We start from the raw sequence: 144,179 nt of genomic DNA, 5'->3' as shown, positions 1-144,179 counted from the left end.
AGCGCTGGTCTTGACTACATTAGGCCATCACGTACAAAATAACTGCTAGCTTAATATCTAATGTTCTTGCAGATATCACTAATATTTAAAACGGCGACCGTGACCGTGAACTCAAGCAGGCTAAAGATACGCCCGTGTTGAAAAAGGGAGATCGTTCATTGGTAACAAAGTACCGACCCATCTGTTTGCTTGCATTGGGTAGTAACACAATCGAGAATTTACTTGAGAAACGCTTCACTATCTCAACAAGTGTAGCATTCTGACTTGTTATCAGTTTGGTTTTCGTGCAGGATATTCTACTGTTCTCGTTTTATCATTTCCTACAAAATTTCTAAAAAAGGCATTTGTTGAAGGTATTTAGGTTAATCAGTTTTTATTGTCATATCTAAAGCCTTTGATACTATGAATGATCTCATACTTTTTTTACAACTAAAACAATTGAAATATATTGTCCTGCTTTATTACTAACACTTATCACCTTATGGAAACGAAGAGCTCAGTATTTCCCTCACCTACTCAAAGCAAAAAGAAAAAGCGTTTTATTATGTTTTGCAAATTTTCTCTTTCTTTCTTTTTCTGTCTTCTCTCTGTTTCTTGTGCATTTCTTTTTTTTGTCTCTGTTTATTTTTATTTATTTTTTACTCTGAATTTATTTCTCTTTCTCAGTCTTTCTATCTTTCTTTTTTCCATCTTCCATCTCTCTCTCTCTCTCTGTATTTCTCACTTTCTGTTTCTGTCGTTTTCTCTCGCTCTCTATTTCTTTCTCTCTACGCGATTCCCCCTCTTTCTCCACTTTTTCTTTCTGCTTTCGCTCTCTCTTTTTCTCTCTATGCTATGCTTTACTCTCTCCGTCCTCCTTTCCCTCCTCACCCTCACATCTGCTCTGACCCTGACTCTCCTTTCCCACCCATTTGCTATACTATAGTATAAAAGGCATATGCTATGCTGTTAGCGTGCCTGGATAGCCGAGTTGTTAAGACGCTCGCGCTAGGGCGCGTCCCGCGGGACCTCAATAAAGGTGTTTCAATCAATCAATCAATCAATCAATCAATCAATCAATCAATCAATCAATCAATCAATCAATCATTTAATCAAAAGACGCTCGCCTTCGGATAGCGCGTACGTTGGTTAGAATCTCGCCTCGCGAAGAAATTTTTTCCCCAAGAATTTCTCTATTTCTCTATCTTTATTTCTCTCTTTTATTATGTCTTTTTTTTTCGCTCTCTCTGCTTGCTGTCTCGCCCATCAGAGTTACCTCATCCCACGCCGGAAAATCGGCACACGTGAACTGGAAGCAAAGCAGTACTTGAAGTAGAGGACGAAGACAGTGGGTGTCGCGAGGCGCTCCTCGGCGGTTTTCTGTTGACGACGGTGAAATTACGTCGAGCTCATTCGTCGCATTGGATCTAAAGCAGTTGGAGCTCGTGCTGACTTATCTCGACCTGGCGCAATTTTAACGGTTGACTTTGGCACAGTTGGCGCAGTTAGAGACTACTAAGCGCGATGCAATTGGCACCCCGCACCATTCCATACAAACTTTACAGGAGCATGCCCAGTTCAACACAGTTGCAGAGCTCATTCACAGAGGGAAAAAGCACGTGAAATAAAAAATTACACCATCTCCCGCTAAAGGGGACCATGAGGCGATGCGAAGCCGGAGCACTTGCGCGATCGCTTTCCGTTGGCGTTCGTTGGGCATGCTACCGACCTCGCGTCGTGGAACGCGAAGAGGGACGCTACGCGCGTCGTATCTTTCATCTAGCCTGGCCGTTAATTCTCACAGGGCGAGCGGGGAACGCGGTCGACAGACGGGCGAGAGGAGGGCAACGTAGGAGAGGAGGGAGAAGGGGAGGGGACGCGCATGCGCTCGAGCTCATCGCGGCGTTGCGCAGGAGAGAATTTCGGCATGTCTAGCCCGCGTTTCAGAGGAAGAGTGGAAAGGGGGAGGGGTATGAGAGAGGGGGAGGGGAGAGGGAAAGCGGAGAGAGAGGAGGGAGAGGGAAAGTGGAGAGGGGAGGGAGGGGAGAGGGGTGTGGGAGAGGGTGAGTGGAGAGGAGGTGTGCGGAGAGGGTATGCGCATGCGCAGTAAGGGTGGTCACGCCGCACACCACCACCACCACCACCGGATTGAGCTCCGCCTTAAGATACTTCGCATCTAAAAAATTGCCAGGCCTGCGCCGAACACGCAGCACAGTTACAGCGAAAGCTGGAAGAGCGGCCTTTTAGATGCGAAGCAGCTTACGATCGAGGCCTGTCCGCCCGGCATGACCAGTACCCCGCGTTCCACTAGATGTATGGAAAAAAGAAGAGAAAGAAGTGCTGGCACGAGAGGAGCGATCGTGCGTGGTGTGCAGAAAGGAATGTTTGCCTGAGAACACCGTGTCACTAGATATATGGAAGAAAGACGAGAACGAAGTTTTCGCACGAGCGGAGAGCTCGCGCATGGTGTGCAGAAAGGAATGCTTGCTTGACATATGGACGTGCGATAGAGCGCTCGCTCCAGTGCGGCGCGTGCTCTAGTATAAATCATGCAAGGTACCCACTACGCCATAAATCATCGTCATTCATGCAAGGTATCCACTTCGCCATAAATCATGCAAGGTACCCTTAGATGCTCATGAACGAGGCCTGTCTCCCCGGCGTCGCGTCGACGTAGCCAGGGCCCCAGCCGATCCGGAGCGGCGGGCTCGCGAAGCCGAAGCGAAACGGGCGCGTTGACATCGCATTCTCAAACTTCAAGCTGCAACCTTTGCAGCAAGAGCCATTAACTTTATACTTTACGGACCACAAGGCCGTTATACTCAAGGGAAAACGTTCCCCTGAGCTTAAAGGGACACTAAAGGCCAATATTAAGTCGACGTTGATTGTTGAAATAGCGGTCCAGAAACCTCGAAGTGCTACTTTTATGCCAAGGAAGTGTTTATTTTGAAATAAAATCACGTTTTAGTGGTCCGCATCATGTTAGCGCACTTCAAATCACCCGCCTGAAAGCGGTATTTCGCACGCCATTGTTGCCGTACCCAACGTTGCCCGCCTTTACTGCGCGGCGGCGTGCACTAGCGGCGTGCACCATTCGGGCATCCAGCAACATCACACGCATGCTGTATTTTGTCGAACTTTCTGTCAGAGCGACTTTCACGAGCGCGCAAAACATACGCGGCAGTACGCGATACCGAAACTACCACTGAGACGCGATCGCCTGAGCGAAGCAGGGCGCCGGGCGAAGCGCAGTTCGGCGAAAACGGAACTTTTAAACCACGCACGCCGTTCCCCATGGCAGCGCCAAAGAGGTTCTTCTTTCCATGAATCAAACAGAAACGGACAAGCATCATTTTATTACGTCTCTTGATGCACGGAAGGTTCTTTTTTTATTGCAGCTAGTTTGTATACTAGTGATTAATTGTATTCAGACTCTCCCGCGTCATCGGGATCACCTCCAAGATGTCCCACTCGTGGCGCTCATCGAGTGATACATTTAGCTTAATTGTTCGGTAAGTATGGCACTGCTATCGATAGTACTGCCGTTTTAGACGATGTCATGCATTGAGCTTTCACTCTGACATAAATGGTTTTTTGCCTTTAGTATCCCTTTAAAGTCATACGTGACGAGTAACAACATCAAGGGAACCTCGAATAGAAGCACCATGAACAGCGATGAAGAAAATAAAAGATGACATGACATGACATGACATGACAAGAACTGAAAACGAGGGACAAAGAGAGAACTGCGACGTCTTCTCTGCCCTCCATTTGTCAGTCGGTAAGTCAGTCAGTCAGTCAGTCAGTCAGTCAGTCAGTCAGTCAGTCAGTCAGTCAGTCAGTCAGTCAGTCAGTCAGTCAGTCAGTCAGTCAGTCAGTCAGTCAGTCAGTCAGTCAGTTGAATTTCCCGCGTTCAGCCTTCAAGAAGACGAAGACGAGTTTTGGGCTAGCGAGCTCGTGAGCGCGTTCTACCAGGAACGAAGGAGCCATCTTGACGTTCTGGGCTCATGCGGACGCTAATAAACGTCTGTTTGAGCTTGTAAGTCCGCGTCGGCTGGTTTTTGTGCCACATATTTTACATTTGGTGCCGTTAAACCCGGGAGGCGACAGCCGGGAGCTACCGTCAAGGGACATCGCTGGTGGCTACCGACTGGAACAACAGCCCCGAACTACGGAGGCCAACAGATCAGCTGATCGCTATGGACAGGCTCAAGACGAAGAGGACCACGCGAAGGGCCCAGAACACCAAGCTCATTCAAGAGGCAAGTGCCTTACTTGAGCGTGATGACGCGACATTACAACAAATCGACTCGATTTATGAGAGGCTGACGAGCAATAACGAGGAGCTGAAGAAGATTAATGATGAGATGGAGAGCCACATAAGTGACGAGGCATTCGAGGCGGAGTACGCTACTGTAATTGAATATGAGGACAACGCGACCCGCATCTTAGCCGAGCTCCAGAGCAAACGCCGCCAGCATAGCGAGACATCTGCAGTGTCAGCGCCCATCGAAGTTCGCGACGTGCCGGCGGCTATTGGACCTGCTGATAGGCCAGGAGCCAAGTTACCGAAGCTGACAATTAATCCGTTCGCTGGTGACTTGTGCAAGTGGAACGAGTTCTGGGAGCAATTCGATCAGGTCATCAACCAGAACGGCAATCTTTCAACTAGCGACAAATTTAACTACCTGAGGCTGTTCTTGAAAGGAGACGCAGCGGCAGCTATGGCGGGGCTTCCTACCACCGAAGCATGCTACGAAGACGCGTTAGACATCCTGAAAAGACGTTTCGGCGACAAAAAGCGCTTGGAGCAGGAGTATTTCTCAAGGCTTCGAAGGCTTACTCCTGTGCGTTCTTCCAACGAAGTGGCCAAACTCCGCAAGTTATATGACCATGTGCTCATTAACACGCGGGGACTGGAGGCGCTTGGCATCAGCAAGTCGTCCTTTTCATCGATGCTGTGCGACATTCTGCTGAGGGCATTGCCACGTGACATCGTCGTGGCATATCATCGATCCTGCGCGACACAACATGAAAGCTCCAACAACGTTCAGCATGACACGGAACTAGAGCGTCTTCTTCACTTTGTCTCTATTGAAGTGGAGAGCCTCGAAAGGAGTGACTTTGCAGAAGAGAAAGGATACGACGAGGCGACTCATCCTAAAGACAACGAGAGTCCTCACTTCCACAGTGCAGTCCCAACATCATCAGTACTTCACTGTCAAGTTGCTATAACTGCAACGAACTCGAGCTGCAATTTCTGCAAATCGACGCAGCATTTGACAGAGTCATGTAGCATGGACTTATCGCTGCCAGAGAAGAAGAAACTTCTTTCTGCCGACATGCGGTGCTTTCGATGCACATTTAAAGGACACCGAGCAAGGGATTGCAGGCGTAGAGTTACATGCTCGGGCTGCAAAGGTCGTCATGCAACCACTATGTGCGACCCTGATAAGCTAAGGCGAATGCAGCGGGAAGACGTCAAAATGACCGGAAAAGTTTCCAGACCAAGAAACGAAAAAACGCTGACTACCGTGAAAAAGCGTGGGTGGACCTTACAAGGCAGCACGGACCCCAAATCATCAAAGACTTTTCACCCCCGACTAACGGACATGACCACCCAACTCGACACTGCAGAAGAATTCCGTGGAATCATCGGCAAGGAAAAAGGAAGACTCCAGCGATATGAGACCCGAATCGAAGAGCGTGTTCGAGCACGCAAAAGTCAGAGGCTGCAGCCTGCATTCTATGCTATCCACAAGCGAAGCATCCAGGAGAACAATGATGCACAAGTTCAAGTTCAGAGACGCTTGATCGAGGAGACCACTTCGATGGATACCAATATGGCCAAGCGGCGATTGAAGTTGCGTGAGGAACAGACTGCTCGTGAGCGGGAGCACACGGACCATGCAATCATGCTGAAGGAGCTTCAACGCCTGCTTTTTGAGGGGCGAACTTTTCATGAGAACTTTGAAGATAATCTGGAGAAAGTCATGAGGGAAGCTGCTCAGGCACACGTGTCGATGGAGTACGAGTCCAAAATACAGAACTTGACTCAGGAGCTGGATGAGGTGCGCAAGCGGCTGCTTGTGTCGGAGGAGAAGCTCAAACTGATTTCCCCCCTGCTGATCAAGATGCACCAGTTGGTCGAGGAACAACGCCATGCTGAATTAGAGACAGAAAAGAAACAGCCAGGACATTGTGTGACGTGTCTGCATCAGCAGACTGTTGGAAGTCGGACACAATTGGGTAGCCTGACGAATCGCCCGAAGGATGATTGGTTGTGCACGCAAGACTGTGCTGCCATCCAGCAAATTCAAGAGCGTCCCTCACTGCTCACACGAGAAGACGCAACCTCATCAAGTTCTGCAAGAATCGGACCCAAGACTACAGAATTGTCTTCCCAGCAAATAAAACCTGAACGTGAGGACATCGCTGGACCGTTTTGGCAACAGGCGCGTGCTGCTGAAACCGTCGAAGCAGCATGTGCTGAGAGCCCTATGTACCTGCTCGCCCACATCCGCGAGCTGGCAGGAGAGGACGTCCTCAGTCTCTACGCCAAATGGCGAGAGAAGCTTCGGCATGTGAAGGATTAGCTCGAAAGGTAGAAGGCTGACGAATACACCTCAAGGCCATATCGAAGAAGCGGAAGCATGAACGCGTACAGAGGACTTTTGGAGAATACAACACCGAAAGCGCCTGACCAAAAAGACGCGACACCATTGCGCGGCCGGGAATGTGTTGAATTTCCCGCGTTCAGCCTTCAAGAAGACGAAGACGAGTTTTGGGCTAGCGAGCTCGTGAGCGCGTTCTACCAGGAACGAAGGAGCCATCTTGACGTTCTGGGCTCATGCGGACGCTAATAAACGTCTGTTTGAGCTTGTAAGTCCGCGTCGGCTGGTTTTTGTGCCACATATTTTACAAGTCAGTCAGTCAGTCAGTCAGTCAGTCAGTCAGTCAGTCAGTCAGTCAGTCAGTCAGTCAGTCAGTCAGTCAGTCAGTCAGTCAGTCAGTCAGTCAGTCAGTCAGTCAGTCCAGTCAGTCAGTCAGTCAGTCAGTCAGTCAGTCAGTCAGTCAGTCAGTCAGTCAGTCAGTCAGTCAGTCAGTCAGTCAGTCAGTCAGTCAGTCAGTCAGTCAGTCAGTCAGTCAGTCAGTCAGTCAGTCAGTCAGTCAGTCAGTCAGTCAGTCAGTCAGTCAGTCAGTCAGTCAGTCAGTCAGTGAACTGAATTCCCAAATTGTCCTGAGGCGCCAATTCCCTTCAAAGGGGAGTGTCGGCTGCAGACCACACCTACGTGGGGACAGGAAGGGCGAACCCCTCTGTCAAACTGCGGGCCCTCTGGACAGCTGGGATTTGGAACTCCTGGTCCGAGCTGGCGATTGCCGTCCTCCAGGCGTCCTCTGTGTTGAAAGGCGCACGTGAGGTAACGTGCATTGTCTCTTGTCGCAATGAGGGCAGTGCGGCTTTACGCTGCCAATAAACTTACTGCAAACTAATGGCGACGAGTAAGTACCCGTTTGCAGCATTCTTAGAGTGACTGACTGGGCCCTCAGTGTTTCCTGTGCCAATTTCGGTATATTCCAAGTTAAGAGACAGACAGACAGACAGACAGACAGACAGACAGACAGACAGACAGACAGACAGACAGACAGACAGACAGACAGACAGACAGACAGGCAGGCAGGCAGGCAGGCAGGCAGGCAGGCAGGCAGGCAGGCAGGCAGGCAGGTAGGTAGGTAGGTAGGTAGGTAGAAGAAAGAAAGAAAGAAAGAAAGAAAGAAAGAAAGAAAGAAAGAAAGAAAGAAAGAAAGAAAGAAAGAAAGAAAGAAAGAAAGAAAGAAAGAAAGAAAGAAATGCTCAGAGTGCCTTTGGTTCGCTAAAAGATGCTTGATTTAAAGAAGAACACATAAACAGAATGTACATCAGAAGGGACAGCAAAGATGAAACACAAGTGTCTGAATTGAGGCTAAAAACAGCGAAATCCGATTGCGAAGTTCACTGTAGACTCACTCGTGCAGAAGCCCCGCCTCAATTCCTGTTATGCCCCTTCACCGCTTCTTGAAGCAGTGGCACAGGCAGCCTTAGCCTCGCGTAGTTTGAAATGAGCAGTCTTTCAGCAATTTCTTTGTGTTGCTGACAGCAAAAAAAAAACGGCTTTGACAGGGTGTTTGAAGAAATGTGTGCCGAAAATCTATGAAAATACGGGAAATTGAATGTTTGCTTGCTGCTCTCATAATTACCTTTTCTGTAGCGACAGGCATGTTAAGATTGCTAGAGACATCAATTGTTAATAGTCTGTATCGCCAAAAAATACGGTGTTAGTGGTGTTGGTTGATATAAAAAATCGGCGCTGCCCCTAAGCAAAGAATTGCGATGAATGCGAACAATAAAGTCGGGGTGCGAGCCAGAATCGACCCAGGCATTCTGGGCGGCAGTCAAGTATTCCATCGCTGGGTCACGACAGCAAAAGTTCCTATACGTGGTCATGCTGGGCAAGGAGTCACGTTAGCAGATGTAATATTGCGTCGCAGAAGCGTAGAATTACACCAGGTGACATACTATGTGTGCGGCGCAATGAGTGCTAGCTGCTCATAGGACTCAACCGTAGTTCGTCATCATCAGCCACAGCATCAACAACTGTGCAGCTACGTAGTTGCGCGTCTTGCCTTAGAGGCGCATAGTGTCTACTTTGCTACCTTGCATAAGGATGAATTATAGGGTACTCTGTACTTTGCAAGTGTATTTGGGGTCGGCGCCCTAAGAGAAGATATATAACGGGCTTTTAGAAGGCCGCTTTTCCAGCTCACTCCGTGCTGGGTTTTCCGCGCAGGCCTCAAGTTTTCTTTTTTTTCTTTGCTTTGGAGTCACTCGAGCTAAGACGTCCCAAAATTTCTCATAGCCAGAATCACTCGCACTCAAATTAACCTACATTATGCGCAACCGATATTATTCGCAGTCCAACTCCGAAATCGACCGATCTCAGAACCGCCAATATTCACCTCAACCGGGCCCACTCGGACTTGATATCATCAATACGCCGCTAATTAGCGCATCGGTTTCTTAGCTGTACTGATACAAAGTTACAAAACTCTCTTCTGGAAATTGAGTGCCGCAAAACATTGTAGTGGGCCAGTGGAGGTGAGGCTGAGTATACACCGAGCAAGGAGTATACAGTTGAGGAAAACAGGGGCGTAGCCAAGGGGCACCCCCCCCCCCCCCGAAATTTCTCAGTTTTGCTTGCGTATATATACACGCACACATACAAACGCCCGCACGAACATACATGAAGTATGGTTGACCCCCCCCGCCCCGAAAAAAAATTCTGGCTACGCCCCTGGAGGAAAAGACGCTATTTCTGCAGTTCTAGCATGGAGCGTACCTGAGCATGTTTTAGGAGGATAAGGAAAAGGACCGAAAATACGGCCAGTGGGGGAGATGAGACAAACAGAGGAGACGGAAATCCATACTCGACGACTAGAGGAGCCGCAGGAACGACAGGAAGAGAGGGAATCTTGATTTTGTGAATGCAAAGAACGCCAAAGTATATTGAGTGGACTAACCGCTTGCCTGCTAAATTTTTTTTTCGACAATTTTAAATTATAGAGACAGCCGCCGCGGTGCCCTTTCTGTATAAGACGTGACGATTGTTCTTAAAAGTCAGGTGAAGTCGCCACGACATTCATCGTCTCACGGCGTACATTCTGACCGCTCACAAGGTCCTACTCCTCTTCGACGGCGGCTCACCGCGCATGTTGATGAATGTCATCAAAAGCTGTTCCAGCAGCTCGACGTGGCTCTTGCAGATGGTCGACCAGCCCGACGTTTCGGCCACGTCATCGATGTGCGAGTACACGAAGTTTAGGGTACGACTGCGCAAGGTATCGGCGTCGTGCTGGTGGGACAGGATGAGCGTGTCAGAGGCCGTCTCGGCACTCAAGCGAGAAATTAGAGTAAGCTCGCACATCGCCTTGAGTCGATCCAGGTGATACCTGTCGGCGGCCCTCAGAAGAGAGTCCGGCTTTTCGATAGGTTCCGGTACGCTACCCGTGTAGACGAACTGCAGGATATTGGCGAACACGTCAGGCTCGACGTCCGCGATGACCACGTTGTCATCCTCCGTCGTCGTGTGCTTGAACATGTCCCGAAACACCGGTGACCGGGCAGCCAGGATGTTCTTGTGAGCATGGAACGTCTCGCTTCCGACCGTCAGCGTAACGTCGGCGCTGCTGCCGCTTTCCAGGAGCCATGCCAGGTCGTCGGAGAGCCGGCACTCGGGAAGCGCGGGAAGCGCCATTTCGCTGCTCCTTCTGGGCGCACTAGTGGTGCTACTCTCCAAGGCTACCACTTCGCACTTCAAGGTCAGCATGTCATTGGGCAAGAGGTTGCTGCTATTCTGCTTCAGTGCCAGCCTGGCTACCAAAATGCCGAATCCCCAGCCATCGCCCTTGCTCATAAAGGTGCGCGTCTCCGTGCACTTTCGGATGGCCACCTGTTCTTGGGCGTCGATGATTGAGAACCGCACCCTAGCGGAGACGCACCTCGTGTTGCACGAGACGAGAAAGACGGACACGAACTGCTCGTAATATTCGTCTGACCCCCTCGGGAACAGCTTGACGCGCCACGTCACAGGCTCGTTATTGCCGCCGGAAAAGGCTGAACTGAGCAAAGCTTGACCGGTACGCTGCTGGCACAAACTGAAATTCGAGATCGTCCACAGGTACGCTAACTTGACAAATTTCTGGTTAGTCATACCAGACCATTCTCTGACGCGGTTGTCGACATCCGTTGCGGATGGCTCCAGCATTGCCGGTGGGTCAGTGACGTCACCCGCATCCATGATAATGAAGAGGGCTTCTGTCTGACAAGCGCTCCTCGTTGGCGGCGTCTCAGAATGCTATTTGCCTGGCGAGTGAGATGGGTTCTTGATGGCCTTGACGATGATGACTTATTTTTCAAACTGCATCGTCCACCTTTAAGGGAACACAATGATGATGATGATGATGATGTTGATACTCCTGGCACCCACCCACTCAGAGGGATCAGCGAAGATTGACGCGGATGATACGGCCTTAAAAATTTCAAATCCTAATAGAGGCTATAGAGAGAAGAGTCAATCTTAATTAATCTTGATTTCATGCGAGTACTAAACAAACCATGTTGCCTAAACCTTAAAACACACAAGCACCCAAAAAATCATCGTGGCTAACAGCGCGAAATACACACACGAAGACGAAAAATGGACACGGCACAGCGCTGTTTCAACAGTGCTGTGCCGCGTACACTTCTCGTCTTCTTCTGTGTATTTCGCGCTGTTAGCCACGATGAATCTGCGCCAGCTCGCCCAGTATTCCATCCTACCCAAAAAATCATTATAGCAGAAAGCCATAAGCTAAAAAATTGGGCAGATCCCACGTACCGTGGGAGTCGATGTTATGCGAAGCATGCGGCGGGAATGTGACTGTGGCATAATTTTTTTTTACTGAGCGAAACGTTACAAAACGACGCTAAAGATTTGTATAATTTTATACGCACACATATATGTTGAAGAGCCGCATATGTGTTATATAACCAGTTGTTTACAGTTGGGAAACGCTGCCACGGCAACGTGGGTAGTACCAACACCAGAAGCGGTAAGCTGATATGTAGTGCTTATACTTGTCCCTTATGATGGAGAACGCACGCACGTTTCACGAACCCGTGTGTATGTGTGGAAGAGGTTCTTGACAGTTCTTGAACAAGGTCAACATCACCGTGGTCAGTGAGCACCAGCAGCTTGTCATGACTTGTTATCGGATCCGGTCGTGATAGCGGTGACGAGGGGTCCATGTGTAGTGAAGTATGAGGTATAGTAAAGCTGTTGCAAATTGTGAATGCCTCGGGCATTTCGTCGACAAACTGTCTGTCGATATAAGCCGTCGAGGCTGGTAGGATAGTGCTACGCAGACCAACATCAGTGGATGGCGCTTGTCGTATTCGTAGACTATCTCGGTGTATGTGGCCTACGTAGCCTAGTCTACAAAGCAGCTGTCAAACAATCTGGCGTCATCCTCGGTTAGGATGAGGACGACGCCCAGTCTCGTAAGAAATGAAGAGGACACTGCGCCGTTCTTGCGGACTAAGTGCTCTTTACGGTGCGACGATGAGAATATCATGCGTAACTTTCGTTAATGTATTCCTCCGGGGTAGAGCAATGCTTCAATATAGCTTCTAAATCATAGGAATACAAATGCAATGTTTATTACACTGCTATAAAAGCGGAGCCAACGCTGGAATCACCGAAGTTAAAGGAGTCCTGACACAAAAATTTTCGCCCCGCGTTTTTTTGCTGCAATGTGTTGCTGGGGGCCTGTTAGTCATAACACGGCAGATCGTTTGCTGCAGCGCGCGACAGGTAATTAATTATAAGCTCCTCATTACCGACACAGCCTCAGTTTCGGTTGTAGACTAGGCTACGGCCTACGTAGCCTAGTCTACAAAGCAGCTGTCAAACAATCTGGCGTCATCCTCGGTTAGGATGAGGACGACGCCCAGTCTCGTAAGAAATGAAGAGGACACTGCGCCGTTCTTGCGGACTAAGTGCTCTTTACGGTGCGACGATGAGAATATCATGCGTAACTTTCGTTAATGTATTCCTCCGGGGTAGAGCAATGCTTCAATATAGCTTCTAAATCATAGGAATACAAATGCAATGTTTATTACACTGCTATAAAAGCGGAGCCAACGCTGGAATCACCGAAGTTAAAGGAGTCCTGACACAAAAATTTTCGCCCCGCGTTTTTTTGCTGCAATGTGTTGCTGGGGGCCTGTTAGTCATAACACGGCAGATCGTTTGCTGCAGCGCGCGACGGGTAATTAATTATAAGCTCCTCATTACCGACACAGCCTCAGTTTCGGTTTGACAGAGCTCCAAAAACGACAAGCCGCCGGGTGCAACTATCACCACCTAGCGAGTGAAACGCTCCGTCACGTGAGCACACACAACAGTGACGCATTTCCGTGCGGTCTGTCGTCGTCGGGCTCATCGTCGTCTGATGGCGACGATTTTCTTGCGGCGGGGATGGAAGAAATTTTCGACGTGGCGAATCACTTCAGGTTTGACCCGCTGGCGAGGAGCGATTCGTCGGGAAGCACGTCAAGACAGAAATGGCGGCTACGACGTCATCATAACTTGTACCGGCTGCAACGGTTACGCAGGGGAAGTAGGGGGGTCACCTCGGGTCACCTCCGAGGGTGTCAATGCACTAGGTGCGGCCTATAATGCTGGATCGCGCTCGCAAACTTCAAAATTCATATGAAATACCTTCCAAGCTTTATTCGCTGTCGATATTTTGCAGATGGTACACGCACGTACATGGGAATCGATCCAGCAGGCTATCTCGGCCACGAAATTTTGTGTCAGTACCCCTTTAATCTGATATGACGCCTGTGTCGTAGGAGTACACATCGTAGGAGTATCATGTAGTGTTTATTGCTTTCTTGCAAAATTAGATAGCCAGCACCACAACTACAATTGACGTTGCACCGACAATACGCCTGCATAGACTGTTTTTCCAAACTAGTTTATAGACCTGGAGTGGCTCTGTGGTAGAATACCTGATTGCCACGCAGAATGCTTGGGTTCGATTCCTGTTGAGATCCCAATTTTCATTCTTTTCATTCGTCGGGTCAACGCTGCCGATGTCGGTTTTTCTTAACGCTCTCGCATTTAAGTTATCAATGTCTGTTCTCGCCGTTCCTGGGTAGATATAAACTGTCAATCACCTGTGGCGCATACCCGTACACCGTGGCCCGTGGTAAACGGGTATGTGCCACACGTGTCCGGTGGAAAGGGTTTGACGACGTACGCGACAAGATTTTCACGTTATTCATGTCATGACACGACAGTCATATTCGTCGAATCCTCTTACCCTCCCATTCCAATTTTGGTCTACACCAGGCTAAGCGGGCGGTCATGAGAACACCCAGACGTAGGCGGCTAGATAGATAGATAGACAGATAGATAGATAGATAGATATGTAGATAGAAACGCTCGAAGTGCCAAAGGTTCGCTAAGAAATGCTTCGCAATTAAAACACCAGTCCTATGATGGCCTTAGTCTTTTTCGTCTTTTTCTTCGCACTGCAGTCCCCCTTGTGGCCACGAACCGTCCGTTCGTAGACTAACAGTATTACCTACGGTCGACTGACAGATCCATGAAGAAGAAGAAGAAGAACAAAACTTTATTTTGAGGGAATGGGTAGAAAAGGGGGTACTCAGGAGCCTGTTGGTTGGGGCCCCAAGTCCAGGGCCCCACTGGCTTGCGCCGCTCGCCTAACTTGACTCAGAAGCGCTAATTGCACCTCTGGGTCCGAGCTGGCAAGTTGTGCCTCCCACTGCTCCGAATGTCCTACAATGTTGCTGCCTAAAATTGAGTTTAAATTCGCTGGCTTTCGGTCACACTCCCACGAGATATGGTATAAAGTTGGCAAACCGCCGCACCACGGACAAGTGTTACGGTACAACGTGGGATGTATTTTACTGAGCCGCGATAAATTTGAAAAGACTCCCGTTTGCACCTTGCGGAGATCCGTAGCGTCTTCCCCTTCAAGCGATTTATGGGGGGCACTATATTTTTGCCGTGTGCTCCGCTGGTAAGTGAGAATGTCTTTTGGGGCCATTAAATGGGGCTCGATTGCGGGGGGCTAATGCTCCGCTCGGTTCGTCAAATCTCGAGCTAAAGCGTCCGCTCTCTCATTCCCTTCTAGGCTAGCGTGTGCGGGGCACCAGATTAGCCGGTGTCTCTTGGTTAAGTTAGGTCCAATCAGTTTAATTATGTTTGCGGGTAAGCGTCCGTTCATATAAAGTCGGCACGCCTCTTAGGAGCCTGAGATGATGATTGATTGTTCTTCCTCTCTATGTTCTTGCTCTCTAATGGCCAAGGCTACGGCAAAGGACTCCGCCTTGACAATTGAGGAAGTGCATAGAGAGGCACTCGTGACCGTCTTAAAATCCCAGTCAACTGCTGTGGCTACGCATTTCGCCCAGTTGTATCTGGCCGCGTCAACGTATATGACGTTTGTCTTTGCTGTTAATTGTTTCTTAAGCCACTTGACTCGTTCTTCCCTCCTTCTCGTGTTTTCCTCTCTCGTCATATTTTTCGGTAAAGGCGCGACCGAGATCATGCGACGGATGATCTCTGGCACGCCTATCAGTTCCTCGTCTAAGTGTTGGGGGTATGGTGGTATACCTAGCCGTGTCAGGATCTCTCTGCCAGACCGTGTTTTGCTTAGACGGTTTCTTTGGGAGATGAGAACTGCCGCCTTTAGCTCGGCGTACGTATTGTGTACGCCGAGCTCAAGTAATTTACTGGTTGGCGTATTTACAGGTAGTCCCAAGGCCGCTTTATAAGCACTTCGGATTATGGAGTCGACCTGCCCTTCTTCGCTCTTGTTTAGCGTGTGGACTGGTGCAGGCGCTAGTGATGAGCAGGATTACATACGGCCTGCCTTTCCACAGATCCATGAGCTTTCCGCTTTCAGGACAGAAAGCTCTAAAGAGAGTTATTCCGATGTAGCACACATGGTTTACAAAGCGTCAATTTTAGGGGTACATGGGATAAAACGGATTATAAACCGATTTCGACGTTTTAAAAACGCCACAGAAAATGCCGGATCATATCTCTTATTTGTGACACGTAGAAGACGCACTTCATAAGGCCTGTTTTCTCGCTAAGCAGAAGATCACGCTCCACTTGGTCCATGCATGAACCACCATGAATTGAAATTGGAACTCAAGCCTGCGCACGCCATCTCTCATTGCGATAAAGAAAATAACGCGCAAATGGATAAAAGCGTGTGCTGTCTACATTGCATCAGCAATCATGAGGGTTTCAAAGTTCGTCAACCAGAAAGCTTTACGTAACTTACTCGCAGCGATAACCGCCTAACTTCCTCACGAAGGTCTTAGCGCTGACTTTGTATCCATCCGCGCGGCTGTTGCTGCTGCAATGTCAGTTAAGCTAGTCAATTTCGCATGTGCGGTCACGCTCGCCGGTCATGCCTTCTTTTGCTTTATTTCGTGCTTGTGTCATGATTCATGGAGGCTATGAACGTAGCTGTGAAGAAACTATACTTCGCTGCGTGTTAAACTTGTGGACCCGAATGTAAGTATGTCTCTGTGGAGCGACTGTTACTCTGACTGATGGTTGGAACTAGTCCCATAAGATCCCTTGCGGAAAAATGCTCTCATCAGCTCGCGCGTGACGCTCTCGTAACATCCTTTTTTCTATGCTCGAAAGACGGACGTAGTTACGTTGATGTGTGATTACTTTACTTCGGATTTGTGGATTCTGTAAACCACGGGCTTATGTCATCTTTAAAGGTCAGTTCATTTTTATTCATTTGCGCGCAGTATTCGAGAACTATGCAAAATGAAAAAGCGTGTTGCTTTGCATCACGGGTTGCATGTGCGACATCTTTCAGCAGCACGTGACTGAGAATATTATGCAGCATACATGATAAAGCTGTCCAAACGTAAACGCAGGGCATGTTTTCCGTTCACGTTCGAACGAAGATGAGCGGAAACTGTATTTATATTTGTTAACCTAATTTCAGTAAATTCACCGTACGTTTTATTGCGATAGCAATTATATGGACACTCTCGGCTGGTTTTTGCCGTCGCTGTTGCTGTCGCCGTCATGTCCCGGGTATGTATTGTATGTGTATATAAATAAAAACCACAAAGAAAAATTAATCAGAAGAAAAATTTCAGAAGCGCGCCACCAGAATTCGAACCTGCGACCCCTCGCTCCGCAGCACGCAGCCTTAGGGTGATTCCACGAGAGATCGAACATGCCTGTCCGGTCGCATTTTTTGTTTTGCCTGGGTTTTTTATATGTTGTGTGGGCACATTCAAAGTGCACGGAACTGAAAATTTTATTTCCAAGAAACGCTCCCAGCGCGCCAAAAAAATAATTGAAGGTGGCGGCGCATGCCTCCTGTTTTTGCTCACTGCATTGTTTTCGAATTTCACGGCCGAATTTAGCGCGAACTATAAATGATGTGTCGAAAATTTCTTTTGCTGGTTTTAATACGCACTACTGTGAATTACATCCATGCTTTTTTTATGCCGTCCTCATTAAGAAGAAAATGTGAAAAAATGGCAAACACGGCCGAAATCAAAAAAGGGTCCTAAGTTTGAGGCGCCTTGGCGCCTTTACTATTTCAAACAGAAACTTGAAAACAGTGTCAACTATAGAAAAGAGCCTTTGCAACATTTATACGGAAGATAAGTTTCCTACGGGCAGCGCAAAAAAAGAAAAAAATAGTTAAAGAAGCAAGTTTTTTCAAAAAAGTACATTTTCAAAAAATAAAATAAAAAAAACTCCGGTCTCAATTTTGACGGCAATTTTTTATCGAAGAGCGCTTATGTCAATAAACACATGGTTTTAATATCATATGTCCTCATTTGCTTTGTTTACGAGATATAACTGGCCATAGTGACCCTTGCTGTGAGTGCTCACTTCAGGGCGACTGATGGTTGTTAATAGCTTGCACTGTGCGTAAATCGCAGTTTTAATTATTCTGCTGCAGCAAAACCTTGCTCTGGTGGCTTTTCGTCAAGAAAAATGTGTTCTCAGATTTTATTTGGTTCTACCGTGTGCAAAAGTGGGCTGCTGCCGCCCTCTAAAGGGTGATTTCACGAGAGATCGAACATGCCCGTCCGGTCGATATTTTTGGTTTGCCTGAGTTTTTTATATGTTATGTGGGCACATTCAAAGTGCACGGAACCCAAAATTTTATTTCCAAGAAATGCTCCCAGCGTGCCAAAAAAGTATTTGAAGGTGGCGGCGCAGACCTCCTGTTTTTGTTCACTGCAATGTTTTGGGATTTCACGGCCGCATTTAACGCGAACTATAAACGATGTCTCGAAAATTTTCTTGTTGGTTTTAATACGCATTACTGTGAATTACATCCATGCTTTTTTCCAAGTATTTCAAGGAGCCTTTGCAACATTTATGCGGAAGATCGTTTTCCTATAGGCAGCGCGAAATAAGAGGAAAATAGCTAAAGAAGCGAGTTTTTTTCAAAAAAGTACATTTTCGTAAAATAAAACAACTCAGGCCTCAATTTTGACGACATTTTTTTGTCGAAGAGCGCTTATGTCAGTGAAAACACCGAGTTAATATGTATGTCCTCATTTGCTTTGTTCACGAGATTTAACGGGCCATAATTACCCTTGCTGTGTGTGCTCACTTCAGTGCGGTCGATAGTTGTCATCAGCTTGCATTGCACTTAAATATGGTTTTAATTATTTTCCTGCAGTAAAAGCTTGCTCTGGTGTCTTGTCGTCAAGAAAAATGCATTCTCAAACTTTAATTATGTCTAGCGTGTGTGGGGATGGGCTTCTGCCGCTCTCTAAAGGCCGAACGCGTACGCAGTTTGCAGCTTACAACCTCAACTTACCCGCCAGTATTCGTTAATCAGAAGCACGCGAGACACCGCGAACACATGGTTTAGGTCACTTTGTCAAAACTCTCCTTGCACACAGAATAAAGCATCTGTATGCAGCAAAGGCCAACTAAATCTGTAACTAAATGCCAGAATCAGCAGGCGCGCTGTTATGCAGTTGTTTTCTCACTGCCTGCTTGCTTCCCTTCCATTACATGCATTGTACGCTCTAACCATCTTCCCCATTCGACGCACATTGTGCCTAAACAACATTTGTAAAAAAGTTAGCTCAATGATTTCCGAGCCGTTTATTTCACTTCCCGCTATCACATGTTTTCGGCGTCGCAGATAACGTCTTCCTGTATCATCTCGACCTTTACCTCAGCGTTTCAGCTGCCAGAAAACGTGCGGTGCGGCATGATTAAGCCATGAGTGGCCGAAGCTGCCCAATTTATGATGTTTTGTTGCCACTTTACTCAAGTGCTTTACCACGTCGAGGACAGCAAAGGTCATTGGTGGCATCAGACGGACATTACCCTTAGTTTTGACAATGAGTGCGGCCTACAAATTAAATATTACAGCCCAAAGCGCTTAGACACCCTTAGTCATAAAATGTTCAACCGTAAGCAGTTCTGGAAAGGCATTCATGACAGCTGCGCAGATGTGAGATAATTTGTGCGGCGCCGTTCTGTATAAACGTTTCGGCTTGCTCTAGGTCTAGCTGTTCGCTACACGCGATGCGCGCGGCCCATGGCTACGTCCGATTGTTCTGTGCCGATTATTTACGCGTTCACAAAAAGAAGATTGCTGAGGAAAACGTTTTCGATGCGCAGATTTTTTTTCTTTGCTCTTTTTGTTGCCTACCTCCAGAAGCTACTGTCATAGGCTGAGGATCTTCGCGACACCTGCGAGGTCCTGCTTGCATTGCTTTAGGCTCCTCAAGGAAAACCTGTCTACATCTAACCGCGATGAGGTAGACCAGGCATTCCTTCAGGAAGAAGAAGCGGTTGATATCTTGAACAGGCGCGCCCATCTTTCCTCTGATGATTGTAGGCGAGGTTGTAGGCTGCAAACTGTTTACACGTGAGCCATTTAGAGGGCGGCAGCAGCCCACTTTTGGTCGCGCTAGACACAAATAAAATCTGAGAACACATTTTTCTTGACGAAAAGCCACCAGAGCAATGTTTTGCTGCAGCAGAATAAATAAAACTGCGATTTACGCACAATGCAAGCTATTAACAGCCATCAGTCGCACTGAAGTGAGCACTCATTGCAAGAGTCACTTTGGCCAGTTATATCTCGTAAACAAAGCAAATGAGGACATATGATATTAAAACCGTGTGTTCATTGACATAAGCGCTCTTCGATAAAAAATTACCGTCAAAATTGAGACCGGAGTTTTTTTTATTTTATTTTTTGAAAATGTACTTTTTTGAAAAAACTCGCTTCTTTAACTATTTTTTTCTTTTTTTGCGCTGCCCGTAGGAAAATAATCTTCCGTACAAATGTTGCAAAGGCTCTTTGCTATAGTTGACACTTTTTTCAATTTTCTGTTTGAAATAGTAAAGGCGCCAAGGCGCCTCAAACTTAGGACCCTTTTTTGATTTCGGCCATGTTTGCCATTTTTTCACATTTTCTTCTTTTTGAGGACGGCATAAAAAAAGCATGGATGTAATTCACAGGAATGCGTATTAAAACCAGCAAAAGAAATTTTCGACACATCATTTAGAGTTCGCGCTAAATTCGGCCGTGAAATCCGAAAACAATGCAGTGAGCAAAAACAGGAGGCATGCGCCGCCACCTTCAAATATTTTTTTGGCGCGCTGGGAGCGTTTCTTGGAAATAAAATTTTCAGTTCCGTGCACTTTGAATGTGCCCACACAACATATAAAAAACCCAGGCAAAACAAAAAATGCGACCGGACAGGCATGTTCGATCTCTCGTGGAATCACCCCTTACAACTCGGCCACGCGCCACCGGCTATTCAGCATAACAACGGCGAGCTATTTATATACACCATTTAACGCTAACAGCCCGCAGAACTCGGAGGTGCATCAGTGTGTGTAGTATCACACCCAAGATTGCCCGAAGGGTGCGCTTTAAAGCAACGCTCCTACATTTTCCTTCACTTTGAAAGCTGCCCTTGAGAGGCGCACTAAAAAGTGGCCCATTTCTGTACCCACTGACGACGTGGAACGCCGAGTACACAATGCGTCGAACGCCACCGCGCGGCAGGAGATGCGGAGGGCTCACTTCACGCGCCACAGTTTTAAAGAAAAAGAAGTATGAGAGAGAGAGAGAGAAGAAACATTTATTTATGTCATGCCTTGGAGAGGTTAGGGTGGGTGGTGCCCCTCTTCTAGGGCCCCACTGGCTGCAGCGGCTCGCCGAGCCTGGTCAAGGGTCGCCAGTTGGCTTCCCATTTCCAGTTCCGCGAGCCGCGCCTCCCACGACCAATTCAGGGAATCGTTGTTACACAGAGGCGAGATGGCAGCCTCCGGACGTTGTGTACACTGATATGTTATGTGTTCCAATGTCGGTGTTGCATCGCACCACGGACATTTGTTGCTGTATCTGTGAGGGTACATTCTGTGTAACCTGTGTAAATGTGGGTACGTGTTTGTTTGGAGGCGACGCCAGTCCCGTGCTTGTCTCCTGTTTAGGTTAGGATGAGGTGGAGCTTTAGGTCGCCTACCTAGTCTTTGAAATTCGAGGATTTCTCTTGGCGCGCCAGATGTCGAAGTGTCCTCCCGGGTGATGTGGTCCGCGGCTCGGCCTGTCATGCCTCGAGCCAAACGGTTCAGCCGTTCGTTCCCCTCAACTCCTGAGTGCGCCGGGCACCAAGTCACACCATGATCCATTGTGAGAGCCGTCCCCAGTATGCGTAATATGCAGTCCGGTAAGACCCCGCCAAGGAAAAGACGGCAGAGCATTGGGTTGTAGCGCGCTGTACAAACGCGAAGAAGTAACAATCGTAACAGTTATTAGTTCCAGCTCATCCTGTGTGCACCTGTGCGTTCTTTTCGAGTGTCCTTCCTTGTGTTTGAGCAGCGCGCTGAAAGTGTCGAGCTGTGACCTTTGTTAGTTCGCGGTTGTCCTGTGTGTGCTCTTTTCGTCAGTCCTTTGCGCTCGAGCGTCGCGTTGCAAATAACGAGCTGCTTGCCGTTCTTCGCATAACATTCTAATTTGTTGCTATCGCATTCATTGCTTCGCCGTTGCGGCGAAACTGTGGCTTGACCACTTGACGAGGCAGTTTCAAGATATATTAGCTTAAGATGCGTGTGCCACGTAATAGGCAGTTTTAGAATAGGGTGCGCAAAGATAGCGTTCGTTGGGTATGTATACTATAGACTTTATGCGAAATTGCTGCCATCTGTCGGAGGTTCGACGAAGCTACCGATTCGGTGCCATGTTGTAGGCTTGTGTCCGAATCGTATTGCGGTCGCTGCTTTAGCTTCTTGCTTGTATCTTCTGTGATAGTAATTAATTGTCTCAAAAAAATATCAGACGAGTGTGTAAGGACCTGGATACGGTACCAGCATTTCCTAGTCACTGAGTTGACAGTTATTACGTGTAAAGAGCTGCCTCACAACGAGAACGAAGGTACAAGTTTTCACCGAGTCACATGTAGGTCTGCCGTCGTTGAGAATGAAGCTATGCGCTAAGCTGTAAGTTTTGTCTATGTTTTCAGTGTAGCGAATCAAGCGTTGTTACCTATCTTAATATCCTGCGTGTAGCGAAGGGTGATTGGGAAGAGGCTTTAGCGCGCGGCGCGGCTAGGCGCAGCGATGATGGTAAGAAAGTGCTATTGGCCCATTTCAAAACGTATTTCATAAGGCGAAGCGTACGTCCTGATGTATCGTGCATCTAATAGTAAATAAAACATTGTCCCTTTTTTTCGTTTTTCAAATAAAAAAATATTTCGCTGCTGTAGTCACCGACTAAAGTTACGTATAGAATTACTGTAAGATTAAAATGTAAAAATTACGCATCCCACGCACGTGAAAAGTGAACATGAAAAGTGTTAGCTGTTCCAAGAAGTATATAGCGCCGATTAGCTGGTACTTAATCCGATATCCTACCGACATGTGCGCGTAAATAACACGATACGCCAATAATATTCGCGTTCACATCATCGCTTTCGGACACTACTGACGCCTTACAATTTCAACCCGCTGCAGCAAGACAGTTTTGCCTCGCCGACAGAGCGCTTCCGAAACCACCGCAGCGCGTAACCAACTATAGCGCACCGACGGTCGAATGTAATCCATTGCCCGGAACAGCATTTTTTTCACTACCACACAAAAAGTGCGACACGCTTGAAGCATCTGTTAACATTTCATAGCGTGGATACAGGATTTTTGCGAAGCGGAATCAGCTCTTAGGAGAACCTGGAATGTCCTCTCCTTGAGGTATTCATTAAAAAAAAGTCAAGGCGGGCCGGTCAGGACATCCGGGCCGCCCCTCTGAATTTGGCAGGGATAGCACATGAAATGCTTGAAAAATAGGCATAATGAAGCAACACGCGCGCAAAGCATCCCACCAAACGCTACCTAGTTCGAAAACAAACTCCAGTACAATCGGTTCGTTCGCCGAGGATCGATGACGCGCACGAGCTACCTGGTTAATACCGGTGTCACACGGGCACTTTCGATCGCGATCAGGGCTGATGCGGATTAGACTTATCCGGATGAGTTGTTGCTACACTGTCACTTTTAAAAAAGAGATAAAAAGACAGAGAGAAAGGGAGAAAGAGGAAAAATAGACGAAGAAAGAAATAAAAAATAAAGAGATACAAGGAAGGCCGCCCAGCTCCGCACTTCCTTCAGGTTCGGCACCACTGCTGCGAAGCTGCCGTAATTTTTTTTTCACAGTACAATCCAGTATCCAATCCAATTTGCGCAGTACAATTGGTAGAGCGACCGCACCGGAAAGGCGTTGGTACCAGGTTCGATCTCCGGACTAGGGCGAAGTTGTCGGCAACTAAGAAGCTTTCTTTCTGAGAAATCCGTAAGGATTTGCTTGTTGCTTATTGCTACAAACGAGTGGTTGCATAGGCATATCTACCGGGTGGGAGGGGGGGAGGCAAGGGGGCGCGAGCCCCCTGCCCCCCCCCCCTCCACTTTTGACAGTGGTCATTGTCGGCTGCACACAGGGAAACCAACAACAGAGGCGAAGTTTTCCTTCAATACAGAAATGACGTAATTCTATAATGAAATTTGCCCTACGATTCTGCTGTGAACATTGTCCTCCGTGTCCAAGCACTGTAGGCTCTCTGCGGTGCGGGCTGCCTATGCGAGACTTTCGCGCTTGCGCTATAGCATTGCGGAGGGCTACCGCTGAGCAGGGGCTTTATAACGCTAGAGCACTCTGTCATGCTTTTATTTTGTTCTGCCATGTCTGGGATTTACATACTCTGCGACGCAAATACAGGCAGGAACCAGTAAACGTTTTATGGACCGGTGAAACGCATGTTTCAGGAAATTCATGTTTTAAATGCGAAGCATTTCTTTGTAAACCTTTGGCACTTTGAGCATTTCTATCTATCTATCTATCTATCTATCTATCTATCTATCTATCTATCTATCTATCTATCTATCTATCTATCTATCTATCTATCTATCTATCTATCTATCTATCTATCTATCTATCTATCTATCTATCTATCTAGCCGCCTACGTCTGGGTGCTCTCATGATCACCTCCTTACCTTGGTGTAGACCAAAATTGGCATGGGAGGGTAACAGGATATGACGAATATGACTGTCTGGTCATGACATGAATAACGTGAAATTCCTGCCGCGTACGTCGTCAAACCCTTTTCTTCGAGACACGTGTGGCACAAACCCGTTTACCACGGGCCGCGGTGTACGGGTGTGCGCCACAGGTGACTGACACTTTATATATTCGCAATGCCCATAGACTGTCGCGCCACCGAGCGGAATTCAGGAGCGTCCTCTCGAGGAGGGTTAGTAGACGACAAAATGGCGGCACTATGCAGTCGCTTCCTTGTTCGGCTGTGCTAGCCTCAGTGTTAACGCGTTGGCAAGAAAGGAACACTACGACTTTGCATGTTCCCTGCATCAGTGAATAAACCGGGCCCTCCGCGACACGAGAAATCTGATTCGTTCTTGCGAGACGCGAAGTTTTCGTGAAAATACGTGGCAACTCGCGCTTTCAATGCTAGCCCACAGTGTACGCATACTATCAGCTTCGCGAGGCTTTCTGTAGCCACGTAGGTAAGTTAAATGTTATCGTCTGACGAATTCAGTTGAAGCTCACCCTGTTTTACTTGCATATATAATTGGTCAGTGTTTCTTGTAGTGCATGAGTCCCATAACACTGTACGCGGAAGGGAGGTCGCGCGGGCTCGCGATGTGCTCAGCCCACGGAGAAAGAAGTATTTGAGGAGGAGAATCTCTCGGCCGCGGCAGCGCGCGAGGGCGGCGCGATAGCGTCACGGCGGAATGCGGTTACGCCGAAGCACGACAGATGACGCTTTCGGCCTGTTGCCATCTTTTACATGCTCTTCTATGGGCGCGACGCATAAAAATCGTGATAGCGCCTCATACATTATAAAATTTCTAAGATTTCTGTCTGTAACATCAATAGGTAGATATGACAGATACTTTAGCTGCAGTTACTAATCGATATTGCCGGAATTATAGGCCGTACAGCGCTTGAAACGAACTGCTAGTAGCGGCCCATGAGCAGACGACGTCTGCCGCCGCATGCACACGCCCCTCGCTCCTCGCTCGCATGTTCTGCGCGCGCATGCGTAGGTGGCCTTGGGAGGGAAAGTTCCCTTGGCGATTTGCTGGTTTTTTTTTTTTTTTTTTTAACACGAAAGTGTTTTATGCCGGGGTCCACCAAGACTTGCATGACGTATTTCCGTCACGGAAGTACGTCAGCAAAATAAATGCCATCAGATGACAAAGAAAAAAAAGCTATAAGAAAATGTTCCGTTGACGGGAATCGAACCCATGACCTCTCGGTCCGCGACGATGGCTGGCGGGCGTTTAGCCCACTGAGCTACCGCCAAACACATCCCGGAGGCGACATGAACACGCCTTTTATCTTTCACACTTGCCTCTCGCAGCGATCTTGCATGAATTGATGCCATGAGCGTCCCCTTTATAACGGGGCGGTGACATCTGTGCCACCAGGCTGGAAAAAAAAAACGCGCTGTTGCAACGACCATCCCATTCGGCGCGTTTCCAATACAAGTAAATTACGTCAACGCTTTAACACACCTTGAGGTGGCGGTTTTAGCGCAAGCCTTGCTCATAGCATCCATCCACGTCGACAAATAGCTCTCCGACGCCGCCTGGCTGTCGCGGCGCGTTCCCTGCTCGCCCTCTGAGAAGTAACGGCCAGGCTAGAGGGAAGACACGACGCGCGTTGCGTTTCTCTTCGTATTTCACGACGCTTTGAAGAAGTGAATATCGAGCATTAGTGTTTATTATGTGCTTGTTGATGCCATCCTTGCGCGGCATTCACCATATGCGGATTAAACTGCAGCTACCGCAAGAGTTAAATCATGATCGTGGGCGTTTTGTCGTCGGTACGGAGATGTGCCACTAGGCGTCAACGTGAGTGCGATGCGTCCACATCAAGCGATACTATATCTGCCAAACAGTAGATATTGCACAAGCTCTCATGCACCAATGCACCATAAACAATAAACTACTTCTATGACGACACGTTTCACTTTCGTGTTATACCGATTCCTATGACGGAGGGATCAACCAACCATCTTTTTCTCTCTTTAGCGCTCTCAGTGGCTTCCGCGCGTTGCGCCGGCGGAGCCGACTCCTCGATGTTTGCCCGCGCTTTTCACGCCGCGAAAAAGGATAGTGCTTTGCAGATTTCGACCAGATTTCGACTACTTCAGGATGGGGCGGAAATGTGTCGTGCCGAACTGCAGCAGTGGGTACGCGTCCTGCAAGGAGAAGGTAATTACCTTCAAAGTTCCTAGAGACCCAGTGAGGTTGGAAGCGTGGGCTCGCGCCATACCAAGAAATGACCGACAGCTGACGCCTCGTGACTACGTTTGCGAGAAGCACTTCTCGGACAGTGACATAGACAGGCGGCGCTATTATGGAGAACTTGGTGGCGAAGTTCTCCTTGACAAACCGAAACGGCCAGTGTTGTTTCGAGACGCCCTGCCCTCAATCTTTCCGCGCGCTGTCCCAGATACTTGTCTGCTGTTCTAAAAAAAAAAGACAATGTGAAATTTCAACCACCTGGGGTTTTGTAACGTGCACCTAAATGTAAGCACACGGGCCTTTAGCATTTCGCCTCCATCTAAATGCGGCCGCCGCAACAACCTAAATCTGAATTGATGGCATATAGGGTAAGTCCCATCATTCGTTGAAATAAATTATACCTAACTCATTGAGTTGACGTTATCAAAAATTATAGATTTCACGTTGTACAAAATATATCATGCTGGTAATTTTCCTGTATGTGACGCCATTTTTCTCGTTAATTTACCGAAAAAACTTGGAGTGCGCTAGAGCTTCGCCTTTGAGAGTAGAACGCGATAGCGTAATCGGGCCCTGTGCGCATCGCCTTCTCAATTGCTAGCCTCGCCGACACCGACGCCGACACCGGTATTTCTGCGAAACGGGCTCGTTAACGCTGTCGCGTTAAAACACATCCATTCGGGCGCGAACGGCGAATCGGTGACGAATGGCCTTGAACCGACGAGCTTCGTCGGAGAGCGCGGTGAGAGGGACGCGCGCATTTTTCCTTCTCCGCTGGCGGACTCTCACGACAGAGGGCGCTGGAGCGCTGTGCCCGATTTCGTGACCTGTTGCGCAGTTTCGCCTCCTCAAGAATTCTTGCTCCGTGGCTCAGCCTCATGTATAACTGAGCGATCTCAAGTTGGCAATACATGAAAATAGGGCCTCTATCCTTTGTCAGCAAAGCGCTGTTACGAATCGTGCGAGCGACGTTTCAATCATTCGAGGACGCGTCTGCTCGACGCCTTTCATGGAGCGAACGCTTTCCATCCACGCCGTCCTTCGCCAGTGTGTTGGGTTTCATAGCCACCGCTGCGCCTCTTGTTTTTGTACGTTTGTTGATAGGTGGCAGCACACTGCAAGCGATTTGCTTGTTGACCGGTCTGAGAGCAAAACGTTCTCCGCGCCCAGACGTCTCTGTAATTGTAAACGTGGTGACGCGGAGTGGTCGAAGTCGTTCGGCGGAGGAAATTCTTCAGATTGCTTTCAGCAGTGATGTTGAAAGAAACCATCTTGAGGACGAGGATTTTTCACTGGACGTAGAAGACTGTGAAAGCACCGAGAGTGACAGCGACGATGAACCACCAGCTGCTAACTCACGAGGAGCGAGTTGCACTTCACGTCCCCTCGAGCGCTAATGTTCTTTCACGCTCGTAAGTCACTTTGATTGTATTTAATGTATAATATCCTTGAGCGAGATCAAAATAAAAGCATTGTTCCTCTTGTGCATTGCATGTATCACAATTATTGTGGATATTATGGAGCGCCGCATGCCGCCAACACGCTCGAGCTCGACCAGCGAAGCGAAATGGTTAGAGCGATGGAACGTGCAGTCACGGCCACAATCCACGCCTCACGGCGAACTTCGTCGACGTTGCGAAAAGCATACGTGTGCGTTCTTTTCGATATTCATGTTTCGATCGTGCTGATCGAACCTGCAACATGCGAGTGAAGTACACACGGCTAGAGTCTCAGCATGGCTGTGACACAAGTGCTACTGAATGGCATGTTAAATGCTTGTGTTCCGTTGAAGACGTAACTCCGCGTTTCCGACTGCGCAAGCAATGAGGACGGGGTATTATCACAGAACACTTTTATGTTTGCAAACCATCATCACGCGCAGCAGCGATGGCGCTACTCGCTGGCGGCCTACTACTGCGGCAAATCCGTCAGGCAGGCTCGGTACGTACTACCTCGGAGTGCCGTTCAGCTCATACGTCAATTCTAGTTCATACATGTTCATGTATATAGCACGCACAGGATTTCGCAAAGCATCGTTATGCACGATAACGGAGCTGAAATATAACCTTTCACTTCGCAGCAAATAATTAGGTGGCGAGTACTTAGCACTTTCCATGGTTTGGGAAAGTATTTTAGTCTCATATCCATTTCAGTGCAGCTCGTGACTTCATCCGGTGAAAGTGGCACGGTTCGCACGTCCTATCTGTTCCTATGCTAACGAACGGGTTGACCCTCCTCCTGGCGCCATCTTGAAAAGCACGGCGCGCCACCTATAGTTCGTGGGCATTGCGAATACCCAGGAGCGGCGAGAACAGACATAGGTAATTTAAATGCGACGGCGTTAAGAAAGGCTGATATCACCAGCGTTGACCCGACGAATTAAAAGAATGAAAATTGGAATCCCAGCAGGAATCGAACCCAAGCATTCTGCGTGGCCGTCAGGTATTCTACCACAGAGCCACGCCAGGTCTTTAAACTGGTTTGGAAAAACAGCCTATGCAGGCATAATGTTGGTGCAACGTCAATTGTGGCTGTGGTGGTGGCTACCTAATTTTACAAGAAAGCAATAAACACTGGATATGTACTCCTACCATACAGGCGTCATATTAGATTAACGTCGGTGGTTCCAGTGTTGGCTCCGCTTTTATAGCAGTCTAATAAACATTACAATTGTATTTCTATGATTTAGCATGCTATATTGAAGCATTGCACGACCCCGAAGGAATACATTAACGAAAGTTACGTATGATATTCCCATCGTCACACCGTAAAGTGCACTTAGTCCGCCAGAACGACGCAGTGTCCTCTTCATTTCTTACAAGGCTGGGCGATGGCCTCATACTGACCGATGATGATGCCAGATTGATTGACAGCCGCTTTGTAGACTAGGCTACCGTTGGCAGCGTTACCCAACTGTAAACAACTGTTTATATTGTTACGAGGCATTCTGCATGAGCACGCCGTTGGAGACAACTCAGGGACGAAGAGACAAAGAAGAAGCTGGAATGCGGCGCGAGATGCTGGCAGCCATTCGGTGCCACAGTTACTTGTAAATATTGTAATATACCCGCTTCTGTCTCTTCGGTGTATTCCTGATTCCCGTGACATTTGGTGGAGCTGCGGGGTAGAAGAAGCGCTGTACAACGGAGCTCCGCAGTGGTCGTCGACTCGGAGTTTCCATGATGGAAAACGAGACCGATGCCGTCACCACCCCTGCATCGGCTACGACAACGCCTGCACAGGCCACGGCAACGCCTGCACCGGCCACAACACCGCCAACATACGTGCTGACGCATCCGAAGAACCCTGGGACGTTCTGCGGTACGGATGAAGTCGACGTTGAAGATTGGATAGCTGACTATGAACGTACCAGTGCTATCAATCGATATGACCCGACTCTCATGCTGGCCAACGTGCTCTTCTACCTAAAAGGCACGGCAAAGGTATGGTACGAGAACCACGAGGAGGAGATCGGAAGTTGGGACACCTTTAAGCGAAAACTTTGCGACTTATTTGGGAAGCCTATGGGTCGAAAGGCAGCCGCAAAGAAAGAGCTGTCCATCCGTGCTCAGACGACCACCGAACCGTACATATCGTACATTCAGGACGTGCTGGCTCTTTGTCGTAAAGTCGACAGCGATATGTCGGAGTCGGACAAGGTTGGTCACGTCCTGAAGGGAATAGCTGACGACGCGTTCAACCTATTAATGTGTCGGAATTGTGCGACCGTCGACGAAATTATTGAGGAATGCCGGCGTTTTGAACAGGCCAAAAGCCGGCGCATTGCGAAGTCATTCACTCGGCTGCCAAACACCGCTGCGACGTCCTCGTGCGAAGATGGACTGACCTCTCGTCTGCAGTCGTCGCCGGCGTCCGAAATTAAACGAATCGTCCGTCGGGAAATAGAAGCAATTACACCTGCTCTTCCCATCAACGGCCACGGTGATTCGCAGGTGCCCACAGTTTCCCTAGTCCAGTCAATTGTGCGGGAGGAACTCGGCAATTTGGGCTTCTCTGTCTGCGCCGTTGCTCAGTCTCGGACAACTGACTTCCGCTCAAGGTCGCCGCCTCGCAACAGGTCGCCGCCCCAGGAACAACGGTTCTATCCACGGTCGCGTAATCCGGCTGAATGGCGCACTGCAGATGATCGGCCGATCTGCTTCAACTGCAGCCGCATAGGTCACGTCGCACGATATTGTAACAACCGTTGGTCGTCGCCTTTAAGAACCCGGTATGCCACTGCTAGCCGCGCCGACAGCTACCGCCGTTTCCAGCCTTCTGAGTCGTACACCGATAGCTACCGCCGTTCCCCGCCTTCCGAGCCATACAGCCTCGATGCCACTACTACGCCGCACAGCCGCTCACCGTCGCCCCGAGGTCACCAGTCCCGTTCGCCTCCAGCGCGTCGCCCGTCGTCTCCGTCCCCTCTACGACGACGTCTGACCTCGCCGCTCAATCTTCGACAGGGAAACTAAAAGATGCAGCTCTTAGGGGTGATGCTGCATCTTCTAATTCCACCTCAAATCCTCTGCTTGTACTGCCGACACGACGAAATTTGATCGACGTTGACGTTGACGGCCTGACTGTTTCTGCACTTGTTGATACTGGGGCACATATTTCTGTGATGAGTGCTCGACTTCGTCGCCGCCTGAAGAAAGTGCTTACTCCGGCTGCTCTTTGTACTATTCGAGTCGCTGACGGAAGAAGTCCTGCCGTCATAGGAATGTGCACAGCACGCATCACCATAGCCGACCACCAGACATCTGTTTTGTTTGCTGTTCTTGAGCAGTGCCCAAATGACATCATTCTAGGATTGGATTTCCTGTCTACTCATGCCGCCCTCATTGACTGTGCAACCGGCGTTCTTCAACTTGAGCTGCCTCGGCTTGTTGATGTCCAAGCTTCACCGCCACACCATTTGTGCAGTGTAGATTATGTTCGGCTGTCTCCGCAAGCCGCCACGTGGGTGGCCTTGACGACATCACCACCTCTTCCCGACGGCGAGTACACGGTGTCTCCTTTAGTTGACGTGCTATTGGACCGAAATGTTGCCGTGCCGCATACCCTCGTGAACGTTGTCGACAACTGCGTACAGCTCCCGCTCCTAAACTTCAGTACCTCGACCAAAGTTCTACCGCAAGGCATTTCATTGGCTAACGTATCAGCGCTTGATGCATGCGACATCGTGGCGTTAGATGCTGACGATTGCTCGTCCTTTATTACAGCCAGTCCAGCAAGCGCACCGCCCGACGAAATCGCGAGAATGATTGCCCCTGATCTTCAGCCTTGTCAAGCTGCGCAACTCCGCCACGTTCTAATGACCTATAGGGATATCTTCGACTTCGATGACCGCCCTTTAGGTCAAACGTCATTCGTAAGTCATCGAATACATACCGGCGATGCTAGTCCTGTCCGACGGCGACCATATCGTGTGTCCCATTCAGAACGCCAGGTCATACAACGAGAAGTCGACAAGATGCTTTCCAAAGGCGTCATAGAGGCCTCTTCAAGTCCATGGGCGTCACCTGTCGTCTTGGTCAAAAAGAAGGATGGCAGCTGGAGATTTTGCGTCGACTATCGTGCTTTGAACAAGATAACCCGCAAAGACGTATATCCGCTGCCACGAATCGACGACGCCCTCGACTGTCTTCATGGCGCGAGATACTTCTCATCCATAGACCTACGCTCGGGTTATTGGCAGATTTCTGTTGACGACTTAGACCGCGAAAAAACTGCCTTTGTCACTCCGGACGGCCTCTATCAGTTCAAGGTTATGCCTTTTGGGCTGTGCAACGCCCCGGCAACGTTCGAACGTATGATGGACTCCCTCCTTCGTGGCTATATATGGACCATCTGTCTTTGCTACCTAGATGATGTCATTGTCTTTTCCCCAACGTTTTAAAGTCATCTAACTCGCCTGTCGACCATTCTAGCTGTTTTTCGTCGAGCGGGGCTTCAGCTAAACTCCAAAAAGTGCAATTTCGGCCGGCAACAAATCACTGTGCTTGGTCATCTTGTAAGTGCCACGGGTGTACAACCTGACCCTGCCAAGATTAGCGCTGTCAAAAACTTCCCTGTGCCCTCTTCTACTAAAGATGTTCGGAGTTTCGTTGGCTTATGCTCCTACTTCCGACGTTTTATACGCAATTTCGCTACCATTGCCCGACCGCTCACCGACCTCCACAAAAAGGACGTGCCCTTCTCGTGGTGCCAGGACCAAGCGGCTGCGTTCTCGGCGCTGATCAAATTGCTCACTTCACCACCTATACTGGCCCACTTCGACCCATCAGCGACTACTGAAGTTCGTACAGACGCCAGTGGGCATGGAATCGGTGCCGTCCTCGCCCAACACCAGGCGGGCCAAACACGTGTTATTGCGTACGCCAGCCGCCTTCTCTCCACATCTGAGCGAAACTATTCAATCACGGAACGCGAGTGTCTTGCGTTGGTCTGGGCTGTCGCAAAATTTCGTCCCTACTTGTATGGCCGCGAATTCTCAGTTATTACCGACCACCATGCTCTCTGTTGGTCGCCTTGGTCGCTGGGCTCTACGGCTCCAAGAGTATTCCTTCGACGTAATCTACAAATCGGGCAGGCTGCATCAAGACGCCGATTGTCTCTCGCGTCATCCGGTGGAACCTGCTAGCCTCGCTGACCATGAGAATGATTCTTGCGTACTCGCCATATCTGATTTGCGCCACATCGGCACAGAACAGCGTCGGGATGAGACCCTCAAGATGCTCATTCAGCAAGTCTCCTCGGGACGTTCCGATCTTTCTCTCCGCCGATATGTCCTACACAATGACGTTCTGTATCGCCGCAGCATGAAGCCTGATGGTCCGGAATTCTTGCTAGTTATTCCCCGACACCTGCGTGCAACCATTCTTCAACATCTACATGATGCCCCGACTGCGGGACACCTGGGCGTTTCACGCACCTATGACCGCGTGCGGCGGCGGTTCTTTTGGCCTGGCCTGTATCGCTCTGTGCGCCGATATATCGCTGCTTGCGAGCTCTGTCAGCGTCGCAAACGTCCTGCTCTTCCTCAGACTGGCCTGCTGAAACCTATCGACATTCCAGCGGAACCATTCTTCCGCGTCGGCCTCGACTTGCTCGGACCTTTTCCTACGTCCGTATCGGGCAACAAATGGATTGCTGTCGCAACTGACTATGCGACCAGGTACGCCATAACGCGTGCTATGCCAACTAGCTGCGCTACTGACGTGGCGGACTTTCTGCTCAGTGACGTCATTCTTCGGCACGGGGCTCCGCGACAGCTTCTTACGGATCGTGGCCGCTGCTTCCTCGCCAAGGTCATTGACGAAATCCTTCGTAGCTGCTCTACCGAACATCAACTTACTACAGCCTACCATCCGCAGACAAACGGTCTTACCGAGCGCCTCAACCGAACTCTCACGGATATGTTGTCAATGTACGTCTCTACTGACCACCGTGATTGGGACGCAACTCTACCCTACGTTACTTTTGCATACAATTCGTCCCGGCATGACACCGCCGGCTACTCGCCGTTCTTTCTTCTGTACGGCCGCAACCCTACCTTGCCATTCGAGACGCTTCTTCCATCTGATCCCACCGTACCAACCATGTATGCTCAGGATGTCGCTTCTCGAGCCCGCGTGGCTCGCCGCATCGCTCACGCTAGGCTCTGTGCTTCTCAGGATTCACAAAAAGTGCGCTACGATAATCGGCACCGCGAAGTCGACTACCCTCCTGAATCTCTTGTCCTACTCTGGACGCCGTATCGACGCGAAGGCTTGTGCGAGAAGCTCCTCCCTCGCTACACAGGGCCCTACAAAGTTATCCGCAAGGTCAACGACGTCGACTACCTCATCACTCCCGTCCTTCCGCGTTCGTCTTCTTCTGCTACACCACCTACGGATGTCGTTCATGTGTCGCGCCTCAAGCACTATTACACTGCCAGTCCTGAATGAGTGAGGCGGCGCCGAGACGGCGCTTTGTCCGCCGGGGTGTTACGAGGCATTCTGCATGAGCACGCCGTTGGAGACAACTCAGGGACGAAGAGACAAAGAAGAAGCTGGAATGCGGCGCGAGATGCTGGCAGCCATTCGGTGCCACAGCTACTTGTACATATTGTAATATACCCGCTTCTGTCTCTTCAGTGTATTCCTGATTCCCGTGACAATATAACACATATGCGGCTCTTCAACATATATGTGTGCGTATCAAACTTATACAAATCTTTCGCGTCATTTTGTAACGTTTCGCTCAGTAAAAAAAATTACGCCACAGTTACCTTCCCGCCGCATGCTTCGCATAACATCGACTCACGTGGGATCTGCCGAATTTTCTTTCTTCGAAAACGAATAGCATCGCCGCTGCTCCATATACAAACTTCTGTGAGTTCGTGAGTGTGCAGAAGTGTTGACTTTCAATTGGGCCTGGCCAGGAAAGCTAGAAATGGTTTTCGTTTGAGTCTCCGATTAACCTGCTTCGCCTTGCTTATCATATGGTAGCTTTCAGCGATCGCGGCGGCTTGCAACAAGGCGATTGGCTCGAGCATATTGAGAAGCCCAGCTTTAAAGCTTGCCGGCAACTTGATATACAGGACCAGGGGATGGTCATGGTGCTCGGTCTTCCGGGCTGAGAAGACTGCCCGCCTGCACAGGCTTTTGTCTATTAATAATAATATTAATTTCTCTCTCAGCAAGGATTATTTCACAGAGAGTTGCATACGCGCCCAAACAGGTCAACATCGTTATACGAGAACTGAAAATATTTAATATACGCATATGAATCCATCTCGCCAGCTGCTATAAGTAGCCGCTGCCAATGTGACTGCCGTACAGGCTTTTTGATTTACGTTCAGACTGAGGCACTCTCCGGCTATTCAGAAACGTTTAGGTATTGTTCAGCATAGTAATGCGCTGTTTAGTGTGAGCACGTCATTGTAACGCCACGAGTTTTCGCAGATTTGTGACGTCGCATAACAAGCAGGCGATTTTATGGCACAGCGAAAAATTTTTACGAATAGCGAAGAGCCAACAATATACCGTATTGAAAATGGCTTATTCTCTTATTTTTCACGGACTCATGCACAGGTGGTCACTAGGCGATGAATAATTTTCGCGTCATTTGTTGCATTGCGCTTCGAGCAGGTGCTGTGTGCATGACTCATAAGAGGTAACGACATATACGGAGGGAAACAATGCGGGGTAGCTTAACGTAATAATCGCCCACATTTTTTTAAATGTCATTCATTTTTTTTTTTTTTTGCCAAACTTGTCACCAAATAGAACACGAGTGGTATTATGGCCAGAGTTTTTATTATTGCACAATAAATAATATAATTCTGAACAACCAAAACATAAATATAAGGGCACAAATTCTTTCCCCCTTGTTTCGTATTCAAGACCAGTAAGTTGCAAATAAATGAATAGATGATTACAGGGGCGTAGCCAGAAATTTTTTTCGGGGGGGGGGGGGGGGGGGGGGGTTCAACCATACTTTATGTATGTTCGTGCGTGCGTTTGTATGTGCGCATGTATATATACGCAAGCAAAACTGAAAAATTTCGGGGGGTGGGGGGGGGGTTGAACTCCCCCTCCCCCCCCCCCCCTGGCTACGCCCCTGGATGATTATAAGTTGGGTACGTCTGCGTGCAGCTTATGTACAATAGATAGAGCTCTTGGCAGATGCTGAGTGATTCTGGAACATTCTAGTGAGCAAGTCAGCAGGAACCATAAACATTGAAGCGCCAAAAGCGTGGTGGACACCGTCTGGTTGGTTTAGCCAAATTCGGTCAGGATTTTTGCTTCATGTGCCGGGACAGGGTGCCTTTAAAATGGCAGCATAGAAAATTAAATGTCCCCCTTCCGTACCACGAAAAAATCGTGTATGCCACCACCTAAGAAAGGCTTCTTCACCATACGTTGCCATGTGTTCTTCCAGGCGTCGCGCCATGGCGAATCGGATTTTCTGTGCAACTGCATCGGCAGCTCGCTGTGGTTGACTTCGCGCTTCATAAAAATGGCGTCGACGCCACAACACGTAGAACGTCCTCACAGAAGATGCAGGCTGTGCAAGACCGCCGGAAGAAAACACGGACGCCGAATTGACAGCACACGACGTGCCACATGTCTTTAGTGGCTACATATTTGAACATCCCGTGGAGGATCGCTTCTGTTGGCACATTTAATAAGTGCCGTGATCGCTAGCCGAACATCAGCAGCAGCTATATTGAACCTTCCACTAATGTTCCACAATGATGTTGCGAGTGCTTCCGATGCCTCTGGCGGGATGGCTGACAGCGGCTCTGCTCAGATCGATCGCAGGCATAGTTGGATGTTTTCGGAGACTGTCTAGTGCTCTCCTGTCTTGAACACGAATGCCTCGTACTCTGAAATGAACAAAAAGAGACGGGTCAATTCCCTCGCCTTATTGTGCGATTCTTACAAAAAAAGTGAAAAAAAAAAGACAAGAAAGAGAAATCGTGAAATGGGCTAACAGCGAGAGAACTCCGAACTCTGAAATTGTTATAGTGAGTTTATCGTAAAACAAACACGTCTCTTAGAGCTCTGTACTGTACTCCGGCACATTGATGCGTACGAGGTCATCAAGACGCAACTGCAAGATGACGCTGACGTTGTTTTTTTTTTTATCCAAGTTGCCGCGTGAGAGTCAAGTCATTCAATGTGTAGCTAATTTGCTCGGTCCGCATAAGCTGTGAATGTACAGGCTGTTTCATACTTAGGGGAAAACTCGGAGCGCTTTGCAACGAGCTCCGAGTTTTCCCCTAAGTGTGAAACAGCCTGTATAGATTACACTTGTTATGTGGCAGACAGCCAGCGTTAAACCCCAACAATAATTAACGTTTACAAAGAAATAGGCTTGGCCTAGGGAAAAAAAGGATCAGAAAGGAATGAAAAGAACACGTTCGATGTACCGAACCGTTGTGGGTCACAAGTTGGGACGTCACTGCCTCGGCAAGGAAATAAATATTGCGGTTTTACGTGGCAAAGTCGCGATATGATTATGAGGCACACCGCATTGTGGTATTCCGGGTTAACTTCGACCACCTGGGTTTCTGTAAATTGCACTTAAATCTAAGTACTCGAGCTTGGCAGTGCAAGCCATAGCCTCTAAACTACCACCGCGTGTCACAAACTGGAAACTACTCAGTGTCTCACAATTACCTACAGTATGACGATAATTGTTACCGTTTTTATCATCCAAACGAGGGGGCAGCCAGTAGTGGCATAGCTTGTTCTGGACAGCAAACTGCAGCTCCGGATAGTGGATCATAAGGCGGCACACGCGCAGTCTTCCTCTTTTTCCTTATCTCCGTGTCTAGCCGCACTAATGCGGCCATGATCGCCTACAGAGAAACCTGGCGCTGCCATCTATGCAAGTTTTCTCACGAGGGCTGGGCCATCTGGGGAGTGACGGGACGTGGATGCTATGGTGTACTTTTAACGCGCAGCTTGACCTAAAATATGGTAATAGCTGAGAAAATATAGCTCTCTTGCAATAGAAACCTTGGGTCTATCACGATAAGATTTGCTAGAAAGGAATATCGAACTGTTTCTCGGACATGGTAAGCAAGCTTTCTCGATCTGCATACGATGCCATCATTGAGCATGCCAACCAAGTATTACCTTATATGCAAATGTTTTCGTCGCATATAACGATCAAAAAAGAACGGCGTTTTGCAAACCACTCTTGCGGATGGAATTCTATTCGTTATCATGCATCTCCAGAAGTTCCTCCATGGGTCTCTGAGAATGTGCGAACGCGATGCCTTGTATGCAACAGTACTATTGCACCATATTTTCCCCCGCTTAATTGCAAGAAGCTTATGTTGCAACAATCAGCTAAAGCCGGTTACATATTGGTCACGGAAGAAACGTTATTTACATAACATTAAATCCGATAGATTTTGCAGATTTCTCTAGTAAAAAAAAATTACTTCGAAGATCGCTGGGCAGGTCGTGAAATTCGCAACGCCGCCTAAAGGCCAACTCCTGCGATTTTTCGAGGTCGATGGATCTCAATGAAATTCGCTGGGTACGTTCCTTTGCACGTTTCCGTCATTTATGCCAAATTACAGGCTTGAGACATGCGCAGATTGTTTGCAAATGAATTTTAAAGATTGTCTGCAAACGCCCTCCTGGCTTCCCACAATTATTGGCAACATTGCGTCTGTGACGTCAGTATTGGGAAGGCGGCGGAAGTGACGCAGACGAGGGCACCGCTAACTTCGGCCGCTACAGCGAGCGTCTGCTGTGCTGGCCGAGACACTGTCAGTATCAGACGCGGCACTGTCAGTCGCAGACATTACAGCTGATGCGCGGCGTGCTCACCTCTCCACTGTGCGCCTGCTCGTCCCGGCTGTCACAGTTTTCATACTTCGCGCCGGCGTGACCGGCATGCCTTGCACAACTTCCGGTTCGTTCGTAACACCAGAGTCCTTCAATGTCATACGTAGACAGTACAATCGGTTGGGTTTCGGTTTCGGTGTTGCGCTTTTTTGCTTATTTAAAATTATTCTCAAATTTGCCGAGTATTTCTGCTGTCGGGCCCGTAACAGGAGCGTCTCGGGAACATAAAAGCACCAGTACTTTGACATGGCCAAAAAATCGCCGGAGTTTGACACTCACAGCTCTCTCCAAAGAGAGCAATGTAGAAGTGCGGCTGGCTACTAAAACACATCGTCTTGGAAAAATCTGGAAGTTCATAAAATGAGATTCACCATTTACATAATGTTTACAGCGCACTCGCAGGGTCGCTATATTTTTTATGCAGCGGCCGCGACACTAGCGCTGCACTGCAAAATGACACGGTTTGCCAGTGGAGAAAACTGTACCTGTGTGCTATACTCCTTGTATAAAGCGCGACTTGAAAACTTTCAAAGTAGGATGTCCCTATGCGCAATTGCTTTAGATTTGTGCGTAGTGGTATAGCATCTCATGGGTATTCTGTCGCTGATTGGATAGAGCTGAATGGCCAGCCTTGACTACTGACTCAGGCACGTCGGCTCTAGAGCTTTATCCAATAAGCTCGTGGTTAAATGGACATTTCAATTCCAATAAAATGACTCAGTTGGTCACCGATACAGGTCGGCCCGGACCTAAGCGTACGAGCAAAAATTAAAAGGAGGGAATGGAACAAACGAACGTGATCGCACTAGTCCGTAACTGATGAGTTTGATTAGGTGAGTTAGTACATGCCGTTAATGTTGTGATGATAATGAATTGTGGTTTTGCAGTTCACTTAGGAAACAGTAGCGAATAATGTGCACATGCGAAAGAGATGACGTGGAATAAATGGGCACGCGAGGCAAACGTGGCAACATTTATTGCAGTGACAATTTGTGGGGCTTTACAATTTATTACAATAAAAGTTTGAGGGCTCCTTATTGGGCACCGAAATTCAAGTACGTGGGCGTCTTTGCATTTTGCACCCATCGAAATGCGGCCGCAGTGGCCGGGAATAGAACCCGCGTCCTCGCACTGCGACACGTTGCCCCCTGAGCTATTGCGGCGCGTTAATTGAGGAGAGTCGGCTTTCTAATTGATCGAAATGCAGTGCGTATACCTGTCCTTCCGGCGTTGGATGTACTGTGCAATTCGTGCCGACTGTGACGTGATCAGGTGCCTTGTGCCTGCGGGGAAATGTCGACTGTCGAGACGTTTTGCCGCAGCCAAAGTGGTTCGAGTTGTATATAAAATTCCCATTGATGATGGAGATGTTGATAGTAGGTGCGAAAGCCAATACACAGGTGGACGCCTGTCGGGGAGTGAATTACGTGAATGTTGGCGCGGTTTACACTGTGAACCACTGCAAACAGGACAATTTAATGCACATTTTGGACGGTACTTTTCAACTGGGCATGCATGGCCGGGGAATTACTGCCTAGTTTTATACAGAGGCAGTCATTGACGAGACAATCGTAGGCGTCCGTCTTTACAATCTGTCCTTTGCTTCCATCTTTGAAGACTTTATTGTCTTCCTTGGCAGGCCCGTAGCCAGGAATTTTTTTCGGAGGGGGGGGGGGGGCACTTGCTGAAAGCCTTGATTATTTTGAGAAAAATGCTTATTTTCATTATTTATTTTCGGTAAAACACCATATGTGTCACTCGCGAACAAGTTGATACGCCACTGGGTGGTTGTCCATTTCTGGATGGATGGATGCTATGAGCGTCCCCTTTATAACGGGGCGGTGACACGTGGGCCTTCAGCCTTGACAAATAAAAAACTCTTAATTTTTTTTGGTTGGCCTAATGACTCTTCTTAGACAAAATCTATCTTACTACACAAAAAAAAAACGTAAATGCACGTGGATGGATGGATAGATGGATGGATGGATGGATGGATTGATGGATGGATGGATGGATGGATGGATGGATGCTATGAGCATCCCCTTTATAACGGGGCGGTGACAAGTGCCACCAGGCTCGACAAATAAAAAAACGTTTTCCTTTTTTTTCCCTGTTGGCCTAATGCCTCCACTGAGCAAAATATACCCGGAGGAGATTAAGGCACAATGCAAATGGTGCCAGGCAGTGGCAAGTTATGACCATATACTGTGGGATGGATGGATGGATGGATGCTATGAGCGTCCCCTTTATAACGGGGCGGTGACATGTCTGCCACCAGGCTCGAAGGCGAAAAAAAAGAGAAAGAAGAAAAAAAGCTTCCTTGTTTCATGTTGTCCTAATGCCTTATCTACATTGATTAAATCTATGTTATTATACCAAAAAATATAAATTCACGGTCCATCTCTCTGCCTCTTAAGGCAGAATGACCTTATTTTCCCCCATTATTTATTTTTGTACTTTATCTCTACTTTTCTGCCACCAATACTCTAACCGTCTCTTACTTATTTCTATCGCGGACGTGTTCAGCTTTCCATTGTTGTCCCTAAAACCCAAGGCTTCATGTAGACTCGTGCCCACACGTATACCCGGGTGAATATCTCCACATTCAATCAGTACATGTTCCATCGTTTCCTTAGTTCCCCCGCAGCATGTACATAGTTCTTCTTCGTTACTGAATCTCGCTTTATAACTACGCGTTCTCAGGCAGCCCGACCTTGCTTCAAACAGTAAAGCGCTTCCCCTTGAATTATCATAAAACCTTTCCCTCCTTATTTCGTTTTTTCCTTTTCGGTAGTTACTCAGAGCCGGCTTCTTTTCCATCGCTGTCATCCAATAAGTCCTCTCCGCCTCTCTGACCTTCCGCTTAATGCTCCTTGTTGTCATATCGCCCGCACTGCCAGCCGTATATTTACTGGTGAGCCTCCTAGTTCTTTTTCTCCACTGCGTGTCAACGCTTTTTCTATACAAATACCTGAAAACCTTCTCTGCCCATCTACTCTCCTTCATTTTCCTCAGCCTCTCTTCGAATCTCATTTTGCTCTGCGCTTCCCTCACTTCAAAGCCTGTCCATCCCATATCACCCTTTACCGCCTCATTTGTCGTCTTCCCGTGAGCGCCCAACGCGAGGCGGCCCACCGTCCTTTGATTTACATCCATTCCTGATTGCACCTCTGACTTCATGCACACCACTGAGTTCCCAAATGTAAGCCCCGGAACCATCACACCCTTCCACAGCCCTCGAAGCACCTCGTACCTATTGTATCCCCATAAAGCTCTGTGCTTCATAATTGCAGCATTCCTCTTTCCCTTTGCTACCGATGCTTTCTCTTGTACCTCCATATATCTATCCCCCTCATTTATCCATACTCCGAGGTACTTGTACTCGCTTACCCTCGGTATTTTTTGGCCCTGTATTAAGACCGTATGGTCTCCGTGATCATTGAATACCATCAATCCACATTTTGTTGCACTAAATCCTAGTCCTAGAGCCTCACACTCCCTTCCGCATATATCTGCCAGTCGCTGTATATCATCTTGACTGTCCGCAAATAAGACAATATCATCAGCATAAAATAGACCTGGAAGTTTCTGCTCAACCATCGCTCCGACCTGTTTGTGTGACAAATTAAATCCGATGTTGCTACCTTCTAGCGCTTTTTCCATCCTCGCCATGTACAGCATGAATAACAGCGGGGACAAAGGGCATCCCTGTCTCAGCCCCTTGCTAATTTCAACGCTGTCCTTGCTACTTATTCCTTCCCATTCTATACAAACTGTATTTTCTCGATATATTTCCCTCAAAAGCTGTACACAGTCGTCACCTATGCCCACTTCCTTCAATATATCCCACAAAATTTCCTGATTAACGTTGTCATACGCCCCGGTGATATCTAGATAAGCTACGTATAAGGGCCTGTTTTCTATTTTAGATATTTCTATACACTGGGTAAGAACAAACAGATTATCGTCTAACCGCCTGTCGATTCGAAATCCATTCTGAAGTTCTCCCAAAATATCATTTTGTTCTACCCACGCTTCTATTTTTAATTTTACTGCCTGCATCGCCAACCTGTATAGCACCGATGTAATGGTTAGCGGTCTATACGAGCGAATGTTATCCCTTTCTCCCTTGCCTTTATAGATTAAGTTCATTCTACTTTTTCGCCAACTGTCTGGTATTTCCCTCTCCTGTAAGCACTTTTCTACGGCTTTCAGCAGTGTTTCTTTAGTGTTATGTCCGAGTTCGTTAATGAGGCTGACGGGAACCCCATCTAAGCCCGGAGTAGTGCGCTTAGGAATTTTTCCTTCGGCCTTCTTCCAATTGAAATTCTCTAGTACTACATCTTCGTCGGTTGCACTCCTTTGCGTACTTTTACTCACCGGGGGAATCCCCTGGGGGACCTTTTTAAACGAATCGGCTGTTATCTTTCGGATGTAACCTTGCGCTTCATATCCTTCCAATTTATTTCCTCCTTCATCTACCATATGTTGTTGCATTGTGACAGACTTCCTACCCAGCGCTTTTAGGTGGCTCCAAAATATCCTAGGCGCGGCCTTCTTCTTTTCGCGAATCTCTGTCATCCAGCGTTCACTTTCACCTTTAATTTTTGCCTCGACTAATTTCTGCACAATGGATTTTTGCTCTAAATATATTTCCCATATTTGGTTGACTTCGTCCTGTGGCCGCTTCTCCTTTTTTGCCTGTCTGTGCTCCCGTGATGCCTGACGTCGCATCTCGATCGCTTCCCGGATTTCTTTGTTCCACCAACTTTTTGGCTTTTTCTTTCCTTTCCAACAAATAGTTTTCTTCTCTATTTCCATTTCTTTCGTGATTACATGTAGCAGCTCACTATACTTCCAGTCTTTGCCTGGTAGTTCGTCTACTTTTTCCTCGACTCTTGCGGCTATATTTGTTATTTGTTTGTCATTTAGATACGAGCTGCCAAACTTTGATTCTATGTTCTTATTTTCAGTTTTATATCCCATTTGTAATATTATGCGTTTATGATCACTACCCAAGCTGTTAATGCCTTCTTCGTCTATTCTCATCTCTCTAAGTTTGTCATATATTCCTTCTGTCATGAGACAGTAATCAATGCTCGATTGCCTGTTTCTGACTTCCCACGTGATCTGCCCCTCACACTTAGGCCCCACGTTAACTATCTCAAGACTATGTTGCTCGCAGAGATCTAGCAATAACTTGCCATTGGTGTCTGAATATCCGTCAAGGTCATGAATGTGAGCGTTCATGTCCCCTAGAAGGATTATCTCGGCATCATGACCAAATTCTTTAATATCGGTGCTTATGCATTTCACTATCTCCAGATTCTTTTCTCTGCAGTTATTCCCTGTCCACAAGTAAGCTACACCTAGCCACGTTTTCTTTCCATGTGCCCGAAACCCATATGTGCTCTGAACACGTTTGTTTCACTCTCTCCCATTTTGTTCTGCTATGAATTAGCATTCCAACCCCCCCACCTCTCCTTTCTGATGTGATCCTGTTACATCCTTCCCAAACATAATTTTCAATATGTGGTGGCTCTTCCAAGTCTCTAAGGTGTGTTTCTGTAACCGCATAAACACCTATCTGTTCCTTGTTTAACTGTCCCTCAATCTCTAACCATTTTGCCTTTTTTCTGCCACCCTGCATGTTAATGTAACTAATTGCAACACGCGCCTTCTCCCTTCTTTTACCTTTTCTCTGTTTTTTCGCTATACTACCTGTCAAAGAGTCCCCCTGGTTGTTTTCCTCATTACAAGCTACCATGGGCACCGAAGGGCCCTCGTGCCCCCCAAAAAAGCTACTGCGCGTCCTGCAAGACGCCAACCCACCTCATGACCAAGCCTCCTATCGAAGTGTATTCCGTCTCTTCGAAAACCACCCCACCTGTGCACCTCTCTGTTTATTTCCACTACCTCGATGCCTTTCTCTCGACTAATTCGCCATATCTCTTTGTTTGCGACGACAACCGCTCTTTGCAAGCTGATATTTCGCACTGGTACTTCCGGTATTGTGCATACCACTATCTGCACCTGAGGGGAAATGGCGCGCATGTCATCGACCCCTTTCGCCAATGTGGTCGCTAGTTCGGCTGATTCTTTACTCAAGACGTCGTTTAGACCTCCCGCGATTATCACGAGGTTACGTCCATTAGACTTAGTTGCGAGTTTTTCGTTAGCTTGTCTCATCACTGATCCCAGCCTATGGCCCGGGAACTTCCCTATTAAAACTCGTTTGTCGCCTCTCACCCTTTCCTTGACTGCTTCTGCGCATGTAGCTAAATTCGAGTCCCCGGCGATTATCACGTGATCCGACTTTTCTGCTGGACTTTCCCGCACCTGGCCACTGCACCTGTTACTAGCGCGTGCTACTGCTGTTGTTTTGTCCCCTCCCGTTCCCAAGACTACTTCGCGGAAGGTGGGTCCTGTGACCCTTGCACCTGTCTTTTCCAAACCTGTTTCCCCCTTCGCGCCTACCACTGTGAGGGTCGATGCCCCATTGTTCCCGCTGTCGCTTGCTTCCTTGTTCCCCGTGGCTACCTTTGCTGGCATGGCTACCTTTGCTAATCCCTCCTCGGCTGACTTAAGCCTTTCCGCCATAGCCATCGTTTTTTCCCGCTCTGTCGCTACCGCTTTTTCCAGCTCGGAGATTCTCACCATGAGCTCATTCTGGGCGGCCACCATTATTTCCATCTTCGCCTCTAACTCGCATTGCTTACACTTGGCGTCAGCTCTCTCTGTCGTCTCATCCTCACAAACCTCTATTTTCCGCCCCATTCCGCATCCTGAACACTTTACGGTCTTTTTGACCATGGCTATAGATCGTTCACGCGGCGTATTAGATACACTTAAAGCCAAATGATATCACAAAACTCCGCAAGTATGTTACACTTCAAATCACCCGTGCACCTTTCAGCCACGTGGTGGCCGAACAAACAGATATTAAAAAAACAAACAAAAAAACACCCGAAGCGACTGTCACACCCCTTGGTACCAACAGTACAAAGTTGTAAGCTTTATTAAGCTGCAATAAGCTCTATTAAGCTAGTGGCTTAACTAAAAAAACAAGCTCGAATCATGCAAAAAAAAAAAAAAAAACTTATCTGACGCTGTCATTCCGGAGCCCACGAAAAACACGTCCGTCCTCTAACACCAGTGTCGGCACACCTTGTAGCATGGTGCCGCCACCGGCGGATATTATGCGTGATCCCTCTCTCGAGCAGTGGGAGGCCGTGTTGATCAGCTCAGACCCAGTCGTCCAGACAAGGGTCGTGGAGTGGGCCACACAGGTCGCCGTCAACCTTGGGTTGATGGCCATCTAACACGGAATCGTCCCCAACTGTTTTCTGACGAAATAAAGTTTTTCCATCCATCCATCCATTAAATCTATCTTACTACAGAAAAAAAAAACACGTGAATTCACAGCCCTATTCTCTGCCTCTTACGGCAGTATGTCCTTATTTTCCCACTACTTAATTTTGTCCTTTCTCTCTAATTTTCTGCCACCAATAGTCTAACCGTCTCTTACTTATTTCAATCGCGGGTGTGTTCAGCTTTCCAATGCTGTCCCTAAAGTCCAAGGCTACATATAGGCTCGTGCCCAAACGTACAGCTGGGTGAATGTCTCCACATTCAATCAAAACATGCTCCGACGTCTTTCTCAAGCCTCCTGCCAGATTGCGGGATTCCGCAGAACTGATTTGCAATATCACAGCCTCCGAGATTGCGCACCGGCGCGCAATCTCGGAGGCCGTGGAATATTTACATCAGCAACATTTTACAATGTTGTTGTGTTTACAGTAAGCGTTCATCCTGTGCTCTGGCGGGGTCTTCTTGCCTTCGCGCTTATCCTGGCAAAGGCTGCATGCTTGGTGCGAAGTCCGTCGTCAAGGGGGAAGTGTCCGAAAATGAGCTCCAGGGGCGTAGCCAAGGGGGGCGGGGATCAATGTCCTCCCGAAATTTTTCAATTTCGCCTGCGTATATATACACGCACACATACAAATGCACGCACGAACATACATAAAGTACGATTGAACCCCATCGAAAAAAATTTATGGCTACGCCTCTGATGAGCTCGAGTGTTTAATCGAAGGCTTGACGCCCGGCATGCAGTTGCTTGGTACGTATTGTACTCAGGCATAGGCATGAATCATTCTTATTCTTCCATGCCATGCTTAGAACTTCGTTGTATCAATCTATTCGCAATGTGGCCGAACTCGTACTCCTGCGCGCATTTCACCTTTTCAAAATTCGCGCCTGTAAAAATTTGACGTCATTATGACCAACTACGCAATTACAAAACAATTATCATTAACAGAACAGCAACTAATCACTTTTCATATACAACTACGTTTAATAAACTTTGTAATAAGCCGTTGTACTGGTCGTACAATGAAAACTGTCGCCTAGCAACGCACAAGACGTCATCAATGTAAACATGGCGCCTCGCATCGTTTTCCACGTGTAGTCGCGTTCTGTGGCGGTGTATGGCAGTTTCAAGCTTGCACAGTCGTGTGATTGTGACCTGACACGTTTGAAAGTGCAGGAAACCCTGTTGGAAAGCGACGTCCAACATCGAGACAACGCCCCAAGCGTAAACAACCGCGATGAAGAAGCGTCTCTTCGTGGGCAACCTCGGTTCCTCTGTGACTGACGGTGATCTTAGGGAGAAATTCGCGAGGTTCGGTGAAGTCGAAAATGTCGAGCTGCACACCAAGAAGGACGAGTCGGGAAAGCCTTTCAAGACTTTCGCTTACCTCGACTTGAACATCGATCAAGAGAACCTCGTGAACTGTGAGATATACGGTTTCATGCCTGTTGCCGTCCCATTCCTCCCACGCTACCGTCTCGTTTCTTCCGTGTTACCGTCTCGCTATTGTTACAGTGATGGAAGTGACTTTTTACTTGTTGGAACTAATTTCAGAGCAGTAAAGGTAGCGCTTCGGAGCAGCCATAACTGTTTTCCGAGCAGAAAAAATACTGTTCTGGAGCAGCTATTGGTGTTTGAGCAGATGGCAAAATATCTCATACAACTCCTGGAGTTCAAAGCATTGTCAAGGCGTCCAATAAATATTAATATTTATTATGAAAGATATTTCACAGACAACAACCAGCGTGAATTGCAAGAAACAAAACAATTAAGAAGATTGTTGGTTATCGAATGTGCCGTGAAATGAGCTACATATTTAAAATTCCAGTACTTGTGGCAGAAATTAGATCAAACCGGTAAAGCTGAGTACCACATTATAAAAGTAACCACGGTCACGTATAACTGTTGCCAAAGCAGCATGAGATCAAAGCAATCTTAGTCATTTTCACATTTCACCAAAGTAACCAGCGTTTCAAGTTGAAAAAAGAATAAGAAGAAAACAGTTAAATGAGCTATATCCTTGATATGCCAATTCTTGTTGCGTAAATGAGATCAGAGCCGATAAAGCTGCATACAAGGATGATAGTATACAGATTGTTTTCGGTTTCCTTAGGGCTTGCGAGTTGGTCACACGATTAAAGTGCCTCATCTACATTTCCTCAGTGCTGTTTCGGAGCAGTTACTAACAAAAATCACAGTTTGGAGGAATTGGAGCAGCACTTCCATCACTGTTATTATTACTTTTTTTCTGCAGGCATTAAAACTTACAACAGTGCCAAATGGAAAGGCACTGCCATTGTTGTGCAAGTAGCCAAGGAAAGCTACATTCAAAGGTAAGGCACTCAAATGTTGCAGGCAAATTATGGTTTATGCATAATTTTACTATCAACACACGAGATAAGGTGGAGTTTAGCAACGTAGGTGGTGACGTGATTAAGTAGTACTTTTGTGCAGCGGAATCGAGTCACTCTAGCGAAACTTACCGCCAGAGTTCCAGCCGCCAACAGATGTGGCTGACGGGAAGCACTGGTAGGATGCACACCAAATGAACGATACGACAGCCTCCAGGTCACATCACTTATGAAATGATAAATATACAGTACTGTAAGAAAGTGCGCGGCACTGCTTGAATACGGTAGGTAGCTTCGCTGCCGAGCACAAGGTCGCATGCTCGATTCCCGGCAGTGGTTGCTTGCCATGAGGGATGATTTTACGATGCCTTATTTGTTCACAAAAAGAGCACAATATTTGTCCTTGTTTGATGTTCGTTGTCTGAAGCCGCTTAAAGTTCACAGCTGCATTTTCTTGAAGCACGGCGCATATCAAACCAGTCACACAGGTGGAGGAACGAAGGGTAGATGTACGCATTTCAGTTTACGTAATTTGTTTGACCAGGCTTAAAGGGTGTTCCTGGAAAAGTAATGGCTGTCTTCTTCAGACTTTGCTAATAATAGTTTGTGTATGTGCCTGCATCCTTATTAAGTGTGAAAGTAGGTGTCAAGTTAGCTGGGTCCATGAATGGAAATGTTTTGTTTACAGGATTCAGCGTGAAGCCAAGGCTCGTTCTGCCCAGGACACGGGCAACGCCCCCTCAGATTCCGTATCCTTGCCTTGACTGTCAAATGAATTCTCAGTGTCGTGCTTATCATGGAAAGTACTCTCAACTATCTTAATTTCAATCACACTTTCATCATCACTTGTTTATTCATTTTTGCACACAGTATGAATAATTACTCATCAATTCATATTGTTTCGTGCTGGATTCATATTGGTTTGTGCTGGCTTCTCAGAAGTTTGTACGTTAACCCGAGTATTTGTTGTGACCAAAAGGCACTAATTAACTGTAGTCAGTTGTAACATGAGAATTAATATAAGCTCCACCCACATCACCCTGGTGCGCCTGACCCTCGTTTCTGCAAGAGAGTCATACAAGCAGGTTTTCGTTTGAAGCGCAAGTACTTTGTCACTGCTTGTGTGGATACTAGACATATTAGCAAATAAGTTTGTCTTTTCTGCCTGAAATGTTAGCTTCCGCTGAGTACAGATGTTGGAATCGGTGACAGAATTTGTCAGTGTTCACGGTTTTCTGTCTAAAACCGGCAGCACAAATGTGTGTCTGTATAGTAAGATTCCACTCTCTTAAATGCGTAAAAGTACTTGTTTAAGATACAATAAGCAAACATAATTAAGTATTTAGAATTACCTGGAACACCAGCTAGGAGAACACGGTGAGGAAGCTTTACTGTGGTGATGGCACAGGCATTTCTTTAAACTAAGGAACGGACGACTGGAATTTCCACTAGTTCTGCACTAGCTGTCTTCCCACTCTCGTCTGTGTATATGCGATCACCTTGAGTATGTGCACAGACGTGTTCCTGCTTGTGTTGCCTTTATAATGACTATGCTTATAGAAGAGCAGTGCTTTATTACAATGTCTTAAGTGTATGATTCTGAAACGTGCACTTTGTGTTTGTGTGTTCGTTGTTGTCCTGTTCGTTGTTGTCCTTGACTTTACGTACGAGTTACTTTTAAAATGAAACTTCCCTTTACGGTGAATCTGTGGAAATTGTATTTGTGCGAGATAGGTGTGGTTTCGGGTGGACCCGATATTTTTCTCAGGTTGTAACTGACTGTAGATGGTGCATGTGTTGCTTTGGTGCTCGAGTGGCTCAACAACCTTTAGCAGAGTCGAAAAACATTTGGCTGGTGTGATGCAAACCTTATACAGGTCTAAACCCGAGGAACCTGCAACTTCAAGGCTGCAAGGCTAGAGAAAGTTGTACTTTCTCACTTCATGCACTAAAGTGCTAGAAGCTCCGGCATTTTAATGAATAGATTATGTGGTTTCGGGCATTGCGTTTCTGTGCCATTACGCATTCACGCTATTGTTGCAAGCATATGACAAGAACCTCGAAAGTAAAAAGAAGAGCTACATTTGTCTGGTGTGCTTTTCTGCCATTGTGCTCCTGTACATTGAATATTCCCAGATCAGTGTCACTCTGTTATATCCAAGGTTGAAAACGGCACTTGTCAACCCCTATACGTTTTGGGACTCTTACGCGAGTTTGGGAATCTTACCTGTTCACGGCCTGCGATGTCACTGCTGTGGTAATGCTGTAATGTTGCCGTCTCTGTCATGCTGCAGTCATTCTTAGCGGTTCATGTGTTAGATTCTTTTTTTTTATGTGCCATGTCTGAATAGGCAACATGGTTGGCTCATGTTCCTGTTCACAACTTGCTCTACGAGGTGCCTATAATGTGGTGAAAGAAATGCCTGTAACAGTAATGAAATGTGGCAGAACAATCTCATCACCATTCAGTTTGTTGAGGATCCTTGACTGCTCGTTTGTGCCGTAGGCAGAGCCAGCTCATCTCAGAAGACCCGCTGAGATCAAGATTAAGAAGCCGGATTGGGCAGATAAATCTTCTGCACGTTTCAAGCCAGAAAAGTCCGACTGGTCGGACAGAACCTCGGCACGCCTTAAAAAGGAAATCTACAACGAGTCTGATGGGGGCTCGTTGCAAGACAGCAGGGCGTCTCGAACACCCACCATGGCACATAAGGTGAGTTTTATTGGAATGCTTGGTACATCTAGCGTTTCTAATGCTTCCTGTGTCTCTGATACAACCTTTGCTATCTGCATTTGCTCAGAGCAGCTCAGCATGATTGCTCAGATGTTTTGGGACACTAAAGGCAAATGACAGTCAACGTCATGGTGGAAGATTAATGTTTGAGAATGTCTGAAACATTAATACTATCGACAATAGTATCTAACAGTCTGGAAATTAAGGTAAATGAAGGACATGAACTGTGACTCCAGCGGGACATTTTAGTACTACCTAGCCCCGTGACATGGCAATTTTACAGTATAATTCCGTTGCAAAAGTACTTCAGCAATCAGAAAAAAAGAAAATTTCAGTGCATTGTAAGACGGTATGAAATGCTACCCATGTGTTTCTGTTTGATTCTTCTAAAAAAAGACTTTTAGGCATCACCCTCGACAACGACGTGAGTGACAGAGAACTTTCAATTTTTACCTGGCTTTACACTGCCCATGCACTTGTGTTTCAGTAGTCTTTGTTATCGCGCAGTGCCGCCCTGGCTTTTCTCACCTAACTGAAAGTAAAGGAAAATGGCACTTCTATGTATTCTTAATGAAAACCAACAGATAATGAAGCCAATGACGTTGTAGAAGACGTTAATTGTACTGTTGTAAGTGTGTTGTAGTAATTGTGGCGGCGATGTGAAGAAAGAAAAGTGGACGAAAAGACAACTTGCCACTGGCAGGGACCGAACCTTCGACCTTCAGATAATGCGCCCGATGCTCTACCAGTTGATCAATAAAGTTATCCATACCATACCATACCAATTGAGCTATGGCGGCGGCTGTCCCCTCGTCCACTTTATCGGGTATTTATGGGCATGCAAACCTGGGAAGGCGGCAAGCTGTCTTTTCGTCCACCTTACTTTCTTCACATAATTAGTACAGTAAAATTAACTTCCCCTCTGCCTTCCATCTGTTGGTTTTCGTTAAGGTTATGTCAAAGAAACAAGCCCTCAGAATTCCCTTCTTTCATTACTCCTATGTAATGTCATTTATGCAGATGCGATGTGTTTTACGCAAGGAGCTCTAGCGCCGGCTGGAGGGCAGTAAAGGGCAGCAATGAGATATAAGAACTCAACTCCTCACTCCGGACTGGGCATCTCAAATAGCACTAAGGGCATGTGGACCCTTAAAACATGATTTTTCTCTTAAGCTTTGCATTTCCTTGGCATCAAGTAAGCATTGCTAGGTTTCTGTAGTTGTATGTTAACAGTTCGTGTCAACCTGTTTGCCTTTAGCATCTCTTTAAGGGGGGACACTGCTCTTAAATTTTTTTTCTCATTTCTTGATCGATTTCTTGATCAATTTTGATGATACTTGGTGAGTTTGTGTATATTTGTGTGCTGATTTCAAATATGCAATTATCTTTCTAGTATAACCGGCAGTTTTTAAAATACAATATATTTCATGTGCTTTTTGGGGAGGAAGATTTTTTTTTAACAGAGAGAGTTACAAAGTAAATCAGCATATCACAATAACCTGTAATCAGAACTGAGTGCAATGAAACAAAACCTGATGTTCTGAGCCCATTAGAACAAAAGTTATGGTATGTTGAACATTCGCGAGGGAAATCGCAGCTTGAAATTGACACACTCGTGAATGTTCAACATATTGTAACTTTTGTTCTAATGGGCTTAGAACATCTATTTTTGTTTCGTTGCACTCAGTTCTGATTACAGGTTATTGTGATATGCTGACTTACTTTGTAACTCTCTTTGTTGAAAAAAAATCTGCCTCCCCAAAAGGCACATGAAATATTTTGTATTTTAGGAACTACTGGTTATACTAGAAAAGTAAATGCATATTTGAAATCAGCACACAAATATACATAAACTCACCAAGTATCATCAAAATCGATCAAGAAATGAGAAAAAAATTTTAAGAGCAGTGTCCCCCCTTAATGTGTGTGAAAAGTGCCACATCTTCTTCACAGCTAATGATTTTTCTTCTTTCGGCTAATGATGTGCTTAGTGCTGATGTGAGCGATGGGCAAAATGTAAGCAAAAAGAGCACAGCTAAAATGTGTGTGGGTTTCAAATCAAAGGTAAACATTTGGCAGATATCTGCGTAGTTAGGGACATACAAATTGAGTAGAAGGAATACTGAAAGCAAAATTTATTTTAAATTATGACATTTCGGAGCCCAACTGGCTCGTTCTTCAGGGCAAGACAGTGTGAGACAGCGCACTGCTTATGTGCACTTTTGTCACTTCGACCAGCTCGCGGACACTTTTCATAGACCTCTGGAGTAAACACCAGGTAACATCAATTGTGCCTCATGAACCTGTCTAGGCGTTTACTCCCAAGGTCTGTGAAGATTGTCAGTGAGCTATCTGTGCACCTGTAGAAGTGCCAGAAGTGCATATAAGCAGTGTGGTGCCTTTCACTATCCTGCTTCTTAAAGGGACACTAAAGGCAAATAACAATTTATGTCAGAGTGAAAGCTTAATGTATGACAACATCTAAAATGGCAATATTATCAACAGCAGTACCCTACTTACCGAGAAATTAAGCTAAGTGTATCACACGATGAGCGCCACGAGCGGGACATTTTGGAAGTGATAAAGATGACGTGGGAGAGTCCGACTACAATTAATCCCTCGTAATAAACTAGCTGCAATAAAAAAAGAACCTTCCGTGCAAGAGATGTGATAAAATGCTGCTTGTTCGTTTCTTTTTGATTCATGAAAAAAAGAACCTCTTTGGCGTTGCCATGGGGAACGGCACGCGTGGTTCAAAGGCTCTGTTTTCGCCGATCTGCACTTCGTCCGGCGCCCTGCTTCGCTCACGCGGTTGCGTGTCAGTGGTAGTTTCGGTATTGCGTACTGCCGCGTGTGTTTTGCGCGCTCGTGAAAGTTGCTCTGACAGAAAGTTCGACAAAATGCCACATGCATGTGATGTTGCCAGATGCCTGAATGGTGCAAGCCGCCAGTGCACGCCATTGCGCAGTAAAGGCAGGCAACGTTGGGCACGGCAACAGTGACGTGAGAAAGACTGCTTTCAGGCGGGTGATTTGAATTGCGCTAACACGATGCGGACCACTAAAACGTGATTTTATTTCAAAATAAGCACTTCCTTGGCACAAAAGTAGCACTACGAGGCTTCTGGACTGCTATTTCAACAATCAACGTCGACTTAATATTTGCCTTTAGTGTCCCTTTAAGAAAGATCCACTTGGGCTCCAGAACAGTATGACTTGAAGTAATCTCACTTGGAGCTTTTCTTCTTTTTAATTCCGTGTGCATTTTGTACCGTAGTGGCAAAGTCACCTTTTTTGAGTTTCTTGAAGCACTGGGGGGTGCTAGAAAATTTTGGGTTATAAATATCTGCTGGTATTCATTAAGATTGTTGCCCTACAAGAATGGTGTCATTTTGAGTGCATGAACAGCCCATAATAGCTGTTGCAATATAAAGCAGGCACCTGTTGCAAGTTCATGGAGCACATGGGCTGGTAGCTAGAATTTTTTTCGCATAAAAAGATAAAAGACAGGTGCAACATGACACGTGCCCACCACTCAGCTGAAACTGGTTGAAGGTTGAAGAGGTTTTAGAATTTGATAAAACTTCATGGTTAGTAAGGGCCGACATTATTGTCGACGGTGCCATAATTTCTTCCGCGGTTGTTGCACCAGGAGGTTTAGAATACGCGAGCGAAAAGTTTGTCATGCTCCACCCACGCAAGCACGCCGAAAGTGTGGACGTGGAAACCTACGTCATCTTCGATTCCTTGGCGGAGTCGTGCTGCACTCCGACGGAAGGTTCCTACCACTCACTGATCCGAACTAACTGCGAGAGCGCTGTTTATGTGACGAAAACTCAAGCAAGTACAGCGAAGTTGAAAGTTCTGCAGCTGGATTACAATATCTGGAATAACGACAAACAGCCAAGCGCTACGTGAACAAGCGTCTGTCGTATCTTCAACCGTGGCCTCTGACTAACTTGTGACGTGCCATTGCCACAGCTAATCGAGGAGGCCACGCTTCAGCAGTGGTGCTGTTGCAGCATTGCTGAAACATACCGAGGATGATGTTACCGCATTCACTCAGCATCTCAAGGAGCCTTGCGGCCACAGCCTCAGCTTTTTGGCAAAAAGTGCTATTTGCGTTCGCTTTTGAGAACTGTCACATCGCTTTTTGAATTCAGCAAGGATCAAAGTGTCCTTACATGCTCCAAAGCCATTTTTTTTAAGTGCTTCAGCTTCCCTGTAATTAGTACAAACAGATTATACAGCTTTGTGTGTTTGGGAAAAGAAGCAACACCTCACAAAAATTTTTGAATAGAGAATACAAAAACATGGCCAGTCAGACAGACTAATGAAACCTTTAGGTGAAAATATGTGAATGAGGTTAACGGATATACACGCTGTTTCCCAGTTATCTGGATGGATGCACGACTGCATCCTTGGAAGTTTAGGGCAAAAAAGTCTGTGTACCAGCTCGCCCATCTGTCCTTGTAATTGCAGTCTGTTAGCTGAGGGACTAGCGGCTCCTGTTGGCAAGTAGGAGAAATGCCACAAGCGATTGGCTAGCAAGGGAAGAGAAGGACACGACGTGACAATAAGCATTTGAAGTGAAGAGACGGGCTCACCGATGAACTGATTGTGCAGTCTGATTTTGTCGATGTAAGTGCGATTGTTTTTTGATCATCAGTCATACCATCATCGGTGGCAACCACTGGCAAGTGATATAACTGCCTTCTTTCTACCTGAACTAATCACGTGTAGCCAACTACGATACCTGTGCCTGGTGCTATTTTACAGACACCCAAAGGCGAGTTTGCCAACGAGAAAGCCTTTCTCTTTGATGACAACGAGGAGCAGCCCGGCAGTGACAAGCCCGTGCCACAGTGTAAAGCAGACGTGGCCCTCTTGCGTCATGCCTGGGGTTACCGCCTGGGTGCCGGCTACGACAAAGGCTACGGTGGTGGGGACGACGATGACTTCGAGGTGGTCCCCAGCAGAGACCCCGAGCAGGAGCAAGAAGCCAAGCGACAGGCAGCCAATGCCAAGCGGCTGGCATCAGTCAAGCAGCGCTTCGCCGAGAGCGACATGCAGCGGCGCCTGCTCCGGTCGGCACTGACATCTGTGGTGAGTGTCTGCGCAAGTTCCATTTTGCATTTTCATAATTGGACAGTGGCCCCCTGCTTGCAACGTAACCAAACATGGTGTGCAATGTTGCCACTGGAAATTCACCGTGCAGCTAAAAAAATGCAAGGGAAGAAAAAAGGCTGGCAGGGCCCATCACATCAATGTGAAATGGTCCTTCGGCTCTGGTACGTAAGAGAATGCAGGGGATGAATGCTGCTTGCAAAAAAGTAAAATTGAAAAAAAACTGGAGAATGTTTTTATAAACAGTGATGCCCGCCTCCTGATGTCATAATAACGGGACATTTCGGCTGGCTGTATCTGTGTCTTCGTCATAGGTCGGCAGAAAAGTTGGAGCTCAATCAGACTCACTCAAGAAATATATTTTGCTCTTAGGGCTCACTTGAATTTGGACTCGCCAAAATTTTCCTTAACCGGACTCACTCGGACTCAGACTTACTAAAAATTTTTCATCTGGACTCACTTGGGCTCAAACTCGCCAACATATTATTACCATAGCTCGGCATACTCACTCATGAGTACGCTCACTCACACTCCTTTGAACATTGTGAGTGTGAGTATGAGTGAGTGACGAGGGGTGTGAGTAGAGGTGAGTATGAATGTGAGTGAGTACTCATGAGTGTGAGTAGAAATGAGTATGAACGTGAGTGAGTACCATGAGCGTCGGCAGGATTTTGTCTTGGAGGGTGCAAGCCTGTGTTGCATCGCGGCTGGGAGAGGGGGAGAGTGCTGGTGTAGCTTGGGTGGGGGCAAGTGCTGGTGTGGCTTGAGGGGGGGCAAGTGCCCCTTTTGCACCCCCCCGCTGACGCCCATGGTGAGTACTCATTAGTGTGAGTAGAAGTGAGTATGAACGTGAGTACTTGTGAGTGTGCGTAGACGTGAGTATGAATGTGAGTGAGTGCTCGAGTGTGAGGAGACGTGAGTGAGAATGTGAGTGAGCACTCAGGAGTGGGAGTAGGCGTGAGTATGATTATTACTCAGGCAGGCTTACTCAGATGCAGACTTATGGCTAGATGCGAGCCTGAGTGAGCCGACTCATGAGTGAGTTTGCCGACCTATGGTCTTGGTACCATGAAAAACACACACCGGCAGATGGAGAACACAGTATACGTGCTCTCTTTGTGCTTGTGTTTATTGTGCTTTACTTGCAGTATGTTATACCAAGAAGACTGAATTTCTTCTGTCTCCTCCTATATCGAAAGAATTTAAACAAGCTTTCACTAGATGGTAAATTTTTTCTTGCATAGATTTGATTACCATATCCATATTTGCTATTTGTTCCTGACAAGCAGGGCTGGGCAAAGATACTTTGAAATTGTATCGCGATACGATACCAGATACTCAGGCAAGAAGTATTGGAGATACAGATACAAGATACTGCCGCAAAAATTGTATCCGATACGATACTTGGCAATTGTATCTTAAGATACTTCGATACATTCTCAAATTTGTTATTATAGATCCATATAAAGTAGCAACAAACGCCTATGCCCGAAAATGTCTGCTTGAAAATTTCTTAACCTTGGCCTATTTTGTTTCACTTGAATGAAAGGTCTGTTAGTATCTCATATGTTTTGCCCTTATTGCTCAAAGTACATTAGTTTCCTTCCAAAACAACTTATTGATGTTTGTTTTAGCTTCTTCACAGGACAACTTTTTGTACACTTCGCTGACAGCGGCACTTGCTTTGCACAGCTTGCCGACCATCTAGCAGGTTGCCATATAATCACAATAAGTTCAATAAGAAGCCTTCGCACGACGGAGCAAATACCGCTGTGGACTTTTACCTTGTCCGCAAAAAAGACAGCTTGCACAATACCGTACATCCGGACAGGTGTACAGCAGCAACAACGCTGCTAGCGACATTTTTCTTTTTTTTTTTTTTTTGGGGGGGGGGGGGGGGGGGGGGGACGCATGGTGTATACTAGGGGTTTGAGACCTTTCGCTAGCAGCCCGGCCCGCACACATGACCGTCTTCGTCTCATTTGTTTTTATTTTCTAAATAAGCATGTTCGTGAGCTGTACAGACATGACTGGTCTAAAGCATTCCTTTCGTGAGGAACATGTGGTCACCATGTGCTGAAACATAACCGTGGAACAAAAACTCTATATTTCAGAATCCGCGTCCAGATATCAGTCATTCTGTACATCGGTATCGATGTTTCTCGAATTCTGACTCCAAGTCCCCTTCAGAAATGACCTATATATGAGATATGGGAAAGGCTTCCTTTCAAACGTCATTTTGTTCAAACTCTCTCCCACCATCTTTACTGTCCCGGCCCTTGCAACTAAATTTCGCGACTGCGGCCCGCTGGCTATAAGCTCAGTTTGAGACCCCCTGGTGTATACGTAGATGACGTAAAACTGCAATGAATTTTTGTATTCTACTTATCTGACGGCGTAAAGGATTCTTCGTTGATATACTCACTAACGTGCACTCTTTTTAGCAATTTTTCTTCAACGAGAGAACATGTGCAACACAGAAACGTCTCAGACGTATTGTATAGTTCCACAAAACGTCGCAGGACACCGCCGCTAATCGCGCTATTGCCACTTATAGCTCCCATTACGTGGCGATTAGTAACGCGAAAAATATTTAAGAAAGCCTAAAACAGGAAAACAAATATAAGTAAAATAGAGAGGTGGTTGTGTATCAAACATTCACATTGAATGAGTACAGAAACACAATACAGACGGTGCCGTTAATAGCTATGAGCATGAAGTATTGTCATCTTACCTGTTGAGACAATAGAAAATTCAGTACCTATGAAAAATTGCCTGAAACGGCTCGACGCTCACGAGCAAAACAGAGAATTCTGTAAAGCAACGTTTCTCAAATACCCTTCCTAACATCTTTAAGATGGCCCCTAATGATTTCCAATAATATAATGCAAACTCAATTTCGCTATTTTCCTAAGCGGTAAGCAGAATGTCTTGTACTGTTTACTCAAGGTACGCCCACATAATTATATACTTGTTTTCAACATCGCCTTGGCAACGTGTAACTGTGTAAACAGTAGTGGAAATAAAGAAGACAGTTAGAAGAATAAAGCAGAGATCTTATTTCGGGAGCGCGTTACAAAAGACATACTGCAGTGACCATACCGGAAAAACAGTGCAGAGACTTAGATAATGTAGGATGCAAAATGACAGCTAAGAAAGCACTTGTGCTAATATTAAAATATGATTTCATAAATCCTTTGAATAAATGTAGCAAGAAGTGAAAAATACGGTACGTCAAGATATTTTCTGTTAGGTAAATGCTTGCTCTTTTAGATCTAGCATTTTACCAGTGGTGCTAACGTTGTTAGATTCTTATTTGCGTTCATTTAATTCATGGCATGCAAGTCAAACTTACATCCCCGATATCCTTCAAATCGCTGATATGTAAAATCCACGCGACGCAAAGGAACCCCATTTTTGCACGCATCATATTTCGTTAGAGAGCAAGCCGCAAGAGAATCTTCAATAACGACACTGTAGCAACGTCAGAATTTGCGCGATAGACGTGGCGCAGGACAGTGGCTAAGAGCAAGTGTCGCGGCATTGGCGCAACTAAAAATAAAAGAAATTGAGCAAACAAAAGGTACGTGGGTGGGGCGCAGACGTCCGCACGCTTGTCTTCCTCATCTTCTGCCCTCACTGGAGTACTCTGGCGAAAAATAAGATTGCGTCACTGCCCTTAAACTTATTCAGATGGCTTAGTGGCACCAGTACCAGCTTGAGAAGCGGAGCTTGGTCAGCGAATATGGTTTCCCACGGTTGTGTTGCGATAGAAGTATCTTGTATCTTAAGATACACGATACATTATGGAATGTATCGGAAATACAGATACAGATACTCGTATTTCGAGAAGTATCGCGATACAGATACAAGATACCCATAGAGTATCTAAGATAGTATCTAAGATACATGTATCTTCGATACTGCCCAGCACTGCTGACAAGAATCCGATGTATGTATATGCAGGTGAAACTTTATTTTTTTGTTATTGCTTAGTCTGAGAACTCCTTCTGTTACACTATTTGGGTATTTATGGTGCTTTAATTATTTTGCTTGCATCAGTACCATGTACTGCACTGTAGCCAACTGGGATAGATTGAAGAAACAGGCGAAAGTGCCTCAGACAGGCAGGCTGACATTTCAGTAGGGGGATCTATCTTTCTCAAAGGCGCCTTGTCATCCTTGGCGTGTTAGTTTTAAGGGGTTAGTGTTGATGTCATGTCGTCAACACTAACCCCCTTAAAACTAACGCATCAAGAATGACAAGGCGCCTTTGACAAAGATAGATCCCCCTATCGAAACGTCAGCGAGCCTGTCTGAGGCACTTTCTCCCGTTTCTTCAACCTATCCCACTCTGTGATTCCATCTGTCAGCTCCCATCTTGACTTTGGAGACTTTAGCCAACTGTAATTTGAAAGTGCAGAAAGTGACATAGCTATGACATCATTAACCACCAGCTCCATTTCTTGGTTTTTGTTTTTTAGGGGAAGGGTACGGTTAAAGCCAGCCTTTCTCGGGTATTGTTCCACACCTTGCCTGGCTCGTCACCAATGAAAGAGGATAAACTTCTTACAGTATTTGCATTGTCATACGCATTTCAAGCAGCCACCTGCTCCTGTTGTTGTGGTAACGTGTCATCTTTCAAATGCAAGCTTGCTGGCACTCTCAGTAGCACACCATGTTTATTCGGTATAGGTTGATCTTTCTTTTTTTTTCACAAATGTCACCAATAATTAGCGATCAACCTATATTTAGGAAGAAGCTTGACCTATATTCGTGATCATAACTAGTTGAGTTCCCGTGTGGCACCCACTGTTCTTTAGGCAGTGCCATCTACACTGGCACTTAAGGGGAGACACTGCACCAAAAATCAACTCTCTAACTTACTGGCCTAACTTGATGAAAATTGCAACACTTATTCAGTTTTTTTTTAGCAAATTCTGATAATGCAATTAGTTTTCCTCTAGCCTAATTAGTTCACAAAATAATCAGAAATTAATTGTCACTATGTAATATTCAAATTAAAAATTAACCATTGATTAAAAATAACTTAATAACATGTTTTTAGGTTCTCTAAAGCATAAGGAATACAACATTGCAAGCAGATTTTCAATAGCGGAATTAGATTCAAAATTAGAGCCCATTGAACATGAGCACACCATGCAAGGTAATAACAAAGTCAGAAAATGCTTCATATAAAAAATCTGTGAAATGAAAATTTAAATCTGCTTGCAACGATCTGTGCTGCACTCATTCAGCTATGCAGTGCAGAAAGAATTATCATCATATCAGCATCTGAAGCTGAGATATCGCAGCGATGGCTGCTGTGTAAGACCGTTATTTTCATTTTGAGATAAGTAAGAAAAACGAACGCATGCTTTATTTACACAAAAAATTAAACAAAATATGTACAGATTCCCCTTGCAAGCCACTAATAAGCTCCAGGGGCATAGTCATTTTGATCCTTGCCACCTTTGTGCCGTTTCTGCAATGTTCGTTGCACATTGTCTGCAGACACAAGTTTGCGCACAGATGACACTGATCGTCGCTGGTCCTTTTCGCGCATGCGTTTCGTGCTTCGATGGCCAGGGTTCATGCTCAGTTCGTTCAGAATTCCCACTGAGGTCTTTTCACGACCTGCATTGAAATTCATGACTGCTTCAGCCACAGCTGCCTCAATGCTGAAGAGTGACGCATGCTTTTCTTTTGGAGCGAGTGACCATATCAGTGAGTGTAGGCTCTCATTAGCATTTTGCGTTTTGCCACGCACACACCGCTCGAGAAGCTTCTTCTCGGATAGGCGCTGGTATATGGGAAGCAGAGCTTTCGCCACATAATCAGGAAGGTTGTATCTATGTCCTGGTGCTGGCTCCCCTTTGGCTTGTGCGGCATTTCGATGGCACCAAGAATCAGGACCAGTAGGACAAAGGCTGCGATTCGATTGACTATCAGTTGATGTTACGTGATGATAAGTCGCCGTCACAGCCTTTTCCATCTCCTCAATGTCGTCACCGTGGGACTTGATTGCCCAGCCATAGTAGGAGCTGAGTTTGTTGACGAGGTCTCCCGTCAACCTCCCCTTTCCGTCAAGTGGTTTGTCACCCTTGTGTTTTGACGTGGTTGACACATTCCTCCTTTTGAATGTCAATGAAGCCGTAGACTTCAGCCTCCTTTAGGGCGAGGAATGTCCTGCTGTCGCCGTCTGACAGAACGGTCGTGTACCTGAGTTGGTGCCTCTCCCAAGATCTTTTGAACAGGATAAGGCCCGCCTCAACTTCCATCTCACCGGACTTCTTATCCGTATTTTTTTGGCATATGTGAGTGGCCTTCCACTCTTCGTAGTGGGGGTCATCAGGCTTCGGTCCGCGTTCGCAACCAGCGCAAAAGTTACTCAGAACGATGTGGTCTAATACGGGCCCGGAAAAAAGTTCAATGACCGCACCGACCCCAATGTGGGACGAATGTCCGCGGGTCATCCAAGACCCGTCGTAGGACACGGCAATATTGCCAGGATTGTCCATGTCGAGCTCGCTATACAATTTGCGGACCGATTCTGCACTCTCGTTTTGTTGCTTCTCAACGGCGCGTTTCGCGGCAGGCGTCAACTTCATTTTCTGGTAGGTCTGCCACGTTTTTGTGTGCAGCCCGCGGTGGGAAATATTCATAACGGCGAAAATGTCGTTCAGTGCCGTTTGTCGGTTGCCAGTGGCTTGCATCGCGCGCGCGGTCAAAATGTTTATTACAAACGGATTCACTTTTTTGTCACCGTTTACGCGCGGCGAGCTCCATACCGCTGCTTTATCGCCGCAGTTAGTGCAGAAAAGCATTAGTTTCACGGCAAGACCATATTCACGCTCGTCTTGGTAAATTTTCGCGTCTCCACCGCATACCTTGCACTTCAGGTGTCCGAGAAGCGTGTTCACCAAATCCAAACACACCACGGTGAAAGTGGTCTCATCCAGTGGCGCACCGACGGGGGGGGGGGGGGGTTTTGGGGGTTGTAACCCCCCCCCCTGAGGCCGACCTGACCCCCCCCCCCCCCGTAACTGCTTCACGGTCATTGTCGCCGAGAATCCAGCGTACACGTTCACGGGCCTTTCAGACGTTGTTATTTCAATTCAAGAGGTGGTCTGAGGTCGATTTTCTCTCATTTACTCCAGAAATACGTGGTATTCACCCATCTACTCCTAAACTGAAAGAGCGCAAACCGCGTGCTCTGTGGCTCTGCGTTCACTTCCAGTGAAGCGGCTTTGGACGAAAGAAAAGATGCTTTCACGGGTCGTCAGTTTGACCCCTCTTCTTTTCTTGCCCCCTCTGATTATTGCAATAGAGCAAGGAGATATTTCGGAATCTTCAAAACAAGCTATTGGTTTTTTTTTATTTGTTTGATTCTCGGGGGAAGTCTAAAAGGGGCTGTGTACAATGACAATGCGCCGCGTGACTTGACCACAGACGTCGGTGCACAGTGCGTGTGACATGAAAAATATTACGTATAGCAGCTCATCCAGCTGTGTACGCAGTGCTACATATATGTTTGTCCAGAACAAGAGTTCGCAGTGTTGTTTACCGTTTGTAACGTTATTATCCGGTTCACACGGGCAAATCTAATGCACTTACCTGCGCACATGCAAATTATACCTGGTTCACTGGGACGCTTCTAATGTAATTAGAGATTAAGATATCAAGTGCCTAAATACCATTAAATTGTCGGTGTCACATGGCTTGATTTATTGGCACTAATGGCGCGACGACAAAATTGCGCAATGAATATATGCTGGTTTTGTCTTGAATGTGCAACTTGTTTCAAATTCTACGTCATAAAACTCATTTTATAGAAATAACAAGCGCTTTCATGTACATTCAATGCCTTACTCGCCATTGAAACGAAACTCGCTTAAGCGTGATGAACATTTCCTGTTGCGATGCCGGTGGCATTCTCGTTACTTTTTCTTAAATCCTTGATATTATAGTGAACACGAATTGTGTCCGTCATGGAGCACCTTTGTTTTCCTTTAGTCAATAATGTATGCTCTCCTTCCCGAGAAACATTCTTTTTTCATCATATAGATGGGCTCTACAAAACCACGCCCTCTGGATGAAGCTTTTTCATCTAGCGGCCGTGACAAAACACAAAATGAAAATGAAGGCACTCATTCAACGGCAAGCTCTAAAGTATATAGCCACGTGTCACCGCTAAAATGCCCTTTATATTCACGGTGTTACCAATTAGCGCCACTTTTTACGTGCAGACGAGCTCTAACGTAATTCTAATTGGCAGGACCGAACCAAGGTAACCATCGATCCTCCAAAACGAAAAAAAAAGGAGAAAAGCATTTGAAGCACTTGGGCCCTTCCAGAGACATATGGTGCGAATCTTCTTTTTCTGCCTTATCACAACGCATTAATTTTGCTAAATATGCAAACTTTCTCATAAACGTTTCACTATTTCGAACCCTGTGCCCATGTCTGTCGCCATAGCCAATATAACAATGAAACACATCGAGGAACAAGCTCTTAATTCATTGCAGCCGCAGTCAAAAATCTTTCACAGATACGTCTCAACGACTGTCATTCGAGCGTCAAGAGGTCATAAGTCACAATTATTCTCTCATCTAAATTTATCCAACGAGTATTCAGTTCACCCTTGAAACAGAAGACTCCCTGTCGTTTTTAGATGCCCTTGTAACTTGCAAATGAAACTGTGCAAACACACCTACACAAGTCGATATTTTCAGTTCACTTTAGAACCCCACAAAAATCCGCAATACATCAGCAGTAAAGAAGAGCCGGAACGCACTGCAGCACACAACTTTAGAAAGAAAAACAAGAAAAACGCGATATATTCAGGAAACGCGCCAGGAACGGCTACCCAAAATCTTTTATTCAGGAAGCATTTCGCTTCCAAAAACACAACGACGCAAGCTGAGAAATCCAGTAACAGGTGTCTCCCAATCAACATCACGACAGAAATACATATCTCCGCTATCCGTGGCGCCAGCAAAACCATCGCCCGTTTCCGCGGCCGGCTGAGTAACGTGACAGTAAGAACGCGAATGGCCCGTCGGCTCTTGCGCTTTGCCGCCTTTGTGCCATACACACGTGCAGTCCGAAACGGGAGGGATAAAGACCTGACCGAAGCCAGTTCGAAACCGCTAACGGTGGCGCGCTCGACTTCAAAGCGAAACCACATGTTCGAAAAGCCGCCGGCGTACTAGGCTGCCGAAAAAAGAAGAAAAAAAACGGTCTTGTTGACACCCCACTCTTCCGAGCGCGTGGCCCATAGCCGACGATGGGGACCGGCGGTTCGTGAAAATGTTTGCAGCATTACGAACACAATAGCGCGTTCTATGCCTTCTCCCAAAAACCGGCCACCGGAAGAGCGTACCCAAGCCATCGTCAACAAAACTGATTGTACTGGCTGCGACGCGAGCTGCATCAGCGGAACTGAGAGAGACGGAAAAGACGTCCCCAATCCATCGCAGCTGAAGCCAATTACCGGAAATGAATGCTGGCAGGACTTCGCTTTTCCCCGAGCAAAGCGCAAGAAAAAGAAAAGGAAAAAAAGGTGTACGCGTACAGCCTCACAGTCCGGCACTCCAAGTATCCCCCTTTCCCTGTCTCTCATCTAACAGTGCACCTCGACACATCCACACGGCAAAGGTGCTCCCCACCACTTTTTACTCTTCAACTCATTCCCACCGGTCAATCCCTCGCACTCCTCTGTTCTTTGACCGAAGAGCACTGCCGCCGCCTACCTCACCCTTTCATACCCACCAAACAAGAAAAGAAGCCCTGTTCATCCCTCCCTCGACCGCTCAAGAAGGAACCGTATGTATTCCGAAAAGTAGGGAAAAATGTTCACTCAAAGTTCCAAAGATAAGAGGGCGTCGGCGGCGCTTCGAAAAGAGTGTTTTTTTGTGTTTTTTTCGGGGCTTGCGTTTTCTACAGGCAAATGGTGTCGCCAGCGGGGTGGCCGCGCACTTTTTTTTTTAACTTTGTTGACAGAGGACGGACGAGCTGTATTGGAGCGGCGAGAAGAAAGGCGACCTCGTACGCGGCTCGTTCGTCAAAGCGACAGCAAACCCGGGAGGCCGTACAGCTCGAGCACATGGCGATATTCGTTTAAGCACATACACTGTGGTTCCTGCATTTATGAGCAAGCCTTGGCGCAACTAGTGTGTGCGTCGACAGCCATGCCGCAGTACCGCGCGCACGCAGGGACACCAAGCAAGCACGAATGCTATGCGAAAATCCATACGTTGCGAAGATGCGAGGAGTAAGACGACGGGGCAGAATGAGCAATTGTTTTCAAGGACGCGTGACAAGAAAAAAGGGCTTTGGAAAGTGCGAGAGTTATATTGGGGTGCCACGTTTTCTTTCTCTTTTTTTCCGACAACCCTCGCTCTCTCTCTTTTCACCACTTCTTTTTTGTATGTTCTACGTCGGACGGAAGCTACGAAGTTTGATGTGCCCCCATGCACACGTTCAGTTCGCTCGCTAGTACTTGCTTCTGTGTCTGCTGCGCGAATCTGCGTCGAATGAGCTACCACATCACAGGGATTTCGCTGAAGCGCCAGTCGAACACGATCCTCAACTACTTCCCGAAAAAGATTCCGTGTTCAGATTCAAGAGATGCAGCGACAGCACCGGAATGCCCGATTGCGGCCAAAAAGGAAGCGATGACTCAGCACTTATCGCCTTCAGATGCGTCAATCGATCAGTCACTTATCACTGAGGATACTTCAGTCGCCGAACCTGTGCACCCGAATGACATGGCAAATCGGTAAGCGTGGCTACAGTGCAGTTTATCCGTGAGCTGAGAATTGTACTGTACGTGTGCTGCATTGAGCTGTACGTATATAATGTTTATAATCAATGTCACAAAGCTTATAGTAAATATTTACGATGTACTTCCAGATTTGTAGTTTGGCGAGGCCTTAAGGAAGTATAATATAGGATGTTCTGCTCACATTGTGCACAAAATTCTCAGTTGCAGAGTTCTTTAACTGCTAAAGTTGCCAATGGGGCTTGTTTGTATGACATTTCCTGATTACTGTGGTAATCAGGCACAAGACACAATAAATGGGACACAAGAAAGGCACACGGCGCTGGGTGTCCTCTTGTGCCTTTCTTGCGTCCCATTTGTTTGCGCTAACATAGTAATAATTTTTTTAACAGCAATGCGCGACCGCCAGCAGGCCGGCACGTCAGCACCCTTATCACTACCTGGAGCTGAAGAACTAGCAAAAATAAGTATTTGCCAGGCAGCTTTGTTGGAACTATATTACGCGTTGGTTTATTCAATTTGCCATTTATTTTCTCCGTGCGCTGCTTCACTGAACAGTTTCTTGGCCCTCTCAAGTTTTTCAAGATCTTGCTGTAAAATGCTGAAAGATCATCATCATCATCACATTTGATATTATTATTATTATTATTATTATTATTATTATTATTATTATTATTAGCAGTAGTAGTAGTATTGCTATTACTATTTGGTATCTCATACTTTCTTTGTCGTTGCAATCCTCCAGCCTAAGCAACGAAATGGCGTATTATGCAGTGTGCCCGCTCCCCCCCCCCCCCCATCCCACACTCCTGTAGGCTTCTCAGAATTTCAACCCCCCCCCCCCCCCCCCCTGAGAGAATTCCTGGGTGCGCTACTGGTCTCATCAAGCGGGCAGGCACCGGAGTCGCTCGCGGCCAGCAAGTCCGCCTTTCGTTGCGTTGCGGTAGTCGTCGAAAGCTTTCACCTTATTTTCGGCTCTCCTTTTACGCTCAATCATTTCTGGAGGGGCCAAGATAACAGTGTCGCGACGAACGCAGCCGACGTCGGGGGCATTCGTCGACGGGCACGTTAGGCCTAAAGCCCCTTGATGTTGGAATGTAGCGGCGCTCCTTTATCCACGCCGCCTCACCTTCGCCGGGCCCTCAACCTCCTCTTTCTTCACCCTCTCTTTCTCGGAGCCGGCGCATCCGCGACGCTGAATGGCTGCGACGTGCGATACCTCCCAGTCAGGTGACCCTGACGTCACGAGAAGCGAGCGCAAGCAAACTGAGCAAACTTCGCGCGCTTTCAGTTGCTGACGCACGCCATGAACCCTCCAGGCGTCAACTCTCCAGGCGTGTGTGTACGGGTATGTGTGCATATGTGTGCCTGCGTCTGTATGTGCGTGTGCGCACGTGTTAACGTGTGAGTGCATGTGCGTGCGTTTGTGTATGCGTCTTCGCGCGTGTTTGTGCGTGTACGCACGTATGCGAGTGTGTGTGTGTGCGCGTGCTTGCACGTGCGTGCGTTTGTGTTTTCGCGCGCGTGTATATATGTGCGTGCCTGTATCGCGTGTGTATGTATGTGGTGCGTGCATGTATCGCATGTGCATGCGCGTGTGCATGTATGTGCGTGCGTGTCTGCATCACTTGTACATGTGCGTGCGTGTCTGTATGGCTGTGTATGTGCGTGTATGTCTGTATCGCGTGTGCATGCATGTTACTGCGTGTCCGTATCGCGTGTGTATTTATGTGCGCGTCTGTATCGCTTCTGTATGCGCGTGTATCGGTATGTATGTGCGTGTCTATATCGCGTGTGTATGTGTAAGTGCGTGCGTGTCTGTTCGCATGTGCACGCACGTGTGTACGCGCGTGTGTATGTATGTGCGTATCTATATCGCGTGTGTATGTGCGTGCGTGCCTGTATCACGGGCGTATGATCATGTGTATCGATGTGCATGTGTGTCTGTATCGCGTGCGTATCTAGGTGCGTGTGTGTATGTGCGTGTCTTCATCACGTGTGTATGAACGTGTGTGTGCGCCTGCGTGTCTGTATCGTGTGCGTGCGTGTCTGACAGCAGTGATGTGATAGCTGCGCCAATTGCGCCAAGACGTGAAAGCTGCTACATCCTGCTACATCTCCGCTGTTTTGCGCCAAAACTGCGCCGAACTATAAGCACACTAGCGGAAAAACTAGTCACTGTATATGCTACCAGCATATACAGTAACTCTAGGAAAAACGTGCGCAGCGCGCCGCCGGCGGCAAAACGCGACACTCCAAAGCTGCCGCGCGGCAAAATTTTCGTGCCGCGAGAGGAATGTGTTCGTGCATCAATATTCTTCTCGGCACGTTGCCCGGCGCTTTTTGGGGACATAACCATAACCGACATAACCCTCTCCAGACTGCTGCAAATTGGCGTGACCCCCCAAAAATGCACCTTGGAAGGAGCGGCTCGCCGCGAGCTGGTGTGACCGCACCGCCGCAGCAACATAGAAGTAAAATTTCAGTTGTTAGTACAGCGACGTCAACGCCTGTCCTATTTTTGCACCCTTTTTTAAGTTCCGCTACTCGAACGAGTGTTATAAGTGCTTTACCCCTGTCACACGGACAACCTTAACCGTGGTTAAGCTGACTACGGTTACGGCTGACCACGGTTAGGGGTAGCTACACAGCAGAAATAACAGCATGGTTTTGCAGCGATAAAGCGACATGCTACACAAGAGGCACATTGAAGCCACGAAGACGCATCGGAATTCAGCAGGTGTACTGAAAACTCCAAAGACCTGCATATCAGACGTATTTGGACATGACAAAAATTGCAACCCAATCCGATCCAGGCTCTTTGAGAACCCAAGTAAACCAATTTAGGAGGCGTTGATGTAAACGTAACCGGCTGATACGAATTCGTGAAATTCCCCAGCCGAATTCCACTGTGTCGAATGGGCCGAAATTTGGATGTTCCGAACTCTTTTCCGCGTCGCGGCGGGTGATACGAACCTTGGTACCGAATCCGTCGAGCGACGGCCGAGGGCAGAATGCTGCTAGCTTCGGAAGTACGCGCGCGGCCAGTGCGCACACTGTCAGAACCAACGTTTGTCAGAACTGTGGTTATCGTTTGCCATAACCGCTGTGGGCGAAACCGCAGTCGCTCTTGACACTATCTTGTATGGCAACGACGAAACTGACGGGACTCCGAAAGTGCACGTGCGTCCAACGCCCACCCAGTCCAAGTGGCGCTGCTTCCCGCAAACGCCGCGGACAAAACAGCGGCAGATGCGATTATAGATAGCAATACAGGCGACGCAGAACGTAGTTTTGAAGGCACGTGCGCAGCCAGCGCAGGCGGATTGAAAACGGAACTACCGTTTGCCGCAACCGCCGCGCACGTAACCACGGTCGCTATCAACGCGATCATCGATAGCGACTACGAGCTCCGAAGGTACGCGGCTAACGCAGCGGTAGAATAAAGGTTATATAGTCGTAGAAAAGGCACGAAGCAGTGGTGTAGCCAGGAGGGGCGCACCCCCCCCCCCCCCCGCCGAAATCTTTTTTTTTTTTTCCTATGGCATACAGAGCCCAAAATGACACTTGACCACATCTGCCTGCCCGGCTAAATCAAGGAGGTTTTTGGCTGCTCCAAAAGCCCTTTTACCTGCTCCAAAACGCACTTTTTGCTGCTCCAAAAACCTGCTCCAAAACAGCTTCAGTCAATCACATCACTGTGCAAAAAAAAAAAAGGTATGTAAGTAAGCTTGGTGAATGAAAATAAACGTTTTTTGTTGTCAGTAGCGCCAGTGTGTGTGTCTTCTTCCCTTCGTCCTTCTCTTTTCGCGCCCATATCCAAGTACCATTAAGAGACAGGTTCTCATTTATTGCTTCAAGGGGCCGATTAAACAAGCGGCTGCGGCGAGCAAGTGGAGGGTTCAGCGTGCCGTGTGCAGCGCGCCGGCCAGGGGAGGGGAGAAATCCGAGGAGAATTGAGGAGGAAAACGCGCGCGCGCGGAGGAGAGTGTCGCTACTTTCTAGATCAAGGGGCTTTAGTTAGGCCTACTCCGGTAGTGCGCTCCTCGGTCTCCTCCGCCGTTCCGTCGTTCGATGCCTGCGGTCGTTCATCTTCGCCTTGCAGTTCATCCTCGATGACCATCGATCGTTCCGCAACTCTTCTGATGTTCAGTATATGCGATTTTTTCCTCTTTTTGCCGTACTTGTGTCGGCACGCAAACTTTCCCGCTGGCATTGTTGATCCGCGCCGTACGACAGGGCAAAATGGCGGCCGCTTACTGACGCGCTTGCAGACGATGCTCCCAGCCAATCGCGTAGCCAGATTTTGTCACGTGCTCTAAACAACCAATAGATATCGCCGTTTTACCACTTTTTCGCGCCGTTTTTCTGCCGACACGTGTGAATGGAGGAAGGCGCTGGCGCGCGAAAATTTAAGACGAAGGGCTGCTCTTTCAAACGAGACCAAGATAGCGGCGAGCGAGGCTGGGGCACGAAAGCTGCGCATCGTTGAAATGGCACTGTTTTCAGTTTTATATCTACGCAAACTGAGGCAAGAAAAGTAATTTTACGGTTGAAATAGACGCGTTCGATGCATGAAACTTAACAGATTGGTAAAATAATGCATGTAGATTTCAAAAATTCGATTTTTTTCGCGATTTTTCGGTGCCAAATACCAGTGTCCCCCCTTAAGTATATTGGCAGTAAATTGATGACCACAAAAATAAAAAGGAAGAATAGCACCAAGACCTCTAATGTGAATACATGGGGACCGCTGTGACTGCTGCCAACTGCAGTTACGACTCAACCACCACAGCTGCACACACCAGCACACGTTTGTCACGATCTCTTGTTGACAAATAAACAGTGGAAATGAGAATGGGTTCATCTACAGAACCATTATCAGTGTGCGAGATTGCATTGTCACCAACAGTTGAGAAAATACAGACCTCCAAGGCCATGCATTTGCCTGTGAAAAACTGATACGTAATGGATTTTGTGATTGCTTGTTGTAATTAAGCCGTGTACATATTGTAAACAAAGGTGGGTCATGTTCCAATTTTCCTGTCTCTCAGAAGATATGGTTCGACTTGTATTAAAATATTTATTTTTTATTTTTCGTAGAGCACAATAGTAAACGGAAATCTCTTAAACGAAACTGCTGCTTAAATGGAACAACTGCCTGTGATATGATGGATTTAAAACTTGCATTCTGCACTCCTGTTCACCTCTGAGTAAACAGAACTCCTGCTAAATGGAACACATCTTCCTGGTCCCTTCAGGTTCCGTTTAATGAGTCTACTGTATAGGGGTTGACTTGTATATTCGTGCTCAGCCTGTTTTCGAGCAAGTGCGGTAGTTCATTCCACCAACAAAAACGGCAGTCAATGGCTTAGTAGCACTTCTGCTCTGCGCTTTATCCATTCTTATGTGCATTCCAGCGCTATGCCTAATTCTCTTGTTCCGGTTTCCAGGACAACTCTGACCGCAAAAGGCGCATCGTCTTCAAGGACAGCGATGACGATGAAGCAGAAGAATCCTTTGCGACACCCTCTGTCGAGGCCCCTGCAGCGACGGAGCACAAGCTGACCCTCTTTGACGATGATGATGAAGAGGCAGAGGAGGAAGGGGAAAGCCCCGACTACGACTTCAGGCTAAGGCCACAGTTCGAGGGCCACAAAGGTCACAAGGTCAGTGGCATAGCAAAGCAGAGATTGCGGTGTTAAGAGAATTTGTTGATGGCATAGTTTGCTCATAATGATAAACTTCAGAGTGCTAATACCGTATGGGACATAGAAGAACACGCACATACGCAGGACAAGTGCTAACTTGCAACTGTCTTCACTGTGAAAAACTTTCCTTCATATATACACTGTATAGCTGGCATGCACAAGCACTCTGCCCATCATAACTGCACGAGCGAGCTGGCCGACGACTTTAAATGCTCCCGTTGGGCGCTCCTCGCGCCATCTCGCTGGTAATGAAACGCTTATAAGTACCTGCCGTCTCCGAGTCCTGCCAGCAGTAAAGGGTGTGTATATAACGCTCGTCGTTAGCTACTTGAAGGATCTGCGCTTTGTGCCGTAGTGGTTAGCACCACGCGTTGCGGACTGCGAGGTTGCTGGTTCGATTCGCGCTTCGGAAGCATTTTTCTGAATTATTTTTCTTTAGGATGTTTATATATATATATATATACGCATACTTATACATATACGGTGCATGATGGCGGCGGCAAAAACCAGCCGATACTGTCCATATAATTGCTATCGCAATAAGAAAAAAAGAGAGAATAAGATGTGCATCTGGCATTACACACTAATATGGCGGCGCATTACAATTTGAAAATGATTTACAAATTAAGTTAACTTGCTCAAAAGTGCATCACATCAGAGATCAAAATGTTTTAACCTAGGCTCCACGATCTATGGCTCCATTTGAGCCGCTGGTCTTTAGCAGTCTGCGACAGAGTTTAGACTGCTGGTGTGCTGCTGGGGCAGTTAGCATGAAGCCACGCACCAGGACCATTTACAGTCGGCAACCTGTTACGTTTTTAATTGGTTTGCACGAAACCATGGCATCGCTAATGCCTTTATAAGAAAGGCCATGAAGTGGGACAAACGAAAGGAAGGGCTAGTAGGAAAGAAGAATCGTTAGATCAAACAGCTGTTGCACGACACAGTCGTTACAGTCCTTGAACGTTGTCAGCATCTAACAGCGGTGTTGCCAGGAATTTTGGGGCATTTTGTGCTAGGTATCCCTGTTGCAGAGAAATTTCTAGAGTTCACCGCTTTATTTGCAGCAGTGCAAACATATGATGATATCCATTCACAGCAAAAGGGTGCTCCACGATATGCAGTTGAAGCAGAGTGGACAATGTGATATGCAATAGGGTAGCCATTGTCATGTATTTGTACACAACTGAGTTCTTCTTGTATGTACACTACGAGTACTGTGTTTAGTCATCCTTTATATCTCAGCAGCTGGGATGGAGGCTGAATTTAGCATACAGAAGACACGTTGTACTGTGCTGTTTCTAAGAACCAAAGAATGCAGCAGACGTAGTTTCGTTGTCATGGCGAAGTGTGGCACCACTGCATACTGGTATACACAACCGAAATGTTCTTCAGATACATGGCAAACTTTTCTTGGCATTATCACTACTTTGTGCTATAGCCGTAACCAAGACACCGTGCTTCTGGGCATTTCTCACAGCTTTTGTTGAACATGCGGCACCTGTGCAGCGGAGCTCGTTCCACCACGTTTGTGTGCATTAGTCATTCATGGCACACATACTTTCCATGTTTTTCCTGTGGTTGGACAGGTACTGGAGCTGCAGTCCAAGTTTGGCACTGACGAGCGTTTCCGCATGAGCGAGAATTTCCTGGAGAGCGATGATGATGAGTCTGGCAGTGTCAAAGGTGAGTGGACTTGGAAGGAGTATGCAAGCAGTTTCCTATAGCATTATAAAATGTTTTGTTCATGTATGTTCCAAGTCTGTTTATCAAGCTTGTGCGAATATCGTTCTTTCGATTCGAAGTGAAATCGAAAGTGAAGCTTAAGTGTCTTCCAAGTTTTTAATTGAATTATATTAAAATTTACAGCAATTCGTTTGCATGTCAAGCCTAATGTAATTCTTATATGATCAGTATTTCATGTGCTGTGCAGTTTTATGTAATCTGTACGAGTATATGAGGACTAGTGAGAGCTATTTAATAAAAGTTCTTTGAGCTCGTCTAGACGTTTCCCTGAGGCCTCGGGAGTACTACCATCTAACAGCCTTGCTCATGGTCGCAGCTATGTCCCTTGCAGGGGCATAAACGAGAACACAATAGCAGTATAGATAAAACTTGGAGGACACTTAAGCTTTGCCTTTAAGGGGGGACACTGCGCCTGAAAACTTTTTTTACAATTCTTTACCAATTTAAATCAAACTCGCTGAGTTTATGTATATTTGTGTGCTGATTTCAAATATGCAATTTGTTTCCTAGTACAATGTGTAGTTTTTGAATTCCATGTGCCATTTTGGGAGCCCCAGTTTGCCTAAACTGAGAGAGCTACAAAGTAATTAGGCACATTAGAATGACCTGGAATGAGTACAGAGTGCAAGAAAACAAGAATGGATGTTCTAAGCCCATTTGAACAAAAGTTGTGGCATGTTGAATATTTGTGGCTGAAATCCCAGCTTGGAGTAGACTAATTTGAAATGTTCATCGTGCCATAACTTTTGTTCAAATGGGTTTAGAACATCCATTCTTGTTTTCTTGCACTCTGTACTCATTGCAGGTCATTCTGATATGCTTAATTACTTTGAAACTCTCTCAGTTTAGGCAAACTGGGGCTCCCAAAAAGCATATTAAATGTTTAATATTTTAAAAACTACATGTTATACTAGAAAAATAATTGCATATTTGAAATCTGCACACAAATATGCCTAAACTCCGCAAGTTTCATCTCAATCGACAAAGAATTGAAAAAAAAATTTCAGGACCCATGTTGTCCCCCCTTAAGAGTGGAATGTGATGGCATTTTCAGGTCTCATTCACATCACGTCCTCATTTGTTTGCCATGCTTCATTTCTCGGTAAACACAGCAACCGTGCCGTAAAGCGAGGAATGTCTGCGTGCTTGACGTCACCGTTCTAAACTTTCTGAGGGTGCATACTGTGAGTGTAGGTGCGAAGTTCGCGCTACTCTGTTATTCACTATAAGTACAAAGTAGCGAAGTACCCAATAAACGTCTTTAAGGCAATATGCACGCCTGCGTAGCTGCACACTGTTGATGCTATGGCTGATGATGACGGTGATGAATCATGGCTGAGCCCCTTGTAATGGGTGGGCAGCCTTAAAACAGTCCACGCATTATGTAATTCACATGGTGTGATAACTGATGTGATTATATAGACTTCCACCTTGCAATATTTGCATAGCTGCTAACATAACTCCTTGCCGGACAAGGCACCTTTTTCAGTAGCAGTTTCAAGCACTGGCATGGCTCTCTGGTTGAATACTTGACTATCTGCCATACAGGATGCCTGGGTTCGATTTCAGCTTAAACCCTTAATTTTTTTTTTTCATTGCATTCATCAGGATTTTTTCCTCATGGATAACACCACCGATGCCAACGACACCACATTTTCTGTGACACAGGCTCTTGAACGCTATATTGTTAACATCAAAACCGCCCCATTCAAGGCTGCAAGCACAGTATCCACAAGCAAGAGACACCTTTAAAAATGATCTTCTTTTTTCTTTACGGTTGACGCACTTGCATCTTTTGAGTTGTACTTATGAATATTAATGAAGGAAATGAGTGAGCAAGTATGTTCTTTGTAATTCTGTGTTCTTTAGGTGACCAAGCTGCCTTGGACGAAGATTCCCTGGACCCCAGCAAAGAGCGTGCACGTAACCTGGACATTCTCCAGGACGTCTTGGGGCCAGAGGCACCCAAGATACGGCCCAAGGCCATCTTCAAGTGAGTCCTGTCACACCGATGACATAAGACTCTCGTTAAACGGAACCTGAAGGGACCAGGAAAATGTGTTCCATTTAACAGGAGTTCCGTTTACTGAGAGATGAACAGGAGTGCAGAATCCAAGTATGAAACCAATTATATTAGATGCAGTTGTTCCGTTTAAGCAGCAGTTCCGTTTAACAGATTTCCGTTTACTGAGAGTCTACTGTAGTAATTACCGACGTTGAGAGTTACGTTGCCAAAGTGGGTGTAGCGATGACCAAGAGCTATGCCTACCTCTGTTTGCTGCCGAGAAGGGTGGGAAGGCCGAGCAAGAAACTGAAATCAGCCAAAGCGGGTTGTTCTATACCCTGTAACTTCCTTATTACAGCACTTATTTGCAAAATTCTTGCGGCAGCCTGTTCACATCGTACAAGTGCACAGTTATCACTTCGTCACACATTTTGGAACATGGGCTTGTTTACTGGCCCTTTAGTAAGGTCATTCAATGATTATGTACTTGGAAAAATGTTACAGGGCCCCTTTAATTTACATGAAAGCAATGTGCAAGCTGCAATTGTTTTGATTTCACAGCTTTCTGCATGATGCGGCTGCAACGCAAGATCTGTCCGAGACATGCTTTTCATCCCCACCCCTCTACCCGCATCCACCATTACTACTCTTACCACCACACGCACAGAATAATTTTCCTGCCAGTTAGCTGGCCAGCAACGGATCAGCCGTTCATCGTGATATAGATGGCGAGTTTGATGGCAGCACCGTACACCATGGTAGAATCTCTGTTCATCCTTCACGGCTTCCACCATGTTGGCGACATTGATTGTGCATCACCACTTGTTAAAGCGAAGCTATGCTTGCCGCAATCCCTGTAGGTGTACCAGAGGAAATGCGATTGTGGTAAATGACGCACACAGTTCTGAAGGCGTACAATCAACACAGCGGTAAACTTAAGAAGCAAGCACGAAGCATTCTGTCTTTCCTGCTGTTAGTATCTGCTTTACATTCTTGATGATGACCAAGGCACTTCAGTTTGCCACGCTTTGTTTCTGATGGACGCTAGCGCTGTTCGCACTCTTTTGTGTTGCACGTTTATGGCACTCTGCATTTTGTATGCTCCAGGGACCGTCATAGTCAACAGGGTAAGGCCATGGCCAATTATATCTGTCTTAGCAAGCACCTAATGTTATCTAACAATGCATGCGCTTGCTGGGACTAGAGGATGAGTTAAAAATAACTAACTTTGCAAATTGCGAATAGTGATTTGGTCGAATAATTTTGAATCAAATTTGAATCGCATATATTGCATATTATAAAGAAAAATGAACATATTTGTCATGACAAAACTAACCTGCACAATATTTTTTTTAAACTGAAACAAGGCATGTGCAAATGTCATTCTTCTTGGTTCATTGGGAAGTTGAAGCAACTATGAAAAATTGAAGGACACCTTGTAAATTCCAAAGTGTGTTCACCGAAAGCCTGTGGCCATTAGACTGACCATGCCATGGTATCGGGGGAATCCACATTCTTGGGGCGCTTCTCTGAACCACGTGCCATGGAATCATCACCGGGGCGCTTGGGAGCCATCCGACTAACTTGACTGGATGCCGCCGCTGCGCTGTGCAACAGTTGCGCAACGCGCCTTGGAAGGAGCAACTCGCAACTGTTGCTATGCGCCGCTGTGCCGTCACGTGATTGCTGAGAGTGTGTGAGGGGAAAAGGCCACAGCTGGCACCGTGCCAGGGCACAGACGGACACCGGCGGACACTGCGAATACGAGACATTAAAGGCTTTCGCCTTGATTAATAGTACGAGGGGCGTTCAATAAAGATTTCCCCTGACTCACTTGTATTTATTGCAGGATGCTGAAACTGGGCATGTATAATCACAAAAGTCACTGTAGGTCACGTGCCAATGTGCAACTCTAAACTGATAACGGTCTTTCTTTTAGAGGTGCTGAAGTGGTGTAAGGTATGATAATGGATGCAGTGGAATACAGAGCAGCCGTCAAGTCCCTGTACTTGAAAGGCCGCACTCCAAAGGGGACGTTCGATTACATAAAAGTGGTTTATGGGGAGGATTCTCCATCATATGATATAGTGAAGAACTGGCATTGTCAAATCAAATACGGTCTGATTTCGGTGGAATCAGCTCCGATTGCAGGGCGACCCCACTCCGTTGTCGATGAACACACCATCCAGCAAGTGGAGGCCGCCATTTTGGAAAATCGCCGTATTACTTTTCGAGACCTAGCTTAACATGTCAAGATTAGTGGAGGGTCCATGGAAAAAATCGTTCAGGACGATCTTCATATGCGTAAGGTATCCGCTCGCTGGGTTCCCCGGCTGCTCACACCTTTCCAAAAGCAAGAACGAGTCAAGTGCTCCCAGGCTCTTTTGACCATGTGCCATGGAAACAAGCAGGACTGTTTCAACAGACTGATTACACAGGATGAATACTGGGTCCATCACTATGATCCGGAAACTAAAGTCCAGTCTGTGCAATGGAAGCACTTGGACTCACCGCCTCCAAAGAAGGCACGCAACCAGCCCTCGGTGGGCAAGGTCATGCTCACAGTCTTTTGGCACCAGCACGGAGTAGTCTTGATCGATTTCCTAGAAAAGGGTGCCATGATTACTGGGGCATACTATGCTTCACTGCTGCGGAAATTGCAGGAGGCCATCAAAAGCAAGAGACGTGGCATGCTCACAAAAGGTGTCCGCCTTCTGCAAGACAATGCCCCAGTTCACAACTCACATGTTGCCCAGACGGAAGCACGCTCCTGCGGCTTTGAAATTCTACCGCATTCCCTTTATTAACCCGACCTCGCCCCATCGGACTTTCACCTCTTTCCATCAATGAAGTAGTACAGTGAAACCTCGTTAATACGTACGTGCCGGGAACGCGGCATAACTACGCACTAAACGGTAGTACGCATTAAACACCAAGTACATATTTGCATCTCCTAGCGTACGCCATCGCCGCCAGCAAATAAATAGAGTGCCACAGCAAATATTGCCTAAAGTACCCACCGCAAAGCCTTTTCTTTCTTTTTGCCAAAGTGGAGAAAAGATCCTGGCACACTCGCACGACCGCCCGATAACGCTAGTGGCGACGCCGAAGAGCATTTCGAAACTATTGCAGGGGACCTGATACGCGGTCAACGCAGTGACCGACATAGCGACAGAACAGACAGTGTGATTGCCGCGGTATATGTGTGTGCGTCTAACCGCGATCTGCCACTAAACGAAAACTGACGCAGTTCCAGTGAAACGCGGTATGGCCGCGTGGAGCCGATCGTCTCCCGGCTAGTTGCGTGCAGCGCGTCGCCTACTCGGCTCACGCCGTCACTATACCGGGCCGCTTGCTGTGCCGCACGCGCGCATTTATCGTGGGAATGTTGTTCGTACCCACTTCGCTCCAGATCGTGCACAGATGCGGCGAGTAGCTTGTTCGGTTAACGCAGCGATGACGAGCTTCATGCAAGCGATGCGCACTCCGCGATGCTCTAGCGGTCCTGGCAGCGGACGGAGGCGCGTTGGGTGGTCGCCTAATAAAAGCGTGCAGTATGGTTACAACTGCGCTACGCTTGCTGTATCGTACACGTGCGTTTAGTGTGATAGCGTCAATGCAGCGAGGTTTCTCGGCGCCCGCGACCCGCAACGCTAACTACGCAACAGCGATCTGCTTTCGCTTTAAGCGGTGCGCGCCTGATGACGGCTTAGTAGCGTTTGCTGTCGGGCTAGTTCGTACATGGCTAAAGTTCTTCGACCCTGCCCGAGCATTTGTGCCATTAATTCAACTTCAGCCTTGAAGACGGCCGCGCACAACGAAGCGGCAGCGATCAGCGGCCCAGCGCGTTCAGGTTGTCGCCTAATAAAAGCGTGCAGTAGGCTTAAAAGTAGCGCTGCGCCGCACGCGTGCCCGAGCAGATAGTTGAGGATACTTATTGTGGTAAGGTTGTCGGCGATAAGTCATGTCGGCGCGTTCGTCGGTGGCCGCCACCTCGCCTTTGTTCTTTCCCGATGCTTAACCACAAAGGCGTCGCCGCAATCGCGCGGAAGTCGGAAGTGGGGATCGACTGATCTGCGCACTTCTCAAAAAGAACGAAGAGCGGCACATTCTGGCGTCGGGAAGTTGAGCGGCACAGTAAAATTTTATGGCACAAAAAGTTATCGCGGTACGCAGGGTACGCACTAACCGGTAGGCACAGGGCGAACCACTACGGCTTAAGCGGTCAGCGAATGCATTGGGCTCTATGAGACTCGGTCGGGGATTTGTCGCAACTACGTTTTAACCGTTAGTACGTTTAAAGCGGGTACGTATTAACGAGGTTTGACTGTATTGGAAGGGCAAGCATCTTCCAGCTGATGAGACTCTAATTTCTGAAGTTACAACATGGCTTTTGCAGCAACCTGTCGACTTCCACAAGCGAAGTGTTTACAGTTGCATAAAAAGATGGGAGAAGTGTGTGTCCCAAAGTGGCACCTATGTAAAGAAGGACTAATAAATCTGCAAAGTTTCGTTGCTCTCCGTTCCGAGGAAGTGGGTCAGGGGAAATCTTTATCGAACGTCCCTCGTAGCAGGATTTGACTTTCGGTAGAATGCAAGTTGCAACCTGTAAAATATGCTGCGTTTTAAAATATACTATACTTAGAACATATAAGCCGGTGCAACAAGCTTTTAAACTTAAGAAATAATGAATCGATGTGAGGGTAGTATGTTCATTTAAAGGGGTCATGAAGCACCCCTTGGGCTGATTGAAAAAACACATCCTGCGGAAAGCTGACACGGCTATGAACTGCTCTGCCAAATATTACAGTCGTGCGCGCCGCGTAATGGCCACAAGCGGAGCGCGAAGTTGCCGTTTCCCCAGGCACCCTCTTTTCAAACAGAGGCCGGTTCTCACTCTCGTCGGTGGGCGGGGCGTCTGTCCGCTGTACGTCGCAAGAGACACAGCATGCTTATTGGCCGATAGCCGACGTAACTCGAGAGCGGCGTTCGGATCAGATGCGCTTCTTGCCGCCGCTTGCCGGCGCCGCACTCCTCAGTACACGGTAGCCGCACTCGCGCAAGCGAATCACAGCGGGGGAGCGATCGCGTTTCATGACGCGCGCTGGCGTAACTTCTTTCCCCCATGCCATCCCTCCCTGTCTAGCTTCCAGTGCGCTCGTCGGCACGAGAAAAGAGAGAAAGCGCTGGGAGCGTGCGCCAAACCCCCGTAACTCCGCTGATTCTTGACGGATTCGAGAAATTTTTGCGGCAATCGATTCGGGAGGCAGTACACTCCGATACTGAGGCCATTAGATCATTACTTGGAAAAGTGGTTCATGACCCCTTTAACCTTGAAGTGGGGCATCGCGGCAGTGCGAATTTCTTTTGGAAAGATGCATTCACGGCATAGCACCCCTCCACTGCAGTGAAACCACCTTTACAAAGGGGTTACATGTGGACTAATATACACCTATTCATTCATTTCAAATACTTCGAAATTTCCAATAATTTAAATTCGAATCAAGGTGAATTCAAATGCTGTAATGTTCGTTTGAATATTCAAAGTGCTCGAATATTCGCACAAGCCTAGTATTTTGCAATTCCTCTTATGTTTTGCCAGATAAAGCTCATAGCCTCCAGCAAACACACTTCAATGCAGCCACTATTTGTGAGTCGCAGCTGCCATCACAAGTCAAGCCTGCCCGAAAGAGGCATAAGAAAGCATGAGCCCCTCCAAAAGAGGGCTCAGAAAAATAGCTATTGTGCAGCTGGATACTTTCATTGGCAATCATGCTACAACACTCGGGCACTGCAGTGGCTGAGCCAGCGCTCTATGTGGCCATGGATTTGCCATAGCCAACTGCTCATTCTTGAGGACCCGACACAAAAATTTTGTATCGTGTTTTGTCTTTTGCAATAAGTAGCTAATACTACTGCCTTGTCACGGTTAGAAGCCTTGGGGTCATTCCATGCCAAATCATCCAGCGTTTTTCCGACCATCACAAATATGGCTGAAAAAATTTCCACGCATTTCTTCAAGTTCGAAACTCGTTCTGCTCGTTTATTTCTGTTGCCAAAAATTTTCCCGCCTGTTTGTGAGAGTCTGTAGTTTTGCGCCGACTGAGCTAAAGGGCATCAAAGAACAATTTTTTTCAAAGGACCTTTATGGGATGCACTCGATAAAATGGTATTTCCGGCAAGCTAATGAAGTGATGTAACTGTAAAAATAACGACTTATTTATGTATGTCGATTCTGCGAGGGCATTTCGCACAAGCAAAATTGAGACAAGTTGCGAAGTTTGATATTTTTTTACAGGAACAAGGCAAACTCAATGGGTAGAAATTAAATAAATATGTACTGGTGGCCTGTTCGACATACTACAAAAGAAAAATAATTAAGTCGCTGAAGGTGTAGCAGATCGTCTGAAAAAAAATTGCGAATTTCACTTTTTTTGAGAAAAGCTCTGTATTCAGCATCAAAAAACTTGCCTTGGTGGTCGGAATGCATGATACTTCATTTGAAAGCTCTATGTATTAGCTGAACATTGGCAAAGTTACAAAAGGGTATTATTTTTTTAACTTAAAATATATTTTTTTGAAATTTTGTATCTTCACCAGCTTTTCACCTTCGTAACTCACGCGGAATGAAGCACTTGCAAAGGCAATCTTCAGCCCATGCCCACTGACCTGGGATGCAGACGTCAAACATGGTGCTGTCTATAAAGCAACCCCATTTCCTTTTCCATTGCTTTATAGACAGTACAGTAAAACCTCGTTAATTCGAAGGCCTCGGGACCGAGAAAAATATCCCAATTAAGCGGGATTCCCAATTATCCGAAACAACGCGAAATCAAAGAAATCAGCCAGAAAACGTGATGTACAGAAGTCACACCTTTATTGTGGCAAGTCAGCCTACTTGGAGAAAAATTCCTCCATGCGTGACTGACGCGTTCGGTAGTTCCCAGCACTGAAAGTCATATTTTCCAGCCTGTCAATGAGGCGCAGCATCTCAGCCTCGCCGCCGTTGCACTCGACGAAGCTGCGCACAACACTCAAGGCATCTATGACATCCGCCAAAGGGGGTGCTCGGGAGGGCTCGTCATCGCTGTCAACATTAGAGGCTGAATCGGTCGATCTCGCAGCTATCTCGCTGTCGATGTCGGCGTAGCACGTCTGCACTGTGCACTCGACATTTGCGTACTCGGAGAATCCGATTGGAGTGCACTCCTCGTCCGCGTGCAAAGCCTCATATCGAGCGCACAGAGTCTCCCCTTCTTCATCAAACGGGCAAGTGACAGCGGTGACAGCAAACTCAGCGGAGGTTGCCTCTTCTTTCACAAAACCGGCGTGCTCAAAACACCGTCGAATAACGGTGGCCTCCACCTGCCTCCATGAAGACACTCAAGCGGAGACAGGAGACAAATGGAGCAGTCGCACCGAATTGCACAATGCTCGCCAGCCGACATCCAAATGGCACAAAGACTCCACAAAACATTCACTTCGCTAGAGTGGCTAACATCGCTGTTGAGATGATGATGATCATGATCGCAACCGCACGCATCGCCGCCTGGCAATTGCTAAAACATGGCGTCTACGACGTATTTCCGGTAAAAAAAAACATGGCCTTCGAGATCCGTACATTAAAAAAAAAATGCATGTTTTAGTTACAGCCTCCGAGATTCGCAACACCCTTTGCATATCTTGGAAGTCGCGGCCAAGTGTGCCAATTAACCGGGAAGTCGCAGACTGGCCGCACCAATTATCCGGTTAAATTTACATGTAAAAATTTGGGACCGCGCAAATAATACAAATTATCCGGGATTCCCAATTAACCGAGTAGAAATTACCGAGGTTTTACTGTACATAGAGCTCTCAAATGAAGTATCGCGCATATTTTTAGTCTGACCACCAAGGCATGTTTTTTGATGTGAATACAGAGCCTTTCTCAAAAAAAGTGAAATTCGCAATTTTTTTCAGACGATCTGCTACACCTTCAGTGACTAAATTATATTTCTTTTGCAGTATGTCAAACAGGCCACCAGTACATAATTCATTTCTACCATTTGAGTTTGCCTTGTTCCTGTAAAAAAATATCAAACTTTGCAACTTTATTCAATTTTGCTCATGCGAAAAGCCCTTGAAGAATCGATATACATGAATAAGTCGTTATTTTTACAGTTACATCACTTCATTAGCTTGCCGGAAATACCATTTTATCGAGTGCATCCCATAAATGTCCTTTGAAAAAAATTGTTCTTTGATGCCCTTTAGCTCAGTCGGCGCAAAACTACAGACTCTCACAAACAGGCGGGAAAATTTTTGGCAACAGAAATAAACGAGCAGAACGAGTTTCGAACTTCAAGAAAAACATGGAAATTTTTTCAGCCATATTTGTGATGGTCGGATAAACACTGGATGATTGGGCATGGAATGACCGCTTCTCTACTTCAACGTGTGATGGTTAAAGGGATACTGAACAAAAATTTGAAAAAGCTACGAAAACACTTGCATTCGACTCGGACGACACGACTGTTCCTATGAACAGCGTTTATTTCACGTAATTTCGAGCCGTTGGCCGTATTTTTAGTGGATTTTGAGAGCGCGGCAGCTGCACGCCAGTGCGCTTGTCGACGGCCGTGACGTTGAATGCTCCAGCAGGAGGGGGGCAACCGGCATGCTCTCTCCTGCCCTGCCACTTCCCTTTCTCCACCTCTCCTCTCAAGAACACCTTCCCGACCGTGAGAACACGTTTGGAGAGAGACGCGCGGCTATGGTGGCTAGCGCGGCAGCGATGTCGATTGGTAAGCGATTTTGCAGCGAGCATGGTTGGCGCGTCAGTATCCGCCGAGTTTCGTGTCGCTTCCTCTCTAGTTCGCGGCGCGGCCGCTAGACGCGCTAATTTGCGAAAAATGCATTAAATTCATCATTTTCTGCTAGTCTCTGGCTGAAGTGAAGGTTGTTTCAATAAGTTTCAGCACCCAATCTTTCAATTGGGCCATTTATCTCGGCAGCGAAAATTTTGTTCAGTATCGCTTTAATTATTTGGAGAAGTTTCTATAGCTCCCACTTGCAGTTTTGGTTTCAGAGAGCACTGAAAAAGGTGGGGCCAGCACGTGTGGCGTGTAAACACAGCCGGCCTTGCAAGCATGCACAATAAGTGAAGGGTGAATCGCACGTGGCAACATCTGCGTGTGAGTGTGGCGTATTTGATAATTGTGTGGGTTTTTTTATGGGAAATTCTGCACTTCCATTATTGTAAGTCAACTCTAAGTCACCCCCCCTCCCTCCCCCAATACCGCCTAAAAAATAAAGCCATACATATGCGTGCATTTCACAACGAAAATTCGCTAATGTAGTCGCTGCAGTGACTTGAGTCATCACTAGAGTCATCGTCAAGCTAGCATTCTTCAAGAAGTTTGATGCCTAGGCTCTGCTGTCCTTGAAGTGCATCCTCAGTATTTCTGCTTCCAAAACAAAGACACAGACTTCTTTCGTGATTATTTTGCATGTCACCAGTAGGGACCGATGGCATGGTTCGGTTACATGTGCTGCAATCTTCAGTAAGCTCCTCGACTTTGGCCCGCAAGGACCTTGGCACTTCGCGCCACATGTAAAAATTTGGTTATGCCGCAGTCACCCCCACCATAGCACACGTTCAGGTGTTGCAAACTTGTGTACTCCCACGTAGTTGTTTTCCATTCGTGCAGTTGTTTTTGGGCTGCCTGGCCCCGTAAACGACCAGGCAGCAATTTAGAAACATGTGATAAGGCCTGCATAAGCGCACACTAGTGCATGGATCATTGGACGATATATTCAGAGTGGGCTCTTTTTACTTCAAACTTGATTTCATTATTGAATTTCTGGTCCCCCAGGAATTCTTGTTCACGAGGTTTATAAGTATGAAGAAATGTTTCTTTGCCAGAGCCAGTTGTGATAGGCAACAAAAGGCACCGTACATTCCTGACAGTCATGTGCAGCCTATGAACAAACTGACCTTATAATGTACTTTCCTTTGCTGACATTTAGTGACAGCAATGCTTGCTCTTCTTGACTGTGCAAATGCTGCATCATATTAGTGATGGTGAATTGATTTCTTTGTTTTTAGGGATGCGACACAGCTGCGCTTTGACCCAACTAAGGAGAGTGCTGCCAAGTTTGAGATCAAGCCAGAGTCCAGGTAAGTCACTCTTCACAGTGCTGCATTGCAGTGCTCTTTCTGAGGCTGAGTCCAAGTTGATTGTGCCAAGAGAGCCATCCCAATACGTTCCCTGTGAAGGGCTGTGCAGATGGTAAGGTTATGCAGGTGAAACTAACGCACTGCAACTGTTATTGAATATTAGATAGGCCCCATAGTGCAGAAGGTGTGTAAAACAGTGATGCATCCATGCAAAATTGGCGTATGTAATACAATATGTTTAATATATGAATAGAACAGTGCAGCTGACACTGTGCAGAACTTTCAGGTCTCGTGCAAGGGCACAAACAGGAAAACTTGAGCTGAGATAGCACTGCTTCAGGAGACGTCGTTCATGACCTAGTTGGTAATAGTACTTGCTAAATTAAGTGCCAGTGGCATCGTGTTTGTGTTTCTTTCTTGCATTGAGTGTCTGGTTAGTGGTAATTATGTCAGATAGCACTGCTGTTACCAGGAGAAAGTTGCCACTTTTAGCACACTGTGTACATTTGCGACCCTGACCTGTCAACAAACTGAATTTATACGGTGTTTGTATATGGCACAGTTGAACCTTAACTGAACTAAGTTCTCCAATGCAAAAAAATGATTTCTGCAGAATCCCGCAAGGTGGCAGAAAAATTATGAAAGGGAGAATTGATAATCACCTGTTTCATACTGAAAATTGGCAGCGCAAACAAACGGGACACAGAAGAGGAACACAAACAGGCGCAGACTGAAACTTGGATTTATTCACAGAAGATAATATATACCAGAAAAATTTCCCTTTCCCTTCATGTTTTTTCTGGTATATATTATCTTCTGTGAATAAATCCAAGTTTCAGTCTGCGCCTGTTTGTGTTCCTCTTCTGTGTCCCGTTTGTTTGCGCTGCCAATTTTCAGTATGAATCTATACCAACTTGCCCGCCTTTCAACACTTCTGCAATTCATCACCTGTTTGTAGCACGAAGTCACGATAAAATCCATATGGATGTCTCAAAAAGCAAAGCTTGTAGTATTAAAAAAAAATTCATCCTGGTCCAGGGATTGAAACTGGGATCAACGCCTTTCCGGGGCAGTCACTCTACCAATAGAGCTAACCAGGATGCCAGCAGTTGGCAGCACGAGGGCGAATTAGCACACAAAGTATATTGCAAATGAGTTCTGCTGAATCCTGCAAGGTTGCAGAAGAATTCCGCCACAAAGGAATTGGAAGTACAATGCTTTGAAGGGACAAACAGTAAAAAAGAAATCATTCTCACAATATAAAAGTTTTGTCTGTTCTTGAAAAATACATTTTCCTTTGAACAATCACCCACTGTGTTAGTGTATTAATATTGAATGTGTGAATAATTTTATGTATAGTGTTCACGGATTGAAACATGACAATTTAGTGTTAAGTTATGCACATACTTTCGTTTCCAGTGTCTTCATTTTGTGTCATATCGGCATAATTTTGAGTCGAGCACTTACATCGGAGTCAACATTACCTTCAGCATCCAGATTCGCAGCGATATGACGCGATTATCTCGAACAGTTGCACCTACCAGTTTTCACCAAAAGTTTCGATGCCGCATTTTAATCTGTGAGCACATTACGTGGCTTGAACTCTTGCACTACTAGAAACAAACTTTATTTTTTCACTAGTGTAACTGCCGCTGGTCAAATGCTCATCTCAGACATTTAACACCTGAAAGCTTGGCCTGTAGGCATAAGATTTGAAGCTGCTACCTTGCAAATGCGCAGCAGTTGGCATGCAACCAGACAGCATGCCTTAGTCGTGGTGATCTTGCAAAGCTATTTGCCATTGTTATTGCGCATTGTGATTCTGCCAGCATTGCTTGAAGCTCGTCTGCTGCGAATGTCGCAGGGCATCAAAGAGAAAGAAGATGCGCGCAGAGGAGGAAAATGCCGCAGCTGTGCCACAGGTGTCTGGCGAGCAGTTCTACGAAGTGACCACCGACCTGCAGGATGCCCTGAAGAACCGGTCGTCAGGGTTCAGCCTCTCTCAGATGTTCGCCGAACAGCTGCAAGACGACGACATACAAGGCGGTGGGAAGCTTCTGCCTCGCTTATGTGCCCTCTTCAGATGAAATTGACTTGACTAGTTATAGCTAAATCTCATTATAAAGTAAAGAGGTGTGTAGAATTGGTTGTTTACTTCGCTGTACTGAATACTTTGTTATATTGAAATTCAACCTTCTGTGAAAATTATAGTCACTGACAGGTTCTGTTTTTCGTGAAAGGCACCTAAAATCTGTAGGGCTTACTAATAGGGCAGTACGAAAAAGACGAATGTTGATAACATAACTAGGAAACACCACCATGAAATAAGATGAAAGCACTGAGCACACAAACACAAGTGATGTCAGCTGAAATGTTATTCGCATGCACTCATGTTTGTGTGTTGTGTATTCTCAGTGCTTTCATGTTATTTCTAGGCACCGTTTGATAATTATGAGCTCATACCAACTTGCCCAATCTTCAGTCCTACTTTTCAAGAAAATTATTAAAATGTTTTCGGACCTGAGAGCAGGGACCACATTTATAGTTTGATGCCACGTCGACAATGTATAGCAGAAAACGAATGTATTCTGCACCCTGTGGTAATCTGTGTATGTCAAGCGATCACGCCCATTCCCCAGTCGAGACTTGCCATCAGAAACCCGCACATTGCGCAGAGTGGCATTACGCTGAATGCTGTGACCACCAAACTGAACCGCTTGCCCTCCACTCAGTCCGACGGACGCACCACATTGAAACCCATCGCACACCACAAAAATAAAAGCACTTCAGTTTAGGATCATATGAAAGCAAGGTGACAAATTGAATTACGGCACCATTGTTGACGGTGACCACATTTTCTGTCTTGGGGCATCGTGAATGTGCCTTATGTCCGAATAATTGAGCGAGATCAGGTACAGTATCGCAGTTTTGGTCGCTGCAATGCATTCGTTCAACAGAATTCTTATAAGTCCATTTTATCACAGTACAATTGCATAACTTTAGGGTGTCAATGCCGGTGCAGTAGGTAGCTGCCAGCGTCTCCAAAATATCAGTCAGCTACTTCTGGCTGCAGTGCACCGAAAAAACTTATTTGCAGTAAAAGCGGCTGTTACTTCTGACTTAAAATTTTTCCAATTCTTCACAGAGTTCAGACTAGCTTCTTTCGACTTTTGGGTCACGGATAGCTATAGCTCTGCTATACCCCGAAGCAAGCAGTGACATCTTTTTTAACTTTCACCAATCGAGATTGCCAGAAAAATTCGTGAGAAGTTATTGCATGTATTACTACTCCCTCTGCAGCTATTTGTGACTATCACATACCATACGATGGCAACCAAAATATAAAATCGGGCACTGACGCAAGGCACGATGCAAAGCTGCACCGCTGAAAATAACATAAAAAAGTTGAGTGTCTGTACATTGTTTTCGGACACAGATCCACGCTTAACACGTATGGAGTGAAGTTTTGCAGGTGCTGCTACATTGAGTTTTCTTTGTTTTCATTCTGCAATTTAACCCTGTGATAGCAATCTCTTAGGGCACTAAAATGAGATCAATGTGTTGAATAATCTGACGTTCTTATACAATGGAACCTCGTTAATGCGTACCTGCCGGGAATGCCGCATAACTACGTACTAAACGGTAGTACGCATTAACCACCAAGTAAAAATTTGCATCTCCTCGCGTACGCCATCGCCGCCAGCAAAGAAATAAATACAGTGCCACAGCAAATGTTGCCTAAAGTACCCATTGCAAAGTCTTTTCTTTCTCTTTGCCAAAGTGGATAACAGATTCTGGTACTCTCGCACGACCGTCCGATAGGGCGCGGTGGCGACGCCAAGGAGCATTTCGGAACTATTACAGGGTCCGGTATACACAGTGACCGACATAGCGACAGAACGGACAGTGTCAGCTTTCCGCGATATATGTGCGTGCGTCTGTACCGCGATCTGCTCCTAAACGAAAACTGACGCAGTTCCAGCGAAACGCGTTACGGCTGCGTGGAGCCGATCGTCTCCTGGCTAGTTGCGTGCAGCGCGTCACCTTCTCGGCTCACGCCGTCACTGCCGGGCCGCTTGCTGCACCGCACGCGCACATTTGTCGTGGGAGTGTTCTTCGTACCCACTTCGCTCCAGACCGTGCACAGATGCGGCGAGTAGCTCGTTCGCTTAACGCGGCGATGACGAACTTCCTGCAAGCGATGCGCACTTCGCGACGCTCTAGCGGTGCTGGCAGTGGACTGAAGCGCGTTTGGGTGGTCGCCCAATAAAAGCGTGCAGTATGGTTACAACAGCGCTACGCTTGCTGTGCTGCACGCTTGCGTTTAGCGTGATAGCGTCAATGCAAAGAGGTTTCGCGTCGCCCGCGACCAGCAACGCTCAACTCCGCAACAGCGAGCTGCTTTCGTTTTTACAAAGCGGCGCGCGCTTGAACAAGGCCCCGCACAACGACGCGGCAGGGATCGGCGGCCCAGCGTGTGCAGGTTGTCGCCTATTAAAGGCGTGCAGTAGGCTCAAAGTAGTGCTGCGACGCACGCGTGCCCGGGCAGATATCTGAAGATACCTCTTGTGATAAGGTTGCCGGCGATCATGCTGGCGCGTTCGTCAGGGCCGCCGCCTCACCTTCGTTCTTTCCCGATGCTTACCCACAAAGGCGTCGCCGCAATCGCGCGGAAGTCGGAAGTTTTGCGCTACCTGCTCTATGATGAATTCTTACAAACTCCCCCAGATTTCCGTTCTCGTAAGCGGAATCAGTGATCGACCAATTTACGCACTTCTCGAAAAGACGGAAAACCTTTGGCGGCACGTTATGGCGTCCGGTTCAGCGGCGCAGTATAAGTTCAGCGGCGCAGCAAAATTTTATGCCACAAAAAGTTATCGCGGTACGCACTAACCGGTAGGCATAGGACGAAGCACTACGGCTTAAGCGGTCAGCGAATGCATTTGGCTCTATGAGACTTGGTCGGGGATTCGTCGCAACTACGTTTTAACCGTTAGTACGCTTAAAGCGGGTACGTATTAACGAGGTTCGACTGTACTCAGTTATGGTAAGCGTGCACGTTATGTCCTTTACTACACTAAAACCTCGTTATAATGAGCACAGATATAACGAAATACCAGTTATAACGAAGTAAATGAAAAATAGTCTTGCAATACATACAGTGTTAGGAATATATGTTTATAACGAATTTTCGGATACAACTAAGTTCTTTTCTTGTAAGATGTAACTTCGTTATAATGAGGTTTGAGTGTACTTATAGTTGGGCAGGACCCAACGGTGCGTAGCAGTGTAACAAAGCCACAGAGTCACGCCAGAAACGGTGCATTGGCGTTACTCAACAGAAGCACAACTAGAGGATGCAGCGGCTGAAATGCAACTAATAATAAAAGCTCGCCCACCCTAGTAAAGTTATAAAACAAAGGAAAGAACCAACTGCTTGTGGCGAATGTCCCAAGCAGGTGACTTTGTGACACTAGTTGCAGGCACTTTGATATTGTTGACAACTCCCAAATCGTAGTATAGGCATGGCAATGTGATACTAATACAGTCGAACCCACTTATAACGATCCCACATATAACGATCTATCGGTTATAACGACCATATTTGGGTGCACTTACGATTTTCCTATGCTAACCATTGAAGCTGCGTCCAGATATAGCGAACATTTTTCAAAGCCTTCTACTTTTACAACGAACACTTTGGACACGGTCGCGGTAAAAATATGGCGCATACGAAGCGAAAAAAAGTTGAAACATGCCTTCTAAAGCGTGACAGGGGCGCGCGCTCGCGCGTGCCCCGCTCCAGTTTACTCGCGACTAAGATACCCCGATCGGTGAGCACCGCACGCAGATTTCGGACGCTGCGAGCGAGGTCGCTCACTTTCCAGGCGTTTCTTCAGTGGTAGAATGGCAGTGAGGGGGAAAAAAAAAGTAGGCACCATGAAGCCTTGCGGTCAGCTTTCGCACGGTAACCTTTCCTGACGCCGTTCTCTGCAGCTACGACCGCCTGCGATGAACCAAACAATGCCTTGGAATGCAAGAAGGCATAAATGCAAGAAGTAATAACCGCGATAACTTTCCATCGCATAAAGGTTCACTGTGTCCCTAAACTCGTCGACGCCACAATGTGCCGCGAAAAGTCGTCCGTCTTTTCGGTAACGGCAGAGACCGGTCGATCGGTGATTACGACTTCCGCGCGATTGCGGCGATGCCTTCGCGGATAAGCATCAGAAAAGAGCGAAGGCGAGGTGGCGGCCGTCGATGAACGTGCCATTATGCCTTATAGCCGACAACCTTATCACAGTCATCTGTAGATATCTGCGCGTGTGGCGTACGCCGTACACTGCGGATTGACGGCGGTACGAACGCGCCATGCTGCCTGCCGTTCGCAAGTTCGCCGCCGCGTCGTGCGAGACCGCTTTAAAGTGCGCGTCGCTTTGTAGAAACGAAAGTAGCTCGCTGTTGTTGAGCGGCGCGGGCACCGAGAAACGTCGATGCACTGACAGCGAGAATATACTGCGTGTTTGACTAGGTGACAACTCAAGTGCGCCGCGCATCGTCGTGCAGGGCCGCGAGAGCATCGCGGAGACGTCGAGTGCGCGTTGCTTGCAAAATGCTTGTCTTCGCCGCGTTGAACGAAGAGTCTAGTCGCCGCACCCGTGCACGGTCCGGAGTGAAGCAAGCACGAAGAACGTACAAAGGCGCGCATACGGCATACAGCAAGCGGCCCGGCAGTGACTCCGCGACCCGAGTAGGCGACGCGCTGCACGCAACTAGCCAGGTATGATCAGCTCCACGTCACGGTACCGCGCTTCGGTGAAACGGTGTCAGCTAATTGCAAAGGCGGTTAATTCACTCGTGAGCACGCAGCGGGCGTCGCATCACGACGCGAAAAGGCTTAGCTTGTCACCGAAGAGGTTGTTAGCACTTTAATAAAAGTGCACAAAGAAAAAAAAAACGGCTTGGCCGCTAAGCGCACGTTTTTAAGGGCGAGTCCATATACAACGAACTACTGATATAACGACCACTTTTCGCGACACTTTCGAGTTCGTTATAAACGGGTTCGACTGTATTAGTTACTAATAATGTGTAGCCAGTAGACATTTCCTTTTTCAGGCAACTTCTAACTGTAACTTGTTACTTTTTCATTTAAGTAACTTGAAATTGTGACACTGTTACATCTTGCGCTGTTAAGCATTGTTACTTTGCTACAGTCACTAAAACGCATGTGTTTGTGTTTAACAAATAATGATGTTTTATTAGTGAAAGAGAAAAAAATATTGCGTAGCGTTAACATGTCTATTTAGTAAGTAAATGTGAAGATATTTCTTTCTTGTGAATCTTAATAGAAACAAAATAGTAGTACTGTTATGACAATTAATATTCTACAGTAATGCGACAGTAACTGTAACTGTAAGGAGTTGCTTTGCTGACTCCGGTAACAATGACTGGTTTACTTTTAGCTGGTAGTGTCCCCATGACTGGTTGTGGACATTACTTTTAGGTGTAGGTACATCGCTTCGCACTGTCCTTCCTAAACTTGCACAGAAGTTGTGCAATCTGGTTGATTACTTGCGATCATTCTATTTTGCTTGTTCCATTTTCAATTTGTTGATCATGTTTCTCTGGGCACGATCGCAGAACCCTTTGGCAGCAGCAGTAGCAGTGAGGCCTCGGACGATGAACAGACCAAATATCACAGCCGCGTCCAAGAGGTGAAAGGCAAGAAGGCTGGCCTCCAAGATTTCTTTCGCACCGACACTGATGCCGGCGAGGCTGCAGATGCCCTTCCTTCTGCAGCACCTGGCGAGGCAGGCGATGATGAGTAAGTTTCATATCCAGAGCAGCTGTAGTTGATCAGCCATCTGTAGACCTGCACCCCACTGAGATTTCCTGTCTCCATCACACAGTCGACGACTGATAATTCGGACTCCACGGGGAACGTAAATAAGTCCAAATTATCCAATGTCTGAAAAAACGAATGCGTCAGAAAAAAAATACTTTTATTGACACTTCAGTGTCCCGGTGGCCGAAAAAAGTTGTCAATGCGTTGCTGCACTCACTTCCGCTTATGTGCAACTAAGTTCGCCTGTATCTACGCCAGTGTGATGTGATCGTTGTGCGATGACGAAAGAACAGCGAGCGCTTGAGACAAGGCCCATCACTGTATTACACTACGGTGATGGGCCCCCTAATTTTTACGTTATCACTACGCTGATGGGCTCTGTCACCGTAGTCATTACCTTAGCAAAGCGCTTTACCACAGATGCATTTCGACAGAATGGCGGCAATAGCAGCGCAGCGCGGGGACACAGGAACCGGAATGTAGGACCTTCGCGATGTTGATACGATTTCCCGCAGTTGACCAGTGCCTCCAAGATCGGCACATTCAATTGCAAATGTCGGAGGCATAAAGTAGCGATCGAAATAAAGCCTCATAGATCACCAATTAGCTTTCATTTTGATCTCTGAGGCCATACTTTGTATGGTATGGGTGCCGGAGGAGATAATGGCTGGCGATTCGGCGTGCGCGACAGCCTCGGACAGGGTCTGGATTATCGAATGTAGATCTGCCAGCTGTCCGAAGTATCGATCGTCTTTACACATTACTTCTATGGGTTGATCGGCGGTGCCGCACGACTGTCCAAATTACCGAGCATGTCCGAATTATCGGTGTCCTATTTATCGGTCGGCGACTGTATATGATTCCATAAGATTTTATGAAAAGTAAGCCTTCACTTGTTTTGTCATTTGTTTGACAGTTATCAGGTTTTTTTTCATCCAGGGGATGTCTGCTCATGCTTGTACACTCCAGCCTTTCTTTAACTTAAGCTGATCTTTTCCTAACAAGAAAGTTAGAGAGGCATTTAAGTCTCCTTACATTCATTGAAGGTGAGAGCACACCTTGTCCAGGCGTGTCAACTGGTATAGGCCTAGTGCACTGCAGCTTTGAGCCGAACAGGCAGCGCCACCAGACGCCCGCGATGGAAAAGTTGGGATTGTCGTTTGTTGCTCCCAGGCACGCAGTCATGGTAGAAACGCATGGCTCCTCGCCGAAAGGACGTAAAAACGTCGCAGAAGTCCGGTACTTTTTCATACTTCTGCGTGCAACACTGGCACAACAGCTCTAGGAACACCGTGTGGAAGCAGCTAGCTTTAAAACCCCGCCGGTTACCACAGAAATCGGATGAAAATGAAAGACTACTCTACCGCAGTTCTGCGGCGCGTAAGCAACGCCTCGAATTCCGTCCATAAGTGTCCTCACTCTCTTGCGCTTTTTTTTCGCCTTTTATTATTTATTTTAAATGTATACACAAACTTACAAGCTCACAAAGAAATAGGAAGATAGCAGGCTGACAACGGCCACCTAGAGGGGCAATGTGCCTGTCTGTATCTTCTGCTCTCACGCGTGATTTCTTGCCAGCCAGAACGACAAGCAGGGGTAGCCGGTGCGTAATCGGACAAGCGTCCTCTTCGTTGGGAACGAAAAGAGTTCGATATGGCTCAGCACACGTAAAGCACTAAAAAAATCAAAAGGTCACCTCCACTCGTACGTGGTAGTACACGGTTTTCAATTGCACTCTGCATTTCCCAATAATGTCGGAAGATTCCATCGCGCACATCAGTTCTTCTTTCAGACCACACACTGACCACTCGCGTGCGTTTCGTACCAAGCGACGAACAACTCCTTTTGAAACACATGTTATTGCAATTTCAATCCTATGGAAACCGCAGAACAACAGACAATCGTCGCTTTTTGTCCCTACGTTCACGTGCGGGCTGGGCTGCTGATGCGCTTTCCTAGCAGACGACAACCAGTGACGAACTGATGGGCGCTTGCAGTCTCACTGTCTGTAAAAGTGTGTGTGTGTGTGCGCGCCTGTGTGTGTGTGTGTGTGCGTTGTGAGCGTCGTGAGCTTGTTTGTGTGTGTGTGGGGAGGGGGGTCTACTGTTCCCCGCGTGGTGTCCAAGGGATGGAACAAAACTTGCTTCCAGTGCAAGCAGCTGTGTTTTCTCTGCTTTTTTTCCCGTCTTATTTTAGTAGGGCTCGCAATTCGGTTTTCAGTGAAAAAAAGGACGGAGGGGGGTCTGTCTATCTCGAATGGCTTGAGGCGAAAAGGGGACGAAATTTTGTTGAATGCTTACGTTAACAAGAGTCGCTGCATGCTGGTTTTTCGGCTACAGCTTTAAACAGCTCTGGTTTGAGAGGTTTTTGAGACAGGAAGAAAAACATAAATAAGCATAAGTTAGCACAGCGTATTTATACACGCAGACAAAAAGAAAAGAACTACGGTTGCCGTTCTTGGAGAACAGTGGCTGCCGCAACTGTCGCCGCTGCCTTGAAACATGCAGTGGGCTCGTAGGTGACAATCCTAACAGTGTGCTGTTGGCCCGACAGGGCGAGAGCAGCAGCGCCACCATACAAGCTCTCGAGGTCTATATCACTGACCATACTTTTTCGGCGTCCCTGTCATGTGACATCATCACTTGGCCATGTGACCTTGCAACCTATTAAGATTTTAACTTGGTCACGTAAGTGTGTCATATGACGTGATAGCTTGGTCATGTGCTCGAACTGGGCAAAGTCAATCGTGCGAATCAACCCTAGGTCAACTTTTTGGAAATGGGCTAGGTCGCCTTTCAACATGGGTCAACTCAGTCTTTGAACTGGGCGCTGAAGCCTGTGTGACGTCATCACTTGGTCATGTGAGTCATGAGTTTTCTTGCAATCGGATGTTAATGCCAATACTTATTGGACTCTCGCCAGGTTTTTTGCTTCATATGGCATATAATGCATTTGCATTAAAATTCCTTTGTGAGTGGATGTGTGTGTTCCTTCTCTGCTCTTGCCCTACGTTTTCTTGCACCACAGTTTGAAATGATCAGGAAGTCATAATGGAATGGCTTCTTGGGCTAGTTCATCAATCGTTTCTTCAAAAGTTCAACTGTCCCATTGCGTGGTTCATCTCCATCAGTGTGTAACACATTAAGGAGTGCTGTCCTTGTCTGGAGTTACACAACTCATAAGGACTTTCTGGTCACTCTAGGTTGCACAAACTGTCTCCAAACAAAGGCATGAACAAATAGGCTTTTGTGAGCACAGTTCTCAGTGGAGAGAATTGTGCATGCTGTAGAGTACCACATGCATTATGAGAAGGTTGTGGGTTTGGTCCCTGCCGGCAGCAAGTTGTTTTTTCGTCGGCTTTAATTTAGTATTTTTTTCTTATAAGTACTATGCTCATAAGGACTACACTTCAGTTAAACTATGAATGAAACCCCCATCCTTGCTTTGGCCTCATTGACATCTGGCTTCATGAAATCCATCCTCCATCTTTTGTTCATTTCGTTATATAGTGCTGATTAGGCTTGTGCGAATAGTAAATTTTAGGTCCGAAGGGAATTCGAAGCGAATAGTGATTTGGTCGAATAATTTCAAAGCAAATTCGAATAGTATACTATATTACATATATAGAAAAATGAGCATATTTGTCATGACCCAACTAACCTGCACAATATTTTTAAAGTTGAAATAAGGCATTTGCAAATGTCACTTTTCGGTTCAAAGGGAAGTGGAAGCAACTTTGAGTAGTAGCAGGATTTGACTTTCGGTAGAATGCAAGTGATAACCTGTAAAATATGTTACGTTTTAAAATTTACTATACCTGGAGCATATAGGCTGGTATAATAAGCTTTTAAACTTAAAGAATGATGAATCGACATGAGGGTAATACAGTAAAACCTCCTTAATTCGAATCACAGGCTGGGTCCGAGCTAGTTGGTGCAGTGACATTATGAACCGTTAAGCGCACGAAGACGGGAACAAGAAGATTCTGATTCAGTATATTTCTACCACACCGAGCATTGTTCCCACATGTGTGCTTCTTGATCCTTCCTGGTAAGTGCTCTGTGTGTCATCTTCTTGTTCCAATCTTTGTGCGCTTAACGGTTCATCATCTCATTAATTCGAACTTGGTTATTTCGAAATCCCGCATAATTCGAAGGATTTCTGCGGTCCCGTATTTTGCAATGTAAATTTGAGTGGATGATTTGAAGCAGTGGTCAGTACCAGCCCGGTTAATTCGAAAACTTTGGGTGTCATGTGCCAATTCCCGATCCCAATTTTGCTGCAAATCCGCAGAAACGATGGCCCTTAGGAGCCACAAGGCAATGTAGTGTAGCGATACTGATGAGTGATAAGTGAAGCATTCCAGCCTTGCTGCTGCCAGTGCAAGAAAAAAAAAAACGGTCTCGTGATCAGCTGAAATGTGTGCCTGCGGAAAAGACGTGCTTCACTGCAACATGGGGGTGACACGTGGGCAGCATGACGCATGCATCTCGCAACGTCAGCGCGTCATGATTTACCCATTCTTTCTCGGAAAATAGAGAAATGAATAAAAGACAGTCTGACGGAATTCGCGATGTATGCGAACCTCCGATTGGCGGTTGTTCCGGCAATTTGTGCACTTGCACTGCTGGCGGAGTACTTGCCTACTTCGCCTACTTCGAAAACTCGGTTCGGAAACTTCAGTGATCATCTTTTCTACCCAGAACACATCGCAAAATCCGTCACACTGGTCATTATTAAATTCTTTATTTTACCAGAAAGAATGGGCGAATAGTCGCATCATGACGCGCTCACACCGCGAGGGCAGGTGGCATGCTGCCTGCATGTCACTACTGTGTTGCAGTGAAGCACGTCTTTTCAGCAGGCGCACATTTCAGTTGACCACGAGACAGGTTTTTCCCCCCTTTCTTTTTTTTTCTTGTGCTGGCAGCAGGGAGGCCCGCCGTTTCCCCGATTTAGCGGCAAAATTGGGACTGGGTATTGCTGGAAAACATAACCCTTGGAGCCGCAAACTAGCACGCACAGCAAACGACCACCTCTGATTACTTTCAGTAATTGAAAGTTCCTTGCATCCCGGTTTTTTGTTTGGTTAATTCAAAAACCTGCTTAATTAGAAGATTTTTCAGTCCCAGTGACTTTGAAATAACGAGGTTTTACTGTGTGTTCATTTAACCTTGAAGTGTGGCTTCGCGGCAGTGTGGATTTCCCCTGGATAGGTGTATTCACAGTATAGCACCCCTCTATTGCAGTGAAACCACCTTTACAAGAAGTTACATGCTGTTTTATATGTCTATTCGTTCATTTAGAATACTTCGAAATTTCCTAGAATTTAAATTCGTGTCGAAGCGAATTCGAATACTGTAATATTCGTTCGAATATTCGAAGTACTCGAATATTCGCTCAAGCCTAGGACTGATGTATGGAGTGATGTATACAGGACTGAACACCTCCAGTGACCAAACCTTTGATCTTCACTATGGCGGCAGACAGCACAGCGTAACACTGACAAACTTGAGGTTGTGCTCCCTCTGAGAATTGTAGAGATTGGTACAGCATGATGGCAGACCATGCATAGACCTGATGAGTGATGATGCAAGATTTTGAATGCATAACCTACGTCATAACCGAGATTTTCAAGGCACCACCCAATTTTAGATGTTATGTCCAATTATTGTGCTGGCTTTCAGCATTTTGAGTGCTTTCGTTCTTGTAGTAACAAATTTTCTTTTTTTCATGATCAGAAACACCTATTTCTGCAAGCTTTTCGTGATTCACCCAGCAGTGTCATAAACTAAAGCTTTGCGTGAAGGCTGCGTTGCAGTAGGGTATCAGCGCTGTCCAATTTAAGGCTTTTTTTGTCACCCAAAATTTTCTTGCAATCCTCTTATGGTAAGGAAATCATAAGTGGGGAGCAATCATGTTCTTGACTTTCATACATTCCTCTTCATTGTTTCGTAGATCTCTGAGCAAGTGATGGACATGGGATTCTGTCTCTTAGAAAAAGCATCAAACTTTTAGCATTTCCGTATACTGCAGGGCGTAAAAGTAGCATGTGGTTAAGCAGATGTTGGTTGTCCCACCATGGTGGCTTAGCAGCTAGGGCATTGTGCTCCTAAGCACAAGGGCACGTGTTTGGCTCCCGGCCACGGCGCCTGCATTTCAATGGGGTGAACTGCAAAAACGGCTGTGCAGTTCACCTAAGTTTGCAGTAAAGAACCCCAGGTAGTCGGAATTTAATCCAGAGTCCCCCACTGTAACATGCCTCGCAATCATTTCGGGGTTTTGTCATGGGGCACCTCGTCACTTCATTTTCCAATCTCGCGCAGGGGTCCTATGAGTGACGTGTTTCGAAGAATGGACGACCACCGCTTCGCCACCGTTGTGGACCGGCCCCTGTTTTTCTTTGTGCCCGGTGATCGCCGCCTTCTTGGTGAGTCTGTCACCCTCTTGTCTGTCAGCGTTGAGCTACTGTTGTGTAAAGCATTATTCAAGTGTCGCTGTGCTTGCAATTGTCAGTGGATAAGCAGAACAAAACTTGGGAAAACTTATGCATTTTTTAAAGAACAAGCTTGGGATTTAAGTGGGTTAATGTAGCATAGGTTGGTGATGTGAGTTACAAAAGTAAACGTAACTTCAAATGCACAGCAATATATGTAATTTTGTTGATTAATTAAGAGATCCAGCCAACTCACACGTGGATGTGCCATCGATTGCAGAGGGAGCCAAGTTCTTTAGGTGCCAGAGCGATCCAGAGACAATAAGGAACAACTTTTTTGATAACAGGGTCGCCCTTATCAAGGTGAGCAGTGAAAAGTTTCACTTACACTTGTTGGTCACCTTGCCTGGAGAGTGTGATCACTGGCAAGAGCCTGCTAGTTTGGACACCTTTGATTACATCTGGCATATGCTGCTATAATTTACAGTAGAACAACTCTGCAGAATATGGATTTATGATCTCTGCGTAGACATCTGTTTCACATGAAATTATTGGCAATAAGTAGGCCTTAAAGTATTTATTTATTTATTCATTTACTTCTAAGTAGTACTACATACTGCAACCCCAATGGATGGGGATTTATATTTACCATGCTTCCGCAGTTTTGCAGCCACACGCACACTCACACACAAGAAATAGAGGGTAGGCGATTCTGTGTTTTATATTAAGCCCGGCTGAACGAGTCAATTGCATGAGTTGCTCTTTTTTATATGTCTTTATTAGGAGTGTGCAAATATTTGAAATTTCGAATATGAATCGAACACAGCGGACTCTTGTTAAACGGAACCTGAAGGGACCAAGAAATGTGTTCCATTTGACAGGAGTTCCGTTTACTGAGAGTTGAACAGGGGTGCGGAATTCACGTATGAAACCAATCGTATCAGATTCAGCAGTTCCATTTAAGCAGCAGTTCCGTTTAAGAGATTTCCGTTTACTGAGAGTCTACTGTATTTGTCTTGCTCGAAGCATATACAGTAGACTCTTGATAATTCAAACTTTCGGCTAATTCAAACCAATCTTAAATTTTTGGTTGGCCCACTATGTTTTCAATGTACAGTAGAACCCCGCTGATACGTTTTTGAAGGGACCGTAGGAAATAAACGTAAGAGACGGGAAACGTAAGAGCCGAAAAACAGGAAAAACGGCAAAATATTTAGTGGTACAGAATTTTATTTCAATTCTTACGAGCAGCACGAAAATTGGCGCGCTCAGCCGCGATCTAGTCGATGGATAGAAACGCGGAGCTTAGGACGGCCTTATCCACAGAAATGTAATCAACGTATGTGATTTTTTTAACACCAACAGCTGTAGGCATGAAAAAACTAAGCACACGCAATCACGACCGGCGCGGCGAGTCCGACCGCGAACCGCACGCACGACCATGCGAGCTCCAACCAGCTCGAACTCCTCCCGTTTTCCGACAAATAACGATGATGATGAGTCTACGCCAACGCGATGGCAGAAGTGAATGCCAATCTCGAAGGCCTTGCTTTCGCAAGCAATTACGTCATACACGCCATGTTTGTGCAATGCAAATCTCAGAGGCTATGCTTTTGTCAATAGTAAATGCCCATCTCGAAGGCCTTGCTTTCGCGAGCAGTTACGTCATAGACGCCATCTTTGCAATTTGAATCTCGAAGGCCATGCTTTTGTTTGCATCAATTGAAAGATTCTGTTGCTTGCGCCTCTCATGCGGCTAATATTACGGTCAAACGAGGCCAAGCTGCGTGAAAATGCACCATGGCCGCTCTCTTTGGTAGTCACTCGGTCGGCTCCGGGCGCACTTCGCGACGTATCATACGGGAACGGTCCGACAGTTACGACGTAACAGCGGGGTTCCCAATACATTGTATCCTATGGGAGCTATGCCAGGGCCGGCGGAAAACGACGTAACAGCCGGGAAAACGCAGCAGTGAGGAACGTAACAGCAGGGTTCTACTGTATTTTAAAGCTGCTTAATTCAAACTGCCAAATTCGGTTAATTCAAACTTTTTGCTTGTCCATGCCTGGAAATATCTGCTGCCTTTGTTGCTTCTAGCTGAACATTTGTGTTTTTGTGTTACTAACAGGCGCAAGTAAAGTTGATTGCCTGCCTACGAAATGGCCAACTACCCAAACCTTGCACACCAATAATCGCGTACTGACTGAGGAAGAAAAAACAAAACGGCAAAAAACGGCACGATCTGGCCTTGATCTATCTATCGCATGCCAAAAGTTTTTAAAGTCACTTTCTCCACAGTACGCCATGCGAGAAAGCGTCTTAAGAATCAGAAGGGGCTAGCATCGTAAGACGCAACACATTTTGTCCCTTAATTACGCACCCATGCGCACCTTGTACAACGAGTACCAGTATTATTGCTGATATCTAAAAATTTTACTGGCAATCATGCAGACCTGTCTGTGATGTTGCTGCGGCACTGAGAAACAGTAAACATCGCAGCGTTAGTTGGTGTGTTGCCTTGAGTCATATTTATGAGAACTTCTGATATTTCAAACTTCTGATAATTCAAATAAAATCCTGAGGTCCCCTCAAGTTTGAATTATTGAGAGTCTACTGTATTTGTTTAGAAAAATGCATATTAAAAAGTTGACAAATGTTAAGCCATGGCCAAATAGTGGTAAAAGCGCCTACTATTTGGGCATACTTCACGTATTCAATTAAGTAACAAATTGCGATCGATTGTTATGCATTCTTATTTTTATAGTAAAGCATTATTAATACGCACCTGTTTTCTACCTACTATGGTTAAAACATAGTTGCGATGAAACCCTGAGTGAGTCTTCAAAGATAGGGCCTAATGTATTTGCTGTCATAGTGGCCCATCCTATGCTTACCGGATAGTGCGTATTGTGACCACGTTTTGTCGCATAAAGTTTAACTGCTCCTTTGAAGTTACGGTGTGGCCTAGCCACCATGTGCTGCAAAAGGCCTTCTGCCTATAGCCCAATGAATGATTTCATCTTTGGTGCCAGTGCAGCAGTGCCTTTACAGAAGGGGTGTGCAAATACTCAACTTTCGAATTTGGATTGTACGGTACCTAGTCACATAATTCAACATGACGAATATTTAGAATGCAGCCAATGTTGAAACTTGTTTACGCTGCCTGAAATTCGCCTGAATGCATGTTTATCTCAAGGTAGATTATACTACATCATTTCCGCATGTAATAAAATGGAAAAGACATACATCCAAGCACATTTCACAACGGGAACTTGTTAATGCATTCGCTGCACTTACTGCTCGTCCTCACCAAAGTCATCCTGAAGCCAGCCCTCTTCACAACTTTGATGCCTAGGCCCTGCTGTCATTCATGTGCGTTCTCAACAATGCAGTAAGAGCTCGTTAATTTGACCCTCGTTAATTCAGAAAATCGGATAATTTTTAATTCAGAAAATCAGATAATTTTTAATTCAGAAATTCAGATAATTCAGACGTGTTGTCTGGTCCTGCCAATCATATGTATTGTTTAATGGCATTAATCCCTTGTTAATTCGGTCAATTTGGCCGCAACCCAGTTAATTCGGACCATCCTAGGAGTGCGAAGCGTGACAAATGTGCAACACAAAAAAGCAAAAATGGCGTTCGCAAAAAACTCAACTGGCCACGGGCATTTAGAAAGGAGTGGTCACCGTCCACAATCTTACCACCATCACATTGTTGGCAACACATCAGCGGCTGCGGCCATTTGGTTTCATTTTCAATTTTACTAGGCGCACGTAAACTGCGTGGGTGCTATCTTTGATCGTGTCGATAGCGTCAGGGGTCAAAGCTGCAACAAGCAGTAGTTTCGTTTCGCTGCATGCCTTCAGAAATGCGTAGTCACCATCCACGATTGTGCATTAGTAGCTGATGCGGTGCTCAGCACTTACATTTGAACTCTGAGCGTAGGCCACACGCGTGCCTTTAGAACTGTGTGGACACTATGATGGTGTCGTTAGTGGCCGTTTTTTCATCCACAGTGGATGCAGCACTCGGTAGCTTCATTTTGACTTCGGGCTATGCACGCAATGTCACAAAACTCAAACATGGTGGAAGCTGTTGGAGATGAAGAGCTTCAGCTACAATCCGCATGCTGGCATAAAACCTGCTTGCTACATCATGATTGAAGAATGATCTGTTGCCAGCCATTTTTCCGGTGAAAAAATTATTGTCACGTGCACATGATGGTGTTGGGGGTATGCGGTATGCAATAAGGGATGGGATAAGAGCAGGTTTCGACTTAAGACACGGGGGTCTTGAGCTACGGTCACATTGTCAGCGAAGTCGCAGAGGATGAAAATTGCAGCTTTTACGCTGCTGTTATGCAAAATAAGTACTGGATTTACGTCTTAATGAAAAAAAAATGAAAGTACACTGATGCAATAGCCACTGGTTTATAGTTTTCTTGATACTTTTGATAATTCGGCATTCGGTTCATTCAGGCACTTTTTCCGGTCCCTTGAAATCTGAATTAACGAGATTTTACAATATTTCCACTTGTTTGGCTCACGGAAACCTCAGCGCCTGGCATCACATGTGAAAATATGGTCACGCTACAGCCGCCACTGTCTCACTACCTATTTGGAAGCTCCAAGGTTGCATCCCGTTGGGCTGTTAGATTTTTCAGCATAGAGAATAGCAACCCTCTTGAACACTGATATGAACTAGGATGGAAAGTGTTTTGAGTCTGGCGCACTCGTGACAGTGTAGCATGAAGGCTCAAGCACAGCAATATGCAGCCCGTGGCCGTCAATAAATGTGTGCCAAAGATCCAATTACAGCTCTTCCATCAACCGCCAGTACCGCTTGAACAAATGAGCGCTGTTTGCTGCCAGAAGTGCCGCTGCTGATTAGAACTGCTGCACATCCATCAACGATCGGCGCACTTACGTACTACAGTAGACTCCTGTTAAACGAAAGCTGAAGGGACCAGGAAAATATGTTTCATTTAACAGGAGTTTCGTTTACAGAGAGATGAAAAGGGGTGCAGAATTCAAGCACAAAACCAATCATGTTAGAGGCAGTTGTTTCATTTAAGCAGCAATTTCATTTAAGAGAGTTTCGTTTATTGAGAGTCTACTGTACTTTTGGCAATATTTGCAGTGGCATTGCATTGATTTCTTTGTTGGTGGCAGTGGTGCACGTCAAGAGATGCAAATTTGCATTGCGGTTGCTGCATACTATCATTCAGCGCATAATTACACCGCGTTCCTAATGGTTACATATTCCGATGTATTGTTACGGCACGTAGAGTCTGCTTACTGAACTAGTTTAGGGTTACCGTATATTGCCGATTATAAGTCGACCCCCCAACTTGCAACCCCTTCTAGGGGAAAAAATGTTGACTCTGAACACAGCCTCATGCTGCGGCCATAGCTCACTAATAAGTTTTTCAGAAGATGGAGTGATGCAAAGAAACATTTATTTGCCCGTGAAACATTGCTTATGACTCGTCATCGCTTGAGAGAAGGACACAGTCACGGTCATTGCCATCGTGTGAATCACTGCTGCTGCTCGCCGTCGGAACGGGTGCCGGTGGTACTAAGATGCCGCACGTGGAAAACGCCGCGCGGACCATGTCGGTTGGCAGTCCATACCAGGCATCGTTGACCCATTTCTTGGATACTTTGAACTCGGTTTGCGGGATGCACATATCCTTCGCGACAGTACGTGCTTTTGCTTCAATATCATCGTAGCAAACACTCAGGCTCTTGCTTCTCTGGTCGTGAACCCAATGTTGCACCGCCTCCTCAACGGCAGGGTATCGTCCAGACTTCGGTCCGCGAAAGGAACGGCGTGTAGCAGCGCACGCGACGATCTTCGTCCTTTGTTTTCTCCATTCTCTCACGCACTTTTCCGACACATCAAACTTGCGCCTTGCTTCAACGTTGCTTTCCGACTCTGCGTGCTGGATTGCTTGCCTCTTGAAAGCAGCGCTGTACTATTGCCGGCGTAGCGGTCGCATCTTGGTGTCCGTTTGGCAGTGTCGCAAATTGCGCACACCACTGCTCGCAAGCGAAGCGAAATGCAGAAATTGCCAACAGGCGTGACTGCAAAAAGGCGCGAAGACGCTTGTGGGCGCATGTGACTGGTCATGTGGTTTACCGTATTTACTCGATTCTACCGCGCCCTCGATTGTAACGCGCACTCGTTTTCCGCGACCAAAAAAAAAAATACAGTAATACATCGATTGTAACGCGCACCCATTTTTCGTGAGAGAAAAGAACAAAAAAAGTCCGTAGGAGTCAAACTTCGCACATTCAGAAGAACAAGTATTTGGGTTTTAAAGAACTGAAGTTTCAAAAAAGTAAAACACAGTCAAAAAGCGGGCCTTGCCGCTAAAACTGTCACCACTACGGCGGCGATACAAGTCGCGTAATGGATCAGTCCTCGTCGCTGTCGGACCACTCCTTGTCGCTGTAAACGCTCTTCGATTTCGGGAAACCGGCCCTGCTTTGGGCCACTGAAACCTTTACGTGAAGCTTTGCTGTAAAAAATCTTCTGCTTCTGTTTGCGCCAGTCTCGCACGCACGTTTCGGGAACTCCGAACTATATCCGAACGACCGCGATGCGGCCCGATTTCCGTCCGTCTCTCTGCACATGTAATAACTATTCTTTTAAATGCGGCATTGTGGTATTCTCGTCGAGTATTTGGAGTCGGCACTTCCATGCCGTCGATGCGAACGCAGAACGGGATGACAATCTCCTCAGCACACGTACGAACTGAAAAAATGGCAGAAATGGCCAAGGCGCGTAGGAGGCGGCCATTTTGAAATGTCGATGGCAATACGATAACAGAGTTTCTTCTTTTTTTTTCGGTACTCGATTCTAACGCGCATGCGATTTTTGGACTCGTTTTTCCGGAAAAAAGGTGCGCGTTAGATTCGAGTAAATACGGTAGTTCCCCGCGAAGTGTTGCCAGCCCACACGGTGCTGCCAGCTTTTCTGTGGAACGCCGATGGTTTGTCAACGAATCGTTTCCATTGTATGAAAACAAAACTGCAGGGCTTATCGCAAGATAAATTCCTCTTTATTCATTGAGCATTGTTCGCCCTCTATCAAAGGTTTGTAATACTGCTTTCGAGACCGTGTTTCCCAAGCAGTTTGCATTAATGCCGCGCGGCGATGATTTTTAAATGCGCTCCGTAGTTTTGCCTCGCGTGGTTTTGCTATAGTTTCGCGATCGTCGTGGCAGATCACAAAAATGTCCAGCTCCGGAAGCGGCGCACGCGCGTTGGGAGATAGCTGTTGCCGCGACTCCACTGCCTCTGCGGCTGATGTTATCGATGCATCGAATAGCAGAAAATCCGAGGACAACGACCCTTCATCAGACCCCACACATGAGTCGACTTTACGATTCCGCGTATAGGTCGACCCCCGAACTTTGGAAGGTCATTTTATGAAAAAAACATCGACTTATAATGGGCAATACTATACGGTAATTTTCATACATGATAATTCGTAATAAGTGAATTTTTTAGTCTTGTCAACATGCTGTAGCTCATTGAAATGCTATCTCATTAATTTACTTCAAAGAGTAGTAAAAGCTATTGCTATTTCCTGTTTTGCAATTGTTTGACACTACATACATAGTAGTATATTCAGTATTTGAAGGCAGTTTTTTTGCCTTATTCGTCATCGACTCATTCTTGAAAATCTTTATATTTGCACGCCCCTAGCCTGTATATTTTGTGAGCTCGTACTGCCATAGTGGTTTAACGTGTTGTCACTGTGTCCTGCAGTTATGCTTCTTCATTATTTTCTTGTGGTTAGGGCTCCATTCCCCATTGTAAACCTTAATGTGTTTCCTCCTGTGCTCTGATTGACGCATTATTTGTGGACAAATTATTTACCATCCCATAATGGCCCAACCATGGTAGGAACAGTATTAATAAATGAACGTTTTGTGCAATCAACTTGCTGCTTCACAAGCAAAATATGGCAATAAATGACAGACCACATACTCATGTGATGTTAATATCACTACTGAAAGTGTGAAGCAACTTACAGATGGTTGCAAGACTGCTTCAAAAGTAAGTTTATTGCATTCATTCATTCGCCTTGAAAAAAATTTTACAACAGTAAAAACTCGTTAATTCGGATCTCACGGGACTGGAAAAAATGGTCGAATTAACCTAATTCCGAATTATCGAAAGTTTTAAGCAAACAATAAACAAATGTCTATTACATCAACACACTTTCATTTTCTTGATGAATATGCTGTATCTATTTTGTATAAGAGCAGCGTAAAAGCTGCAATTTTCGTCATCCTGCGACTTCTTTCACAATTCTACTGTGGCGCAAGGCCCCCATGTCTTAATTAGCCCGAAACGTGCTCTGCACCCATACCCTATCACATACCACCACCATGCGCATGTGACGATACTTTTTTTTCACCTGTAAGCAAAAGAAATTCGCCACAGCCACTGAAGCCTTGGTCGCCAAGAATGCAATTGGTTCTGGCGACCAAGCCTTTTTGGATGCCCGTGGCCAACGAGCTGTTACGGGTGGTGGAAAATGCAAATACTTTGGCATGAGGCCTTCTGGATTTCCTGTTGATGCCGTATGGTTCACGATGATGATGATGGCAATGTGGACTGCGGCGCCTCGTTTCGGTTGGCCACGAACGTCGTTTTTGCTCTTTTGCACTGCACATTTGCGGCACCTCGCGCTTGGTGTGAAGTGCTAAGTGCAAAGGATCGTTTGAATTAACCCGGTTGCGGCCAAAAATGACTGAATCAACAAGACTTTGATGCCAATAAACAATGTATATGCTGGCCGGGACCGGAGAGCACATCCGAGTTATGCTACTTTCCGAATTATCGAGGGTCGTATTAATGAGCTTTTATTGTGTACCTGCGCATGTAAAGGTCAGTGGTTCGATAACATTACTGTTAGGCCCAGTGCCACAAGAAACTATTTAGGCTGCACTGATGGTAGTTCAATTCATGAAATAAGGTAACCTGAAGTCATGTTTAAAAAAAATACAGACAGCACTGGTTTAAAGGACAATAAAACGAATCAGCAAGTCAGTTCATACCGAGGAATTATTCTTTCAGAACTCTGTCCTGCTTAATTTCTCTGCCATAGGTTCATTATCAGAAGATAAAGCACAGGTCAGCATTTCACATTGAAGTTTTGCACTGGAACCTCGTTTTTTTCTTAATGTTGGTATGACGCCACACATTTGGCTGTTTTTTACATTTCGGCAACATCACCTCTGTAAGGTTTCCTGACATTTCCTATGTTAACCTTCAAGCTCCCTGAGCGTACAGTGCAATTCATTCACCTTGAAATTGCCTGTAGGCCCTAGAAGGTGCTATGATAAAGCACGACATCATGGGGAGTTGATGCGGGAACTTGAGGTGGTGGCATTGCTTGTACTTTCCTTTTGCACAATTTCTGGCTTGCCAAGCATTTTCTTGTGGCAGGAATGGTGCTTTTCGTATTGTTTAAAGGTAATGTATTAACACGAGTGATATCATTTTTCTTTTTAGTATCCCTTTAAATTTCAATGTATAGTATTGTTTATGCAGTTGTATCAGTATTTCAGGCGGGGTTTGTCTTATAAAAACTGTTGCCTTTCTCCCCTGAAATCGCGCTTATGAACAGCTAATAAATATAAATCAAATGCGAAGACAGCCCACTTCCAACAAAATGCGTAGCTTACAGCTTTGAGCATGTGTGTGGGCTCTTAGCATAGAACGCTTGACAGTTGTATTTAGACATCCCTGATTTCAAGTACCTTCATGATATGGTGCCTGGTAGGTTGCCACATAACCATTCAAGCATATATTTTGTTATTGTACAGTTGGAAATTAGCTTTCTCTCACTGTTTGGTGCCATTAACTGCACTGGTGCATATGACTTTCAAATGACTATGAAACATGAGTAATGTGGAAAGTTCCAATAAATCTGCACATCACAAAACAGATCTCGTCCTTATTTATTTTTATTTATTTAATTACATGCTTGCAGTGCCCAATGGTGGCATGAGTAGGGAGTGGGGAATATTATACATGTGTAAAAACACAGATGGCTGATAATGCATAAGTACATGTAATGCATAATATGAGACAATGATATGCAGTACAGTTATGCAAGATTACATGTAGGGGCTAACAGCAAAAGGCATGAACTGAAATTGTAAATTTGACAATCTGCTACCTAAAGAAAATACATAGACAGATATACCTTGCTTCAGTGTGCACGAAGGCCTTTTCACATGATGGATCAGCTATCTAACGTGAGTCGTACTACATGGTATTTATATACATTGTATGCAAAGCTAGAAAGCAATTTTTCTTTGTGGATGCATACTTACCACAATGATGTAGCATTGCAAGCAGCTTTGTACTCTGTCACAAGGCAAAAAAAAGCATTTGCCAGTGACGCCTGCATAAATAGCTTTGCTTTGATTACTGTTGCTGCTTTCCACGCTGTCATGTTGGAATAATATATAAACAAGACACATCAAGATGTGTTGAACATTGTAGAAAGGCAAATGTGCTTTCTTGTTTGCCTTGTTATATGTGCACATTCCAACAGTTTCCAGTCACTCAACTGGCCAGCTGTGCTGACGAAAGTGTTTTCTGCATGCAGCTTTTGCTGTCCAAGCGCAAGATGGCCAAGAGGGCGCTTGAAAGGAAACTTGGAAAGAAGGTTGGCAGCCAGCAATGGAGGCTTGGAAAACTAAAAAAAAAGTGAAATGGAATAAAGTAAGCCAACTGCAGACTGTGTTATTGTTAGCGTGAAAGCCATCAGATGGAGTGCACTGGGAAACCCACATCCATGGTTGATGGCATAATGGGGTGGCTGTGACAGTGTAACGTGCCAATTACGATGTTCGTTTTCACATGCGGCTCATTTCATGCAGTTTCTCAAGGCTCGTTGAGCTGGTCAGTCAATTAAAGAGCACGCTGTTACCAACCAAAATTTGGACCTGCTTGACTGTTTGTACAGCTGTGTGGATCCATGACTCAAGGGGCCCTGAAGCACCTTTTTTTTTTTAATGTTTTGAAAGCATTTTTCAACAAGTGGTGCTTACCATGTTAATATGTTAATTTTGCATGAATCTTTTAAATAGGCCTACTATGAGTGGAGATGTAAGGATGTTTCAGCTGATGTCCCTCCCTAAATTGTCCATCCAGAGATTGTGGGTGCTCATTTAGAGGGACACAAAAGTGGAATACTAAATCACTCTGGACTGATAAACTGTCCTTGAAGAGCTCTATTGTCGGTAATTTTGTCATTATATGTTCATCGTTAATAAAAAGCGAAGGTTAGTTTCATTCATGAATATTGTGCCAAAACTTCACTACCTGAACGTCAATGTGACATGACAGATTTCATTACTTTCTTGTATTTTGGCTGCACCAGCTCAAGAAACTTTTATGATAGCACATTAAATTCCTGGCTTGTTGATAACACCTCATTCATTGCCATAGGAGATACTGTCAAAATGTGTGACGTCACTGTGAGCTGATACGAGAACATCAAGACGGCATTGCACCTGTATATGATGTTTTTGCATGTTTTTTCAATTACCAAGAATCTTTTTGATCAGAAGTCATGCAGTTAGTGTTGTGAAAGGGTAATTTATTGAGAAAAACTAGTTTTGTTGTTAGTATTTCTCTTGGTACATGAATTTCAGCTTTGCGCTTGGTGTGGATGCACAGCTTTCCTGGCTTAATAGGTCATATTGAGCACCATTCATGCTGCTATCACGTGCATCAAGTGGCGACATCAAGGCTTTACGCAAGCTGGAAGCCACTAGCTATCTTTGCATGGCTTTTGCCCTGGCACAGGTTATGTGCAAGATCACCTGTGCTGACAGATTCTGAGATACTGACACTGGCATCTCTGAACCAAGTCAGCTAAAAATTATTACTGTGTATCGGCATCTCTACTCTCATCTCGTTTCCCTATGCGAAAGTTTGACGCTCTTTGCATAATAAGCTACGAGTCAGAATTGGCAACTCCTCGAATAAAACCTCATGAAAATACGTGTTGAATGGTTGCAGCAAAAAAACATGGCTGATCCCTCCGTCATAGGAATCGGTATAACACGAAAGTGGAACGTGTCTTCACAGAAGTACAGTCGAGCCCGACTATATCGAACCCGTTTATATCAAATTATCCCGTATATCGAACAATTTCTAAACACGGTAAATTTACATTGAGAATATATAGCAAAAGTTACTGTTACATCGAACGAAAATAGCAACGACAACCGATATATCAAACTCCATGTGCCTCAAAAGTGCTCCAGCAAGTTGGCTTTCCCTCGCGGTGGCGGGGAAAACTGCCGGCGCCACCCTAGAAAAAGTGGTTTAGACCCGGTTGTGCACAGGCGAACACCCCCCTGCAAGAAATGATCCTGGCCCGCTCGCAGCGCTTACAGCCAATCAGAGGCCGTCGTGCTTTCTTCGAGGCGCGGAGGCGGTAGAAGTGAGCGCCATTTTTTCTTTCTTTATGCTTGTGTGCCTGCTGCTGCCTGTTTTCCTGGAGTCCTCATTCAGCGTGGTCCGTGCTGGTGGTGTTGCCTGTTGGTGCTCTGTGAACTTTATTGGCGCGCTGTCGTCATGGCTTGTGCAAAGAGGCAGAATTTGCCGTTCGCCGCGAAACTCGCGAGCTGGCAGAGTTCCCGGGAGCTATCGACATTTGACGAGTTCGTCAGTGCGGACGATGATGTCGCCACCATGGGTGGGCTACAAGATGAGGACTACGTTGCAGACGTCGTGCCGACCACAAGCCAAAGCGACAGCAATAAGGAAATTGACGATGGCCCATTGCCTACATCCTCCGAAGTGATTAGTGCACTTGCGTTGGTCCGGCGCTATTGCGTGAATGTGGAAGGTTGCGGCCTCAGCTGCTCCGACTCGTTGGACAACGTGGAGGCGTGCGTGCTGTCGCAGGCAGCGAAGTCGTTGACACAGAAGAAAATCCAGGACTATTTTGTTCCAAAGTAGGGCACGCAAGTAAGCCACCATATTAATAAAGTACTTTTCTTATAGTTATGTGCCTTTGTGTCAAAATCCTATAGCGGGCCTATATCGAATTATGCCATATATCGAACTAATAAACGTTTTTTGGCGAGTTCGATATACCCGGGTTCGACTGTAGTACTTATTGTCATAGGCGTGCGCAGGGTTCCCCATTATGGGGGGGGGGGGGGCAAAGGTTCGTCGCACCGCCCCCCCCCCCGCCCTACTATGTCAATGTATGGGGCAGATTTTGCACCCCCCCCTCTTAGCTGACTAGAAGGGTCAATGTATGGGGCAGATTTTGCGCCCCCTCCCCTCTTACGCGATTAGGGGGGGGGGGGGGGCTGTGCGCACGCCTATGCTTATTGTGTAGTGATATATGAGAGCTTGTACAATGTCTATTTGTGTTTGGCAGCTATAGCATCGTTTGACGTGGATGCACCCATGTTGACAGCGTGTCTCTATCGCGACGACTAACGCTCATGATCATGATTAAACCGTTGTGGTAGCTGACGGTGTGAACATATATTTGGACACAGCGAATCGTGAATCCCGCGTAAGGATGATATCAACAAGCTCATAATCAACACTGGTACCCGGTATGCACTTCTTCAAAGCGTCGTCAATTTTCTAGTAATGGGTAGCCGACGCCTGTGCTCATCATACATAACACACACTGCGCTTCAGCAACACGGGAGGTAGAGGTTCGTAGCCTGAGCCGCAAACGCTTGCGTCCCGCTGGCCTCTGTCTCTCAGGCGCTGCTCTCGCTCCACCAAGGCACGACATTCGCCCGTTGAAATCGCATCCTTTCTGCAACGCATATTGCAGCAGTTTTGTTTGTCGGTGCTCGCGCCATTGAAGCAGTCGGCGGCGGAGAAATCCCGTTGGTGCACGTGGAAGCTGCACTACTCCGATGAGCCGACGCACGCTAACACGAAGCCAAAGGCAAAGAACGTAACTGCGTCAAGGGTGCCTCGGCGACGCCAGCGCGGTCAGTCTACCTCTCTGGTACCGAGACGCTTTAACCATGACCTCCGATATCGCGTGCAATCTCGGAGTAAGCGCTAGTAAGTGTCGATCGTGAAGCATTACTTCTTTTCACATCTCACAGAAGGCGGCACCGCCCCGCTCCGCTCGCCGCGAAAGAGAATGTATGAAAGATATAAGGCGCGTTCGCGCCGTGTCTAGCATCTCCCGAGTTAGCTAGTCGGTAGGGCGTCGGGCGCTTGCCGTCGCGGCCGCAACGTCGTGGGTTCGATTCCCAGCGGGGTAGCTTTTTCTTGGTTTTTTTCTTTCTCACCAGTTGGCTTCCATTTTATCAACGTCATATCCATGACGGATGTACTTGGTGGACCCCGGCATAAAACACTTTCGTGTTAAAATTAGACGCACGGACGAAGGAAAGAAACACGAAGATACTGCTTCCTTCTTCCGTGCGTCAAATTTTTGCTGCAACCACTCATCATGCAATATCACCAACTAACTGGTCCAGATGGAAGCCATTCACATGAAAATGGCAGTGTACTATACTGACTGGACTAAAATCTAATGGTGTTGAGCAGAAATGTTACTACGCAGAACTACAGTCGAGCTCGCAAAAAACCGTGAATTGATTTCGATACATCAGATAATTCGATATACGAATTTTCATGACATAATTGCATTTTTGGTGCGAAGTACGGTGCGCGAGTTGGCTTCACGGCACTATTATCGATAATGTAAGGAAGACGCCTTCACGGTAATATACGTTTTTTTTTTTCTTTTTTTTTCCGTGGTTTGTAGTTGGGGATGTGGAGTTATATGCAGGGGCAGGTTATACAGAAGAAAATATACGGTATCGATGTAAATAACGCCTCAACATCATACGCAGCTGTGCGTACTTGTGGGGCTCCGTAAGCCTCCGGTCTGCCTTGGCCGTATTGTTGGCACTGTTTTTCAATATCATACCCAGCGTGCTTCTTGGGATAATGCACGCAGCGGTGACGTAAGGCTTAAGTGCGTAAGGCTTTGAGTATGTTCGACTGTACTGATTAACGCCAGCTTTACGGAGAACAGCAGGTTAACTTGATCTGCGGCATTCATTGCGTTAGCAAAACGAGCGGTGCAGCGGCAATGAATCATGGGAGAAAGCACGTGATGGCGAGCGGTAATCTCTACTCGTTCCGCGTGGTGCCCTCCTAATGCCGGTCACACTCCCAAACGCATGCGGGAAAATGTTCCCTTTCGTGAGGAATGAAGCCAAATGTTTTGAGGGAAAGCCAACTTCTTGGGGAGTTTCGCGCTATTTCGGCTATTTTTGTTCGACCTAGCCGTAGATGTTTCTATGAATTGACGCTAAAGCATTGCCGTGTTCGAAAATAGTTCGATATGAAGGATGATTCGATTTACTCAAGTTCGATATAGTTGGGTTCGACTGTACTGCAGCCCTAACAACGGCTGCTCGAATATTTTTCAACAGTCCGCTTGCACGCATGACTATTTTGTCTAATTGCCCATCTCAATAGGTTTCATTTTCTCTATACGCATCACTTTACGTTGTGCTCCGTTACCGCTCATGCACTGTAGCACCGGAGCTAGGACACACTGCAGCCATATGGCACATAGTTCTGGTATGTTCTTGCTCATCCATCACTAAGACAACACTAAAAAATGGGTCATTTCCTTATTGCATTGAGCCATTAATAGGACACTAAAGTGCAACGATCAGCGAGTTGAGACTGATAAATAATTCATCGGAAAGTCTACTTTCATTCATTTTGCTGTCATAGATTTATTAATAAAAAAATTCGGCAGATCCCACGTACCGTGGGAGTCGATGTTATGCGAAGCATGCGGCGGGTAGGTGACTGTGGCGTGACTTTTTTGTTGAGCGACACGTTACAAAATGGCGCTAAAGATTTGTATAAATTTTATACGCACACTTATATATGTTGAAGAGCCGCATATGTGTTATATAACCAGTTGTTTACGGTTGGGTAACGCTGCCAATGGCAACGTGGGTATGACCAACACCGGAAGCGGTAAGCTCATATGTAGTGCTTATACGTGTTCCGAGAACGCACGCACGTTTCACGAATTCGTGTGCATGTGTGCAAGAAGTTCTTGACAGTTCTTGAACAAGGGCATGATCACCGTGATCAGTGAGCACCAGCAGCTTGTCATGACTTGTTATAGGATCCGGTCGTGATCGTGGCGACGAGGGGTTCATGTGTAGTGAAGTATGTGGTACAGTAGAGTTGTTGGAATTCGTCGATGCCTCGGTCATTTCGTCGACAAATTGTCTGTCAACAGAGCCGGCGACATGTTGGAACCTGAAGCCACCCTTCGCGTTGGTGAGGTATAGGCCGTCGAGGCTGGTAGGCCTGGATAGTGCTACGTAGACCAACATCAGTGGATGGTGTTTGTCGTATTTGTAGACTACCTGGGCGTATGTGGCCTACGTAGCCTAGTCTACAAAGCGGCTGTCAATCAATCTGGCATCATCCTTGGTCAGCATGAGGCCATCGCCCAGCCTCGTAAGAAATGAAGAGGACACTGCGTCGTTCTGGCGGACTAAGTGCACTTTACAGTGCGGTGCTGTGGATATCATATGTAACTTTCGTTAATGTATTCCTCCGGGGTCCAGCAATGCTTCAGTATAGCTTGCTGAATCAATCATAGGAATACAAACGTAATGTTTATTAGACTGCTATAAAAGCGGAGCCAACACTGGAACTAAAGATGTTAATCTGATATGACGCCTGTATCGTAGGAGTACACATCGTAGGAGTATCATGTAGTGTTTATTGCTTTCTTGTAAAATTAGATAGCCAGCACCACAACCACAATTGACGTTGCACCGATATTACGCCTGCGTAGGCTGTTTTTACAAACCAATTTATAGACCTGTCGTGGCTCAGTGGTAGAATACCTGATTGCCACGCAGAATACTTGGGTTCGACTCCTGCTGGTATCCTAATTTTCATTCTTTCCATTCGTTGAGTCAACGCTGCTGATGTTGGTTTTCCGTAACGCTCTAGCATATAAGTTAACAATGTCTGTTCTTGCCGTTCCTGGGTAGATATAAACTGTCAATCACCTGTGGTGCATACCCGTACACCGCGGCCCGTGGTAAATGGGTATGTGCCACACGTGTCTAGTGGAAAGGGTTTGACGACGTACGCGACAAGATTTTAACGTTATTCATGTCATGAGTCATATTCGTCAAATCCTCTTACCCTCCCATGCAAATTTGGTCTACACCAAGTTAAGGAGGTGATCATGAGAGCACCCAGACGTAGGCGGCTAGATAGATAGATAGATACGTAGATAGAAACGCTCAAAGTGCCAGAGGTTCGCTTAGAAATGCTTCGCATTTAAAATAAAATTAAGGGCGAAGTTGCATTTTTACATTTCGCGCCCATATTCCCCTACATGAATGTCAGCGTGACATCACAGATTTCAAAGGACCTTTTCATATTTTGGTCACATTGGCTCAGCAAAATTTCCGGAACTTTGTACGTTAAAGGGACACTAAAGAAAAACGATTTTTCTGATATCAGTAAATTACTCTTTCGCAATTTTAAAATCAACACTCTTGCCCCGAGAAGATGCTTGGTAAGCGAGAAGACGCGCGAAAAGAAAATGTTGGTGGTGACGCCACCTTGAAATTCCCGCACCAAACGCCATGACGTCACATATTTTGACGACATCTACGAGGTCCTGCGTAGCTCCTAGTCGGTAAAAATGAATTACATATTCCTCCGAGAGGACCATAGACTTACATACCAAGTTTCAGGAAATTTCGTTGAGCCAATGCCCCCAAAATACGAAAATCACTCTTTAAAATCCGTGACGTCACTGCGGTGATTTCGGCGCGAAATTTAAAAATGAAACTTTGACCTTGATTTTTCCCTCTATTATTAAACCTATGACGGTGAAATTAACGACATTGGAGTTCTCAGAGCACGGTTTATCAATCTAAACCGACTCATTGTTTCTCTTTAGTGTCCCTTTAAGTTCCTGGCCCCCACAGAGGAACATGTAATTCTATGTAGGTGCCAGCAGGCGCCGTCAAGACCTATTATGTGACAGCATGTTGGTGCGGAAACATGATCACCCAAAGTGACAATGAAGGTGGCGTGGCACCTTTATTTTCTTTTTTCGCGTTTCCTCTCTTACCAAGCTTCTTCGCGCAACAACATTGGTGCTTCTGGAATTGTGAAATAGCAATTTACTATTGCTATGAAAAAATTGGGGTACCCTTGCTCGTTTCGCTGTTTCCCTTGCTACGCTCCATTCGTCGGCTCATCGTCGGTGCGAGGAAGAATAGCAGAGAGCATGACGGCCACTGAGAGGATAGCGGAAGGACACGAAGAGGAGCACGCGAGCTTCTGTAAGTACTTTGCATTCGCCTAGCCACGTGCTACCGCAGCGGCGAGGCTCCGAGCGAGCGCAGCCGCGATGCCTCTCCTCAGCGGATCACGTGACGTGACGTCACGCCTGCCACACTTGTGCTCCGGCGGCTCAAGGTCATTGCGACGCGATGAACCACCTTGGGTGAGAGCGTAGTGGAGCTTTGGGTCTAAAAACTGCTTCCTACTACTGCAACACCACTACATGTTATCCGTATATTTCGCATGGAGCGTCGTGTATTCTTGTGGGAAAAGCGCTACGTTTGTTAGCCACGAAAATCGCGGGGAAATCGTTCAAAGAACATTTCGCATGAAAATTGTCTCGGTGACATACTCATAGGAGGTACTTTACTCATTCCGACTCGAGGCGTTGAAGCAATAAAACCCCCTCAATGACTCTTCTAGCGATCGAACAACTGCACTGAAATTGTACATCTGCATGTACATGTTTTGATGCTCAGTGCGCGTACACCGAGAAACGACGCAGCAAGGCGAGGGCGAGCATATTACCGATGGCGGTAACCAAAGCCTACTTGGGCCGTAGGATCGTGGCCGCACCAGTGCAGTCTGGGAAGTCACAGTGGAATATTTTGAATTGCACATATTTTTCGATATGCGCATCTAACATACATGAACTTCATCTCTACCATTAATTCGCGACTCTGTGGCGCTTACTTTAAATAAGGATACTGTTATAATTTCACCAGGAAAAACACAACGGCGCTTCTGCATGGTAGCACAGCCTTAATTTCTGCTCTCAAAGAAGCGAATTAGGGAAGACGCTTTCAAGCTCGCGCTGGGCATGTCCGGGGAAGTTGACAATTCATGCCGACGAGACACCCGGCTTCCAAATGACTCGCTGGCCGCCGCTCGAAGGCCGGACGACCGTCGTGAAGCAGCGGACGGGGCGTCGAACGAGTACCATGACGACGTAGACGTCGTCGACCCGTCGGCACGTGTCGGTTCGTTGCAGGCCTCGCGCCCGCATCGCCTTTCGGCCACCATCTCGCTCGCCTCAGTCGCCAAAGTTGAGAAGTCCATCTTGACCAGGCTGCGCTCGCTGTCGCTGCTGCACGAGCCCACGTCGGTTCCATAGCAGCGCCGGCGCCTCGCCCGCCTAATGTACGATGACAGTTCCACCAGGTCGCACTTGTCCAGGACCTCAAGCACAGGCATTTCCCGGATGCGGTCGTCGGGCGTCCCCTCGCTTGAAGTGTCAACGGGGGCTTTCTGGAGTCGCGAAGCCGACGATAGTGAGTCGTGTTCGAGAGGTTGCGGAGTCGCGGCCGACTCGGCGGCTTCGACGCCGCAGGGACCGCCGGTGACGATCTGCGTAATCTTCGAGAGCTTGCGACAGACTTCGTCGCTGGCGCTAAGCTGGCACGACTTCTCAAGGGTCGGTTCGCCCAGGCGGGACTTCACGCGTGCGGCGTCCACTTGCGATGGCGAGATGGCCAGCGCGTTCTGAGTCATGTCCGATGAAGGCGACTGGTCCGCGTCGGTTATGGCGCCGCCGGTCGGCAGGCTGGAGCGAGAGCCGTCGGTGCTTCCTGGAATGCTTCGCACATTCTCCTCCAAATGGGGCATTTCTTCAGGGTTGGAGACGGCCGTGGCAGGTTTTGCGGATGCATCCTGCGATTCCCGCTCCGGTGACAACGCCTGGACGGTGCCGCGCAGCTGGTGGCGGAGCGCGATGTTCTGTGTGACCTCCAGGAGCGCGGACAAGCGCCTGTCCTCCAGCAGCTGCAGTGGCGCCCCTTTCTCAGTCAGCGTCGGGTTCTTGAGGCGGCCCTTCTTGAGCAGCTCCCTGACGACAAGACCCTCGTCGAGCACCGCCTCATTGAAAGGCTGCGGCGACAGCGTGGCGGGCTCGAGCTCTGCATGTGGTGGCTGCAGAAGCGCATCGTCGCCGTGTTCTTCGACGAGCCGCGATGGAACTCGCTGCTGAAGATCGAGCTCCTCGGGGTCCTTGTCCCTGGGTGCTTGGTCGCCCTCCACGAAGGCCCCTTCTGCCATGCTCGTAGGTCTCTGCACGCGTCCGGATTTAACCTTTTACATGTGTCTGCAGTTTACATACCATTAGTGAGTTCTTATACACATATCCACAAGAGGGAGGAACGGATCGGCCCTGCGGCCTCGTGCTTCAGCAACGAGACCAAGACAATGTGATGATTGTGTTCCAATTAATTTCATGCCTCGTCATTGGTCGGAGAGGTGCTCCGCCTAAGTTATCACATGGTAGACGAAGAGAGGGGGGCGAATGATGTAAAGAAACAAGATCGAACAAAAATTTCAGTGCATGATCGAAATGAAGTGCGACGGTGGACGGTTGAATGACTTAGCTTCGACAATCGGACGTGGTTAAACACAAAATAACGGTCTTACAAAGCTATGTACCGTGACGCGATCCTGCTACTGGGCGTTTGATACGACGGTATTTGTGATAGTAACTTACCGAGAAAGCCAACTGAACCCGAGCTGCGATAATTTGGTCGATCACATTCCTAGGTGCGCCTTCTAATTTTTTCTTCCTCTTTGTATCTTGCGTTTACACGCGAGGCATCAACTGAGATGATGACGATGATAATGTTTAAGTTGTCCAAAACAGCTCTTCATGAAAGTAATTACGATATGTTAGCCAGGAAAATCGCATGGAAGTCGCCAATTAGACGCATTGCTTGAAAATGCTCTCGATAATATACTTATGGGAAGTACACCCGTTGTGTAGCATTCTTTAAACGTTGAAAAATGGCGGATCAAAGTCCCTTCTGCCAGCGATAGAACAACTGTATTCAAATGGAATATTTCGCCTGCCTGTACAAATATTTTGTTAACGCGTAAGCGTTAAAAAGCTCGTTTTGCAGAAATTCCGGTGTCGACGTCGTTGGTTGTGAGCGAAAAATCAGCGTCGTCCGTGAGCGAAACATCGAGAAAGATGCAAGTAAAAAAATTCGAGAAGTTTGCACTAACTCGCGCAAAGCTTGGTACAGCGAAGCACGGGCCCGTGGCCACTCATACTAGCAACTCCAGAGTTGCTATGCTACCTTTAGGTAGCAGAAATGCGCAAAGGTCCGGCTAACAATCACAGCTATGCGGTGAAGCAGCACTCCGTTTGTGCAGGCGACATGTCTATCGTGTCGGCAATTAACATGTCCGGCGTGTCGAAGACCGGCGATAAGCATTGATTATAGATAACTAGTGTTAATTCAGTTCGCTGCAGAGGCGGCGTCCAAAAATACAAAACTTGGCCCGAGCGTCAGCTTCTCCGCAATGCATGGGTGCTGGCGGCGTTTGGAAGACAGATGCGCAACTCTGCTACCTAAAGGTAACATGTACAGTAACTCTATTGCTACTCACCCACACACGCCACACACAACGCTGTGTGTGGAGTGTGTTCTTGAGTGGAAGCGTGTGTGAATCTGAGTTTGTTTTTTTGGAGTGAATGCCAAGTTGCGCTAAGTATCTTCAATATAACTTTAAACATGGCACGGTCTCTACACAGCTTCTGCGCGGCTCGGCATGACGTCACCACAACTGTCGCGTTAGTCAGGCGTGACGGCTTGGCGTGACGTCACCGTAGCGAGGCGCGGCGAGGCCACGTGGTGCGCAGCTGTGGCGGTTCCTATATCAACGGCGCGGCGAGGTTTTCTCCGGACGACAGCCGTTTTCATGATTTGACTAAAAGCTTCATTTTTAAATATAACAAAAATATTCGGCTCGAGTAAGAATCGAACCCAGGCCTCCTGCGTGTCAAGCAAGTGTTCTATCACAGAACCACGCTATTCCTTGAAACAGCTGCGAAAAAAAAGGACACTTTATCAATGTCATGTAGTGGGAGCAGTCTCCGTAACGCAGTAATATTGCGTGGCAGAAGCTTGGAATCGCACCAGGCGTCAAAACATGTGAATTGCGCAACGAGTGGGTGTTTTAAAAGCCGGTCCATTACAAAGCGCTCAGACACATTTAGTCATCATCATTATTTATTTATTTATTTATTTATTTACTTATTTATTTAGCGATACTGTCAATCCCGTCAGGGATTTTTACAGGAGTGGGTTGAAAAGTGTGTACAAGCGTTATGTATTCACATAATTATGCAATTGTATAGATAGGATTATCAAAAAATTATGGTACAAAATAATAACGATAATGGACGTACATTATCAACGAGTGCATACGTCTCAGTCACATGTGCACACACTGTAAAAAATTGCAGTGGTTTAGCTCGGCTATGCCAGGATATACATAGCGTTAGCAAAGGTTCAGCTGATTATTCTTAGCTTTCCAGATTGTCTAGGATTAGCTTGATTGTCATGCTTACTGCTGCTCCAATGACACACACACGGTGTACGCATTATGTGGCACATGCATGTTATTTTTGTGGTCACTGAAGTAGCACGCTGCCGTCTCTATGGCCCCAACACAGTAACCGCTAATTGCCAGGCAACTACTTCGGGATCCGATGAGATAAGCTTCTCGGCTCTTCTGCGCCGTCGAGCAGCATCTGCGCTCTTCTTCTCCATGGCGTTACCCACCTGCAAACGCCAGTCAGAGGCGCTATCAAGCGGCCCCAGCGCAGTGTCAGACGGCGACTGCACAGCGAAGGCGAATAGCTGCGCGCGCGCTGGCGCCACTGTGTCTACGACGTCACTCCTCTCGAATGCGGCGCAGACCAGCAGCGGCGAGCCGCGCGCGGCGGTGTCGGAGAACGCGTGAGATGCCGGCTCCGGTGACCCAGCTGTGTGACATCACTGATCCTCGCGCATGCACAGCACGGCTCATGACGCTCCACGCGAAATCGGCTCCGGCTAGGCAAGTGTAGCTAACGCTACAAAAAAGAATAACACGAAAAAGAAAGAAAAAGGTAAGCACGCAACATACAAAATTGGTACCGACTTGCACCATTTTAGATCCCAAATTTAAAATACACCGGAAAGGAGGACAACGATCAGTACAATCCTGATAGCGTCGCTAATGTAGCTGACAAAATGGTTTGGCCAGCAAGTTCAACGAATTTGTTGACAGTAGGCTGCGCAACCACCGTCTCGGGCGAAGCGTTCCACTCTCGCTCTGCCCGCGGAAAAAACGAACTAAAAGTATTGTTGGTGCATAAGTATTCTTGGAGTGTAAGGTGATGCTTGTGACGGGTTTCTCTGGAAGTGTTGAAAGAAATGTAGGTGTGTTCGGATCTACTTTAAGTTTGTTGTGCAGGATTAGGTACATAAATTTGAGTCGAGATGGCATCGCACGACTGGCTAGCGTGTGAAGGCCAATCTCTGTCAGCGTTTGCGTAGGCAAGTCGGTGCGCCTTTATCTATTACAGATAAGAATCATGGTGGTATTACAGATACATAATCATGGTGTAGTGGGCACTTCGCAGCTGTATTTCAGTAGGTATTCTAGGATCGTTTTAAACGGCCAATGCTACGCACACAGACGTTCGTTGCTTTGCGGCACAGCTGAGACATCCACCGAGAACTGAAGCAGGCTAGCAATTGAGAAGGCGATGCGCACGGGGCCCGATTACGCTGTCGCGTTCTACGCTTGAAGGCGAAGCTGAAGTAGTTTCCAAGAATTCACCTTGCTTGAATCATGATGTAGTAGTTAGGATTACTTGATGCAAAACCGATGCTTCTTTTTCCCGTCATTATTAGCACAGACACCGGAACAGAGGAATCGTTCTCCTGCACCAAGAACGGCCATCAATCCACGTGTTCTTGAATGGCCTAAAAGTGCACAATTCTAATTGACGTTTTTAGTTAAGTTTTTTTTATTTTTACTTCTCGATCATTTGTAAGCCACTCCCCCTGCAATGACTTTGGCCCTGACTGAGCATATCTCAAAGAATTAAGGAAAAAGAATTTGGTGAATCACTACCTGCTAGGGCTACCATTTTTCAGCTACCTTCTTATGCCAAAAGCGTGGAAGTTTGTAAAGGACACAGTCATAAACTGCACCTTCTGCCGTAAAAATGCTGAGTGAGAAAGTTATCCACGCATGGGAATCGTCATGTCGGAATGAAGCACAAACTATCAAGTTTGTTTTCATTTCTGCATTATCCACTGTCTGCGATACTAGTTTTGTATACCGGAGAAAAAATAATTAGCTGCAACAGAAGCGCTGCCGAGCTGATAGCCTAGTAATGCCCAAGTGGTGTGTCTGACTTGATCGCACTTCCCCGGCAATGTCGCTGTGAATGTACCAGCAATCGACGCCGCTCCTACAGTCAGGAGGAGGTCAGTCCTCCAAGTTTTTTTTTTTTTAGAACGGCAAGCTGGGCGAGTTGGTGATTGAACATACTTTTGCTACGTCGGCAGCGCGACCTGAACGGAGGCCAAAAAAAGAAGCGGTAAGCTGATATGTTGTGCTTATACCTGTCCGTTATCGTGGAGAAAGCACGCACGTTTCACGAACCCGTGTGCATGTGTGAAAGGGGTCCCAAGCAGTTCTTGAACAAGGTCATCATTACCGTGATCAGTGAGCACTAGACGCTGGTCATGACTTGTTATTGGATCCGGTCGCGATCGCGGTGGCGAGCGGTCCATGTGCAGTGAAGTATGAGTTATAGTACAGCTGTTAGAAATCGTGGATGCCTCGGTCATTTCGTCGACAAATTGTCTGTATATAGAGCCGGCGACACGTCGGAATCTGAAGTCACCCATCGCGTTGGTGAGGTTTAAGCCGTTGAAGCTGGTAGGCCTGGATAGGGCTACGTAGACCAACTTGTATTCATAGGCTACCTGGGCGTATGTGACCTACGTAGCTTAGTCTACAAAGCGGCTGTCAATCAATCTGTCAAAATCGTCGGTCAGCATGCGGCCATCGCCCAGCCTCGTAAAAAATTAAGAGGACACTGCGCCCTTGTAGCGGACTAAGTGCACTTTATGCTGCGATGATGTGAATGCCATACGTAACTTTTGTTAATGTATTCCTCCGGGGTCGAGCAATGCTTCAATATAGCTTGCTGAATCATCATCAGCATCATCATCATCACCATCATCATCAGCCTGTCTACGCCCACTGCAGAGCAAAGGCCTCTCCCATGTTCCGCCAATCAACCCGGTCCTGTGCTTTCTGCTGCCACGTTACACCTACAAACTTCTTAATCTCATCTACCCACCTAATTTTCTGCCTCCCCCTCACGCGTTTGCCATCTCTTGGAATCCAGTCAGTTACCCTTAATGACCACCGGTTATCCTGCCGACGGGCTATGTGCCCGGCCCATATCCATTTCTTCTTCTTGATTTCAACTATGATATCCTTAACCCCCGTTTGTTCCCTGACCCACTCTGCTCTCTTCCTGTCTCTTAAGGTTACACCTATCATTTTCGTTTCCATCGCTCGCTGCGTCGTCCTCAATTTAAGCTGAGCCCTCTTTGTAAGTCTCCAGGTTTCTGCTCCATATGTAAGTACCGGCTTGCTGAATCATAGGAATACAAATGTAATGCTTAGTAGACTGCTATAAAAGCGGAGCCAACACTGGAATCACGGACATTAATCTGATATGACGCCTGTATTGTAGGACTACATATGTAGTGTTTATTGCTTTCTTGTAAAATTAGATACCCAGCACCACAACCACAACTGACGTTGCACCGATATTACGCCTGCATAGGCTGTTTTTCCAAACCAGTTTGTAGACCTGGCGTGGCTTTGTGGTAGAATACCTGATCGCCACGCAGAATGCTTGGGTTCGATTCCTGCTTGGACCCTGATTTTAATTATTTCCATTCGTCGGGTCAACGCTGCCGATGTCGGTTTTTCTTAATGCTCTCGCATTTAAATTACTAATGTCTGATATCGCCGTTCCTGGGTAGATCACCTGTGGCGCATACCCGCACACCGCGGCCGGTAGTAAAGGGGTATGTGCCACACGTGTCTCGTGGAAAAGGTTTGACGACGCACGCGACAGGATTTTCACGTTATTCATGTCATGACCACACAGTCATATTCGTCAAGTCCTCTTACCCTCCCATGCTAATTTTGGTCTACACCAAGGAGGCGATCACGAGAGCACCCAGACGCAGGCGGCTAGATAGATAGATACGTAGATAGAAACGCTCAAAGTGCCAGAGGTTCGCTAAGAAATGCTTCGCATTTAAAAGGAACGAACGCACGTGAGCGCTGACAGACAAATGGCTTTAGTTCTTTCACGCACGTTGTTAATAAACACAAAAAAGAATCACATGGCGCGTATATGTCTTGACACGGCGTCATTTAATTACGCCATTCAAGAATTGCACTTGCTTATCATACATGTAAAGCGATATACGTCTGGTGGACGCATGCACTTTGCTTCACATGCATGTGGTAAGCATACCAATCTCGCGATTGATTTGTTTATTACTTTTATACATTATTTTATACATTTATACATTACATTTTATACATTTTATAGAACATTATTTCGCAATGGCACGTTTTGCGTTGCGCACCCGGCTTCGCGCTTGACAGTGGTGTGGTGCCGCCTAAGAGGGACGTTAATGCGGCGTCCCGTCTTCCCCAGTACTTTTTACAACATGCAGGCCCGTAGCCAGGGGGGGGAGGGGGGCTAGGGGCCCGGGACCCCTCCCCCCCCCCGAAATTTTGGTGAAGTAGGTGTTTTTACCAAAAAGAAATAATGAAAAGAGGCGTTTTTCTCAAATAGTCAAGGTTTTCAGCAAGTGCTCCCTCCCCCCCCCCCCTCCCCCTCCGGAAAAAATTCCTGGCTACGGGCCTGACAACATGGCAGTGGAGTGACATAAACTACTACTATTGAGCATGGCACGAACTCCTTCTTGCCTTGGACCTTGACCGTTGTCCAAGGTTATACCTGTACTATAGAAAGCGCAAGACGCATTTCGTGCCATGGTCGATAGGAGGGTCACTCCTATCGACCATGGCACTTCTATGGACGCTGTCATGTAGTAAACAATTTACATGGCTACTGTTGGCTACCTTTAGCTTGTGTTCTGGCTCCTCTGCAAGTCTACCCAACGGTAACCCTGCCCGCAGTCGTCGCGGCGTTGCGTAGCTAGAAGGCGACACTGTAAGCACGGCCTCTCAATAAAAATTTGCAGTGGCTTAGCTCGGCTATGCCAGGATATATGTACGTAGCGTTAGCAAAGGTTCAGCTGATTATTCTGAGCTTTCCAGATTTCCGCAGCATGTTTAGCTTTCCGCAGCACGTTTAGCGTTCCTCTGTTCATTCTTCTTACGCTGAAGCGCTAATTGCCAGGCAGCTACTTCGGGATCCGCTGACATAAGCTTTTCGGCTCTTCTGCGCCGTTGAGTGCATTTGCGCTCTCCTTCTCCATGGCGTTACCCACCTGCAAACGCCAGTCAGAGGCGCTATCAAGCGGCACCAGCGCACTGTCAGACGGCGACTGCACAGCGAAGGCGAATACACCATCTCCCGCTAAAAGGGACCATGAGTAGATGCGAAGCCGGAGCACTTGCACGATCGCGTTCCGTTGGCGTTCGTTGGGCATGCTACCGAGCTCGCGTCGTGGAACGCTACGCGCGACGCTACGCGCGTCGTATCTTCCATCTAGCCTGGCCGTTAATTCTCACAGGGCGAGCGGGGAACGCGGTCGACAGGCGGGCGAGAGGGGGCAGCGTAGGAGAGGAGAGAGAAGGGGAGGGGACGCGCATGCGCTCGAGCTCATCGCGGCGTTGCGCAGGAGAGAATTTCGGCATGTCTAGCCCGCGTTTCAGAGGAAGAGTGGAAAGGGGGAGGGGAGAGGGGAAGTGGAGAGGGTAATGAGAGAGGGGAAGTGGAGAGGGGAAGGGGAGAAGGTTAGTGGAGAGGGGAAATGGGAGAGGGTAGATGACAGGGGGAATGGGGAGGGGGAGTGGAGAGGAGGTGTGTGGAGAGGGCATGTGCATGCGCAGTAAGGGTAGTCACGCCGCACACCACCACCGGATTGAGCTCCGCCTTAAGATACTTCGCATCTAATAGCTGCGCGCGCCATGGCCAAGGGCGTCCGCAGAACTTTTTCCAGGGGGGTGCATCAGCAGAGTGTGGGGGAGGGGAGGGGGGCATACAGCATAGGTAGCTTTTGTTTCATTGCCGTGACATGACCGGCAAGATAAGTCCATAGCAGTATGTAACGTGCAAAGTTGGCTGGTAATCCTGAATGATGTTTCACGCGGATATGCGGGACAGGAGTGTGCTAATCAAGCTGTGTAGCTTACTGCTACTGCATAGAAAATTATTATCCAAAATTCCAAGGGGGGGCAGCTGCCCCCCCCCCCTTGCACCCCCCTCCGGACGCCCATGGCCATGGCTACGACGTCACCCCTCTCGAATGCGCAGAGCAGCAGCGGCGAGTCGCGCGCGCATGCGCAGCACGGCTCATGATGACCCCCGCGGAACCTGCTGTGGCTAGGCAAGTGTAGCTAACGCTACAAAAAAAGAACTTTCTTATTGAGCCGCCGTGTTCAGGGTCGCAGGCAGAAATCACCAGCCGAGCGGCAGGGACCAACCAGAGCGAGTGCCCATCTCACTGGCGAGTCGGGTGTGTTGTCATGCGGGTACGTGACGTAGTACAGTACAGGTCACTGGTCAGCACATTTGTCTAAAACACCGAAAAGGCGTGCTCCGGACTGCACTGACGACGTTTTCTGATTACAACTGGTTTGAAAGAGCCCAAATGCTCGCATGCAAAGCCGCTAAGGTTAAATGCTTAAGTGTGGGCTGTCAATTAGTTATCGGTATACATGGCGCCAGAGAGTGCTGGAGCGTGCCATTCCGGCGTTCTAGACAAGTTTCTTGACCTCATTAATAGTTCTCAGTCTATGATCACTTCACAGTACACGATCAGTTCTCATTAATAACGTGTCTAACAAAGACAAACGAGCCCTTATAATTTCCACTTTACCTCGGTTGCAAAGCAGGGGCATAGCCAGAAATTTCTTTCGGGGGGGAGGGGGGGGGGCACCTTGATCTGAAGCGGGGGTCGGCCAGGCGGATGTGATCGAGTGTCATTTTGAGCTCTCTATGCCATGGCAAAAAGAAATTACGGGGGAGGGGGCACGGGCCCAGTGTGCCCCTCCCCCCCCCCCTCCCTCTGGCTACGCCACTTTTGCAGAGGAAATTTAGCAGTCGACTGCTCACAGTTTACTTCTTCAGAAAATGAGAAGCGGCTATCTGTGTAACGCCGCGAGGCTCAACCGAATGGCCATCGGGAGGACTTCTGGCTGTACACCTGTAGAATTCTGTAGCAGGGGCGTAGCCAGGGGGAGGGGGTGGTGTTGGGGGGGTTCAGTTTTGCTTGCGTATATATACACGCGCACATACAAACGCACGCACGAACATAAAGTATGGTTGAACACCCCCCCCCCCCCCCCCCCCCCCGAAAAAAACTTCTGGCTACGCCCCTGTTCAGTAGATTCCTTCGATGTAAAGCATATGACGCTAAAAGCGGTAGCAGCAAATGACGGCAAACATACCTGTTCCTTGCGGCACGCTGTCGCGTGCCCTGGCGTTCATAGTGCCACACAACTAGGGAGCCTACATGACATGCGCTCTTTCCGTTTACTCTGTCCTTCCTTCCTGTGTTCGTCCGATTGAATGCGCAACGATTCCCACCACCTACATGACCGGCCGTTCATGCAGGCTCCCTACACATCCTGTGGCACAACACGCTCGGCACTCCCCTCGACAGCACTCGGTACTCTCATACCTACACAACGACACATGACATGTCCATGAGCGGCACAGTGAATGACTTCGATTGCGCGGGCTTCCTTCGCCGGGCTCTTTAATCCGCCAGGGCACGCAGCGTGGAAGCGTGGATGACGATCACAAGAATGTCAGATAACTTGAGAACTCGTGCACGCGAACCACGATGGCTACAAAACGCGCTTTTTTTGTCACGTGACCTCAGAGTCGCTTGACAAGATGTAGTCACAATAAGACATAGCCAGTTGAAGCCGATCGCTTAAACCAATGACGTCATATGTGACGTTGCAACTTGGGTCGAGTGACCCCGAGCTGCTGAGGTGCAAATAGACTCTCCCGCTTGACATACACCAAAACTGGTATTGCGTGACGTGACTGTATGACAAACATAAATGACAGGTGGTAACATGACAACCATGATATCCATGTCATGTAGAGCATGGCTTAGATGCTACACTTATAGTGCGCCTGCGGCTATTCGCTAGCTTGACACACACCAAAACTGGTATTACGTGACGTGACTGTAATGGCGAACATAAAAAAAAACGCCAGGCATGCGCGGAAAGCGCAGAACAGTCACAGCGGAAGGTGGAAGAGAGGCATTTCTAGAGCCCGTTATAAACTCTCTTCTGGCTACTAATACAAGTACATTAGCAACGTACCCACTACGCCACAAATAATAATTTTTGTGAAGTTGGGAAGCACCCACCACGACATTATTTGTTATTCTGCGGAGAAGCGAGGTACCATCTGTGAGGCATTATGTGCACTTTGTTATTGCGGTGGTTGATGACGATGAAGAATTATGGCTGAGCCCATTGTCATGGGTTGAAGCTTTAAACGACTCACTAGTTACGTAATTCATATTGTGTGACGCCCGGTCGTTATTTAACTGTCCCACCACGCTTTACAACGTACGTTAACCGGAGAAACAGAGAGCGAGAGAGAGAAGGAATTAACCTTATTGAGAGCCTGCGGAAATGGATCATGGGGGCCTTATGGGCTTCCTTGGCAATCACTAGAAGTGCACTTGCCAGGAACCCACTGCGCTATAAATCATAATTTTTGTGAAGTAGGGAAGCAGCCCATATGCAATTTTTCGTCATTCTGCGGAGAACCGTGGTACTCGCTAAACACCTGTAAGGCATTATGTGCACTTTATTGATGCTGTGGCTGATGACGATGAAGAATTATCGTAGAGGCCTTTGTAATGGGTTGGAAGCACTCAACAACCCACTCGTTGCGCAATTTGCATTGTGTGACGCCCGGTTTCAGAATTTGCGTTTGTGTGACGCCTGGTTGTTATTTTACTCTTCTACCACACTACATTACAGGCCCGTAGCCAGGGGGGGGGGGGGGCAGGGGGCCCGGGTCCCCCCCGAAATTTTTATGACACATGGTGTTTTATCGAAAATAAATCATGAAAATAGGCGTTTTTCTCAAATGGTCAAGGTTTTCAGCAAGTGCCCCCCCCCCCCCCCGAAAAAATTCCTGGCTACGGGCCTGCTACATTACATATGTTAATGTGTTTCCTTCCCGACATGAAGCCTGTATAGGGTCTTTTTACAACGCAGTTTCAAGCACCGGCATGGCCCCCGGTCACTCGTGTACATAGAGTATTCGCTGTTTTTGTGTGGGGGTCAACTTGGGAAAGATGCAGTAGATCGAATCTGTTCAGACGAGTTAAAGCAGAGGGACTTCGCTTGCCGCATCTATTTGTCCGGCAGCTAGTTAATCGCTTTCTCTTCTTTCGGGACGTGCGAGATCCTTTTCTGCGAACAGTGTGTCAGCTACGCCTTTGTCGCGTGCTACCGAACTTTGTTGTTAGCACTGCAAACATGCCTGGAGCCACGCGAGGCTTTTTTAAGGAAGTTGTGGACAGCGTCCATTTTCTGTCAGTGAGGTTCTCAAATGAATATCTCTTTACAGTCACTCGAAAGAAATTATATAAAGACATATGTGATATGATTTTTCCAGTGCCTATGTATAGGTCAATAAACAGTGGAGGCGAAGGAAAAGATTTACTCAAACGAGTGAAGAAAATGCAAATTCATTCAGGGGCGAAAACTTTCTTTTTTAAATTACATTCGGGTACTTTATCGGTGCGGAACTTCTTGGAAGAACGGGGTTTTTACATGCCGTGGGGTTCTCATTGTTTTATCTGTAGAAAACCGGAGACAATAGATCACGTATTTTTGCACTCTTGGGAAGGGGTCTACTTCTGGGATGTTTTACAGAGAACGCTGAAGAAAGAGTTTCCTCTGCATCCACTTGGAATCAGGTTTTTGCAGATAGAAAACGAGGATGGGATGCCTTTTGACCTTAATATGCTTCTTGGCCTCCACTGCTTATGGCGGGCGAGAATGGCGGGGTTTCACTACGATCCTGACAGGCGACCTGCACGTGTGCTTTTTCGCGAGAACATTGTTCAATACATAGATGTGCTCAAACAACAAGACTTTATTCATGACTGGCTGGCCAGGGTTGAACCTCTGGCATACCTTAAGGAATTTTAGAAAGCCAGTCCCGTAATTTATTTTTTATTATTTTATTTCAATAATTTTTTCATCTTGACACATTCTTGTAGCAATGTGTATTATTACTGTAAGTGGTGTCTGTTATTGATGTACATGTGACGTTAATAAACCGGCAATAAAGAAAAAAAAAACCGGCATGGCCCCCGGGTAGAACACTGGGCTCCCACGCAAAGGGCCCAGGTTCGAACCTCGTTCCATCCTGGAATTTTTTTCTTAATTCCTTTTTTTTTATTTCGTGCGATAGTGGTTACGGACACCGGCGGCGGCGGCGGACAACTACGGCGCCAAAAACGGCCGTTGAAATGATCTCATAACAGCTTTCGCTGTAAAACAGGTAGTAACATGACATGCATGTCATGCAGGGCATGATTTACTTGCGAAGCTCATGGTGCGCTCGCGGCCGGTTCGCTAGCTTGACATACACTAAAACCGGTACTGCGTGACGTGACTGTATGACGAGCATAAATGACAGGTGGTAACATGACAATCATGACATGCATGTCATGTAGAGCATGATTTACATGCGAATCTGATGGTGTGCTCGCAGCCGGTTCGCTAGCTTGACATACACGAAAATTGGTATTGCGTGACGTGACTTTATGATGAAATCAGTGCGTGAAATCAGTGCGTGACGAACATAAATGGTAGGTTATGCATTATATGTACCAGAATATACGTTTCATGAGCATGGTACATACCATATATCTAAATACGCGCATGCATGCATGACAAACATACGATATAGAGTGGACTAGATGTCATGAAATGAAAGACTTCATTTGCCTCAAAGACAAACAAGGCGATGTTTGCAGCTCATTGCCGGCTGCTTCGCATTACATCGATTCCCACAGTGCGTGCGATCTGCCGGATTTTTTCTTTTTGTTCGCGTTGGACAGGTTGCAACACTCACTTTCGCACGTGCGGTAGCGGTTCTGGCGGATGGATTCGTCGTCAGGAAAGCAAAAAAAAAAAACGCATTCCAAAGCAGTTTTCTTGCGTTTCGCTTTACTTGTGGCGAGGATAATGGGATAGCATCTCCGCACAAGTTTCCGTTTTCTTAGTGAACGGCGAAGAACGGCGTAAATAACCGACCTCCGCATCGGCAAGGCTACTCCGACGATGGTTGTTTGTTTTCGGCACTTCAGGAAGTGTGCTAAAATATTGTTGCACTCTTCGAACGACATCAACGAATTCGAAGGATAAAACAGCTGGAATGAATCGGAATCGATTTGCGGGAACGTCACGAAGTGACACAAGCTAGAGACGCCGTAGTGGAGGGCTCCGGATAATCTCGACCAGCTGGGGTTCTGAAATTACTCAGTACGCGTGCATCTAGTATTTCACCCCCATCGATATACGACCGCCGCAGCTGAGATCGACACCGCGTCTTTCAGGTCAGCATCCAAGCACCGTAGCCACTGTGCCACAGCGGCGGGCAAAATCGAAATCGTAGTGTTCATGTCAGCGTGCTTGCTGCGTGGCGTCAAGGCAGGCCTGAGATGCTTGCTATATTATGACATTTAGTAGCTGTAAGGCCGACCCTAAGGCCGACCCTAAGGATGCCGACGTGTTTACGTTTTCAGGGGAGAAGGCCGTGTCTCTTTCGCTCGCCGACGGCGGCCGCTCAGCTTTTCTTTTTGTGTTGAGTGCTCGGGGCGAGAGCGGCTTCGCACCAAGGGGCGAACCGCGAGGTCGCAGAATGCCGAGAGGGGTCGGATTTCGGAGTGGGGACCGGTGCCGGACACCTCCCGCTGTGTTTGCAGTGCATTGCGTGCAGTTGTGTCGGCTGCAATGGCGCCACGCGTGCAGTTGCGCGCCGCCTCCCCTCTATAGTGTGAAATCTGGACCACGGCCACCGCGGTCTTGTTATTGAACTCCGGGAAAGCACCGCTTCCGGCCAGTGGACAGACCACACTGCGGGGGTCTGAAGCGCAGCGGCGCTGTTTGATGACACCGTCCAGCGACGGGAACACGCTGCAGAGGCGAAACCCCAGTAGCGTGGTTTGCGCCAAGTTGGAGGCGACGGCGCTTTTGCTGGCCGACGATGCCGCTGCAGCGCGGAATGTGTGAGCAATAAATTCCGCACGTGGCGTCGGCTCCAGACATTGTGCGTGACCACGTGTCGACGAGAAAGAAGGAAAGCCGTTGTTTTTCGTAATATATCTTGGTTTTCCGTTTAGGCCCTGCCGGTAGGCTGTGGCCAGGGGCGTAGGCGGGGAGGGGGGGGGGGGGCTTATGGGGCTTCAGCTCCCCCCCGAAAGTTTTCGTGCTCTCATACACCACCAACCAGCGGCGTCACCCGGGTGGTGGGATTTATTGGGCTTCAGCCTGATTATCATTTATTTACTTGTTTATCTTTTTCTGACCCTCAAAATGTTAGCAGAAGCAAGTTTGATATTGGGCTCTCACAGATGGCTCAAAAGTGGATGATGACACAAAACATCAACTGCTACCTTCTCCTTGGATTCCTCCGCCACGCTATATGTTTAAGTCTATGAACGATTTTAAGCAGAAACGAAGGTTTACGTGGCTTGGCTGGACAAGTACCGATGGCTTAGCCACTCAGTGCTTCAAGAGGGTGCGTTTTGCCGAGTGTGTGTCCTTTTTAGCAGAAGTGAGATTGGCAAGGGCCAACATGCGCGCACTAAGGCCCTCGTATCCAAGCCATTTAAAAAGTGGAAGCACGCCCTCGAAGTCTTCGGTGCACATGAAGTCACTAAATATCACACTGACGCTCATCTAGTAGCCGATAGTTTTCTTCAAACCTTCTCAGGATGTGTGCCCAGTGTTGTTGATAAACTGGACCATGGCAGGCAAATTCAAATAAGAGAGACCCGAAGGAAGTTACAGCCTATTGTTGAGACAGTTCTCTTTTGCGGGCGGCAAGGTGTGGCTCTCCGTGGACATAGAGACAGTGGTCCCAAGGATTCAAGCACAGCCTCCTCTACAAATACAGGCAACTTCGGAGCGCTGCTTCGCATGCGCGCGGATTGTGGCGACACAGATCTAAAAAAGCATTTCGAAAATTGGAAAATTGCCCAAATAAGGCCTCATATTTTAGTCCAGATGTACAAAACCACATTATAGAAATCTCTGCTGCAATGATCAAGGAAAGCCTGGTCGCAAAAGTAAACGCTGCAGGCTGCTTCTCCGTACTTGCTGATGAAACGACGGATGTTGCTGGTATCGAGCAGCTTACTGTTTGTGCAAGGTAGCTTAATAAGGATGCGAACGGAATCGAAGAAGTGTTCTTATAGGCTTTGTGCCAATTCACGACCAAATAGCCGGGCCCTCGCCGACACCATCATAAGGCTCCTTATAGAAATGGGAATTAACGTGCAGCATCTCTGTGGTCAAGGCTACGATGGTGCAAGTTCGATGGCCGGCAAAACGAATGGTGTTCAAGCTGCTGTTCGTGAGAAATATCCAGCCGCACTCTATGTACTCACTGCGCGTGTCACTCCCTTAATCTAGTTGTGTGTGCGGCATGCTCCATCACAGACATCCGAAACTGTTTTGGGACTCTGAAGGCGACGTCAGTCTTTTTCCGTAAATCTAGCCGCTCACACGTTTTGCGAAAAATGATAAGTTTGAGCTGTCCTGAGCCTACAAGGCAGCGCCTTTTGGGACTATGCGAAACGCGCGGCTGAGAAGCACGATGCACTGCTTTCATTTGTGAGCCTCTTTGAGCCGTTGATCGCAGCACTAGAGGAGATTAAGTTTAACGGAAATGGCGAAAGTCCAGTGCAGGCAAACAGTCTAATGTTGGCACTCTTTTCACCAGCGTTCCTTGTAAGCCTGCATGTGACGGAGCACGTGTTAGCACTGACTTTGCCACTGTCAAAGAAGCTGCAGACGAGGAGTATCGACATGAGCGCTGCCATTGACGACATAGAAGTGGTACAGCAGACAATTGAAAGTGACCGCAAGAACACGAATGCTTCATTCTCAAAAATATTTGCACAAGTGCAGGCATTGGCAGAAAAACTGAATGTGGAGATCACCAGCCGTCGAGCCGGTGTCCGGAAGCAAAACCTTGTGAGCAATGCATTCGAAAGCGCGGAAGAATATTTTCGCAGAACCCTGTTCATTCCGATCATGGACCACGTACTAGCCCAGTTAAACCAACGGTTCGAAAAACACAGGGCACTTCTAAAGTACTTTTCAGTTATTGTACCATCCTCAATACCACCAATTCAAGATGATCGGGAGAAAGGAGCAGAAAATCTCCTGACAGTTTTTGCGCGTGACGTCGAAACGAGGGCTGCTTTGGGAGAACTGCGACTATGGTGGACAAAGTGGACGAACGAAGCAGCAAACCAGCGCCCCGGTACTGTAACCGATGCCCTCTCTCATTGCGACAGCAGGTTCTATGCGAATGTGTACAAGCTACTCCGGATTCTAGTCACCCTTCCAGTGACCACTGCCAGCGCAGAGAGAACGTTTTCAAGCATGAGGTTACTTAAGAACTACTCACGCTACACGATGTCTGAGGAACGCATGGTTGGCCAGGCACTTCTGTACGCCCACAGAAATGTCGACATCAGCGTGTCGGAAGTCATTGACCGTTTCGTTAAGCTTCCCCGCCGGGTCAACGTTGTCCTTTGATACCGAGCAGGACAAAAATCAGCGCAAACGAAAGGAAAAGACACTGCTGTTCCAGAGTTCAGGTCAATGAGCCCGTAATTCTGACGCAATATTATTGTTCACCACCTTTTAAAGCCGTGAGAATTTTGTACCTTTTGGCAGTTAACACTGTGACCTAATATAAACATAAGAATACGGGCATCAGGTGGACATTACCAGCCAATCGACAGCTTCACCTTGTTCACTGAGAGGACGGCATACGCGGCGTTACCACACAAATTCAACTATTGGGAAGCCGTACTAGCAGCATTGTTTGTTATTTCCTTTGTCGTTTTTGTCCTTCATTGCTTTTTGAACTAGAAGCGGCAACCTTCCTTTTATATTGAGTGCACTATAGTGGTTCGCACTTTTAAAAGAGTTTTGAAATAGTTTCTTTCGTTATTTCTGCGCTCTTCCTTTATAGTTCTGTCCACATGGTGCGTCCAAGACAGCAACTTGGCCCAAGACATATCAGTTGGCCATTATGTATAGTGATCATTGCTTAGTTCGGTTTATTGATTGCATATTTAAATGTACATTTGTGAAGTTTTGCGTAAGCATACTGCGCACCGTTTCCGGTGACATGTTTTGCCCGTATTCGAGGTCTACTTTCCCATTCTTGCTTTTCCCTGGCCGCATCATTTGTGCAAAAAGATGAACATTTTGCGTAAACAATCTACATTAAGATGATCTCGTCCTGGTTATTTTGTGGACTTCATTTTTTTTTGTTATCAGGCGCTTCTTCAGTTGAAAACTGGTGCAGTTCCGAAGTTTACGTGATATTTGCCGTACCTGTTACACACACAAAAAAAATATTGAAAATATTGAAGACAGTTATTCCTGGAAAGATTTTGCGGGCATGCCAACATAATATTTTTACGAAAAAAATGCATTTCTTACTCGTTCTTAACAGAGGGTGGCATTCAAGAAGTGATTTGCAACATCTGATACAAACTGTCACTGGTAATACATGTTAATAGTAATACCAGTGACAATGTATGTACATGGTAATACATGTACATACCCATGCCTTTCTTGGAAAATTATGAAACCGGACGACAAAACCACAGTCTCTCTTTGTGACACTTCTGGATCCCCCGTTGCCGATTGCGACGTTCCATCCGTCAACTCTGCATTTTGTTCCGTCTTTACTAACGAACCTAACAACGAACTTCCTGATTTTCCGCATTTTGTTTTCCGCCAATGCCAAAGATTGAATTCAATTCAGAGGGAATTGTAAAAGTTATTAACCAATTAAAGAACTCTTCGTCATGCGGTATAGATGGAATAAGCGCCAAAATTCTGAAAAATACAAAACATGTATGCAGTTTCATATTGTCAATCATTTTTCAGCAGTCACTCGACACAGATGAAGTCCCATTAGACTGGAGAGTTGAGAAGGTCATTCCGGTCTTCAAGAAAGGTGACCGCTCATTTGCAGGTAATTACCGACCAATCTCGCTCACTAGTGTTTGTTCAAAGATCATGGAACATGTCATCTTTTCTCATGTTGCTACATTTTTATCATCCGTAAACTTCATTCACCCAAACCAACATGGCTTTCGTAAAGATCACTCATGCGAGACCCAACTAACATTATTCCTGCACGGCATTCACCTTCATATGAACCGTAACATCCCAGTTGACACACCATTCTTGGATTTTGATAAAGCCTTCGATAAGGTACCCCACTCCCGTCTCCTTCTAAAAACCTCGTGTCTAAACCTTCATCGGCATGTTTTTAACTGGATTAAAGCATTCCTAACAAACCGTAAAGAATTCGTGCATCTTAATGATCACTCCTCCGACCTCTCCCATGTCTTGTCCAGCGTGCCCCAGGGTACCGTCCTAGGGCCTCTTTTATTCCTAATATACATTAACGATATTCCGCTTTCCGTTGAATCTAACATTCCTCTTTTTGCTGATGATTGTGTCCTCTACCGCCTTATAAATAACCCCATCGATGTATCCCCTCTACAGCATGACCTCTCACGTATTCAGCAGTGGTGTACCACCTGGTTGATGTCCCTTAATGCGACAAAAACATTACTAATTTATTTCCATCGTCGCCGAAACCACACGCCGGCTACTTACACAATCAACAACTGTCATATAGCTGCTACTGACTCGATTAAACACCTGGGTGTCCATCTTTCGAGTGACCTATCTTGGGGCGACCATATAAATCACATAATTCACTCCGCTAACCGCGCTCTCGGGTACATACGCCGTAACATTTCCATGGCGCCACCTTCCGTTAAACTACTCGCTTATAAAACCATTGTCAGACCAAAACTTGAGTATTCATCTGCTGTCTTTGACCCCCACCAAACTAATCATATCGAAATACTTGAGTCAGTACAGAAGCGAGCAACCAGATTGATTGTTTCAGATTATTCCCGCTACTCGAGCGTCTCCGCCCTCAAATCCCAGTTAAATCTTTCTACCCTCGCTCTTCGTCGTCGTATTGCACGTCTCTGCCTTTTTCACAGATTCTTTTATTCAACCCCGCGTGACAACCACCTCATCCAGCCGGTCCATCGAGGTCATCGCACAAGTAATCCAAATGCTATGATTCCGCCACGTGCCCACACCACCTCATTTCAGCAGTCCTTCTTTTTGCGCACCACCCGAGACTGGAATGACCTTCCGAAAGAAGCAGCAGTCATCCGCGATTTTGCGCGCTTCAAAAATGCCATCCAGTAAGCAGACTCAACCACATCCTAACATACACCTTCACCGATACCGCCATTTTATGACGCCCACCCCTCATGTAAAGTCCCATACGGGACCTTTGAGGATATAATAAATAAATAAATAAATAAATAAATAAATAAATAAATAAATAAATAAATAAATAAATAAATAAATAAATAAATAAATAAATAAATAAATGTTATTCATATACTTAGTCGTTCTGAAAACTCAATGAGGAGGTCGCGCTGCGCGTTGCAAAACAAAAAAGGTGAACAAGTTTCTTGCGATCATTTCTGCAGCAGTTAGTAGTCATGGCTTCTCTCCGCCTCATTATTTTGATTTCAGCACATTTATTCAAGGACGCGACGAAGTATCCGGCTGACAAAGTCGCTGCAGTATGCTGACGTGTCGCCGTGATGCTCTCGGCAATCAGGATTTAATAACCGATACCTACCGAAACTACTGAGCGCGTTAACCCACCTACCTCCAAAGCACTGCCGAACAGTTTGTCTGCCTCGCTGATTGACACGGCCCGTGATAGCGCAGCAGCACTTACCTAGCAGTAGATGGGAACGGCTGATATGCGTTTGCACTTCGCTAAAATATCAGCAGTGTAGGAGGATTGACCATCGGAGATCACAGGCTCAACAAAAACACCTCGCAGCCGCACTGGGATTTCTTGTGCGTTCGAATTCACGCCAGTCGTTTACACGAACAGTGCAACATGATTTATTTCATCATCGATCTTGTCTTTCGCGACAACAAAAATGAGGCACTCGGCATCAAGTACCGTATACGTAAGGCTCCGTGTTTTCGGATAAATTCGGAAAAATCCGATAAACGCTCGCCGGTAAGATTTTTGACAATTCGGATTTATCCGATAAGCTCCGATTTTAAGAGGGCATTTTCAACGTACAAAGGGCATTTTCAAAGCTGACAATTATTAGTCGAAAGGAGCGCACCTCCATCACCGGCAGCAACCTCGTAAAGTGTGCTTGCGTCTATTACAACAAGCTTCAAGGCTGTAACACGAGCAAACGTAGGTGTTCTGTATGCAAGGATTTGTGCTTGTATGTATATGCGCTTGTGCGTTCAAACCTTGCAGGCATCTAAAATACACTTAGTGGGTTCACATGTTTTCTTGTTCAGATATCATTTCATCTAAGATTTCGGAGTATTGGGAGTAATAATAATAGGTCCTAATTTTTCATCAAGAAGATGAGGGACTCAGGGAGAAAGAGTTGAGAAGCAGCTTCACTAGCTCCTGCAACCCCCCCTCCCCGAAAAGTACACTTTGGCGAGTTTAAAGCAGTGTACATCAACAGCCTCATTAACAGGTTAAATGAACAAGAAGTGAGAAAAGGCTAAAATAATGGAGAAACAGGAGTAGCAGCAACAATGCAACGCATTTCAATTAGAAATAAAATTAATAATAGGACATTGCAACAACTTATGCAAAATTAAACACCGGATTTCGCAGAATTTGAGACTTACGAGAAGTAAACTCCGATGACCGCCGAATTTCCTCCAAGATCATAAACTCCGTGAAACACCCTTGAAGTTTCAAGAAAAATAAACTCCGAAAACACGGAGCCTTACGTATACCCTATTGTGTTGTGAAATTCGTAAGTTAGCCAAGACAGCCGTTGAAATGGCTTCTGGCAAAACTGACGCTCTGTCAGATATCGCTAAGGCCTTAGTTGAAAAGGCGCCAGCTAGCATTAAAGAGGTATCGAAGGTGCTTGTTGATATGACCTCTAAATTTTTTGAAGTTATGGGCGACGTAAAAAGGGAGATGAACAAGACTGATGCGACGAATACCTCAATGAAAGCTGAGTTCACTTCTATCAGGCAATCAGTCGGGTACATGAACGAAAGCTTTGAAGAATAGCGATATGGAATGAAAAGCCTTCGACTCGAGCACAGCGAATTGAAAAACCCGGGCCTTCATTGCAAGAAAGAGAACCTAGAACCAGACAGACAGCTGCAGGAAACGAAAAAGCAGCTGATTGAATTAAAGCACTACAGCAGGCTCAACAACCTTGAATTAAGAGGTATACCAAGGACTGAAAGTGAGACGTCCTCGGAACATTCGCAAAGTCGCATCTTCCTTGTGCGTTCATCTTTCTGACGATGACATTGACGTGGCTCACCGCGTCCCGTCAAAGGGAAATACGCCCCCAAACGTATTAGGGGAGTTCGCAACCAGATCGGTTCGGGACAAACTGCCGAAGGAAGCTAACAAAAGGCGACTGAACACTGCCATGCTGAGTTTTCAGAATAATGATCCAGTATACGTAAACGAACACTTGTTCCCCGAAAACAAAAATTCTCCTTCGGAAAGCCATCCAACAAAAACGGGAAAAAGCATCGATATTTGCATGGGTTTCTGATGGAAAAGTACTGCGGACCAAGAATTCTGGAGTGGAGTATTTGACAAGTGAAGGAGATTTATCGGAAAGAGTTTAGGTATTTTCACATAACTCACACGATATTCCTTAACAATGGCTTATACAATCAAAGAGGTTGACAATCATTGCGGAGCGAATATATATCAGCTTTTCATTGCAACATCCGTAGTATTAATAAAAAAAGTCGCAGTTTCGCCGCAAAGGGTGAAGCAATGAATGCGATAGCAAGAAAAGCGGCCTGTGATGGACGCGCTGCTACGCTGCACTAACATCTGCCCCCCGGCAGCAACTACCGCTTGAGCAGACAGCGGAAGGGCAAGGTTCTCCCTGCGCATATATTAGAAGAAGCGAGCGAGCTGGCCGACGACTTTTAAAGGGGCCCTGCAACACTTTTCGAGCATGCTCAAAAAGCGCTGCCGATCGGTAGTCGAGGCTCCCGAGAACACGCGAGCCAAATATTATAGCGATGCGCACGGCCTGGAATTTACAATAAATTCTCAAAGTCAGCTGAAAATCGCTCCCTCTTCTCTCGACAAATGATGTATTAGTCCGCAAAATATGACGCGATTGTCGGCAGTTCCACCATTGGCTGATGTTATAATCACGATAACACCCTCATTATTACTTTCGTTGTTAATTTTGAGTTCAATAAGTAGATAATATGTATGTTTATGTTATGTTATCGCGTTAAAAACACCGAACAAACATTAATATTAGCACTTCCGGTCTCACCGACAGCTCGTCTGCTTGTAGTTGCGTGGTTCCGTTTTCTTCGCCATGCGCAGTGCCGAAAACGTGAATAT

The 144,179-nt window shown here is 46.8% G+C and overlaps 3 protein-coding genes across 3 annotated transcripts; 2 read left to right on the top strand and 1 right to left on the bottom strand.

Moving 5' to 3' along the window:
• Positions 1-5,591: 5,591 nt before the first annotated feature.
• Positions 5,592-6,575, top strand: LOC119397259 (GRIP and coiled-coil domain-containing protein 1-like). The gene has a single exon (XM_037664690.1). The coding sequence runs from the start codon at positions 5,592-5,594 to the stop codon at positions 6,573-6,575; it is 984 nt and encodes a 327-aa protein (XP_037520618.1).
• Positions 6,576-9,675: 3,100 nt separating this feature from the next.
• On the bottom strand, positions 9,676-10,741 carry LOC119397851 (speckle-type POZ protein B). Its single transcript, XM_037665193.2, has one exon. The coding sequence runs from the start codon at positions 10,725-10,727 to the stop codon at positions 9,687-9,689; it is 1,041 nt and encodes a 346-aa protein (XP_037521121.1). The 5' UTR covers positions 10,728-10,741; the 3' UTR covers positions 9,676-9,686.
• Positions 10,742-47,185: 36,444 nt separating this feature from the next.
• Positions 47,186-111,792, top strand: LOC119395772 (nucleolar protein 8). Its single transcript, XM_037662776.2, has 14 exons — positions 47,186-47,544; positions 48,375-48,453; positions 49,160-49,220; positions 50,978-51,184; positions 55,984-56,310; positions 72,571-72,786; positions 74,418-74,514; positions 76,444-76,567; positions 86,667-86,738; positions 88,603-88,784; positions 94,380-94,563; positions 100,911-101,014; positions 101,301-101,383; positions 111,663-111,792. The coding sequence occupies exons 1-14, from the start codon at positions 47,358-47,360 to the stop codon at positions 111,765-111,767; spliced, it is 2,028 nt and encodes a 675-aa protein (XP_037518704.1). The 5' UTR covers positions 47,186-47,357; the 3' UTR covers positions 111,768-111,792.
• The last annotated feature ends 32,387 nt before the right edge of the window (positions 111,793-144,179 follow it).

This window comes from Rhipicephalus sanguineus, chromosome 6 (assembly GCF_013339695.2).
Source record: "Rhipicephalus sanguineus isolate Rsan-2018 chromosome 6, BIME_Rsan_1.4, whole genome shotgun sequence".
Classification (NCBI taxonomy): domain Eukaryota; kingdom Metazoa; phylum Arthropoda; class Arachnida; order Ixodida; family Ixodidae; genus Rhipicephalus; species Rhipicephalus sanguineus.
This window is presented reverse-complemented; position numbering and strand designations above follow the sequence as displayed.

Coding starts and splice junctions, on each gene's coding strand:
- LOC119397259 (XM_037664690.1), top strand. CDS start 5,592: ATGACCACCCAACTCGACACTGCAGAAGAATTCCGTGGAATCATCGGC.
- LOC119397851 (XM_037665193.2), bottom strand. CDS start 10,727: ATGACTAACCAGAAATTTGTCAAGTTAGCGTACCTGTGGACGATCTCG.
- LOC119395772 (XM_037662776.2), top strand. CDS start 47,358: ATGAAGAAGCGTCTCTTCGTGGGCAACCTCGGTTCCTCTGTGACTGAC. Junction 56,311..72,570: donor GGTCGGCACTGACATCTGTG/GTGAGTGTCTGC, acceptor TCCGGTTTCCAG/GACAACTCTGACCGCAAAAG. Junction 72,787..74,417: donor AGGGCCACAAAGGTCACAAG/GTCAGTGGCATA, acceptor GTGGTTGGACAG/GTACTGGAGCTGCAGTCCAA.